The sequence below is a fragment of the Archocentrus centrarchus genome, chromosome 7 (assembly GCF_007364275.1).
Source record: "Archocentrus centrarchus isolate MPI-CPG fArcCen1 chromosome 7, fArcCen1, whole genome shotgun sequence".
Classification (NCBI taxonomy): Eukaryota; Metazoa; Chordata; class Actinopteri; order Cichliformes; family Cichlidae; genus Archocentrus; species Archocentrus centrarchus.
Window position 1 is genome coordinate 4527075 of NC_044352.1, and position 144179 is coordinate 4671253.

A 144179-nucleotide genomic window follows, 5' to 3' on the forward strand; every position below is an offset into this window, starting at 1 on the left:
GCCATTGGAACATACAAAAATCTTCTGTCCATAGTTAAGAAATTAAAAATTCGATGGTATGGTCCTTTAACAAGATCAACAGGTCTTGCCAAAACATTTCTAAAAGGAACAATGCAAGTCTGCAAAAAGAGAGGAAGACAGGAATTAGAGATGGGAGGACAACATCAGTGAGTGGAGAGGCTTCACACTGCCTGAGATCAACTGAGAGCAGCAGTAATGGAGAAAACTGCTGAAGCTGTTGTTAGTTTACAGTTTTATAGCTTTAATTTTGCCCCTTGTAAAGAGAGCTAACTTGAGGCCAATGCAAAAGTTTAGAGATTAACAAAAGTCCAAAAGTGCCGGAGCCTGTACAAAAAGATTAAACTTAAACTCCATATTCTAGGACAGGGGTCGGCAACCTGTAATACGGAAAGAGCCATTTGAACCTGGTTTCCACAGTAAACAAAACAGTGAGAGCCGCAAATACTAGTGGAAGCCGGTAGCGGCTACCACAAGTGACGCATATATTGAGAAACTAAAATAAATAAATAAAATGATTTTATTTTAATATTTCAAGATCACAATAATGTTCCAATTTAAAACTACAACAAAAACCGAACTGACAAAAATAAAATGCACTTCAACTGGATACTTATAATTTACTTCCGCAAGCCGCACAGAGTCGCAGATTAAGCCTGGATGAGCCGCGGGTTGCCGACCCCTGTTCTAGGATAACAGTGACCAGATAAATTTGGTCCATATCAAAACCTGAAATAGAAAAAAAAAAAATTCAGACTCATGGACAGGGATTGTCACATGTGTCACATCATGTCAACAAGCACAAATTTGTGATTAATATGTACTTGCAGTATATTTCTGATCAGAAGTGCATATTTTGTCCAGAGAAAGCAAGAAGACGTCACCAGAAAACAAAGTTTTAAAAAATTTTCGCAACCCTTGTATTTTAACCAAAACTTGGCTCTTTTTCAAAACATAACCAGCTATTTTTAATGCCTAAACTTTTTAATTAATAACTTTTTAAAAAACAAATCATACAGATGATGCATAAAACTATCATGTGTATGAATCGAACTTGGGTTCTGACATGATTGGCTGACATGATTGGCTCCACCTCGACCCCCCCAGCCTCCAGATGCTGACCTTTTTTTTGCCTTTTATAAGTGGAAAATATTTATTTCATGTACTTGGACACAAATTAGTACATGTGAGAGTGGAAAGATAAATAATATTTGGAAATTTGTGTTGAGAATATAAAAAAACTAAAATTCATGTCCAGAAACGTGGATCAACAGATTAAAGGTTGTGACTATTTCACAAACTACTGTCAGACTGTGCTGAGAAACCGTGAAGAAAAGGAATCACAGACTCAAAAGAAGACTCAAGAAATCAAGAATTTCAAACACTACAATAATTAAACCAAAACCCACTAAGAATATCTCAGATATACAAAAACCTGCGACCATGACACTGTTTACTCCCCTTGACTTGTGTCTGTGCATGTGTGTGTGTGTGTGTGTGCATGTGTATGTGTGTGTGTGTGTGTGTGCTTAAAAGCATTTAGTTAGGTTTAAGAGAACTGATGTTTTGGGTTTAAAAAAAAACAACTCTTCACACCACAAAATAGACGTTCACAAAGGAAGCAATTTGCTCACCTCGCATCATTGAAGCCGAGGGTGGCTGGTTTCTAGATGGACACTGCAGACTCTGGTTGCCTAGGTAACCCTCTAACACTACAGTCACAAGAGGGAAAACAGTGGCTGGAGGCCACAGCATGGCCAAAATTACTGTGATTGTGACCACTGAACTTGTGATCTTGTTTCCTTTGAAATTGCTGATTTGAAGACAGGGGCCAGGTCTGTGGCCACTCGCAGTCAGTTGCCATCTTCAAAGCAACTTTGGTCGACAGTAAAATGGCAACAAAGGTGACAGGATGGGGTCAAGTTGCCTTTGCGTGCAATCTGTTTGTAATAATACAATGATGAACGCTGATAAATTGTTGAAAATCGCAAATCTGTTGCCGTCTGAATCCACAGAAAATTCACATTCACAAATAATTAATTCAGAGTCCAGCCTGAAGATTAGATTTGAAATATAAATTCTGAAATTCCCCACAAATAATAGCAGTTGCTGCAGGACAGTGATTTAACTGCAAAGTGATATAGACATTTGGCAACCTTGCTTTTATATAGGAATATGGGGGAATATATGACATGTCCCAGATGAGTTGTTCTCTTCGGCACAGACTAAGATTGATGCAAAGTGTTGCTAATCTGTCTGTCTAATCTCTATAACTTAGACGCCAGCCTGCAATTGTTTGGAGACAGGTTGCCTCCCGCTGGGGACCTGTACAATCCCCATGCAATCAAAAGCGGTCTCCCAGAGGTTGAGCATGCAACACCCTTAGCCTCTGGGTTGGTCAGTCACTGGGCAGCCACAGATTTTTCCAAGGACATCTCCTATTTTTACTCTAGTGCGACTAAGCATATCATATGTCAATCAAAGGTATCCTTTTCTTTCACTGGTAGTTGCTTCAATCACTTGCCTTAAAATTGAGAAAAGCTGAACAAGCTCCACCCACTCCGCATTGCCAACAGCAGTTCATTGACTTCCTATGCTTTCTGGTCGCGACACAACTGTAAATCTCTTCCTGTTTCAATACTTTGCACTGAGAAATTACAAGTTGGGAATGATGCCTTCATTTCACATTACCTGGAATGTCACTGCTACCAAAGGTCATCTTGTGCATAACTGAAACACGCCAGGGGCTTTGACAAAAAGCAATTACTGTACACATGGACAGACTGAGAATACCCCCCCACCACCACCCCCCACCCCCCCACCAACTGTGTGCACAGTCAAAAATTTGAACACAGAAAGTTTGTTCCCACTTTTACTTTCTTGCAGTCACATTTTGACTCATATCTGAATTTGGAGTGAGAATGCATGGTTGTGCTCTTTGCACATGCTAAAGGTAACTATTGATGTTTACTCACTTTGGATGAACTGACGTCCATACAGCAGGAAAGAGAGTTGGCCGGGGATTAGACCGCACTGAACCTTCTCTCCCCCCCCGAGCCGGCGTTAATGAGGCTCTGAGTGTTTGTTGTTGAGATGAAAATATCCACAATCCCTCAGGAGAAAATTAACCACCTCTCTTCAGAGATTAGACCAGAAAATAAAAAATAAAATGGCTGTGGGAAGCCCTTCACTGCAGAAGAATGTCATTTTTAAATATTACCGTCATCATTTAATGACTTTATAAGTTATTTACATTTTTTTAATGTTTGTTTGAGTGAAACAGACACAGATAAACCCCACGTGGACCGGACTACTCTCTGAGCTCCTCAAACGCTAATAATATGCCCTCTCCAAAGAATAGACCAGATCGAGACATGCTGTTCATTACTGATTTTTAGGTCAGAATTCACAGATCCCTAAAGAGCTCAAAGAAGGAATACTAGTCATCCAGACATTAGACACTAACCAGAATTCTCAATTCCTCTGAAACGTCTTTGGAGTGCACATTTAATTAAGCCTGTTTCCAGGTGATAATCATGTCCCATTGGCCCAGTTTATTTACAGTTGGCGTCTGTAATGGGAACTGGCAACAGTTACCATGGAGCAGTGAATCAAAAATGTCTGCTCTCCAGAGAGTAACCCAGACCAAAATGCACACACATCCCCGAGGATGCTTCAGTCCACCAGTGAATATTGTTTAGTTACAGACTAATCCCTGGGCAGATACAGTGTGATCACTTAACTCCATGATGTCAAATCTAAAATGTTGTGTTAACAACAATAAATCCATCTCCATCCGTGGTCTAAAATCTCTGAGTGAAATTCTAAGAGCCAACCTGGGGCCTGCACTCTCTAATCTAGACTTGATTTAAGGATAGAAGCCTTTAATTTGGATTTAATCACGGTTTAAAACACTTTATTTTAGAGCCAAATTCGAGCCTGAACTCCAATAATACTTCTAAAAACTTTTTTTCTGTGTCCAGAACTAATGTAATCACAATAATAGGATTTTCATACACTACTAAAGTAAACTGTAACTCAGGACTCATTTTATCTGTAATGCTACATTCAGGATCAATACAATATAAACATAAATACTCCTGGAATAATCCTGGAGGCATGCATACAAGCACGTGGGGCCGTGCAAACTACGGAGCACCATTTTGAGTTGCTGCAATTACATTTTGGCAAATTGCACTAGCCTTCCACATCATTTTTTTCACTTTGATTTTCAGGGTGACTTTGAATTCAGCCTCTGTAGGTTCATCATTTTCATTTCCATCAAACGATGTGGCATCCTTTCATTCCTAACACATTACCAGTCCATATCAATATCAATTTTTTTAAGCAGTCTATACTGTAAATCAGCTTCAGTTCAGTGTATTTAAACTGTCATCTCGTTTACTGTCTAAATACTTTAATCCAGTACTAATCCACAGCCTAAATGCTAAACCCAAGAACTAAATTCTCTAATTCTGGATTAATCAAGGATTTGCTCTAATCCAGAACTGTTGCAGAACCAAAACCCTCAAAATTTCAAACAAACTTAGAGTATAATCACTCTGATCCAGGATTATATTAGTGTCCAGCACTCTAAAAGTCCCCTAAACCTGAACTAGTTTAAAGATACAGTAAATGACTCAAAGTCTGAATACTCAGCCTAAAAGTAATCAAAGTATCTTAATACCCTAACCCAGGAACTAATGCGGCACTAAGGCAGAGGCTGGCTATTGTAAACCTAGATTAATCTAGGCTTAATGACCTACACGCACAACACCATGCCTAATAAATAGCACAAATATCTATTCCAGATTTTAAAAAGGTCCTATTTATTATGTCTGACAGGTGTATGATGGGAAATGAAGTACCTTATAACTGCTCATCCATCCTCCCTCTCTATCTCTTTTCATTTTCCACTTTCCCCGATCAATTGACTGATTATTATTGATATCTGTAATAAAGAGAGTGAAGGAAACACACACACAGTTTTGTGTAAATTCAGTCATACACACACACACACACACACACACACACACACTGTCCTGTCTTTAAAGCTCCAGCCAATTAGCTAATGGCTCGTTAAAGATGACGTCCATTAGAGCTTCTAATCAATCAATTAAGCAGAACAGATGAGGATTTAATTGATCTGTTTCAGCTTTCCTGACCACATGATGCAGTCACCACGGCAACCACATGAGACAAAAATGATAATGATGCTGAATCAGCAGAACTGCGTGTGTGTGTGTGTGTGTAACATGATAAATGCTTTGTTATAAATATTATATGTAGATATTAACTGCTGAGGACAGGATTGTGTCTATTTTCTGGGAGAAGTTTAATGGAGACCTGAAAGGACCACCAACTGCCTTCAGTGGATGCTGTTCAGGAGGCCACATGTTTAGAGCGTCTTCAGCCTGTTTGTTCCTTAACATTCACCACTGGTCAGGTATTTATGTGATATGTAGTTAAGTATATTAAATACACACAAAGCAAAACAGCTACCAAGACACAAAACAAACACAAATGCCAATTATGACCGTAAAATAATTACAGGAATGACTAGGAAAAAAGATACAAGTACTACAATATTAAAAGTACAGAATTACCGTATTTTCCGGAGTATAAGTCGCACTTTTTTTCATAGTTTGGCTGGGGGTGCGACCTATACTCCGGAGCGACGTATATGTGACATTTATAACACAAGAACCAAAATACTCCAGCCACTTGACATCTCCGTGAACTGCAGCTTTAAGGCAGTCTTGCGTAACCTGTGGGCGCAGTGGATGGTGGATGGAGAGCACAGCTTAACGGCAACTGGGAGAATGCGCCACCCAACTTTCCTGGAAGTCATTGGATGGATCAAGAAAACATGGGCTTCAGTGACAAACCATCCTGTTGGGATTCAGAAAGGCTGGAATAATTGGAACTGCAGCTGACGACGAGTCTGACTAACGCGACACAGAAGAGGAAGCGGCGCTTCGTCTACGGAGTGTACGGAATTGTTTAGAAGTGACACCGAGGATGAAGAATTCAATGGATTGATGGTTTGGTTAACTTGTTAGTATGTTCTTTATGCTATGGTTATCTGAATAACTTAATGTTACGTTAACATACCGAACACGTGTTCGTTGTGCGTCATGTAGCTGAATGTGCTACGTTAGCATAACGTAGGTGTAACCGTGTTCGTCCTGTTCTTTAATCCATTATTATTTTAAATTGCCGTTCAAGATGGAATTTCTGCTCTGGGTCTCGGATTCTATCAACCCCCCCCCCCCCCCCCCCCCCCCCCCCCCCCCCAAAAACGTGCGACTTATAGTCCAGTGCGACCTATATATGTTTTTTTCTTCTTTATTATGCATTTTTTGGCTGGTGCGACCTATACTCCGGAGCGACGTATAGTCCGAAAAATACGGTACTCTAAAAGCACAAAATTACTGCCAAAGATCAAAAGCTGTCAAAGACACAAAGTTAATGCAAAAACACAAAGGTTTGCTTTGACAAGAGAAATTTACTACAAGAGATAAAAAGACAGAAAGTTACTATAAAAAGATATAAAATGAAAATACAAGAAGATGCTACAGACACAATTTTACTACAAAATGACAAAAGTTTACAATAAAGACATTTCCTCCAGAAACACAAAAAGTTGCTACAAAGCACACAAAAAAGACACAAAATTGGTCCAAAAAGAGATCCAAAAAGATAAGAGACAGAACATTGAGACACAAAATTACAATTAAAAGATGAAAATTTGTCATAAAGACACACAAAATTACTCCAGGTGTACAAAATTACTCCAAAGACACAAAAATGGCCACAAAGACACAGAATTAGCATAAAAATATGTTTTAAAAAAGTTGCTATGAGGAGACCAGAGAGAGAACATTATTTCAAACAGACAAAGTTACTACAAGGACTGACAAATCGAGATGGCTAAATCAGGACAGCGGCTTATTTTAGCATTTGGTCCTGTCAGAGCGAAGCCTGGACCGCAGATATCTTCACAGTGGCAGTATGCTGTTTTCAGCATCAGTGAACTGTAGTTTTATCAGCACAGACAGTAACAATGCAACAATACAACACAGCCGCACAATGAGACCAACCACATGTGGAGGAAGTGCTGGTGTGTGTGTGTGCTTTGACTCTGGGACTGCTGCCCATAAAGTCTAATTAATTTCATGGCATCAGGCCCACTGGACTACAGACAGAGAGCTAAACCTTCTGCTGATGAAGCTGTGTTCAAACACCAGCAGACAAAACTGTTCCACTGTGTTTCTCTGGAGCTGGCTGCTGCTACTGTGTTTGTTTGTTTTTGCGAGGACCCGTTTTACACCAGGTTTTTTCCCCCCAGCCATCATTTTTCTAAAGTCTGCTTTTTTCCCCTCTTTTTTTTCTCCAAACAAATCCCGTGTTCAGAGCCAAACCAACACTGGGCATCAATCAAACAAAGTCACAATAGATATGTTTTTAAGGGGCAGTGATTTATGAAAATGTCCCTTAGTGAAACTTAGACACTCGCTGCTGCTGATATGCTGCTGCAAACTTACTATCTTCTGCTTTTCCTTTATTTTACTGGTGCAGACTAATAAAATATGAGACCACACACTTCTTAGATGGTCTGTACCACACAGCAAACCATATTGGCGGATAATTTAATTGCACTGCTGCAAATGGCACCAGCAACACAGCCAGCTCTTTGTGTCAGCACATCCATCATAAAAACAAAAATGAAAAAAAAACCAGTAATCACACTTTTTTTAAAGTAATTTTTACAATTACCTTCAGCAAAATTTAACTGATACAGGATGCAGCAGCTTACCAGAGGGTTTTAGGGTATTTGGTGGTCCCTGTCAGAAGAAATAAGAAACTGAGGAATCTGGTCTTAGTTCGTTATTAGTTAAATATGTTGTATGTAATTCCTGCGTCCCTTTGTTCTTCTTTTCATCCCCGCCTCCCTGTGTTCCAGTGCCTGTTTTATCCTTCTGTGTCCTGGTTCCTTGTCTCGTGTGTTTGGTATTTAGTTTTGCTCCCTGCATAACAGTGAGCATGTATGCAATACTGCCTGAGGGAAATATGTATAGTGTAAATAAAATTGGTCCTAGCATAGAACCCTGTGGAACTCCATAATTAACCCGTCTACTACCACAGGGGTCACTGTTGGCCTTGACCCCTGTGGTAGTAAAGGGGTTGTCTTGAATAATTTTTTCTCTAATGTCTAAAATTTTGTTTGTAAAGAAATCCATGAAGTCACTACTAGTTAAAGTGAAAGGAATACTCGGCTCTACAGAGCTCTGACTCTTTGTCAGCCTGGCTACAGTGCTGAAAACAAACCTGGGGTTGTTCTTATTTTCTTCAATTAATGATGAATAGTAAGATGTCCTAGCTTTACGGAGGGCTTTTTTATAGAGCAACAAACTCTTTTTCCAGGCTAAATGAGCATCTTCTAATTTAGTGAGACACCATTCCCTCTCCAGCTTTCGGGTTATCTGCTTTAAGCTGCGTGTTTGTGAATTATACCACGGAGTCAGGCACTTCTGATTTGAGGCTTTCCTTTTCAGAGGAGCCACAGTATCCAAAGTTATACGCAGTGAGGATGTAAAACTATTGACGAGATAATCGACCTCACTGGGAGCAGAGTTTAGGTAGCTGCTCTGCACTGTGTTGGCACTGAAGAGCATAAAAATGCAGGGATTTAGTTGCAGTTCTTTCAGAAAGTCTTCCACTGTAATAAAACTTACAGTAGTATTGTCAATGTTACACAACAAGCTCCCAGTGTAAGCCATTTTTGCATGTCTAATATTAGAACTAACCAGCTTTTATCTTATCAGCAAATAAGAAAATTTATAGGTTTCTCCTCCATCAAGAGTTGTCTCCTACTTCAATGTTTGCCCTTCTTTTGTTTCAGCTTTTGTAGTTTCAATCTGTTGTTTATCTAATAAAACACTAGAAATTCACTCACCAAAACTGAAGCACAACCTTCTGGGATTGTTTATGTTTCACTGCAAGCCATAATATTAATGAGATAATTCCATTAAAAATGCTCCAAAAGGCACTGCAGACACACTGGAGCGGTCCAGTACAGTGACTCTAGTTAGTGGAGGTGAGGCCTACCAGGCGCTGATTGGCTACACCTGTCAACCTTAAATAAGAGCCTTAGCAAATCCACATTGGTGACTTATATATACCCCCCCCCCCCCCCCACCCCACCCCCTTCACTGTAAAGTTGTTAGGAAAGAGGAAAGCAACCACTGAGTCCCAAAACATTTTTATACCAGGCTATAAACACATTTATTTCTGCTGTAAAGTTGGACATTTGGGGAGTCTGTGGGGATTGACTCACATTTGGATGAACTAGAGGAACTGCACTTCCGCTCACTTTGGTGTTGGCTTCATTTTTCAGTCCTGCTTGTTGTAAAAATGAAAAATCTTTTCATCTTTTTTGTCCCAGCAGGTGTCACCAAGTAATGAACCCTCTGATGCTTTGGTCAAATTTGGACACATGTGACTTGAGCTCGTGTTGTGTCTGAGAGAGCAGACGAGCTCGAGAGGTGACATCATGGTGGTGGTGAGGTCATACAGTAGATATTACCAATGGCGGCAGTCACTGTAGCAACATAGAATATTCTATTACAGGGTGTGTGTGTCCACTCAGCTCTCTCATCTTTAATACATGTCATCTCTTCCACTAGAAGAGTTTCTGCCATCTCGGCTCCATCAGACACATCTGAGGTCTCTTTAACCAGTTTTTATCTTAACGTGAAATGCTGCTTTCATGAGTTTTAAAGACGCCTGAGAGGATTACTGTATTTGTTTTCCTCTTATCTTATGCTGAAGCCTTCAAGGGTGATGTTGATTCCTTTTCTCCTTCAGTTTAATTTTAAATTGCTCTAATTAACACTTAAAACATTTAGTTTTGTTTTACAGTGGACCAACCAATCAAGCTTCAAACCGTTTCAGTTCTACATTATGGTCTTCTAAACATTTTGTCCACAAATGCGCCGGACATCAGGTTAGTAGGTGCAATGATCGAAGGAGGAAAAGACCCTCATGCAAAGTTGAAGTTACAGATTCTTTTGTTTGTTTGTTTTATTAAATTTAAACCAGCGCAGTGGGTCAGGAGGGTCCCAGGTTCGATATCGTTCCCTTCTGTCCACATGCTCTCTCTGTGCATGCATGGGTTCCCCTAAAAATTTCAGTTTCTCCCACCATCAGAAACATGCTAGCATTACTCTCAGAGGCTTACAACTAGGGTAAATTACCCCAGAAAAACACCAGGCACTAGCACAGCTTCCCATCTCACAGGGAGCATTTCAGAAGCTGAGTGTTTATTCTGTACAGGGTCTTTTATTTTAAAGATGGACTGGATTCTCTGTTTTGTTCCTGTGTCTGACTTCCTGGCTTCCTCAGCAGCTCTGTGCCGCTTATATAAAACATAATCCCAGCACTATTTTAAGCAACAAGGTTCAACGAGCTGCTTCTGAAATGTGCTATGATGCATCTGCTGGAAATGCAGGCATGCAGGCCTAGAGACCACTTGGCGACCCCCTGGCAACCTCAACTTGACCAGTGATAAGGTTAAATGTGTATTCCCCACCCAGCTGGCTGGTGGAGGTTGCTGTCTGTTGCTTGGTGATATTGATCACAAGAGGGTGCTGAACCAAAAACCTCCTTGTGATTGCTTTGGTCACTAGAATATTGCCATGGTTGCCCACAGTTTGCAAGAAAGATGCTGATTTGTCTGCAAACACTCACTGCCCACTAAGCAGTAGTGAAGTTTGAGAAAGGGTGACATAAGCTGGAGACACAGAACATTTGCCTTTAAGGTAAAAGTTGTGCCATAAGGCTAAAACCAACATGTTTCAAAAGGTGAAACTTCTATTTTGAAGGGGAACGCTCTCCACGTCCGGTTTGTTTCACTACTGCTTAGGGAGTAGTTGGCGAGTGTTTGCAGACAAGTCAGCATCTTCCACACAAAGTGCAGGTGACAGCATCTGCTAGTAACCAAAGCAATCACAAGTGGGTTTTTTTGGTGCAGCACTGGATACCTGTTTGTGACCAGTTTCATCTGGCAACATCAAAAAAGACTCGCAATCATTCACCGACCAGCAGGGGAATGCAGATTTTTCCTTAGTGAACACTGGCTCCCGGCGGTGGTCGTTAATGAGCTTTAATCACTGATTTCACAGCAACTGCCATCAAACTCCAGGAAGCGCTTCCAACCAGTTGGGTAATACTCAGCATTCACCAACCAGGCTCTAGGCCTGTTTGACTGGGACCTAAGATGGGTGAAATGCAGAGAAGAACTTACCCAGCTGGGGGCAGTAAGGATAACAACTTGCAGTGCAGATGGATTCTCACAGCATTTGCAAGATCACAAGCTTTAGAAAATCTATCTTGGCTGGTGGGGTGGGACCTAACCATTTCCTGGGTGGATGGTTAGGTTCCATCGGGAACTCTCCTGGCAGCCTGAGCATCATTTTGGCCTCCTCTGACTGCTCAATTTGACCAGTGATAATACAGGAATGAGTTGATGGATCTTATTTATATAGCAGCAGCTTACAATAACACTCTCTCAATGTGATTTTTATTGTGAGGTAAAGACTCTACCATATTAGAGAGAGAGCTCCAGTGAGCAAATGATCCCATATGAGCAGGCGCCTCTGAGCACGAAGAGGCGCCTGGCAGAACTGGGCTCTAGGCTAATGATATTAATGACGTGCAGTAGTGATGGAGAGTGAAAAGGGGAGAGTGCAGGAAAAGTGATCAGTGCATCATGGGAAGTGTCCCAGCAACCTGAGCCTATAGCAGCATAAGTAAGAGAGGATTCAGGGGCACCTGATCCAGCCCTAACTATAAGCATAATTCAGAAGGGAAATTTGAAGCCTAATCTTAAAGGTAGAGAAGGTATCTGTCTCCTGAGCTCAAACTGGGAGCTGGTTTTAGTGGGGAAGGGTCTGATAGCTGAAGGCTCTGTCTCCCATTCTACTTTACAAACTTTAAGAACCACAAGTAAGCCTGCAGGCTGAGAGAGAAGTGCTCTGTTGTGATAATACTATGAGGTCTTTAAGATATGATAGCACCTGTTGAGGTTCTGGACAGGAGCAGCCGGTTCACTGGAAAACAAGGTAATGTCAGCTGTTCGTGGCGCCCCGGGGCCACCTGGCAGCTTTCAGAGAATCTTTCCTGTCTCATTTTGCTGCTGTAGATCAAAAACAGACTTCAGTCTAATCAGGTTTGCAGCGAATGGCTGAACAGAGCGTCAGTTAACCACAGACCCGACTTAATTCAGTTATGGAAGCTAATAATGAAAGTGAAGTCATCCATATCTGCCAGGAGTCATATTTCTCAGATGTCTCTGGTGATGTTGAGGTCATATTTTCTTTTTTAAATATTTCTGATTCATTTTATTTTGCTGAGTTATAAGTGAACGCCCTTCTCTATGTCTGACGTGTTCTGACTTTTATTGTGAAATCCCACAGTGGCTGGAAACAGTCCTAATGAGCCGCGGGGGTTAAACCACCTAGCAACAGCCGGGAAGCTTTTGCATCATTTATGATTGGGTGTGAGCTGGTCACATGATGCTAGGTGTCATATTTAATGAATGAAGTCTGGCCATCATATTAAATCTTCAGGTTTACAGGAGAAGGGACTCAGTTTAGAGTGTTTTTATATGACCAGCTGCTATGTGCCCACTTCTTCTTTTAAAATATAAATGAAACCATTAACACCTGAGCACCAGAGAGATGTTCAGCTGTGCCATTTTCCTTCTTATAGCCCGGAAACTGGGATTATCTGCATGATGAAAAGTTCAAAATGATTTGTAACCATTCGGCTGGGACAGATCTCAGCGCTCTCGTGGAGATGATGGTATTTTTTCTGGTGTCTGTCAGCAAGATCATGCAAAATCTACCAAGCTGAAGTTCATGAAACCCTTAAAATGTTCCAGGGTGATAATCACACCATCTTCAGGTCATTTCAGAGTGAATGAGATGTGTAACACTGTCTTCTTCTGTGAGGTGTAAAAGCTGCTTTTGCTTTTTATTTCATTTCATGAAGCCAGCAGGACCTCCTTCCTCTGAAAGGAGGAGGGACGCTCCCTGATCCATGATCCATGATCCCTGATCCATGATCCACGAGACAAGATCCTGTCCATGAAGACAGGAATCAAAAATTGTAAAACGTTTTACATATAAAGGAATAGATATACTTATATTACATATAAAGGTCAGAGGTCGTTCTCAGCCAGTTAGTGCTGTTCCTTCACCTGTCACAGCAGTATAATCCTCTGTCTTCTCCTGTTATTCTGGAACATAAGGAGTTAATCTGTGACTCACAGCATCTCATTCATAACCGAGACCATCAAAGACTTCTCTTCATCCTGTAATCCCTCACTGCTGCTAATCCCTGTCTTCTCCGCTCTTCTCCATCTTCCTTTATTTCCAGTTTTCATCATTTATTCCTTTTCTGTAGGATCCTTAATCTGCCTCTCGCTCTGCTCACATCGCTGCATCCTCTCTCCTCGCTCTGTGCCTGCTTCTTTCTTATTCTGTATTTTTATACCCCTCGTTTCTCTGTGTCTCCATTTCCTTTATCTCGCTTCAGAGTATTGAAGGCAACAAAGCATCAGACTTTCAGAAAATGATCACAAAATTATTTTGGAAATGTTGGTTTGAACCGACATGTTTTCCTGATGAGCACCACCTGGTTTGCTTGTCTTGCTGTCAGCAGTTGGTCTCCATCTCTACACACAGAGTAAATCTTTCTAATAGGGATGGATTATTTCCCCCTAGTCCTTCTTCAGAGCAGCAGGATTCACACATTGAAAGCCAGCTGAGCTGACCCAGCTGTGCTGCTTGTATTTGTTTTGTGTGTTTGTGGGTTGTTGCATTGCATTGTGGGGCTGTTTTGTGTCGTGTTTTGAAGTTATTTTCTAAGTTTTCTTTTTGCATCCCTCTGTAATTTTGTGTGTTTTTGGCGGCCAAAGACTGAAAAATAAAGCCAAAGCATTGGTGCCAAAAACCTGCAGTTCCTTTAATGGCCACTGGAGGCTGGCTTCAAACGTGAGTCCATCCCCGTAGACTCCCATCGCCTGTTTTCAGCCTGCTACAAAAATCACTGTTGGTCTCTTATAGCCAAATTCCCCCTCATAACAACTTTACAGGGATTTCTTTTAATAAGTAACCCATCTGAGTTTTGTTAAGGATTGAAGTTTCCAGTGTGACTGACACCTGCAGCCTAAGCTGTGTCACTGAACTGGATCCTTCCACCTTGTTTGTGCTGCTGCTGCCTTTTGAGAGAATTTTTAATGACATTATCTGACAAATTATATGATGTGATGTAAGGTTCAAGAAGTTTGTGCTTTAGTTTGGGTGAGTGAAATTCAAGTATTTTATCCGTCTGTTACTTGGTACTAATTGGCAGACATTTATGCAATACGCCCATACAGTTTAGTTTATGGAAGCCGCTTTCAGTGGCAGAGCCAAACAGTTTGTTTATTTATTTATTTTTAACTTGCTTTGCAAACGGCTGAAGGCCAAATATTCTTTTTTTGTTGTTGTTGTTAGTCCTTTTTATTATTTGTTTATTCAGGCAAGGCTGCCATATAGAGAAACTCCATAAGGACTGAATGAGGATATATAATATGTTTTCTGATTAAACAAAACTCTGGAAGCTCGAAAAGATCATTTCAATCTGACACGGCTGTTGTGCCATTAAAGTGTGCTTGTGTAGAAAATATAAAATAGAATAGAATAAAATATGATGGCTGCCAAAAAACTTGACATTGCAGGCAAATATTTTGTGCAGGAAAATTCAGAAACTCTAAAAATGTCAGCTGCCTAAAGAGACCAGCCAAACTTGGCTCGCTGTGTCCATAAGGTGAGTTAGTTGTTTGGTGCTCTGAGCAGAGACGCCGGTCGCGTCGACACTCTGGATCGAAACATTAATGAAGTCGTAATGTTGTGAAAATGGGCTCATTTGAAGCAAAAAGGAAAAAGCTTTTTTTGTTTGTTTTTTTGCGTTTTTTTTTTTTAAAGCATTGGCCACTGAAAATAAAGTTAATTCTTTCTGCCTCTCGTTTTGATGTGGCCTTCCAAATAACTGCCTGGATTTGTTCCAAGATGGCTGCCTAGTTGTCAGACTTGCTTCCAGCAGGACTTTGCAGCGGCTCCAAAACGCCAACATGGCCGAGGCCAGAAGGCGATTGTTGAGGCTTCAAAATGTGGAGCCCAGAAACCAGTGGGGCCATCAGGGTGGTTACATCATCATCATCTTCATCGGGCTGCATCTTCATAGCTTATTCTTCTTATTTCATTTCCTTTCATCCTTTCACATCCCCTCCACTTATTTCCTCTCCTCTTCCCTCCTTTCCTTCTTCTTCATCCTTCTCGTCTGTCCAGAGTCCATTTTTTTCTTTCTCTTCTTGCCTATATTTCCCTAATCGTTTTATCCATGCAGCATGACTCTCACACACTCTCTCTCTCTGTCATGCACACACACATGCACACAGCAGAAGGACACATTACCCCCTGTATGAACCGACTCAGCTCTGCCAGGATCAGGGGGGCTGCACAGCGCTGATAACACTCTCTCTCTCCGGAGACTTCAGCCGTCTCTGGTTTCATGTTGCAGCCGATCGATGAGTCTAAAGAATATTTCTGTCAGAACATGTGAAGGCTAAAAGACAGAGCCAACAATGAGACGGCGAAGACGCTGAAGCGTGGACGGCAGTTACAGCCGTCCCTTAAACGTGATGTGTGACGACAGGGAGGCTGAAGCCTGAAAGACTTCAGAGGATCAGAGTCTCTGCTTCACGTCTGCTGGTGTCAGTTTATCACATGCTATCCATCATAGTGGGAGGTGCTGGCAGCGCCCCCTGCAGCCCGCAGTCATCAGCTCAGCTGAAACAGGAACCATCTCAATTCTTTCAGCTGAATCTCACTCTGCTTTGTTTCATTAAAGGATCATTATCTTCTTCACAGGTGTCTGTGTAGTTCTGCACAATCTAAACTTAAATCTTACACCGCTGCAAAGCCTGTTTATTTCCCCTTTTTAAGGAAAATGCATTTGTGGGTTGAGCAGCAGTGTTGAGTATGTGAGTTGTACCCATGAAAAACTCTGCCAATGCCAAACAGCTTATTCTGCTAGTGACTCTTGTTTTCAGCTTCTGGTACCCCAGGTGCTGACAATCAGGCTTGTCATCAGTGGAGGCAATCTCAATGCAGGGAGATAACCAGATGAGATTCTCCACCCAGTGGGAATCCCATATCTCCACAGTCAGGGACCAAACTCTATCCTCCAAGATGATAACGCTCGCCCCCACAGAGCGGGCTTTATCAGAGACTACCTCCAGAATTTGGGAGTGGAGATGATGGGATGGCCTGCCTGCAGACCTGACATCAACCCCACTGAACACTTGCGGGATCAGCTTGGACGTGCTGTTTGTGCCAGAGTGACCAACACAACCATAATGGCTGACTGTAGAATAAGCTGTTTAGCATTGGCGGAGAAGATTTGGCAAGTTTTTCATGGGCACAACCCACAAACTCAAGTCTGCTGCTCAACCCGCAAATACATTACAAATGTGGCTCCATTTAAGGGGAACTACAGTAAACAGGCTTTCCAACTGTATAAGATTTATTGCCAAGAAGCATCAAAGACAACAAAGAAATAATCGACCAAACACAAATTTCCTTACTTTTTTGTGCAAAGTTTATAATTTGCAAGAACCTACCTCTGTGCCCAAAGACTGCACAGTAGATGAATAACTATTAAACTTTGGATAGTAACATCTCTATTTCAAACAGTAAATCCTGCCAGCCTTGAAGATTGCAATCTGCCAGGCTAACGGGTAGGCTAGATTGTTAGACGGCGACAGCTTTGCCCTTCGCAGGACTTCAATATTGGAGTAATTGTTCAGCTCCTGCAATCATGGTGTCATGATTTCACCAGCACCGTTGGACCCAAGTGCAGAGACAGACCACAGGAGCTTCCTGGAAAAAGGAGACGAGGTGAACACTTAGAGACTAGACAAAACTAAGTGAGCGTGACATTACCACTTTGATAGCTATGCAATCTGCAAAAGGTAGACGACATAAGAAGTACTGCAGGCGAGAGATGAGGAACATCAGGTGTGTATCAGTGAACTACACAGCACCAGCAGGAGACCATGCCTCTAAGAGAGGGAGATTTTATTATAATTTATAGCTTTTATAGTTCACCTTGTAACATCCACCAGGTTACTGGTAACTCATCTGGGGTTAGTGTTTTGCTTTAGCTACATGCTAAATAGGCAGATATTCTAGAATTAGATGCCACCTTTCAAATTACGTCTCACATATTTAAAAGCTTTTCCAATGTATATAAAGTGGAGGTTAGCTGTCGCACTTTTTTGAGTTTCACTAAGGCTCAGAAAGCAAATAGTGAGTATTTGCAGACACATCACTGTGGTCCATGCAACCTAAGGGGAGCTAGTGACCGAAGCAATCACAAGGAGATTTTTGGTACAGCAAACCTCTACGCTACTGGTTTCACCTAGCAACAACCAGCAACATCCAACAACCACTCACCAACCGGCAGGGGTTAAAGTGGGCGGGTGCAAAGGTGTTCTGGCACCTTCAGATAGACAGCAGTTAAATCTGATAGGCAGGTTAATGCATTACTCTCATATGAATCAATTTTTCATGTGTTACAGCCCGGTGCTGCTCGCAGAGTCAACATGGAGATCCTTGTTCTGTAATAAGAAAATAATGACATCCCACGGCCCGCTTACACCTTCAGCACATCCTTTTGCCCTCCTCGTCCCTGTGGCCTGCTCATGGTGCAGATGTAAAGTTGCAGTTGCAACTGTAAGAAGAGCGAGCTCAGAGTAACAGTTTAAAGATTCTACTTGACTCTGCTCCACACAAGCTTAGCTTCATAATCTGTGTCTAGTGTTAAAAAGTGTTACATTGTTGCAAAGTGTTGTTTTTAAAATAATTATCCTCTTTATGTAAGATGTTAGGCTAAAATTCGCTCTGAAATGGTGGAAAGGTGGATGGCTCCATGATGACCGCCTCTTACTTCACGAGTTTTAATGTTAGTTAACTGTCTGGGAAATAAATGCATGTCAGTGTAAGCAGCCAGATCACTACTGTACATACAGGAAGAGTTTGTTGTTAATGACCAGCCTGGTTAAATGAAGCCTAAATAAATAAAATCACCAGATGGAAACAGAACTCTGTGTAATAAGACATTTTGATGACTTTAGTATCCAGTTGTGATGGTTAATGTTATAGAAGGGACCTGGGATGCATCTGTTCAATAACGGTCCTCACAAAGATCCAAACACAAACCTCCGTGTGTTCACCATAATGACTAATTAATCTGTCCATCGCTCAGCCGCTCGCCTCGGACACTTTTAAAGACCTGCACTTTCAGTCGGGTTTCAATTGGCTGTTTAGAAAAGGCCATCACCCAATGAGGCATGCTGCTGCGTCTGTGTGCCTCTACTCCACCCGACGACTGAAGGAAACCTTTTAAAGAGTTTAATGTGTGATTTAGGGTGTCTGAGCTGTGGTGAGGGAGGAGGAGGAGGGAGGGGGAAGAAAAGGAGAGTGAGAAATAGAAGAAGAAGAAGAAAGAGTGATGGAAAATTCTAAAAACAGAGACAGAGAGGGAGATAAAAAGTCTTTATGAGCGCTGACATTTTTATGAAGCTGACTGAGTGTATGTGTGTGTATGTGGTCTTGTTTTTCTGTCTTTATGGGGTCTGAGACTGTGTGTGTGTGTGTGTGTGTGTGTGTGTGTGTGTGTGCACGAGCGTGCGTATGTTTTGGTTTGCTCTGCTGCCCTCATCAGCTCCTCTCTGGTACTGCAGCAGAGGTACTTTTTGTAAACATCAAAATAATATAATACTTTCCAAAATTATCTGAAACTATTAACAGAATGCAAAAAACTGCTGCTATGACCTCATGTCCAAAATGTCTGTGTATAGTGTATAAAGTATAGCACTGCCCTATTTTCAATGCTATACTTTTGTGTAATACCAATTTGTACCACAAGATGGCGCAGCAAGTCAACGTAAACCTCGTTTAACCAGTCAGTTTATTAAGAGCACATCTTCATTTATAACGGCAGCCTGGCAAATAACAAAGCTGCTTGAACAAGCAGACACACACCCACTGGTAAAACACTGCCCCTAGTATTGTTTGGGGTGTCCAAACTTGCTTCCGGCCCCGCCCACTTCGCGAATTGATGTCAAAAATAACATACAATTTGGCCCTTCAAGTTACTTTTTTGACATTTCGCCTTCCCCTCCAATTAAGAGGGTTAAGTGACATTTTTGAACTACTATGTTGCAGTTGATGTGAAGTTTTTACCTTCAAAGATTAATTATGTCTTTAAATGATTTTCATAAAAAATTAAATTAAATTAATTTTTTTTTTAATTAAAATGATTTTCATATCCTTTCATTTTTTTTTTTTTGTTTTCAGGTTTTTTGGAAAGCGAGTTGTAATTTAGCCCCCATGGCACGGGAGTATGATGCACCCCTTCTCTTGCTCTATGACTGCTCCAGCACCCCTGCAACCCTGAACTATAAGCTTTATCAAAAAGGAAAGTTTTAAGCCTAATCTTAAAAATAGAGAGGGTGTCTGTCTCCTGAATCTTCCACAGAAGAGGGGCCTGAAAGCTGAAGGCTCTGCCTCCCATTCTACTCTTAAGTATATAAGGTCTTTTGTCCTGTGTTTTCCCCTCAACCCCAACCGGTCACAGCAGATGACTGCCCCTCCCTGACCCTGGTTCTGCTGCAGGTTTCTTCCTGTTAAAAGGGAGTTTTTCCTTCCCACTGTCACCAAGTACTTGATCATAGGTGTTCGATTTGATTGTTGGGTTTTTTGTGTAATTATTGTACGGTCTTTACCTTACAATATAAAGCACCTTGAGGCGACTGTTTGTTGTGATTTGGCACTATACAAATAAAATTGAATTGAATTGAACTGAATAAGGTGGGGCCTGATTATATCAGTTTCAATTGAATTTAGAAGCAGGAAATTAGAGGTCATCCAGGCCTTTATGTCTTTAAGACATTCCTGCAGTTTAACTAGATAGATAAAGCTGGATATCATCTGCATAACAATGCTTTCTAATAATACTGCCTAAGGGAAGCATGTACAATGTAAATAGAATTGGTCCTAGCACAGAACCGTGTGGAACTCCATAACTAACCTTATTGCATGAAGAAGACTCCCCATAGGTATCTTCAATACCTAAGACATGCTTTAATCTCTGCTCAGTTAAAGAGTCCACAGTTTGCAAGACCAAAGGAAGGTCAGTAAGGATTATGAGAAAGCATTGCTGCCATGAGACCCTTGGCAGTGAATAGTCCAGCAGTGAATTCAGTACCAACACAGGCTGAGTTTGGCAGATGATAAAGCAAGTCTTACTGTCATGCAGGAGGTCTGTGTCCAATCACAGGCCAATGAAAACCACAAACTATAAAATGAATTTACATCTGACACACATCAGAAAAAATCGTTTGCATTTTTTATTGTTTTAAATGTTCTTATATTCTACTTCCACACATAATTATATACCTGTAGAAGTAGAGCAACAGAGCAAAAGAGGAGGCTGTGGTTATGATTCATACAAAGCAGTCAGAGTGAGATGTCTTTGATTTTAGCCTCTTCTGTGATTTCACTTACAGTTCACTTAAAGAAGCAGACTTGAGTTCTATGGACAGTGTCTCCCTCTGTTGGATAAAGGAAGGAACTGTTAATTAAGGGAGTACTCAAGAAGACTATACAGCACAATTTAGAGAGTATATTGCATTTGATACAAATAAAATGTAACATACTGCAAAAATTGTTATTCTCTTTTTGGGTGTTTTTTTTTTTGCATAAGTATAATTAGAAGTTTTTTGCCTCAAAGAATTTTCACGTTTTATCTTTTATGTAAAATCTCATAATAACACAAATAAAATGAACTTTCTTTCTTATTATTGTCTCCAGGTAAATCAATTCAGTTGTCCTTTTCAAATTTAAATTGTTTCAGAGAGTAAAATATCAAGTTCAGAGAGTACATGCAGAATCAGTGGTTTCATAAATTCATGGCTTATATGCATACATTTCCCAGCATGTATTGTTCTGAGGGTAATGTATCCAATAAATATCATTTTCACAATGAATGTTAAATTTTTTTTTTTATTGCAGTGTAATTATCTTTTTTTTTTTAAAGTAATGTAAGCTGCATATTCTGCATTGAAGGAGTAAACTGGAATTAGCCTTATAGGTTTTTTTTTTTATTCAACAAAAGATGTAATATTACTTAAGGTACAAAAATACTAACACCAAAAAAATAGATATAAATGATAGAAAAGAAATATTGAAAAGAAAAATAGAGGACAATGTAGTATTCTGAATAAGGTGAAATATAAACATATTCTTATTAATAAAGAATATGAAGCAACAAATAAATAAAAGGAAAAATTATAAACCAATTAAGTGACGCAATGAGCCGTTACGTGGCTACTCCCCTCTGTCTTTGCGTGTCCAATCACATTTCAGGATGAGCTGGCACTAAAATACCCGGAAGTGTTTACAGCAAGAAGCTAAAGTAGCAGCTAACACCAGAGTCAGCGGAGAGTTGAAGCTCCTGGAAGCGCAGTGCACACACCTCTTCTTCCCCCTGTGCGTGGTTCTTTTTCAGGTGAGTCCCACCTGCTGACTGATGATCAGCGCACCGTTTCTCTCCGTCTTACCTAGGCTAACTGCTCCTAGCATCCCCATAACTACCAACAGTTAGCTTTCAGCGTGCGGCGCCAAGGAGCGTCGCGCTTTTAGAAACGAGTATCTGGAACAATTTAAAGTAGAAAATTCAGTTTTTCAGCAAGTAAACGGAGCCTTCAGTAGCCAGCTAGGTAATTATAAACTATAGAGAGCTAGTCGGGGGAAAACTAGCTGGCATGCTAATTAGCTAACCTCGACAAAAAAAACAAAACAAAATGAAGTTTTTCACATTCCAATCCATAGACGGAGCCTAGTTCATTTTATGGACTGTAGTTCCAGCAGATACAGTTCCGCATATTTATAAGTAGTGACCAGCTCCGCGGGTGGGCCTGAAAGAGGAAAGTGGAGTTTTCATGTTAGCCAGCTGAGAGTTTGCAGGAGTTACTGTGTCGCAGCTGTAAAATGGTCTGAAAGTTGACCTTTGTGCTTTGATTTCTTGGCTGACCTGAACTGTAACAGGGGTCACAGTGTTTGTGTGATGCAGGAGGGTTGTCAGTGTTTTGCTGTAAGAAGGAGGCGTGATGCTCAGCTGTGTGGCTGTAGTGATACAGCTGTTCTGAGCTGCCACACCTGAAGCAAAGTAGATCCCCGAAGAGTGCCCACACTGCACAGAGCCGAAGAAAAGTCACCTGCTTCATCAAGTTTGTGTCTTTTTCACTTATTGTTGTCAGGGATCTTCTAAAAAGACATTTATCTCAGAAAAAGGAGAAGCCTCCAGCCTTCTCTCATTTGCCTGCTCCTCCTCTAAACTGTGTTCCTAATAAACTGGGTGCAGTTTTATGAAGTAAATCAGCTTATTAGTTTTGCTCTCAGAATAGGATCCTGAGTGTTTTCAGAAACATGAAGGGACACAGCCGGCCATTCACTCGGCTTCTCTGAAAGGCCCCAAACACTGAAAATCCACCTTTTATAGAGGTGTGAGATTTTTATAAAGTGGGAGCTGTGAAAATCTATCAGATCACTTCCCAACTTTACAAATTCAAAATCTTTTTTAACCATTGTCAGATAGGGAGAATATTCAGATTTGCAGATAGGTCAGAATCCTCTGAAAAGAGTTAAGTTGCAACATGACCATAAGTTTTGTCAAATAGCAAAGTTTGTGCATGATTGAAGGAGGATTCTTATCTAAAGATCCAGAATGCTAAAAATTATAGGGTTAAAAAAATAATTTATTCCTGTAGAGTAAGAAAAGGAGCCAGTGATGGGCAACCAACACCAAACTATAGCTGAACCTGGTGGAGTATGACAACACTGAGTGGTGTCTATTGCAGCGTAGCATTGGCACATAGTAAATGGGTGAGGTATGTGCTCTACTGAGTATCCTTCTAGTTTCTCCATATTTTCCTTCCAAGGAAAGTGATCAGTAGTTCTCCAAGCTTTCTGAAGGTCTTTCAGATTCTTTCTTTGGGCATTGGCTGCTTTTTCATTTATTTTTGTGTATTTAAAGAATTTGAGGAAATTGGACAAGTGGAAGATAAAAGGCCTAAAAATATATATCTACAGCAGGCCCTTCGGCTGATCCACCTTATGTTTGCTGAAATCTTATCAGAAATGGTCTCAGTGGAAGCGTGGCTGGCTGGTTTGGTCATCTAACTAGGATGCCTACTGGGAATAGGCCTCGGGGTAGACCCAGGACTGCTGGAGAGATTATATTTCTCGGCTGGCCTGGGAATGCCTCTGTGTTCCCATGGATAAAGCTGGAGGAGGTGGCTGGGGAGAGGGAGGTCTGGATTTCTCTGCTTAGGCTGCTGCCGCCCCCATGACCCGAGCCCAAATAAGTGGAAGAGGATGGATGGATGGGCCTTGCTATGTGATTATGTTTTTGACATGTGAACCTGCTTTGTGTTTCCTGTTCAGAAGTCAGGATGAGTCTGCAGTGGACTGCGGTGGCCACCTTCCTCTACGCTGAGGTCTTCTTAGTTCTGCTGCTCTGCATTCCCTTCATTTCACCCAAGAGGTTAGTAACACCTGTCCCATACACACCTGTCCAGGGATACACCAATCCACCTTTTTTCAGTTCAGTATCTGCCAGTACTGGTCCGATATCAGGATAAAATTTAAAAAGCAGTATTCCTCGCTGTGGTAAAGAGATTGGGATTCATACTTTTTTAATGTAAGGAAACATCAGGCTCATGTTAAACAGCTTAAATGTAACAAATAAATGCGTCTGAAAATATAAACTTACAGTATTGTTTAATGAAATAAAAAAATAAAAGATGTGAAACAATAGAGAATGTATTGTGTTATTCATCAAATGGATTTGCACTAGTCTCATTTGAATTCAGAGTGACAGTCATTGTGCTGCTGCAGACTGCTCTCACCATCATTTCTTCATTTTCCTCCTCACACACACGTGCGTGAAGCTGAGAGCCGCTAGGGTTGAAATAACTTTTAATCAAGTTGACTTTTAAATGAGCAACCCGGTACTACACCAACACCGATGTGGACAATTTTTCTGAGTTGTTTAGAAGACTGCAGCGAGTGCGACGCACCTCATGCACCAGTATAAATGGCGATAAGGCTGTGGTGATATCACAGATGGATGTTACACAACCAGTGTGGTGACCATAAGCCAGTCTTACCTTCCTCCGTGCTGCGTAGCTCTGCTGCTGTTGCACGCTGAAGTAAACAAAGACCGTGACCTGAATTGAGCGGATCGGCTCATCGTTACGATACCCGATCCTGCTTTTGGGTCAGTATTGGACCACGTTTCGGATCATGCGTCCCTACATCTGTCCTCCTTTAGTTTAATACATCTGGAAAACAAAATGAGGCATCACAATCAAAATGAATAATGTATTTAGTAATTACAGAAATAAGTTAAAAACATGAAACTCTTATATTTGAAAAGGAGCAGAGACTTTAAAGATGCATCAGTATGACTGTTAATGGTATGAATTATAGCCAATTAGCCAATTAGACACTATTGAAATTTTTTTTTTCTGAATAAAAACATGTCCTGTGTTGTTTGTTTTTCTGCTGTACTGAAAACGCACCAAATGATGGATTTTCTGTACCATCACACACCAAACAGACAGTGAGATAAATCTCGGCCCGTCCAGGTTTAAAGCAGCCAACATCGTGATCACTGAGCTGGTAACTTCAGACCAACATGCAAAACCTTTAAAGCACTGTGTCACTGTGCTGCTGGCTCCATGAGAGGAACCTTTGACCGTTAAGTTCCAGCTGGAGAAGCATGAAGCTTGTTGATGGGAGCATCAGAGTTCAGTTTGTCCTCAAACAGAGCAGCTCTGTGTGACTGCGATCACATTAAAAGACCTCCTGACTGCAAACTGATGAGCTCTGATTAACTCAGCACACAAAATGCAGAGCTGACCTGAAATCCAACAAAGAAAAAAGTCAATAAAAGTAGAGTGAAAGGAGTCGAGTCTGTGACATGTAATGAGAACATCATGAAGATATGAGGGATCTCGAACAACGTGATCAAAAGATCGATACTGAAGTTGCACCGTTAACATTTACTGCTAGACAAAGTTTGTTTTGGTTTTTTAATCTTTAATCAGATTAGGTATCTGGAATTTTAAAAATTCTTGCATTATTTTTCTTCCCGAGGTTCTGTCAAACGTAGATAAATGCAACAGCATGACATCTGTTTATGTGTGCTCTGAACAGCAGCTGCTTTTGTTGGATGGTATTACCTCAGAAATAATGTTAAATCATATTATTGTTTTATACCACTGACATAAAAAGGATAAACTTTGTTAATGTCATTGGTCTTGGTTTGTGACGCTGCAGTTGGAAGTGAAAAAGAAAAAAATGTAATTATTCAAATAAATCACCAAAAAACAGAAGAAACAAACAGCTTAATCAGTTTTGTTGCTGACCAATTATAATTGAATAAAACTAGGTGTGAAGAAGTATTTTAGGTAATGGAAATAAAGAAGACAAAAATCTGAAATTGTATCTACAAAAACTTTGTAAAATAAAAATGTAAAATTTATATCAACAGTTTGGTCAGTACATATTCAGGCTGAAACTTTGAGTTGACTGCATGCACAAAGTGCAGTGTTTTATTATAATACTTGTTCAGAATTAAATATTTCCCACTTCCAACAACCCCCCCCCCCCCCCGAATACTGAAACTACTAAAATTGAAACAAAGTCTCAGCTTTTTTTAAAGTAAAATTTAAGCTGGAACTAGAAAAACTAAATTAAACTGAATTAAAAACAAAAAATTATACAAACCAAATAAAACAGTATGAAACTATACTATGTTCTTGATAACCAGTTTAAAAAAGAAAATCTTCCACACTGCGTCCTGTTGAGTTCTGTGTTCAGCCCCTAGAGGGGGCTAGAGCTCCAGGTTTACTGCTCTGGTCAGTCAACTTTGTTGTAAAAAGTGAGAAGCTTTTATTTTGCTAACAGGAAGGCACCTCAGGTCCTCCACTCTTTTTCTCTGCTTTAAAAAATCAGAACAAAACCTACAGTGCAGCTTTACACCAGTCCACTTTTTATAGTTTATAGTTTAGTTTACACTACCTCCATGGTGCAGTGTTTTAATACGCTCACCTTACAGGTGAAAGATCCCCAGTTATTTCTGCTGTGGGAAATAAGAGCAGAGTATAGGTTAATCCTGTGTTACGGCTGCCGACTTATTTTTGCTTTATTCTTGTTTTTTTAGGTGGAACAACATTTTCAAGTCTCGTGTCGTGCAGGCCATCGCTCTCTATGGAAACACCGCCTTCATGGTGGCCATCGCCATCCTCGTCTTTCTGCTGATCGGTACGTCAGCGGTCATTTATTCTGTCGAGAGGGTGGGAGATGGCCTTCAGCCAAAGTGTAGCCGATCTTTGACGTTCAGTTAATTGAATTTTATTCATATTGCGCCAGTTCAGAACAGCAGTCGCTTCAAGGTGTTTTATATTTTAAGGTAGAGATTCTAAGATAATATTACATAACATCTGTCATAGTCAGTACACAATACAGATCACAGGGATTCAGCTGTTTCCATCTAAACATTAAAAGCTACTCAATCGTTCTCTAATGTGCACAAAGAGAGCTTTATATTTTTTTCCATTATGCTTAAATATTGTTTAGGCAGTATAGCTGTGATTACCTGTTGTACTGTGACAGTATATCCAGTACGTCTCTGCTCCGTAGCCACATTTATCAGCCCAGTTTCACCAGCACATCGTGCTGCCAGCACCCTCACAGAGAGTTTAGTTTGAGCCAGAGGTTCAATAATAATATTTATTATTATAAGCAGTAGTTTAGGTTCAGGTTTTAACAGTCCAGTATTTTGTCCCTGTCTGTATATGTGTTAGGACAGTTAACTCTTAGCTCATGCTAACTTTTAGTTTTCAGTTCTATTGTATCTGCATGCACCCGTGTAGTTCAGCCAGCAGTGAAGCAGCAGGACTACAGAGCAAGTCAGAAGTACCACAGAATAGGTTTACTGTGAGTTAAAGATGATTGTTTTCCGTGTGTGTGTTTGTACAGATGCTTTCCGTGAGGTGAGGAAGTACAGCGTGACGGAGAAGGTGGATCTGGCTAACCACCCGACGGCCATCGAACACATCCACATGAAGCTGTTCAGAGCGCAGAGGAATGAGTACATCGCCGGCTTCGCCCTGCTGCTCTGCCTGTGAGAGACACACACACACACACACCTAACCCCTAAAACCAGGACCCCCTTACCTCCAGCAGTTTGTCATTAAGATCAGCCACAGTGACTCGCAAGAGTGCAACGTAATGTACTCTTATTTATTTAGTGCTTTTCTAGTCTTACCACTCAAAGTGCTTTAAACTACATTTTTTTCATCTACCTCATCTACCTTCATCTACCTCAAATCCACGCCCAGTTTAGAATCACCAATTATCCAGCAAGCATGTCTTTAGACTGTGGGAGGAAGTGGAAACAGAAACATGCAAACTCCAGGCAGAAAGGCCAGTCTGGAGATTTGAACCATGAACCTTCTTGCTGTGAAGCTGTAGTGCTAACCAGTTACCATCCTGCTTCCCTTAACCCTTTAATAATAATTTAATAACCTTATGTTGGGTGTGAAGCGCAATTTCTCAGCTTTCAGAAACCATTTGAATTTTTTCTCATAGGACAAACGGTCGCGTAATTACGGTAATTCAAAGTATGTTTGATCTGACGTCTCAGCGGTGATGCGCTCTGTGTTAAGCAGCTGTTCACGGTGAGGGCAGGTAACGGGTGAATCAGCGGCGATCGCCCGGTGTTAAAGTTTTTAAGGTTACAGCACCTGGTATTCCCACACGGTCTCCCATCTAAGTGCTAACTGGGCCCAACTCTGCTCAGGTTCTAAGATCGGGCGTGCTCAGGGTGTTTCTCTCTTGTTCTTTAACATAAATAAAAGTAATAAATAAATTATGAGGCATGCAAGAGATTCAAAATGATCTACAAGCATGCTACATTTTAGAAGAACAGCCAAAATAGTCCAGAAAAAGCAATCTGTTTGTATTCCTGGACACAAATTGTCACTTTTTTTTGCTACAGACTTTGAACCTGTTGTAATTCAGTAGGTTTCAGGTCTGCAGCATGAATGTTGTTCAGACTCATCGAGGTCCATCACCCTGGTATAAATACAAATGGAGCTGTGAAAAAAAAAAAGTGTTTTTTTAATGTGAAACCAGATGTTTTTCAGTTCATCCATCTCCATTTTCTTAACCACTTATCCTATTCAGGGTCACATGGGGGCGAACCTGCTGGTTGTAAATGTCTAAATCTAACAGTGAACAACACACTTCAAATCAGCAGCTGAACTGTAAAATTGTTGCCACTCGTGTGAAATCATTCAATGCCAACTCCTCCAGCCTCCAAATGTGCATCCCCACACACACATACACAACTGAAAAGTTGTTGTAAATAATCTTCAGGGACATTTGTGTCTAAGAACATGAAAAGAGACAAGAGATTAAATGTCATGACGATTTCACAAACTTCTCCTGTGACTCCTCCACTCAAGGCTGGCTGTTTGGCTGTGCTTAATCAGTCGGAGCCTCCACGGGAGCATGCAAACAGTGAAAGTGTCAGAGTGAAAGGGCTTCTCTGGAATCAGTGTAGTGAGGAGCAAGGGGACGACCACATAAGGTGTGCAGCTGAATTTCTCTCTGAACCTTTGTCCTAAAGGGAGCTTTCAGTGGGACACGAAGTCTGCACCAGAATAGACCCGACGGGCCATCTGATCTAAACTCAGAGGAATTTTACAGTCGGACGGAAAGAATGAGCAGCTGACCGAGTGTGTGTGTGTGTGTGTGTCTCAGAGTGTGTTTCCACTGTACAGTGTAAATCCCCATCCTGATTGGACCGAGACCTCACAGGTGCGAATCAGCCTGATTGGCTGATGCACTAAGAGTCACTGGCTGGATTTGACTCGCCTCAGACTTCAGCAACATGACATGTTGCTGTTGGGCTGAAAATCCATAAAGTTACAAATGAAATCCATCAAACAAGACGGCTTGTTTCATACGCCATCCTCACAGGCTGCCTTATTAGGAAGAGAAGAATAAATGTGTAAATGCATTTTCCTTTTTAACAGCAGGAATCACTGAAGTGATCCTTTCATTCATTCACTGCTGCCGTTGTAATATTCAGTCTATTCCATATTGAGCAGCAAACTCATTGTGTATAAAATGCAGTGCAGATTTTGTGACTTAGAGACGAGCGTGTCTGAATACTGAGCTCTCACAGCGTGTGGCTGCATCTGCAAAAACTCACGAGTAAAATTTTACGATAAAACTGCAGCTTTTTAAAGGAGGGTGAGACGGAGTTAGCTCAAGCTTTCAGGTGAGCGTCCTTCAGGTAAAGTGAGAGATTTATTTGTTTTGGGGCCTTTTATTAATTTGCTGACAGATCATTTTGATTTAGTTGCTGCCACTAAAATCAGCTGCTGTTGGCTTGTCACAGGTATTGTATAAGAAGTTTATCCCACGTTTTTATTTTGAATCTTTTATTTCTCTCATGAAATGACCTCTGAAGAGTCAGAGGTCATGTAATTCTGACAGATCCCGGTTCACCTATAGTGAAAATAAACCAGAGCAGATCGATCTGGTGTCATTTCAGTACTGATGAAGATAGCGGACGCACTTGTTCTGTGCCCCCGGGCCGCCTATAGGGGGCAGCAGCGGTTGGGCAACCTGCTTGTTGCCGGTTTTCGGCGTTGCTTTTCGGCATGCAGCAGCTGCTGTTCTGTGACTCACTGCAGCATCGCAACATGTGATGCGACAGCTGCTGTAACGCAGACGCCAAGAGGAAGTGCTCCAGCGTTTAAACGGTGCCATCCACTGTCAGATTGCTCTGATTGGGAACTCTGACTCGAGAATTTCCAGCCTCGGCCAAGAAGATGATCGTGGAAAGGCTGAAGCTCTGGCAGCTGCCTGGTCGGATTATTTCAGGCCTGTGAATTAACTGCTGGCCATATGTGGAACAGTTACTCACTCCTCCGAGAGACGCCTGAGATGGGAAAACTTCTTTTATTCCTCTTGTAAACTACTCCACTTTTGGTCAGCTTCAAGCAGTTTACATTTCCAGCTGATGTTTTGATCCAAAGAGGCGTTTATAATGTTTGCAGAAGATAAATCAGAGTTCCAGCCTGATACAGACCCGAGTGAGTTAGAGACCTGAGTGGGCCAAACTTAGTGAGCTGTTCGGATGACATGTAGCATTTAGACGAGGACACACACACAAAAACACACACCCTGCTGCTGCCACAAATGTCACATGCAGCGCCATATGTGGATTAGTCCGCAGCTGAAGATGGCTCCTGATTAATGCGCTGTTTCCTCCTGATTTTCCTTGTAGTTATAGTAACCAGTCAAGACTGGAAAAACCAGTGGGGAGAATTTTAAGCTGTGCACAGCTGTTGCCTTTTAAGAAGTAATCCATTGGTTATTAACTCTGTGAGAAATAAATTATCTTATGTTTTCCAATACTTTTGCAGTACTCTGCAGCATCACTTGAGGTGCATTGTAGTGTTATCAGTTAATGTATCATTAAACCTAACTTATGCTAACATAGCAGGACACATCATTACAGAGGACATGTAAATGATCTTTGTTTTAGTATTCAAATATCATGACAACGTTGATGGAGTGTTGCAGCATCTGCAGTGTTGTGAACCTCGTACTGGTCTGTTGTGGTAAAGCAAGAGCCGGGTATGAAAGCAAAGTGTTTGTTTACTGGTTGATAGCTGTGAGGTGGAGGTAATGACAGGAAGAAAGCAATCATGGATACAAGCAGCAAAAATGAGCTTTCTCCAAAGGACATCTGAGCTCTCCCTCCTCATTGAAAGAAGCCACTTAAGGCAGTTTGGGCATCTAGCAAGGATGCCCCCTCAGACCCCTTTTCCTTTACAGTTGCTGCAATCTAAATGCCCAAATCAGCCACTGTTCAATTCATCTTGAGCTAACATGACCAAGAGAGAGCCTTTGGTCAAAGGTTTCAGGTGTAATGTTGTCTTCTTGCATCTTTCTGGTCCCTGTTCAGCAACATGTGACAATTTGGCCCCATTTGGCTACCATGCAAGTCTCCCGTGGCATAAGAATCTGGCAGGGACCGGCTGTTCCCCTTCCAAGACAGCCATTAGTTTTTTTTTAAACACCTGCTAGTTTGGGCCCAGTTCCCTACCACATGACCCCGCTACCAACTCCACCCCCCGCCCCGTTATTTGTATTTCATTTCAGTTATATTGAAAATTCAAGAAAATCCTCAGTATAAAGACTCAAGATTTTAAAGTTCCACAAGTCTACATGTGTCAGATTAATAATTGAGATTACAGTACTTACCAGAATAATCACATCACTGTTTGGTTTTTTTGTCATAACTGAGCAGCCTTACTGCAGATGTTTGGGCACTTTTGCAGCTCTGATTTAGATCAGACGAGGTTCAGAACCCGGTCAGTCTGCAGCTGACATTTTGTCTGTGCTGTTGTGTTGCTGGGGAAGTTTTACACGCTGAAAATAGCTGCAGGAGATTGTTGAGTATGAGTAAAACTGCACAGACAGAACCTGCTGGTTTCTGTTGTTTGTCAGAATGTCCCTGAATGCATCACCAAAGAGATATTTACAATTAGCACATGGTCACGGCTTCAGCCTCACATGATGGTGAACCAGCAGCCGCGAGGTAACTGCTCACCGAGGTGGTAAATTTACCTCCAGCATGCTTCACATCTGCAGGATTTTAATACAGAGTGAAGTCAGCTTCTGTTTGGAGCGAAGGAGGTCAAAGTTCAGCGCCCTGTTACTCATCTCTGCAGCGGCAGCCTGATTTTACATTCCTCTGTTTAACGCTGGATAAATTCTAAGGTGCTATTTCCTAGCAGAAAAACTGAAACAAACCAAGTGACTGAAATAAAAATGAATTTAAAACCAAAAATAAAAAAAAATTCAAATTAAAAAAAGCTGCTTTAAAAATGCAAAATGAGTAAAACTCTTATCGCTTGATTCTTTTCTTTGTGTGAGAGGGTTCTTCTGTGCTGAGTGTCGGACGGTAAGAAGACCAGATTAGGTCACTTGAGTGGATGACTGCTTGTTAGCCTGCTGTGCACTGAAAGCTTCTCAACACGTGTGGAACAGATGCTGTCCAACACCAACAGTCTGGAAGTCTGATGGCAGGTGAAGCTCGTCCTGGTTTGAGTATTCAGCAGCTGAGCTGAGACGAAACACTGTCCATAATTTTTTTATTTTTTCTGCAGCGCTGCCTGATCCACTGTGTGTTAGCGCAGGTGCTCTGAGAGCTTTTAACCCACTCACAATCATAGTTGTAAAAGTCTGGAAACTCTGGACTGCTCCTTTAATCTGAACCTGCAGCTCAGTGACTCTCCCATGACTTACATGAATGGGGCCAGTAACTCTATATATTTGCCCCTTCAATTGCCCTGCCCTCCCCCCAGGAGTGAGCTACTATTACATTACCGCCTGTCGACACCACACACAGCACGAACGCCACACACAGCATGCGGAGAAATGTCAGGGGTCGGTGTGTGTGACTATACACGTATCCGTGTGTGAAGTGAATGGCAGATGTGTTTGCTCCTGTCTTTGTGAGGACTGGGATAATCCCAGACAGCGGCAGGATTTTTTTTTTCTGGATTTTTGGGGGATATTTGCAAACATTCAGTCCCTTTTTGAAACAATACCCGCAGATATACGGGAAAATTTTATTTTTAAATTTTATATTTATGTAATTGTTCAGTGGAAAAGGTAAATAAACCCCTGGGATTCAACACTAGTACACCCCCCCCCCCTTAACAGGAATAAGTTATTTTAGAGTTTTTATAAAACAGTCCACTAGTTTGTTTTTTTTTAATTTAGTTACTGAAATTCATGAAATCCAAACCATTAAACATGTTCTAAACAAAGCTGTTTGATGGTTTTCTTGCAAGTACTCCCTGACAGTACTGCTACTCACAAGTTTTAAGTGATGCTGAAAACTTTTACCAGAATAAATACGACGACAGAGGTCTGTCTGTTTAGTGCGGTCACACTGATTCTGTGTTTGTACGTGTGTGTGCGCACGTGTGTGTTGCAGGTTGCTGCGTCGTCTGGCCACTCTGCTCTCCCAGCAGGCCTCACTCATGGCCTCCAACGAAGCCTTCAAGAAACAGGCGGAGGGCGCCAGCAACGCCGCCAAGAAATACATGGAGGACAACGAGCTGCTGCAAGAGGTGATAGAGACGCGCACACACACACACACACACACACACAGAGCACACACTGTTTTGAGCTGTTTTGTGGTCAGAGGCTGTTCACTGCTTCTCTCTGGAGGTTAAAATTTGAATTGTAAGCCAATTTTTGTTTTATATAGCTGAGAAGGATTCAAACAGTTGTGATATAATGAGAATTTTAGCTCATCCCGGCTGGTTTTCCATTTTACATCCGTGCCCTGACAGTTGGAATTTATTCCGCATGTTAGTTTTAATGCGTTCGTGCTCTAGCAGATCCCGTTTGTGCTGATTTCAAAGTTGCACTTCTGTTTGATGCGAACACCACGTGTCTGACAAGAAGCATCATCCTTCATCTGGAAACGTTAGAGCTCATATATTGTTGCATCTTTACACTTATTTCTGCGAGGCAGAAATCTGCACCAACATGACAGATTTTCTGCTCTAAATCTCAAGTCTGAAATTGGAAAAGTCTTGCAGTGTGTTTGTGTGTCTTCAGCTCACCAGCTGTGGGCAGCGCTGATCTTTTGCCTTTTCTCATTCCTTGCTCACAATAAGGAGCAGCTGTTGGAAAAACCATATCCCTGCAGGGACTGTGGAAGCTTTCTCTCAGCAGTGTCCTTACGCATTTTTTTTTTTTTCCTCAGATTCCTCAGAAAGCAGGACAGCGAAAAATGAAATGTGGAAAAAGACATTTTTAGTTTGCTTTAGTTTTTTTTAGTTTGGATTAATGACAGTCCTAAAGCGATATAACTAATGTAAACCGGTTATTGCAGCAAATAAATAACACGATCGTTTATTTTCCCGAACAGTCGGATGGTGCACCACTGGGATTTGTGGCATTATCTCATCTCCTCTCATAAAGCATGGTGCAGTGTATCCTCTGCTAAAGGAGGTAATAAAATTAAACCTCAGCTCAGGTGTGGAGCGTCACGCACGAGCAGATGCTGGTTATTCGTGCAAACCTGGTGCACAGAATGAGAGGCTGCTATCTTACAAAAAGAGGCCAAAAGCTCAGTGGATGGAACGCTCTCTCCTGTTTTTTAAAAAAAAAAAGCACAGTACAGTTTGAATGTCTGCTGCTGCAATGTGGATGGTGCATCAGCTGTTACATTTTCAACAAAATGTAACTACAAAGACTCGGTGTTGTTACAATAAGTGATCAGTGCTTTATGTGAGAAAGTTGGGTCTGTGCTGGAACCAACATAAACTTCAAAATGTTTGCAAGCTAAGGCGTAAATGCACAAGCAGATAAAAATACCATAAAACACACAGATGCTCCCAAAGTTTTTGTAAGGATGCAAGGTGCCCCCAGGGTCAATAAAAGGTCTTAAAAAGTCTGAAATGTTGGGGAGAGGGAGGTCTTTGATAAATCTGCTGCTTTAGGACAGACATGGTGGCCTTGAAAGTGTTTTTAATCAGTTTTTAAAACTTTGCGCTCACTGGGGTCACGTTTATTTTGTGATGTAGTTACAGGGCAGAAACACTAGGGGGCACTAAACTAACAAACTATGGGCACCAGTTAGCAACTCCACCTACTTACAAACCTACTAGCCTGTAGTAAAATGCACTGCTTACTCACTTGTCGTTATGTAAGAAAATGAATCGTGATAATGCACAGTAGGGCTGACTAATGAGACAAAAATGTTTAGTGTCAATATTGACTTTGGCGCTTGTAGTAATTTAATAAGAGAACTAAGTTAAAGTTGTAGCTTTAAAGCATTTAAACCAAAGGCTAAGGAGCTGTCAGTATATTAAAAACCTTAAATAGTGTAAATGGTTAAAAACCACAGATCTAAGTGAACTAATACACAATTTCCACATTAATTATTGTTTGTTTTTTTTAAAGCAGTAAATGAGTTTTGAAATGGTGCAGGAACTGTGGGTTAGGCCTCAGTGGACTTCCCATGTTGACACTTTGGAAGTGTACCAGAGGAGTTTGTTACCTCTTACCTCAGATAATAGGACTTGTTCATTGTGTGCGGCATTAGATTGTACTGAATCCCATCCTGACCCCACTATCACAGTAGCCAGCTCCAGTTTTGTGGCAGAAACCCAGAAATAATTGATGGTGAGAGCTTATCTGCTCACATTTCACCTTCACGTGCCGTGTTGTGCTTCGCGCCCCCTACCCACATCCCCACAGGAACTGCATCTACATTGTTTCATTTACTACGTCCCAAGGTGAACACACACACACACACACACACACACACACACACACACACACACACACACACACACACACACACACACACACACAACATCCATCCATCCATCCATCCAGATAATGTTCCGGCAGTTGAAACTCTGCTAACGTGGAAGCTGTGGTAATGAGTCCTGAAGTTAATTCATCATACTTCATTTCAGCTCTGGGTTTGGGATCCATGAATGTGTGTACAAGTTCAACATTTCAGGAATATTTGGCAACTGCATGAATTTTTCTCAGTGAGTCAACGAGGCTTTTATAAACGTCCTTAAACATTTCCCAGCACCCGCTGATTGAACTCCAGAGAGTAAGTCTTCTTACCAGTCCAGTGCCTGACTGACCGTAAGGCATTTGTCTAGTTTCATTTCATGAAGGTGGACAGACTTCTTTTACAGCGACCTTCTGCGAGTTATTGTTTTAAATCCCATCAGGCACTCGTAAAGGAAGAGAAAACATATATTTTAAGATTTTAAAAAGTCACCTTTCCATCTTTTTTTTTTTTTATATATAACATAATATATATAATAAATATCAGATATTTAAAAATCTAGTGAAATATGACGTGGGTGCAGCGTGCAGCCATCTAGCCAGAAAACATTAACAGCCTGATTTCGATAGAAAACCAGTGAAATTCTCTCCCCAGTGCGAGAGAACTTCAGCCCAGCTCCGGGCGATCGACCGCTGGCTAGAACACCAGCGTGGTGGGCAGGAGGTGTCCACTCAGTAACTCGAGAATCGTTCGGCCTATGTTTACCAAACTTCATGGTTAGATAACTTGTGACCAAAGCAAGGTTGGGATTGTATTTGGGGTCACTGTTACTTAAATTAGAAAAGCGGTGTCCGCTCAATAACTGGGTGACAACGAACGGGGTTAATACAGTGTGACGGGCGTATTTTGCCCCTCTAGGTGATGCTCTTGTTTACAGGTGTCAAAACTGCAGTTTCTCACATGGCTACCTGAAGCTGGTGGCAAAAATGCGTCCCCCCCCCCCAGTCATGTTACAGTCTGCTACAGAAACACTGTGGCCACTGTGGATCGTTTTCTTCCTTCAGGAGGTGGGGTTTTTATTGTATTTATTTTTCCTTTTTAATAACCTGAGTTTGCGGTGAGGCTGCTGTGATTGACTCAAACAGCTGTGACTGCTGAGCCTGCTGGAGTCACCGAGCTGTCCTCTCTGCTATGTTTGGTGCTTTTTGGAGTTATTTATTGCTACAGTGCTGACATTAAAAAAAAGTCCAAAAACTAACGAGCCACGTCACAGTGGCGACGCTTTTTATGTCTTTTATTGTGTAATTCCTACATTCTTAGCCCCACAGGTGCTCTCCAAAGAAATCGTTGTTTTTCATTCCCAGTGCGGCTGCTGAAAAATTGTCAAATGTTAAAAAATGAATCAGTGAAAAAACACAAAGAAGGAAAACTCCCACATTTACAGGTTTGGGCAGGGACACGTGGGCTGCGGCTGTCTTGCGTTTGGGAATGTGTGCTTGAAGGAGTGTCGTCTTGTGACATGACTGAAATGAGTGTGTGTGCATCCCCAAAGGTCAACCGTACACGTGGAGTTGTTGGGAGACACAAACGCACACGAGGCGTTTGCTGATTTGTCAGGATGGAGTCACTTTACTGCAGGCGCAGTTACACAGGGTGACACAACTGCTTCCCCCGTGTGTACGTTTACATGTTACTGTAAAGGGCGGTAAGATGATCCTCAACACCTGCTGCCCTTCACGTAATCAGGCAGAGGGTCTCCTCACTATTAGGTAACATACAAATTAGAGATGTGAGATCTTTGACTTGTTCTGTAAGATAAGCAGGAAACAGGTTGGATTTTCCTTTAAAAAAGTTAGTTTTTATCTTGGATTTATATAAACAAAGGATTGAAGGTCGGTGTTTATCAAACATCACAGAATAAGAAATCGCCAAAAACCTTCTGAGCGTTGCATTCCTGCTTTTGTTTGTAGCAACAGATTTATCCATTCCCACTGACAGATTTATTTATTTATTTTTAAAGGGAGTCCTGAGCTGAGAGGTCACATTCTTGTAGAGATGATCTGTGAGGGCAAAGCCTGGCACAGACAGAGGAGGGCTGTAACAGACTCCTGCCAGCCTGAGGTCAGGGAGAGCTGTTACTGTTAATGTCCTATACATGAATACAGGTCCAAATAAGCTGCTCCCACAGGCACTGCACACCAGGAAGCGAAGGAATAAGCAACCCCCTGATAAGCTGCCAGTGATCTGTTGCTGGCTTCTAAATGAACTACTGTGCAAAAGTCTTGAGCCGCCCCTTATTTGAAGGACGTTTGAAGTTCTTTTTTTGGATGTCTGCTGCCTTTTGCTCTGTTCTCTGTAAAGATGATCCCACCCTGCTTCAGTACTCTGGGCTGTGGGGAGGCCAGTCCATGACTGATGGTGCTCCTCCTTTGTGTGTTTTTTCTATCCAGGTATGCTTTCATGGCACTGACGGTGTGTTTGGGATCATTGTCATGCTGAAAAACGAGGCTGTGGCCAATCAGACACCTTCTAGATGTTTTTGCATGGTGGATCAAAATCTGATTGTATTTTTCTGCATTCATAATTCCATCAATTTTAACCCCCAACACACACTGGCTGAAATGCAGCCCCAAAACCTCCACCGTGTTTCACCGATGCCTGTAGAGACTCAGTGTTGAGCCTGTCTCGATTTGAACCAAAAATTTCAAGTCTGGATTAATCACTTTGTAAATCTGCTGCCACTGATTTTCAGTCCAGCTCTTGTGTAATCTGGCACACCTCAGACTTTACAGTCCGATGAGATTTCAGTGAACGGTAGATGGATCGACTGAAGGTACAGCTGCATCCCTCAGGTCTCTGCTGGATTTTTTTCCTATTACTATAGATAGTTTTTTTTTGTTTTGTTTTGTTTTGTTTTGTTTTTTCAAGCCTCACCTTCAGACAACTTGGAGAACTATTACTCAAGACTGACAGTTGGAATTTATTCCGCATGTTAGTTAGACACCCTCAAGAAATGAGGGTGTCTCAAGACTTCTGGAAAGTACTGTAGTTCCTGTCAGTGAAGTTGCGACACAAAGCTCTACTGGGGCCATTACTTCACTGCAGATGCAGCACTTTCGAACTCAGTCATGTGGACAAACCCAAATTAAGAAAGTACACAAAACCATATCAGTTAGTATTATTTTAAAAGTGTAGTTTTTATATTTGAGTTAACAAAAATCTTAGCTTTACTTCTCAGTAATATGAATTTTACTGTAAATTTATGGTCGGTCACTTGACTGCGCGCTGTGATCTTAATGACCTCGTGCTGCTGGGTTCAGTTTAAGGGCAGTAAAATCAGATTTTATGGCTCCTCCGTTAAAGGTCTGAAGCTGAGCAGCTGTTTAACTCCGTCACACTGAGTGAACACACTGACACTGCAGTTTGACAAACTTCACGATACTCTATTTTTAATTTAATGTCGGTCTGTTTAATCGTTGGTGGGAGGTAATGCGGTATGTTTGCAGAACACTTCAGGTGGTAATGAGTCACATGAAGAATTTCACCAAATCTTTTCACTTAAATTTGTACTTATTTTACATTTTCCGCCTTTCTGCTTTAAAAAAACAAAAAAAAAAACCATAAGTGATGAAATGAAACTCGTGATCAGGTGATCCGCTCATCTCCAGTTGCTTCCACTGCAGGAATGATAGTTTAAAATGTCACCATCACTTAAGCCACAGTCCTCTAATGCAGTGCACTAATGCCAACCAAAAAAACCTCATGAATAAAATCTGAAGCGTTCCAACATGAGTGGACTTAAAGTTTAAAACTTTTAACCTCATTCACAGCTCCCCAAAACCTTTGGCCCTGACTGTACTCCCTGTGATGGTCGGATGCGGGCCAGTGAAGGAGCACAATTGTGGTCTCAAACAGTAGTGCACAGATGGTGTGTTACTCTGGCAGGTTCTCCCTGAACACCTGTTGGTCTCTTGGATTCAATCTAGGTCAAATTCTTGCTTCAGTACAAAGTGACGCATCTGTTTCCACTTAAAGCTGTTTAAAATTATCTGTGTCAAATGGAAATATTTCAGATATCTACTAGATGGCTTTAATATCTCTGGAGACTTTGAGATCTACACCAGAATTTAAATAAAGTTGTTTTGTTTTTTTCCCCTAGAAACTGCGTGATGCTGGTATCGAGGTGCCAGATGCTGGGAAGAAAGGACCAGGACCGCAGGAGGAGAACAAGACTCTGAAAGAGGAGCTGAAGAACCTGAAGGAGGAGCTGGAGGCCACCAAGAAAGGTAAGATGGAGGAGACACGATAAAACAAATCAATAAAAACACAGAAGAGATGAGGAGAAGGAGCTGACGATGAAGAGGGAGACAAAGATGTGAATGTAGAAGACGAGCTGTGAGACTAGAGTGAAAACGACTCTGTGGTGACGAGAAATCCGATATTTGTGTTTCGCAGCTCTGCAGAAGTCGGACAGCGACGTTCGTGCGATGAAGAAACAGTCCGAGAACCTGACGGTGGAGTACGACAGACTGCTGGACGAGCACAGCAAACTCCTGGTAACACACACGCAATGATAAAATCTCTAAACTTTATAGTTCAGTATTGTTTTACCTGCTGAGCTGAGTCATTCAGTGCTGTATGTAAATATATTAAATGTGATTCAGCACTCGGTGTATAAGGCTCATTGGCCTCACGTGCATATTTTTCTATCTGCGTACATCATTTTTGTCTAAAGAAGAATTATCAAAGAGAGAAGTTGTAGAATTTATTCTGTAAACTGCTGCTCTGACCTCGGAATCTCTTATCAGCTGACACAGTTTGTCTGCGTGTTGCCGTGGCGATCAGCTGTTTTTACGTTGTTTCCTATCTGCAGGCGAAGAGCGACAAGAAATCGGACTGAGGTCACCGACTGCTTCCGGCTTCTTTCACCTTCATCACCGTCCTCAGCAAACAGTCTGCACCGTCTTCTTCCACCCCAGCAGCGTGACGTCGCTGTCTTTCAGGTCAGCTGACATCACTGAAGGCTGTGATTGGTTAATGGGACTGCCTGAGCTTCGTCATAAGAATGTTCGTTTACTGTCAGACTTTTCCTGTGTCACTGTTTACGTCTCTGTAACTGAGGAGCTTCTGTTGGTCTCTGAATGGGTTTGATTTCTTCTTCTCCAGTTTGCTGCTTTAAAGTCACTTTTGATTGTTTGTCTTTTAAACAGCAAACTTCTTCCTTTAGTTTCCATAAACAGTTTTTTTTCTAGTGCGTTCATTCCTCGTTTCCTTTTTTTGGGGGGAGCAAAGTAGATCCAAATGTGAATCATGTTCCCCGCAGGAAAAGACGAGCTTCATTCCAAAATAAAAGCATTCTGCCCTCAGCACATTCTGGGTTCAAATCGGGGTTAAAGTCCAAAGCCCCTGTCGTCAGATTTCCGACATTCTCAAACTGTAATTCCCGTTGAGACTCTTGTGAATATGAATGTTTGGAGCTGCAGCAAAGATCTCTTTGTGTGAGCAAAACAAGACTCCAGTGTCTCCTCTGCTTTCTTCTTCTGGGGTTTTTTTTTTGTTTTCCTGGTTTGAAATGTTGCCTGAACTCTTTCGTGACTGTTCGCCGTGTGCTGAAAAGTTGGACTTTGGATGCCCTGAAGCTGTTTTGTGTTCTGCTTACGGTTATTCAGTACAAACAAAACTAAAGATTAGAATAGAAAAGAGACACGCACCAGTGTGTGTTCTGCTTGTGCTGAGTGATCGCACTTTTGTTTTTGTGTCTTTGACAGTTTGTCATAATAAATGGGTGATTTCAACAGCAGCGTGACCACGTGTGGTGAGAGAGGGCTTTGTGTTTATTTTTTGGGGGGGTGTTTTATTTGTATTTTGTTTGTTAGTTCTGAGTATTTGAGGACAGTAAATTACAGCGGCTCAGAAGGGGAGGGATCCAGAGGAAAAATGTATTCCAGGTGACTGAGTCATGAATTTGGAAGTCACCACAGCACCTTTATCCTTTCATAAAAACATGGACAGTTTTCATAAAGAAAGCAGCCGTTAATTTTCCCAGTCGTCTTTTGGATCTACTGTGAGTTCTCATGTATGAGCATCACTTCACAGCTTTTGGGGTTTTATTTTAATTCTGATGCATCCATTCTGTGTTTAATGGCATGTTTTCCATCATGAATTTTACTGCTTTTTCATTAAAAAAAAAAAAACATGTTTCACTGGGAATAAACAAACTCTTCGTTTTGCTGCTCTTTATTAGTCATTTCTAAATGTTGCTGCTTTGACTCTTTTGAAGCATTTTGTCCTTTAAACGCTCTCTGGCAGCGTTTCCTCCCTGAACCTCAGGAGCTGTAGACATGAAAAAACATATTTGTGGTGATTGATGGAAAATATGTGCCAAACATTGTTTTCTTTTAGCACCTGTAATTTGTTCTTGTTTGTGGGGATTTTCCAGCTTTTTTTTTTTTTCTTTCTACAAAAACTAATTCTCTTGAACCAAAAAGATTAAACATCCCTTTTATGTTGATTATATATAGAGAACCAGTCAAAAGCTTGGACACACTCATCCATTCATATGAAAGCAGTGAGTCACTTTTTTTTTTTTTTTTTTTTTGGCTATTTGAAGAAGAATTCTAACCTTGACCATATAACACAAATTCTTATTTTAATACCATAATACAAAACCACTCATGTTTTTTCTGAAGTACAGAAGTGAGGTGTTTCAGCAAAGGTCTCTTGTAGTAACTGAATAAATGAGTGTCTCCTAAACATAATAAAATAAGGAGCTTGTGAAAAGTAGAAAAATGTATCAACTTTTCCTCTATTTCCCTTAGAATCAGAATCAAAGTTTGGGGGATTTTTCTGGGCGCGTACCTTTCAGGACCTGTAAGTTAAAGTCAGGATCTGCTGCATGTGTTGGATCGCTTCTGCTTCAATCACAACCTTCAATAAACTGACGAACTTTGACAGAAATCTTTGGTCTGAATGAAATCACTCTGATAAATCGTCTTTTTCATTCTTGTGGCTAAACTTAGTGTCCTGTTTGCATCTCCTCTTCCTCCTCCTTCTCTTCAGTCTTAAGGCAGCTGTTGGTCTAAATGTCCGTTTGGCATTAGAAACCGGTTTGAGCTGCACTGCCCCCCCCCCCCCCCCCCCCCCCCCAATCCTGCTGGCTCAGCTTTCTCAGGCGACCCCCGAGCACCGTGCGCCTGAACCTGCTAACAGGACGACTCGGGTTGGGAACTTTTTTTAAGCCTTGAGTATTTCTGTCAGCTGCTTCCTGGAAATTCAGACTGTTTTTGAGGTGTTCGGGCTTCAGTGAGTATTTATGATCAACAGACCTGCTGCTTTCATGGCTGCAGTGTGTGCAGTACAGCGGAGAGTTTGTAAAAACAGTAACTGATGGTGCAGGAAAGTCAAAGTGTGTTTCATTTTAAAATTAACCAAAGTTAAGAAGATTGCAGCAGCTCTTTTTCAGTTTCCTCCTTTGTAACGCCGCCTTTTAAGAGCGCGTATAGCCTGCATTACTTTTCTTGTAGCTTCTTAGAGACTTCCCCTGAACACATCACATGCAGGCAGTCATAAAGTTAGTTTAGAAAAGAAGAGATATAAGGATACACTAGTTATTAGTCAAATAAACCAAAGACTGTTAAAAAAAATAAAGATCAGCGTGATTAAAATTTTCTTAAAGGTTTTCGTCTGTTTCAGGGTTCAGATTTGGTTTCATAGGGTAAATGTTGAGGCTTGGACTTGTATTCATGTGAACAAATGTCCTCATAAAGATTTGTGCTCCTCCTCAGACACAGAACATGAACACAGCTCATCGAAAAGATTTCAGTGTCTGTGCTGAACAGCAGTTCAGATGAGCCGTTACTGACAGATGGACGTGCAGTGATGTTAAATCATCAGTGGAATTTCAGACTTTGGTCAGAGCCTCTTACTGTCCATCCATTTGCTTAACTGCTCAGTTTCTACTTGGAACTTTTTATTATCTTTAAGGATTGAGAGAAGTTGTGGGGCATGTGAGAAAATAGTTTGAGAACCCCAAAACTACCTAACCCTTAAGTACATCACATCAGACATTGAAGTCCTGATTGATTTTTAATGGCTTATAGCCAAGTGTGCACAGACCGAGTTTTAATGGCCCATTGTCTGACCTAATTACAGTTTTTTCTTTTTTCTAAAATCCAGCGTTCTTGGGTTCTTAAACTTTTTTCAGAAAAACAGTTCACGCCCTATAACCCACATTTTGTATCAGTCATAAATGGGTACTATGTTAAAAATTTCATTTTGGGGGGAAAAAAAAAAAAAAAAAAGGCTTCTAGCCAGGAAAATTTCACAGGCTGGCACTATTGGACAACTGGGGTGGGGAGGGGTCCCCGTGGGATTTTCTGGTTTTTAAGTGGGACACAGCACTCTTGACTTTGGAAACTGCTGATTTAAAGGAAGGAATTATTGAAGTTAGTTTGGAAAGATCGATAGGAGAGAATGAGTCAATTTAAATCTCAGCAGTTATTAAAGTTGCTGTACTTAATATGTCTGTGACTGCTGTGATTTTTATTTTCTGTAATGGTTAAATTTTTATTTGTTAAGTGATTCATGAAGTTATCACTAGTGAAAGTGGAAGGAATACTTGGCTCAACAGAGCACTGACTGTCACGATCATCAGACAGCTGCTTTTGGCTGGTCAGCGGTTATTTTCAGACCGTGCTCTTATGGTCAGCCTAATTACTACCGCTCTGCTGACAGTTTGTTTGCACACAGGAAACAAGTTTACAGTTGTGGTCAGAGGTTTACACACACTCACGAATGTTGTGAAAATTATGGGCTTTGAATGATGTCTTTGAACTGCTCTTTTTCCAGGGTGGAATGATTGTGCAGCATACATCTTTAATGACAAGTGGGTGCGCAAGTTTGAATTTATTTTGGCTTTTCTCTAATCCACACAGGGTCAAAAGTATGTGTTAAAAAAAAAAAAAAACTACTGGAAAGGTCAAATTCAAGGTTAGAAGGTCAGGTCTAAAAGGTAAATAAAGATAATATAAGTAACATGTCATGAAAACTGGAGCTAACCAATCGTTTTAAGTATCATTCTCACTTTCATTAACCCAAAATCAGGAAAGTTTGACTACATAAATACCAGAAGCATTTTGGCTGTAAACCCGTTACTGTGTAAGGGAAGCATGATGGTGAAAAAGTATCGGCCCCAGCAAAGAACCCTGTGGAACTCCATGATTCATTTTTGTGTGTTTACATAAGCAAACTGAATAAATACCTGAATCTATGAGAAAACTGTTGACTGTCACCACTTATGTTTTTCCTTTAGGCTCCTCAAAATCTGAGTCTATAATTAGCTAAAAAGAAATCTGGATAAAATGGAGTTTTATCCACAGTATTCCTGACTTCGCGCCACTACCCATAATTCATAGCGGAAACCGGTTGTTTACTTCCGCTTGGGCTGTTGTTTATGGTTGCGGGCTTACCCACTTGCTGTTCAATTTAACATAACACTGCAGTTTCTTTTACCTGGGCTAAATGGTACCATATCGGAGGTGGAGACATTGCAAGGATGTTTTAAAAAGCAGCGAGGTAACAGTGCCTCACTTGTGTAAATGACATGAAATTATGGCCTGAAGTCAGCTACATCGACATTATCAGTTACCTTGTTTTTTCCGAAGGTGTTGATGGCGAGAAAATCGCGTAATTATAAGAGCACCAGATTACCTTCAAAGCAATAAAATCAATAAAGTAATGCTGAACAAACAAGGTGACGTTGTTTTCCTTAAAGCAGCTGTAGATCCGAGCCAGAGCATCGGCCAAGCTAAGCGGTTAGCATGGGTCATGCTAAGGGAAAGTGGAGCGGTGGAGACAGTCAGCTGTTCCTGTATCGCTGATTAGGGAAATCATGTAGTGATGCTGCAGCTATTCTGTGGAAGGTAAATCACTGATCTGGATATCAGAGTGTTCAGATCACTGAAACAGAAACACTGGACTGGCTGAAGGCTGTGATCGAGGAGACACGCAGCTGTCATCCTGCTAACTGCTACGTGTTTACATGAAGGCAGGCATTGTTTAAGCTTTGTGTAGGCTGTATGCTGTAGTGTCACACTATAAATAAAATAACGTAAAAAAAATAAGAGGCTGTACATTAAAAGAAAACTTAAAACAAGGAAAAATACAGTAATAGGATGTGCAACTGGGTAGTATAATTTGGGGGGAAAAGAACAAATTTACAGAATAAAATAATTTAAAAAAATGTACAGACTGATGTAGTGACAACCGACAACAGCACAAGTTGAACCCGAGCTCATGTTCCAACTAATAAAGCGCCCGTTACAGCACAAAGTAACAGAATTTTGTCATTAACTCTGGCTCTGACTTTGGGTAACCGGAAGTATAAAACCGAACAGCGGAAGTAGCAGTCTGTCATGGCAGCCTACGTCCGCTCTTCCAGAAACCCGTGGATTCAACAAGCTTAAAGCCAGTGGTATGTAGCCTGTTTAATAAATATTAACTAAGGCTGAAACATCCTTCATAATCTTTCCATACTCCAGTAACCACACAGATCAGCTGGTTGTTGTGACATTAGTTTTATTGCTGTTAGTTTAGTCAGTGGTCAATGAGCACAGTGATCACAGCAACTTGCAGCATGGAAACCCTCGCAGGGGTCAAAGGTTGATGAAACACAGGTGACACCATCAGGGCTCAAAGTTAACTCTTTTACATCGACTGCAGATTTTTTTTGGCTGGTGACTCGTTAACATCGAGCCCCGAGTTATGTTACTATCATTAGTACAGCTAATAATTCATTCATTAAGCTACTTAATTGAGAGTCTACTCTACAGTTATGGATGGAAGACTGCAGCTTACACAAATCACAAAGACACAATTACAACAACAAGGGCACCGTGGAGCTGCACTTGGGCTGGAAACAAAGGCAGGACCAAACACCAAAAAGATCAGCTGTCTTTTCAGAGTCACCCAAAGAGTGGACACACACTGCCTGCTGTGTGCACACTTTTTACAGCTTTTTGTTCAACAGTTAAAACACACTCAAAATATTTCCATCTGTTATACGGTGAAGAAATATGTTGATTAAAGAGATGTTTAGCTACAGCACGTTTCCCTGACTGTGATTGGATGACTGCTTTTAAACTTATTTTTAGCTTGATCTTGAGTGCCGTGTTTTTATTGACCCCTTAATTGATTTCTGGAGGTTTTAACCCTTGCGGGGTCTCAGTCTCCGTTTCCAGCCCAAACATGTCATTTCCCAGGGGAGGAGAGCGCCCCCTGCTGATTCCATTGCTGCAACAATCCCACCTGAGGTCAGCTTTCCAAAAACGACATTTCACACACTGATATTTTTGGTTGTTTTTCTGCTGCACCAGATCTTTGTTTTTCCCAGAAAACCTTCCTGTTCTGTCACGGAAAGAAACTCTCATGTTATAAAGAAACCAAAAAGAAACAACAAACATAATCTCTTTTCTTTATATGTTCCCTTTTAGGCTTCCACAGTTCTGGGTTATTTAGATGTTTATCATTTTTGGCAACTTATTGGCTGTAAAATCATCAGTATAGTTCATCTCAAACAGTAAAATGAGGCTAAATAAGAATTCAAATCTCTGCTGTTAGCATCATTCACTTTACACGTGTCTGAGAACAGCAGGAGGTTTTTGGGAAACAGACGCTCTCCACCGAAGGAAACAGCTGATGAAGTGTCATTCATCAAAAACCTGCAGTGAACAATCAGACCAGCATACACCAAACATGATGACGTTTCCCAGTTCAGGGACTTCAAATTTAAACATCTGCTCTCTTTATTTGAATCTGAGACGTAAGCTGGATTTTAGAAACCCAGAAGGTTTTTAAAACAATCCCCTAAAATGCATGTTTTTAATTCAATTGTTTTAATGTTCTTTTAAAACCTTTTCTGCTCTGCTAGTTGTCATTCGTTGTTTTTCAGGTTTCATTTTGTTGTCTAAAATTCTTTTTTTTGAGTTAAAAAATTATGGAAACATTATCTGAATTTTGCACATGCATTTCAAAATGCTGCATAAAAGTAATTTGCAAAAGATACTCCCATTATGAGTACAACATTATTAACTTTTACCATTAACTTTTGACTACATTTTTTACATACTTAGATTTAATACAGTTATTTTCTTGTTGTGTTTTATTTCAAAATTTATATTTTTGCTGTAAAGCTTCTTCCACAAATGTGCTGTTCCTGGTGAGACGCTACAGGAAAACATACATTACCCATTAGAACAAATGTCTCGTGTTGGAGTTTCTGAAATGTTGTATCAAATATGCAAATTAGTTCTTATCCCATTGAATATTCTTTAACATACAGCACTGAGGGTCTTGTGGGACTTTCAGGTCCTCGGATCAGAGTTTTTCTCAGTCCAGGAATAAAACTGGTGCATTGGGTCGTTTTTGTCATCTGAATGTCTGATTGTTCGTTCAGAAAACACAGACTGAAGCACAACCATTTGCATAGCATGTTCAGTCCACACCATCACTGACATCATTCCGCTGAGTGTTAGAGACAGGCTGATAGTGGCTTTACGGATAATAAACCACCGCTGATTAATCAGCAGCTATTTACAACTTAAATCTGCATTCAAATAATACCAAAAAATTCCAGATGAAATATCTTTATTCCCTCAGTTTTAAGTTTTTTTTGTCCATGAGGGGCTTCATAACAAACTAAAAATCTGCCATGACTGTTGGTTAATGAAACAATCCATGTTAACATGCTAGCAAACTGCTTCAGCAGCCTGCAGCAACATGAACATCACATTAGGTCTTTGTTGAGACTGTAAACCCAAATAAGAAGCTAAAAGTGGTGTAAAAGGGATTCTGCTGTTCAGAAAGAAGCTGCTGAGGCAGTCTTAGGTGTCCAGTGTACCTGTACCAGTCTGTCTCTAGCCTGAGTGACAAAAACCAGAAACATTCAAACTCGTTTAAAAGCCTCCTTCCTCCACCTGTGCAAGTTTGTTTTACAGCATTCAGCCCGGCCGTTTCCGGGAACAGTTTTGGACTAATGACACCGTCACAACATGGGTTTTGGCAGAAGAGCACACACACAAAATGACATGAAACATTATGATTTTGGTAACATACATGTTCATTTTTCATATTTTCTGTCTTGAATGGCTGTAGATTCTTTTTTTTTTCACACTCTGACCCACCCAGGCGCCGGTCCAGAGACAAGAACCTAGAAAAACCCACTAATGATACAACTTTATGAAAATGCTGAACATTAAACTGTGAGTTTGATCAGTTACTACCTATATAAAACAAAGTTGTAAGTATAGTTCTGTTAATGAAATAGTTATCACTGACTCATCAGTACATTTTATGCTCAATTTAAGAAATAACAATTTAAGAGAACATTTTTTGCGTATAAAGGTAGCATTGAAGGATTTTCAAGTCTCCTACTTTTTGTTTTGGCTCCTAGAAGACTTCCCAGCACACTGCAGCAGAACTTTACCAAAAAAAAAGGAGGAGAAGCACTGGAGAGGCATCTTTGTTTGGGATTCTCATTTCAATATGAAAAGGATGATTGACACACGAATCTTAAACATTCTGGGAACTGGCTGGCGTGTCTGGGCTCAGCGCTCTTTCCCTTAAATCCCATTTAGGATGGATTTCTGTCTGACAGAGCGGTGGAGGAGAGTTTAATCCAGTCTTTAGTGAATGTGGCTAGTAACAGTAAGAATTACAGCCACAATGAGCCCCTATTTTTTTTTTTTAATGAAACGTCCTGCTCTTCCTATAATTTAAAACCTGTCTCTAAAAATGTCCTTGTATTTTACAGTTGATATCAACTACATTTTGTTCCCTTAGTCCCTTAGTAGATTTCTAAAGTTTTAATACAGATTTACATCACAGATACTGATGTAAGCGGGAAGTAGAAGTTGCGCCAAATCCAAAAATGTGTGTTTTCTGTTTGTGAGATTAGAGGATTAATGGAATTTCTTTAGGCAAGTTTTTATGCAGATGATGTTGTACTTTACATTCAACATTAATACAGCATCAATCTTCATAATTAGGTTTCCATTTAGAACCAGCCTGGTAAAGACTGACTTTGTCTTGTTTTTGTCTGTTATTTTCAGGTTTGCTTCTTACTTTGCACAAACCAAACAGGATCAAGGGCCATTTTTATCCTGTTGTGAAGGATGCAGTTTTTTTGGTCTATGACCTCTCACATTTCATGTCATTTGACTGGATTAAAATACTCCATCCATGATGTTCGTCCTGACTGAACAGGGCTTTAAGCCACAGATTAGTACAGAAACCAGATTCGTGTCAGTTTTTCTCAGCACTTTTAATGCTTTTCTTTAAGTTGTTCTTCAGTATCTGGCTGTGAATCTGTTTGTTCTCTGCTGCACGTATGCTGGCCGAGTCTGACCAGCTCACTTTACTGAGGTAGTAGCAGTGAGTGGTTTATTTTTCCTGTTTTTCTACTCTCATCAGAAACTAGGAACTTTCTAGTAATTACAAATGGCAGTTACAGTCAGCCAATTTTCTAATTTACTTAATTGTTCATCGTATTTTTCTGACAAATTCAAATAATGAAGAGCCGTGGGGGGGTCTGAGGGGAAAACATTGATCCTCATAATACACAAAGAAAAAGCATAAAAATAATCTAAAGCTAAAACTCTTCAAACACTTGAGCACTTCGAACATTAGAAGTCAGAAAAAGTAAAGAGAGAATCAAACTGATTCCCTTTTGCAGTGTGCTCAGAGCCACACGAAGCCTCGACAGCTTTTACGCCACTGCATCGCAGCAAGTCCGCCAGAATAAAAACCCCACCCTACGCTGCTTGTTCACTTTAGCCAGTCAGACACCTGCGTAAAGGCCTCACAGCACCATTGTGCACCATTTGAGGAAGTAGAGCCACAGATGAAGTTAAAAAAAAAGAAAAGAATCAACACAAAAATCCCCAGAATTTTTGTTTTAATTGGTGTTGGAGAACCTTTAAAACAGGACGAGAAGGAAACGTTTCCAGAAACACTTCCCACAATCCCCTCCTGCTAGCAGCCGACACCGCTGACAAAATGATTGCATAAAAAGCTCAAAGAAATTTGCTTTGAAAGTCTGAATGAGGAGTGAGGTAGCCTGAAGCTTGAGGCACCGCTTTGCTTGTGTTTGCCAGCTAAATGTGAACAATCAGCCAGAAATCAACATCATCATCTTCATTATCGCAATTATATACTGCATCAAATATAGATCACACACAAAGATATTCAATATATATATTTGTCATACTGTATGTATCAGCAAAATAAAAGCCTCCGTAAAATAAATCTCTGATTCATCTTACAATATGTAAAACAAAACACGATTTCTAACATGATTCTTTTCAAAAGTGCTAGCAACATTATTTTTTACAACAATGTGCAAATGTATGTAATTTTAGCATATTTTACATTCTAATTGTTACGCTTCACCAAGATAGGTGGATGGTGAGTGGTTGCTAGAAGACAGAGTTGTAGACATGCCCCCGCAGACTGCTGTTTGCTTCAATATAAACCAGAGCCATACACAGGACGTCCTGTAGGGCTCTGGGTTTGGCTAATCAACCGTTCAGGCTCTAGAGTTAAGACAAGAACGTAAGGCAACGCTTGGCATCACGCTGAGTCCTCCGGCTCTCATTCTTCTACCAGCTGACCCGACTGCAGGTGAACACAGATTCTGTCCTGAAGTCAAAATCGGCTCCTTCTTTTGGTCTTCAGATTAAAAGTAGGAGCATTTTGAGGCTGCTAAGCAAACCTGGGAAGGACTTCTTGATAGTTTTTGTAGTTAAGAAGTAAACCTGCACTGAAAGCTGTTTTTTGTATACAAAACTTGCAAAGTTTCCAAAGTTATAAAAGCATTAACACTAGAAATTAAACCCATGCTATTTTTCCAAAAGTGTAACATCCCCATAAATCAGATTTAGCAGTTTAATCAATAAAAAAAAAACAATGATTACCTCTTACTGTCATTACTGTCTCAATATGGATAACAAAAAAGTTATGAATGCGAGTCAGCATTAGACTTGGTCACTGGATTGTGTAAAGAAGAGTACGGATGTACTTATATTACTACTTTATTAGTACTAGTAGTACTATTTAAATTCAGAAACACTTTTATTTTTATTCTATTCAAACAGATTTGACACCTACATTTGTTTTTCTGTATATAAACTTGTTAAATGTTTTGTTTTATGATGATAAATTCTAATAGTGGGGAAATGTTACCTCTTGGTGGATTTAGGTGCAGAGCAATCACTTGAGTATGAGTGTTAAATCAGATTTTCAGGACTGTGCAGACGAGGATAACCACATACAGAGGCTGTATGAGAATGTGATTTGGAAGGTACCACCATCACCATCAGTGGTTCAGGAGGAAGAAGTGAGGTCTGGATGGAGGACTGCAGCATTGATGAGACTGAGAGACGAGGCAGAGAGAAGAGCTAACAGGTTGATATTGGCAGCCTGGAGCCCTGGTCTGGGATCAGCCCTGCAGGGCAAGTATTGCCCCGTTTGGCACTTGAGTCAACCCGGGGGACACAGAACGAAGCCCAACCTCTGACCTGATTCTCATGCAGGCCTGAACCTCCTCACAAAGAGGTCAGATACAGGACAGGGAGGGGGCGAAAGGTCAGATCCAGCAGGATTTCACTCCAGTTTCTGAGCAGTTTCCAGCTTTTTAGTGGCAGTCTAAAGAGTCTGTGGGTCATCTGTTGGTAATGTGAAACATTTACACCCAGCTAAGAAGCTGGAAAGTTGTAATGTTTTCACCCTGGTTGGGGTTGAAAGCTTTCGGGAAAAAACTGTACATTTTGAACCGTTCTGGATGTTGATTTACAGCATTTAAAATGTTGATTTTAATTCTAACAGTGACTGAATTCGCTCTGGACCTTTCCTTCTGACATGAGATCTGTTGTTGCCTGAGCGAATCAGAAAACAGATCAGAGGTCAGCAGTCAGAGAAGCACGACGCTGCTCAGGAGTCAGGACTGTTCTGGGATCAGTAGTAAGAGCTGGTGATTCACAGTATTTAGCTTCAGAAGACATATCAAAGTATCCGAAAACACATCAGGGCGGCAGTTTGAGGTTTAGGACTTCAACAACTGAAGTGTCGCTTAAAGTGCTCACCAAGAGGTGTCTGAGGTTACACTCTCTGAACTCAGTCCAGCTTCCTGAACCGCTGGTTGCGCCGTAACAGGACAATGTAGCCTTTTTACTCCCCAGTCCTGCTGGCAAACTCTTTTTGAGTTAAAAGCCAAATAAAAAGCAAATGAATAACTTTCAGAGTCCCTGAAAGCGTCTCGATGTACGAACCGACAGTTCTGTTCCTTGGTTGATCTTTTCTTCCCCTTTTATGTTTGACAGCAGGACTGAAGCTCAGACTGTTTCCAGTCACTTTTAAATCCTGTTACGAAGTAAAAGACCTCTGTTAATTTTCTGAGGGTCAGTCAGTCAGTCTGTCTGTCTAGAACTCTGTCTGTCTGAATAAACAGCCATTACACCTGGTATGGTGCCAGAATCTTAAATTTAACCACAATACATCGAGCTCTAATTACACCAAAATGCAGCTTAAAATAAAAATCTGAGTGAGATGATTGTATGTGTAATGGGAGTTTATTAGTTAATGTTTGCATGTTCAACCCACCCACTCAGAGAAAAAATTGCATTGATACTACTGCTCATCAATGATTGGGGAAACCCATCCCCCGACTTCTACCTCGACAGCAGACGCTCTTCCCTTTTTTTTTTTTTTTTTTGGGTTTGGGACAAAGAAAATCTCTCCAAGATTTGACATATAGTGAAAACTTTAGGATTACCCACATTCAGCATTTCATCCACATTCATTGAGAGTATTTACTTTTTCCTTTCTTCAGTACAAGGGGAATTACAGCCTGTTACAGTCAGAGCACTCAAAGATCTGCTGGTTCCAATGTTAAAAAAAAAAGCATTGGTGGTTGTTGGAATTATGAAAAAGCTTCCTGAAGGAGTTGCGTCATTCCTCTTTTCCAGGTATAGAAAAAAAAATCTCTAGCAGCTTTGGTCAGCCTGGTGACATGTAAGACCAACCGATCAATGGGTTCAAGGAGACCTATCAATCACTTAATCAAAGAGGAAAAGCACTGAGTCCATGAATCAGATTGATCACTTTGAGAGTCCTTTTCAATTCAATTCAATTTTATTTATATAGCGCCAAATCACGAGTCGCCTCAAGGTAAAGACCCCACAATGATTACAGAGAAAACCCAACAGTCAAAACGACCCCCTATGAGTTGCACTTGGCAACAGTGGGAGAGAATAGGAACAGGAAGTGATATGATTCCGCAATGAGAGCCAACACCAAGTGAGAGCGCCACCGAGAGATCACAGGAGCTGTAAGCTTTTTGAGTCCTTCGTACCGGTTGGAGGTAAAGCTGAAGGTTGAGCGTGATGCTGTCGGCTGTCTGGTCAGAGGCGGGATGGATGGATGGAGATGGAGTCCCACTTACATAACACTCTCAAAGATGATGACTTTGTTGTCATCAGTGCTGGGTGACATGGAGCTCAGGGACTTGATATCTGGGGCCATGTACTCTAAGTGATGGGCCCCCCATACCGGAGTGGTCAGGTGGTTCCAACGCTGCAACACACCAGGAAACATGGTCACACAGATTGTAAGTCATGTGATCTGGAAGATTTACCTCGATTCTTCCAAATCATTAGTCCAAACATTAAGCTAATCAGAGAGCTCGTTGAGTTTCACTGATTGTGTACTGTTCCTCCTATTTAGAAATTAGACATACTGACCTGGACTTGACTGTGTAACTATTTTACATTACAATACCACCTTGTCTCCTAAATATGACATGACATTCCCTTACAGCTAAACTGCATTCTCTGCATTTTAAGGCGAAAAGACGATGATGCTCCTGAAACCTCCTTGCAATTGCTTTGATCACTAGCAGATTGCTGCAGTTGCCCATAGTTTGTGTGGAAGATGCCAACTTGTCTGTAAACACTCACCAACTACTTGCCGAGCGGTAGTACAACTTGAAAAAGTGCACCACAAATTGGAGAACATTTGCCTTCAAAGTAAAAGTATCTTACCGTTGCAACTAAAACATTTTAAAAGGTGCAACTTTTACTTTGAAAATGAACTCTCTCCTTTTTCAGTTTGCATTTGCACAGTTTCACTACTGCTCAGTGAGTATTTGCAGACAAGTTGGCATCTTCCGTGCCAACTAAAGGCAACTGCAGCAATCTGCTAGTGATCAATGCAATTGCAAGGAGGTTTTCTGTGTAGAACCGTATGCTTCTTTGCAACCAATTTCCCCTAGCAACACCCAGTACCTCAGGGAACACATATTTGTCTTTAGTGACTGGTGGTTGCACAGGTGCCACTGACCACTTTTTAGGACTTTGAGACTGAGGCCTAGCAGCAGCTAACCAAGTCAAGTTAGTCCATTTTAGCAGAGGTGTAGGTTCTTGATGTTTGCAGACTTGCTAGAAAACACACTTCAACATCTAAACTAAACATCAACAAAGGGCAAGAATACAATAAACCACAGGATAGTCAATAGTTCCCATCAGTCCAACAACCAAAAGCCAGTCTGTGATACTGTCCCATTCAGCCTCACCTGTAGTCATTTCCAAATATTTAGCAACAATAGTGCATTTATATCAATTTATTTGTATCTAAGACAGTGTTGTAGAAGTGAATTACTCTGCAAAACTGTAGGGGCCGATTAGCCGCAAAAATAAAATTTCTTAGCCAGAGTTGCTTCAGGTTTAGAAACCAGACCCATTTCTCCATAAAGGAAAAGTATGGGGAAGACAAATCAGATAAATCGATCTGTAATGTTACGTGTATATTACATCAGAAATTCATGGTAAATTTTCCAGAATTTAAAAAGGGTCACCTGTGTTGCCATGAGTTCTTATTCTTAGGTGGGTTACGACAACTGACTCTATATAGGGGACAGTGTGATGTGATATCTTAGAAATGGGCTCTGCCATCACTCAAGGGGGATCGTTTGCATTAGTGTAAGTCCAGTCACATGTCCTGCCCTTCATACCAAGCTAAAAGCACCGGGACATACATTACTGTGACATAACACCTTAATATAGACCACATTTCAGGCAGACTGAGGTTTGGTTACCTCTTTACATTTAAATTTTAGAAGGGAAACACAAACCTGTAGCATTACTGAGAGAGAAAAATGGCTTATACTTTTATCATGACCTGAACTTTGCACCTGAACAGAAGTTTATATGAAGTCATTTGCAGAGGAAGTAGATCAATGTTGTGCCTGTTCAAGGCTTTGTTTCAGCATGTATGCCCTGGGTGAGCTGGTACCTACCTCTTTGAAGGTTCCCTTGGCTCTAAAGAGTTTGTATAGAAGGCTGACAGGAATGCAGAGCATGGAGGACAGAGCCATGCACCAGCCAATCACCTCACCCCACCACGGGTACACGTACACATTGTTGTAGGTCAGGGGCTTATAGTTCACCATGTGGAACAGAAAGATACCCTGTGGAGGGGGAAACAGGAGGAAAGGCGGGCATTAAACAAGAAGATTGACACAGATCACTGATCTGACTGTGGTGTTGACACTAATTAAAATTTTATGCTGTCAGAGTGGAGCTGACAAATAAATTAAAATTAACAGGTATAGACAAAAATTAATTCTGCTTCTTGCATAAGAGACAACAAAAAGTAATACTAAGTGTATTAACAATCTAAATCTTTCTGAATTTCTCTATAATGATTAAAATGTATGCATACAGTCTCTGTTCCTAATATTTTCTAGTATTTGTGATGTAAAGCCTTGAGGAAACGTGGTGTTCAGTCTTACCATGCAGACACATGGAGTTATAAAAGACCAGCACCACTTCATCCAGGGGAAGGGCCGGTAGCCGATCATACGAGCTACATCATCCATGAACCGGTCAGCACCTGCAGTTCATTAATCAGCAAGGCACATACAGGAAAATGATGCAGATTTTTCCCCTCACATCATAAAACACTGGACATTTTCCATGGTTACATTTACACTGTGACATAGCCTAGTATGATTTAATATTTCATGACACATTGTTGCTAATTTTTTCTTTCATACTGCAATGTTTGATTTTTTCAGGGCATGCATTCTTATGACTCCTGTGAGATACTATAGGATGACTTTTTTCTTACTTTTGACCTTTATGTGTCAGATCATGTGACACAGATTTTCCCAGACCTATTCTGAGATTGGTTACCTCACTAACAGACTCTCTATGCCGTGTGTGTGTGTGTGTGTGTGTGTGTGTGTGTGTGTGTGTGTGTTGCATACCGTAGACCCAGGCAACTACTATGCATTCCCAGAATGCTTGCCACAACAGAGTCATTCCACTGGCCGAATAATAGTCAAACAACTGGAAGACGTACATCCCTCCCTGCAGAGAGTGAGAGAAGCAACTCAGTGCACAGTGTTGATTTCATAGACTTATTCATCAGCTGGTGTGTTTCTCTCCTTGTAAGATCCTTCACAAGTTCTGTGTTTTCACTTCTTGTTACTACCAGCTATTAACAGAGACCGTTTTTAAATGGCATAAATTATCTAAGATTTAAATTTATAAGGAAAAAGACTGCTCATCAAACCTGTGTCACCATGGAGAGGTCAATAATGAAGCAGAGTAAACAGCATATCGCCACAGCAATCTCCCTTTTGTAGCGATGATAATACTTTCCAGGAAACAGATCCAGAATTCCAGTAACAAAACCCTCCACCCCGACAAACTGGGGGGACAAGCATGGAAAAAGACAATGAGTCCATTGGCAAAACACAAAGATGTGAAACTTACTGTAGACAAGACATAGCCTCATTCATGTTACAGTGGCTCGAGAAGTTAAATAGCAGAAAAAAAAAAAAAAAGACATTCTTGAATTTCAGTTTTTATCTTCATTGAACAGAAGTGGAGGAATAAAGCACAGGAAAAGTAAAACACTCAAATACAGTTCAAATTTCACTCCTGTGGTGTTCCCCAAGACTCTTTATTAGGACAACTGCTCTTATTAAACATTCACCCCATATCCTCATGAAATACATTAAATTCCATATTTATATTATCGACCTCCCAGAAGATTTTGATCATCTTCCAAGGACTGAACACTATTTAGACTTTGGTTGGCATGTTTTATTCTCTCAGCTCATAATTTTTTAATTACTATATTAACTTTATTTTACTCTGTTATATCTTATATCTTATACAAATTGCATTAAGTCATTGATGATTTTACATATCTTCAAACTTAGAACTTGAGGAAATGTTCTTTGCGAGATTGACTGAAGATATGATACAGAACATGTTGGTCACCTGACTGTCTAGTCCCAGCAGCAGCAGCATGAAGAAGAAGAGCGCAGCCCACAGTGGGGCCACCGGCATCAGACTGACCGCCTTCGGATATGCAATGAAGGCCAGACCTGGACCTGAAACACATGCATCAGAGGCTCAATATGCTGCTTAATAAGCAGCAAGTTTTGGCTCATACATTTTATACATGTTGAGGCAGAAAAAGTATATAGAGTATATGACATGGTATCATATTGTGCAGAATTCAAGTGCACACCAAAGAAGCTGCACTGCCACCAGCTTAAACATGTTCTGACTCTAAAGAAAAGATGAATAGATTTTCTATAAACATGTGCCCTTCGAACATGGAGTTACAAAGTCCATTTTTTTATTTTCAAACTTTCATTTGAAGGATTTCAGTATTTCACAAAAAAAAAAATCTGAAATAAGTCAGAAATTAATAAGCTCTGGTACAGAAAGGCCTGTTATTTTATTTATTTTTATTTTTAATGAAATCATATTCTTCTATAGAGTCTATAGATTTCTTCTATAAATAATTAGATTTTTTAAAAAAGTTTCATTATGCTGCAGAGTGTAATGGTAAGATACCACTAAGCCACCTTTCACATGGGAGACTGTGGTTTGAATCCCAGCTGTGGACTTACACTACCTGAGTGATACCTCAGGAAAACAACAACTATTACAACTACAGACTGATGAGGTGTAATACACATGCTACGGCAAGAGGGAGGCAGGTCAGGGGAGATGTCATCATCCCCACACAGATACAAGAGCTGTCACATGTCGCGAGGTGAAAGGCCCAGCTTAAATAATCCGACAGTTAATACTGTGCGTGCGTGCGCGCGCACACACACACACACACACACACACACACACACACACACACACACACACACACACACACACACACACACAGTGATGCTAATACTTTAAACCAGTATAGACATGTCAGATGGGATTCAGTAAATTGGATTTACTTTTGTTCTTTTTACAGCAAGATTAAAATAAAAAGATTCATGTCCTCATACTGCAGCAACTGCTGCCAGTTTCATCTACACACACACACACACACACACACACACGCGTAATCTCACCTGTACACATCATTCCTGAGAGTATATGAAATGAGTAACTGATTGATGCACACTTCACTCTGATGTACAAGATGTTTCATTTTAGTCACACAGAGGAACACACACAGGCATTTTTCTTCTGTTTTGTTTTGGTTTATTGAACTATTTTACACTATAGAGTAACTTTATCGTATTATATTTATTGGTTTGAATGATGTCCCATTGAATTTATTGAATTTATCATTTATTTTATCAAGCTATTAGTTGGATTCTTAAAGGGAATCTTTAATATTTGGCTGTTTCACAATTTTTGAGATGAATAAAGTATATTTAATCTTAACTTGTACTTTACTATCATAGCAACTAGATACAATAAGACAGATGCTTTTAATGGGATGTTCCCTCATGGGCCCACATGGCTGGTAAGGCAATGTTTGAAATTAGGACTTTATGGATGAGAGAAACTTAAGAAAATATTGAAATACATTAAATCTCTTTTTTCTTATTACCATTCCAGAGTGAAAAAATATTGATCATTTTGCTTCCACCTGATTAAAATGATAAATAAGAGAGTAGATAACAGCCATAAATCAGTGAATCGGCAACACTGATGTTCTTGAACAACATTAAGATGAAAATCAGCACCTACAAGTCTGAGGTCATGGTTTTCAGCCAGAAAGGGTGAAGTGCCCATTCCAGATTGAGAAGAAATTGATGACCCAAGTGGAAAGGTTTAAGTATCAAGGACATGCTGACAGACTGAGTCTCTCACATGGCCTAGGAACACCTCAGTATCCCTCCAAGAGCTGTAGGAGGCAGCTGGAGAGAAGGAGGCCAGAAGATGGATGGATGGAACAAGTCCCACATCCATTGTAGTTATAGCAGAAGGAGGTGTCTGCCGTGAATGTGCCATGTTTGGAAATCTTCAAAAATGGCATCTGATGAGATTTTATATTAAATAAAAGGACAGAACAGGGGACTGTAGGGATAGGTACACCTAAGCAAGCAGTTAAAAAGAAAAACAATTATAAGTAAAATGTTTCAGTCCTGCATTTAGCCATTTTCATATATTGTATATTCATCATAACCCCCTCTCCATGAGGGCTTTGTCACTCTTTATATGGGGACTGAGCGGGCCAGGTGTGAACAGCCAAAAAGCTGTCATGTGACTATTCTTACCTGGCTGTAAACATGTGCTCTGAGGTTAAATAAAGCTTTCATTAAGTATCAATGAAAAGCTTTGATCTGAACAGCCGCTCAGAGCTGCAGCCTTCTGTGGACAAGCTAAATATAACGGTGTGTGATCTGTGATGTCACGTCATCTGCTGCACAGCTATTAATACACACACTGTTGACTGGAGTCTGGTGCATACACACACACACACACACACACACACACACACACACACACACACACACACACACACACACACAGACACACACACACAGCTGACCTCATGTGACCTGAGTCTTTGCCTCCATTTTCTGTTTGAATTTCTGGCAGTTAAACTCTGACCCATAATCTGGATCATGATTGTTCATGAAGCAGTGATTATTTATCAAAGCTGAGCATGTGACCACTTATGAGGCCATTTCATGTTTCATATACTATGTTTTAAGGTTAAATTTTATATTAAACATGGTTAAAGTTTCAAATAATCATAGCAGGCACTGCATGCCCACCAAGTAAGGCAGTACAGCTCACCAGCCCTCAGTGCTGCCCCTCTATAGGCTTCTTGAAGCTGGCCAATCCGATGCAAGTTAGCTTTTGGGAGGAAGAACTCCAAAAACAGAGGGAGATGAGTTTTTACCTGATTCAGCGACCTGCGATATGTCGACTCCCTGCTCTGCAGCCATGAAGCCAAGAATAGAAAACACGACAAAACCGGCGAAGAAGCTGGTCCCGCTGTTTATGAGAGCCAAGATGAAGGCGTCTCTGTGAGGAAGGCGAGAAGAAACAAGACGTTCAGCACTTAAACACACAGCAAAGGACGGGATGAAATGTGTGTGTGTGTGTGTGTGTGTGTGTGTGTGTGTGTGTGTGTGTGTGTGTGTGTGTGTGTGTGTGTGTGTGTGTGTGTGTGTCATACTTGTAGCAGTCGTTGTTAAACCGGTTGTAGCTGCCCAAAGCAGTCAGAGCGCCGAGGCCGATGGCGTAGGAGAAGAAGATCTGAGTGCCGGCGTCTATCCACACCTGTGGGGGTCAAAGGTCACATTCCTTTGATGTTTGATGCTCAGATCAGCAAATGTTTCAAAGACAATCACTGACGCCAAACAGTGCTGCATCTTAGGCAGGTCAATCTGTTCCAATAAAAACACCAGCCTGTCCAAATACGTTTGGATGATTCTCAGTGTGACACTGACCAATAGAAGCACAGAGATCGTAACCATGGCGCTTGAAAAGATGGGGTAAGGAACAAACAACCTATTCTGTCCTCTTGATGGGACCCAGGGATGGATGGGCTCGCACTCTTACTGTTTTAACACACACTGGCAAATGCACTGCAGCACACCCATTTGTATTTACATACAGGAAGTGGGTTCCTGGCTCCTCCTTCCTGATAACACATCCCACGAGTCAGAAAGCGGGCAAACCCACTGACCAACCTGTGGTCTCACCTGAGAACTGCGAACTAACCTGAGCCTCCTCCAGTTTGGACCAGTCAGGTTTGATGTAGTACATGATGCCGTCATAGGCTCCGGGGAGAGTCACTCCTCTGACCAGCAGGATGATGAGAACCACGTAGGGGAAGGTCGCCGTAAAGTACACAATCTGAAACACACAAACATGCGACCATAAAACATACAAGACTTCTTCCATTTTCCCTGAACCTGAGTCCTTCAGCTTCTTCTTTGATCAAATGCTGCTGTTTTTTAATGGAAATCAGTTATTTTCTGCTAATCTAAAAAAACTTCAGGTGGTTTTTGTCATGAAGAAAAAAGCTCCATCCATGAGAATCGGGTAATGAAAACACGCGAGAAGAAACCAAAGTGAACCTGATCTGAGACCTGCTGAGACGGATCTCGCACTCGGAGGAATGTGGCATTTCAGCACCACGGAGAGTGTCTGGTCCCAGTTAGAGTCGAGTTTCAGTCAAATCACAGCAGAGCATCTTCTCAGGTTAATACGCACTCAGTGTGAAGCTGAGGTTGTTCAGTTCGGTGTGTGTGGTAATCATCAAATAATATTTCAGTCATCTGTTCAAAATGTCTCAAGAGATTCATACTTTGAACCATTAGCCTGCACGTGACCTTATGACCTTGTGCTTATTCAGCCTTTTCTAGCATATTTATTTGTAATTATTTTAATTGTCTTCGCCTGATTTTTATCTTACTAATAAATCAATAAATCTCTGTATGTGCACCCCGAGTAAGACCAGAATTTGAAGGCTGGTTTGGTAACGGGTCATCTTTAGAGGTTCTTAAAGGAAGACATCCACATAATAGTCCGATGCCAACATGCCTAAAGATGCATCAAGTAACAGCAAAGAATATGAGCGGTAAAGCACAAAGATGTGAAGGTCCAGTACTAGATCACAACAGTAGTGTAATTTAATGGACTACAGGCCACTTGAGGACACTGGTGCAACTGAGAAACAGCTTTAAACAAACATGGTGGCCATTCTTTGTAACCACAGACTGTATAAAACATGGATGTAGCCACTGCAGCATCACCCATGGGTTGGCGAGCTCCACATTTTGAAGACTCCACTTTAGCTTTATGCCCATCTGAATTTTCTGGAGCCAGAAGGGACTGTGGGCATTTCTCATTATCAAATATGTCAAGTTCATACTTGCCTACTTCCTTGATACTAGGCAAGTACTTGATGATGTCACAACTCAGCTCATCTTTATTGTCTGCTCTGCAGATAATCTCATTGTCAATGAGATTAATATTTACAATGAAAAAGGTGTATATTACACCTAATTACCTATGTGTCTTTAAAAATAATTAAAATGAATGGTCCCTTTAAGAGCAGACATCTTGCCACAGATCTATGAATGAACAGACTCTCTCTCTTTTCCCCTCTGTGTCTCAGGCTGTCTCGCCCTGCTCTGACCCGATGCTCAGCTTTCAGCCTCCTGCTGAAGACCAACAACAGAAAATGTTTCTGTTGGTACTGAGAGGCCTGTGAACGCTGCTTGACTTGTCATGAGACTAAAAACACAAATACACATAAACTCTTATTTAAGCAATACTGTACGTGTATAAATTACCACATGAATGGAGCTCTGAAATTTGGGTCAAACCGGTGTGATCCTGTATCCCAAAACAAACAGTTTTAGATTTGGTTTTGTGTAATGTTCACGTTTTCGGGTACAAAATTCACTTTTACACAGTCAGGCTTTCTTCTACAAAAATGCTTTGAGTGCTCAGGTGGAGCAGAAAAGTGTTATATAAGAACCAGTCCATTTACCATTTGCCTCTCATCCCATGTAAGAAATGAATTATTATGGCCATGAACTGTGGTTTATTACAAAAGCAATAAGACTGAGGATTTTAAAACCAGCTTCCTCTGAAAAGTGTCTGAGCTCACTCTGAGCTCGCCTCGTTTGCATAAAGAGAATCGTTCTTTGTGCATCTCTTTGCACATCCCAGGTCCCAGTTCTGTAGGTAACCCCCTGGTGTATTTACCACCCCATCATATGTGAATCAGCAGTATCATCATCTCCCACTGGTAGCTGCCCACCTCAAAGTAGAGAAAAACTTAGCTTGGGACCCACCCACTCATCATGTGGTCTATGGTTCCTACATCACTGCACGTCTCATTCTGTGTGAATGGACCTTTAGAGATCATTCGTGAGGTGCTCAAAGTAGAGCAGCTGCTCCTCTAGACCATGCCAGCTGAGGGGGTGCAGCATCTGACAAAGATGCCTACTAGATGAGGAGTTTTGGACATGCCCAACTAGAACTCCTAGGTCAGGCTGGAGACGTTCTGTGTCTCAGCTAGCTTGTGACCCCCACCAGAAGAGCTGGAGGAGGTCTGGGTACCTCTGCAACAGACAGTGGCAGAAAACTGATGATGGGATTATTTAAATTAAAAAAAGCAAGTACTTCCTGCTGCATCCAGACTGTGGATTGTTTGTAGACTACATTCAGGTAATTTAAAAAGAGCTTTCACTGAACATCTTCTACATTCACTTCACCTCACTGTAAAAACACAGCTGACCAGCATCAAATGTGGAAGCAGAAACACAGAAACAAGCTGCTGGATACATTTCTATTCAGGTCAGTGCGTTAATCTCTGCTGCAACATGCACAGTCTTATAAACGAAACTGTGGTTTTCCATTGAGTCATAATTTCTTTGGTGACACCCTGATCTGAACTAAAGCACTAAAACAAAAAAAAGCCATTTATCTGAAGTAACTGTTCCTGTGAACAAGAAGTGTTACTGTAGAGGGTGTGTGTGTGTTTATTCATGTGTGTGTCAGAGGTTAATGTGGTTTTACGTGCTTCTGCTTTGCTCATATGTTGTTCATATTTCCCATTCAAAAAGGAGCAGTGACTTTAACGCTCCCTAACTGCACACCAGTCAGTTTTCAGAGAGCACGGTTCACCTGGTTTTGTTCTACAAGTGCAGCAGGGTCAAAAAGGGTCAGCTGACATTATCACCTGGAATGAAACATTTCTGGATTAAAACTGAAACAAATTCAAAACAACAATTTTTGTCTTTATTTCTTAACATCGAATGCAAGCAATAAAAACCCTTCAGGATGAATAAAGTTCTCTCTTTTGGTTTTCAGTTAACTCCTAATTTCACTGGAATAGAGCCAGTTTGCATATTACTGTGAACTACAGAACAGACCTTCAGCACTTGCTTTTAACTCATGTGCATTAAAAACTCAATCTTTGGTGCTCAGAACTTAAATTGGAGTTCTTGCACAAGAATTTTAAATCAGCACCTGAAAATGCTGATGGCCTGAAAAGAGTATATAACAGAACTCCTCCTGCAAACTTCCACTGTCTTTGGATCTCTTTCCAAAACACTCCTAAATGATCAGCTCATTGAATGCCCCTAATCTGTTGTAATCAGTCGGATAGATAGAAGGTGATTTGTTGTACCCGTGCTCGTACTTCAAAAAACACCCCATCATCCGCTGAATAATCAATGGAAAGCAAGCCAGTGTTTTTTTTAGTCAAGTGCATATAAAATTTCGTTGTAGTCTCCTTGGAGTCATCTCTATCATTATCTTGAAGCTGGAGCTTGTGTGGTCACTGCTATAAAATGGTCTAATTTAACCTGAACCAAATAGTTTTGGTGCTCAAACATGCAGTAACCACCCAGCCAAAGATGCTTCCTGGGTAAAAGTCACTTTTTTTATGCCACCTTTCCTGCCCGTTTGGGTTGATTTTGTTGTGCTTTTAAAGTAGAAACACTTTCCCCATTATTCCTGTTTAGCACATCATCAAGGCTGCCATAACAACCCACTAAGCCTTCCTGTTTATGGAAGAGGCAGCCTACTGGTGATGCAGGGATGATAACATTCATTCAACCGGCTGATATATTTCTAAACTTTGCAGCCTCACTTTCATAGAATCTTATCATCCTGTTTCATTTTTACTGTTAAAATTGCTTTACTTGCTTGTATGAGTATTTGTCATGTATGAGTATTTATCATGTATGAGTATTTATCATGTATGAGTATTTATCATGGGTAAAGGTTTTGTCTGAGCATTCGTGGGGTCCACTGACGCCTCGGACTGTGGTGGAAATGTTTGGAATATAATGCAGTCAGGCGCTCAGGCTCTCTCTATTGCTTTCAAATATTTATTCTCATCTTTTCTCATTTAATATTATCCCTGCTGAGTCAACACACATGCAGGCGTGACTCACTCTTCTGTCCTCATTTGTGTTTGCCTGCTTCTAGAGTCAGCGAGTCTGAGATGCTGTTGTTTAAATGTGGATGTGGCAGCTGTTCACATCAATGTTAAATGCAGTTTTAACTGACCAAACCTGGACTTTTATTTATGAGAAGTCTTTCAGACTCATGTTCAAAACTTTGTGCACATTCACCGAACTGTGATAAGGATAAGTTAGGAAACTGGTTACTTTTCCCCCCTTTTTCCTAATATTCCTAATATATTCCTCCTCCTTTTCCCTTCTGGTTTCTTCATCATTGGTGGTGCTGAACATAAAGAGAGAAATCCAGAGTAAAAAAATGGAAACCACCAAAACTGCAGTTCCTCCTCTGATGTTAAAATATCACCTTCACAGAAGAAATAAAGATGTTTACAGGCTGCTACAAAAAACTGTTTTGGCCTCTGTGGATAGTTTTATAGCAGCTCTGTGGAGATTTAATTTTTTTTATAGCTTTTAGTGCATGTTTAGAAGTTTTCCTTTATGTAGAAAACTTTATATGTTGTTGGGAGCGTGACCAACACCAGCACAGTTTCACATTCGTTTGTCTTTATCTCTCCTTGTGCTTCCTCTCCAGTCTTACATTTTTGTGTAGTTTTAGTTTTGAGCTTTCATGGCTGCCTAATGTCCTACTTAACTCTGTTTTTAAAAAGGGGCCATATAAATAAAGTTTGTATTATTTCATAACTAAATTATCAGAGATGCAGAGAGCGCGTCGTGCTCCCGCGCCGCAGATCTGGGTCAAATTCCAGGACGGCTTTTGTGTCCCAGCTTGTTCCAGAGTGGAGTTTTCCTACAGTACAGTAAACGGGGCATTCGCTCTCCGAGTGGCTCTCAGTCACGTCCCACTGCAGTCAGCTGTCCTCCTACCAGACAACGAATCACATGCTGCCACCTCACACACCCCCACACCCCCGCCCCCCCACCTCCACCAGAGTTGTCATAGCAACACTTAGCCTGCAAACTGAAGGCAGTGTGTACAATGTCGTCATCACAAACCGATGAAACACACACACGCGCGCGCTGACTCACAGCTCTCATCTGAAGGCTGTAGTTTTAAAGGAACAGTCCCATATTTTTGGGTGACTGCTGGCTGAAAAAGGAATCAGCCTTCCTGATACTCATCTGTCATCTGGTAAAGAGGTTTTAACTTAGGTCAGTTTGACCTGCAGGGAGCAAAATTACATACAGATTTTTTTATACTGCAAACACATTTTCATTTAACTTTCATTTAGGACTGAGAAGATGGTATAAGAGAGGAGCAAAGGACGCCATCTATGCCCACTGTGAAGGACCAGCAATGAACAGAGGTGGTGGCTTAGGACACCAACTATCAGCCACCTACAGTGAGTCCTGAGCTTCCTCATGTGACCTCAACAGCTCACATGATGGCGGGGTGATGTTTTACAAAGGTTTCACACCTTTGCCCCCAGTGAAGGTAAAGACCCACACCTTGTTTTACATATTGGCTCATGTGACGACTCACTTGGTCAACAACCCCCAGGAACAACACCAACAGAACAACCCGACTGACAGATATTCGAAAATGTTCTACTGTGATTAATTAACATTTTCAAGCAAATCCAACTCGGCTCCATTACTTCGGCATTAGGTATCGTATAAGTATATACGGTAGGAAAAATTTTATCATTAAAAATGTCACAGCAGAACCCCCTCAGTCACTTCAAGGTTACACCGCAACACATTTTTAGCATCTATCTGGTCTGTTTATTCCTAATTGTATTAACTTTTCCAGGCTGACAAAACTAACAAAGAGTAAAATAAAGAGGTTTCCTGTTTTTACTCCAGTTTAGTTTATTTTGTGAGTACACTATAGTTTCAATTAATTTTAGTTTAGCTGGTTTTATTTCATTATGCTAATCTCAATACACACTCATTCACACACAGATATTGTCATCTGGTCTGCAGTTGATAATATTAACCACAGAGAAGGTGACACACAGTGCCAGATACAGGTTGGGACGCCACCAATTATTGCCTGCGATAATTAAATTAAAAAAAGATTTACCTTCCCGGTGGATTTGACTCCCTTCCAGACGCAGAAGTAAACCAGAACCCAGACAGCCATCAGACACAAAATGAGCTCCCAGTTCATCTTTCCCGGTACATCCAGACCAGACGAGATGTTCAACACTTTGTTCCTGCACAGAGAGAAGATTTCAAAGAGTCCAGTGTCAGAGTCAGAGAGCAGATCTGCAGCTTCATCGGGTAACAAAAACAGCTGTCTGAAAACTGAAAACATCGTGCAGCTGTTAAAAAAGCCAAAGATTAAAGGGGCCATATTTTCTGACACACACACACACACACACACACACACACACACACACACACACACACACACACACATATATATAAAAAGGAGTCCCTGTGAGAGCTCAGACAGCTTTGAATTCTATTATGCATCTTGTTTAATTCAGCTGCCGGTGCTGCACATTATTTGATTGAGAGTGGCAACACTTTATCCAACATGTGTTTACAGGCTTGAAATATAAAATATCAAATAGTTCAGACACATTTCTCCTCAGTCTTTTAACATCATCACCACCTCGTTCCTCAGAGACACTGAGCTGCTGACCGACTCGAAACTGAGCTCAGTCACATGACAAATATTCACCTCATTAACTGCTCTGTTGTGTTAATAATCTGCCAGGACAACACAGCCTCACTACAAACATGTCCTGTAATAATGAACAAGAGCGTGTGTAAGCCTTCATCATGAATGAAGAGGTGAAAACAGCTCTAGTGGCCACTACAGGAACTGCAGCTTTAAAGCTTCAAACTTCACAAGGTGCACATCACATCTATGGACGCCTTATTCTCACCTATAATTACAGGAGAAGTCTGGTGTCATTTTCTCTTGTCATCAGATTCACACCAACAATGTGTCGGTGCACCTCTAATTCCATTATTACCTCCCTGCTTTGTCTGTGGCTCCCAGCTGCATTCAGTCATTCAAACACCTCACTAATACTTCAATAAATATTGTATTTTATATATAAGCTCTTTAAAGTTCTAAAACGACTTCTTGGTATAATCTGTATCCAGTAAAAAATTGTGGATTATCAGATTTAAAGTCTTTGTCACAATGACGACATCATTTGTTGACTGTCTTGGGAAATCCAGATGCAGTGAAGATAAAATCCCTGATAAAAGCCCAACCTGTCGATCACATCGCAAAGAAAACTAACCCAACATTCCCCGGCCTGACCCGACTCAACACAACCCCAAACCAACACGACCCACAGAACCAGAACCCAACCAGAGAACGACTCACTCCCAGAACTCGATGATGGGCGACCGTACGTCAGCCAGATCGGCGCAGGTCATGTTGCTGTTGCCGATGGTGATGTTGGCGAAGCTGGCGTTTTTGCAGTCCTGGTGATGGAAGATCTCGATGCAGCTGGGCGTGTTCCATTCATTGTTGCACGTGGACCACGGGAGTGTAGCGGTAAAGGACTTGATCAGGTAGTAGAAGCCCCAGGCCAGCACCATGATGTAGTAGGTGTTACAGAAAAACACAATCACCATGGAGGCATAACCCAGACCTGAGCAGGATGAGAATACAGTGTCACAGCAGGTCTCTGGGACAGAGTTAAGGAAGAGTAAAATAACATGTTAATACTGACATACAGACGTTCTCGGGAGCCGGATTAATGGAAAGAAATTAAAGCAACACCTCATAAGCTCATTAAAGCCTTTTGATTATATTTTTCTCAAATTGGTGCCATTAAAGTCTAAATTTCAGTCTAGTTTCCATTTAACTGTTTCTTTTTTTGGGGCTGGTATGAGGTGTCCTGATGCTCTCTCACTTTCTCTTGGTTAATCTAACAAGTTTAATGTGGATCACAGCAACAGATCTTCACAGATGTGTTTCGGTTGATTCTTCTGTTCAATGCATCAATGATTTTTTTTCTTTATTTGCATCTTTTCTGACTGGCTGCAGGGCCCTGAGATCACGCACACTACTGTGTGCATGCAGTAACATGCACACAGTAGTGTGCATGTTACTGCATGCACACAGTAGTGTGCGTGATCAACATCATAACAAACAAGTTCGATGTTTGTTATGATGTTGAACTGTTATTTATAAAAAAATTATTTTCTCTTTTATATTAGGATTTTACAGCGCAGCAACATAGAAATAAGCACATGAACACATTTGACATTTAATGAAGGCGCTGCATTTTCTGTTTGTGGATCTATTAGCTGTACTTGCTTTTACTTCAACTACTGTAGGAGCATTAATTACAGTAGTATTTGTAATGAGTATTTTCACACACACACAAAGACTGCTGGTCTAAAGTATGGATAGAGCATAAAACAAAACATTTTTATTCTTTTCATTCTTGTACATTTGATTTTAATTGCACAGCAAATGACTGTTTCATAAAGATTTTGGCTTCATTCAGAGGTCGATGGGTTCAACCTTCTGCTTGTAAAGTGGATCAAAACATTTATGAGTTTATGTGCACCAGTAAAATCCAGACTGCCTAAACTGCACTTTGAACAGTCTATGTGTGACGACAACACCTGACCAGATAAACAACAGTAACACTTTTGCCATTTCTACTAAAATTACTAAAAACTGTGCAATGTTTTGAGGAAATATTGTTTCGAGCCTGTGATAGACTGACTAATTTTCATATTCCTTTAGACTACTTAAAGAAATTGTAAGAAAGCCTTCCTAAAAGAGTTCAGGATGTGCTGAATAATAAATGCAGTCATACCAAATATAGTTTCAAGCTTGTTTTGACTTACAGTATATACTGTATTTTCATTTATGTTTGCACAGGCCTAACACATGTCAGCTATCATTTGTGTACATGAATTCATGCATTGAGTTATTGTATTTTAGGTAGAGCCTTGTATTTTCCAGTGCTGATTTTAAACAGCACCTCATTTTCATGTATTTTCATGGGACTGGTGTTAGAAATCAGCTTTGTCTGTACATCAGGTCTTGTGTATGTTTGTCAGCATTTATTCTGCACTTGTTCTATGCAAATAAAGTATTAAATAAATAGATATTTTAATTAAGCAATTGTTTGCCTGACTGCACTGATCTACTGGCAAATTTTTTTTTACTCTGCGACATGCATCCTCCTCCTCCTCAAACATGTTCCCTCTGAACGGTCCATATTTAGCTGCATTCCTGCTGAGACTCTCATAACAGATGAATGACCAGTTGGTGTTGACTGTTGGTGTTGCTCCCTGTAACTGTATCAGACTGAATGAATGTGAAGGCGGAGCTCTATCGAAATGGCACTAAAGGTTCAAAGGGAGGCCTGTGTAGTAAACTACTGATAGAGCCATAAAGAGTCATGTGGTAAAGAGTCATGTGGTAAAGATCAGCCCTCTGATATGAGCAGTGTGTAAAGCTATCAAAAAAGTTATCAGGCGGCACAAAAGAGGTGCATTTATTACTGTGTCTGTGTTTAGTGTAGGTAGTACTCATGATGTGGGGACATAAATATGCTTACACAGTCACATTGTGAGGGTTAGGGTTAGGTTTAATTTAAAGGAAAAAAGCATTTAATCTCCTCCAAAGTCATAAATGCACAGCGTGGATTTATGACTTTGGCGAGTGTGGAGACACGTACGACAGTACTCAAATTATCACCTTCAGATAAACCTCCAAAGAAAGCTGAATGTGTGTTCACAGACTCACCTAATAAAATGGATTTATATCTGAGAGTTTCAGTCAACACCACTTCTGTTGGCTTAAATCTGATGACATGGATTTATTTGAATTCATTATAGTTTCCTCTTAAATACCTTTGGACTGAATGTAAAGCCTGACTGTAGGTTTCATACACGAGGGACTGAAACATTCTTCTGATGTTGGTAATGCATTTGAACCACACAGTTCATGGAATAACATCTTTCTCTTCAGGGACATTTTCAGGATTTTTTCAGTGGGGTGGTTTAAAAAACAGGGTTCACAGGAAATCAGAATATTTCTTCAGAAAAAAATTCAGCATACAAAACACGGGGAATGATTTTTAGCTTCAGGTTACATAAATGAGTTTCTGAAACTTGTGATTGTTATTCACTACATCATAAAAACATGTAACAAAATAATTAAAGACTGAAGCAGGAAAGTATAAAACACAAATTTGGTGCCACTGCCAAAACCTTTGGCCATGACTGCACCTGTACTGTGTCCTTTATCTACAACAGACATCGTGGTTTTCAAACGTTTCAGCTGATCTCCTTCATCTCAGCTGATTTTATATAAAACAGCCCGTTGCTCCATTTGTGTGAAAAAGTTTGATCTATGTTAATACACACTTTGTGGCGTACTGCACCTTTAAACAGCGGCGCGATGTTCCAGACGTTGATGCTGCCCGCCTTCATGAACTGACCGAGAGAGATCTCCAGGAAGAAGATGGGGATTCCTCCAACGAACACGATCAGCAGGTAAGGGATCAGGAACACACCTGTGGGAGACAGAATCATCTGTGACGACACGTTCAAGGATGTTCAGACATCTGCACTGAGAGATGACCTCAAACCAAACTCCAAACAAAGAAAGAAAATCTTCAAAATCAGGGTTTTTCTTACAGCATGTATACCCGGTGATTATTATGAAGTTCAGGCTTTGTTCACCCCCCCCCCCCCCAGTCCTAACTCCAAAAATAGTGCAGTTCCTTTTTTTTTGGCAGAAATGACTTTCCAGATCTTGTTTTAAATATGACTGAATGAAATGTAACATGTAACTGTGCACATTATAATTAACTTTTAATGCTTTGGCAATGATGAATTATGAATGTTGGCTCTCATAAAACAATCAGTGAATGAATGAATACATTTTCCTTCATTCTCAACTCTGAGAAACATGAAGGAACAATTATGCCGCCCCTCTCTCTCTTCCACTGGCATTTTAATTGGTGTGATGGAAGGCACGCGCACACACACACGCACACACACACACACACACAAACAACAAGGGGTAACTGGGTCACAGTGCCACCAGAAACTGGTATGAATGGAATCAAACTGGCATGACACTGGGAGGGTGAGAGAGAGCAGCAGGCAGAGCGGGGGGAGGCTGCATGCCAGGAGTTACATAACAGCAACTGCCAGTACGCTCTCAGCTCTCATACAAGGAAATGTCCACTATCATCATAGCATAACTACCCTGTTAAAGGAACAGTTCAGCATTATTTTACTATGTTTAAAACCACTGTAGATGCTTTCTCCCACAGTCATATACTGATGGCACAACATTGACTTTTTCCTTTAATTCCCACATAAAAAAATTAATGAAACCACAAACACAAACCATTAAACACTCTTCTAATTTTCTGTATGTTGTTGAGCTGTTTGAGGGGCCAGACCTTGTTTTACAGTAATGAAATGATGAAAACCAGATTCAGGGTTCATGTCCGAGCATTGCACTGTGTAAGCTAGGGTCCTCGCAATGATAGAAGTATAAGTGTGTATGTGTACTGTATGTTCCCATGATGGTGTCCAGTGTGTCATTCAATGGCAAGGAGTGGGCAGCATGCTGATTAAGTAAAAGGTAATAGGTAAGAAAATGAAAGCAAAGTTAATGACCAAGAGGAAAAAGCTGGAGAAAAACTTAGATTTCAAAAAGGTATCTTTAAGATGGAGAAACGGCAGCTGAAGTGGGCAGTTTTCTGGTTTAAACACATTGTTTTTACTGCAGTACAAAGGACTTCTTTGCTTATTTTGATTTCTGTATTCTTTAACAAATTAAAATAGCTGATGGCTCAGTTGATAAATTTCTACACATAATATTGAATCTCTCACATAGAACATGCTATTTAATCTGATTTAGCCAGATGCTGCATAGCTGCAAGCTTCTTTTCAACCCACCTTAACCCCAGCTCTTACTGTTGTGTTGTATCTGATGTAATCAATATCATGTCTGTCACTGATACCTTGTACCTATAGCAGTTTGTGCATTGAAGGGTGGAGAGGTCCCAGAACAGGGTGATGCTGCCAAAGATAAAAGAATGAAGATTTAAATAGCGATCATGTTTTGACCATTGTTGTGCTGAGTGAAAAGACCTACAGTGAAAAGCGATGGCTGTTGAACATTTATTTGTACGAGTTTTCCCTTCAGACAAAACATTTGGTGAAAATCTTTAAACAAATAACCTACTGTAAATTACTACATCTTTCAGTAGTCAATTTACTGCTAATTGGACACTTATTTGAGCTGAAAACACTATTTGTGCTTGACATGCATGTAATAGTTTCTGCCAGGAGAAGGAGCCGCCACGAGCAGAGAGCGTGGGGTAGAAAGGAAAGAAAATACTCGGCCATGTTCATTTACTGTTTTACACATTGACTACCACAGCTTAATTTGTTGAATGAAATCAAAGAGAACCTGAAACTTCTAACTAGAAGAAGTCATGCAATAGCAGCAGGACCTAAACCTAATGCTACCCTTCATTTTTCATCAATCAATAATTACAGAGAAAACCCAACAGTCAAAACAACCCCCCTATGAGCAAACATTTAGCAACAGTGGGAAGGAAAAACTCCCTTTTAACAGGAAGAAACCTCCAGCAGAACCAGGCTCAGGGAGGGGGGGTCATCTGCTGTGACTGGATGGGGCTGAGGGGAGAGAAAAGACATGCTGTGGAAGAGAGCCAGAGATTAATAACAATTAATGATTAAATACAGAGTGGGGTATAAACAGAGTAAAAAGAGGAGAATGAAAAGAAACACTAAGAATGTCCTCACAATATCCAAAACTACATCAACAAAATTTCCCCACTACCCACAAATATTCACCACTGCCCAAAAAGGCTTGTGATGCCTGATGATGTGTTTCAGTCCACAGTGTTCACAAAGGTCCTCATAATATCTACAGCCAACACTGGTCCTCACGATGACAGACAAACAGGTGCACACCCCCAGCTCTCTGGATAAGGTTGCTACATATGCAGCTCACATCGCATCGCAGCTGCTGCTGATGAGACACACGGCAGGTTGAATGACGCCAGCCTAACCGATGACGCAAGCTCTGGTGACGCGACATAGGCCTGCCGCTGCTCATACTTAAACACTGCTCTGTTGTGTTAGCCAATTTTAGCTTAGCATAAAAGCACACAAGCTGCTGGTGAGTCACGACTGCAACGAGAGAGAGAAAAAGATGGAGGAAGGGGAGAGTCAGCTATGCTGGCAGCTCAGTAAAGATTCCCCTCACACTCACACTCACACACACACACACACACTCACACTCACACACACACACACACACACTCAGAGAGACTCAGAGCTAAGTGGTGTAATGCTGTTAGCTCATCAGTAACTCAGTGTTGATGGGATTACAGAGTACTACAGCCTCATCACAGTCAGCTGCACTGAAACACACCACTCTAACTCTGTATTAAATGGTGCCTAATAACATGCTGCATTTAAATTAGTGGAGAGTTCCAGGCTTTTGACAGCACCAAAATATTAAATAAATATGAAAAATAAATATAAAAAAATATGAAACATTTTGACAACATAATAATATTTAAGGACAAATTTACAGTTTACAGAAGATATGCCGGCAGATCAAATCTAAAAAGCTTTTTGAGTAAGCTCAATTGGAAGAATTCATGAACTCAGCCAGTCAGTTTATTAGGTACAGCTCACTAAATTAAAGTCAGTCTCTCACAGCAGTCCTACATTAAATCATCCTGTATGAAGGCTCTGATTTTCAGTTAAAGCTGCTTCAGAGAAAACCTGATCACAGTAAGCTGGGTTAATTTTGCCACGTGTAAATATAATGTTAGCACAGTCAGATCATTTAGTTAACTAAACTGGCAGTTACTGAGAATAAATATTTAGTCACAACTATGCTACGCTAACTTGAAGTGTAACCACAGCGCCCAGAGCCACTCCCTTGATGATATTTCAGCATTTCAGCAAACTCAGGCTATTTTAAAGACTAATAGCATCAGCAATGGTAGATTTCACAATCGGTGCTCGGCTACTGATGAAATTCAGCAGCATTGCCTTTGACCCTGCCTTCGACCTACAATACCATTCTGGAGTCTTACCTTTGGCACACCGACAACATCATAGAATCTTACTTTATCTTGGCATAAAGACCCACAATGTATAACAACTTTGAGCCAAACTGACAATGGCCCACAGCAGACACATAGATGTAGCTGTTGCTACCCATGGACACACATCAAATGTATAGAAATGTATAAAATGAGTATCTTATTGCCATATTACATGGCAATGACATGTTATGTGTTTAAAAACAAATACATACTAGTAGCACACTTCTGCTAAATGGTCTTTAAAACCAATTACCAAGATTCTGAGATGATTATATAAACATTATATTAAGCATTAATTGGGGGAATTTAAAATTAGAGCAGAAGTAGGGTCTTAGTAGTGACTGTATGATGGGGTTAATGCTGAAACTGCCTTTGGTTTTCAATTTAGAATAAAAAGGATATAGAATCAAAGCTTAAACTGAATAAATCAGGACAGGACTGACACCAACAGAAGGTCCATGTAAGGTCCACGTGAAAAGAGTCAGGCAGAACATCGCCCTGTCCTGACTAGCATCACCTAACGTGTCCCACACGTGGTCGTTTCAGAGCTGAAAGTAAGGCAGAAACAGCTGCAGTTAGCTTGCTAAGCTGCAGCGCTGCAGTTAGCTAGTTAAGCTGGTTAATCTGAGGTAAGTCAGTGGGCTAAGTACTGACGTGCTGAGGGACTGGTAGCCTGATAACAGGGCTAATGACAGAGCAGGAGATTCATTGTTGCCCTGATAACTTCCAATTCATATCTCTCCACATGCACTCTCCAGGATGATACTCTGTTCACAGACACACCTGAGAGAAAACCAGGTCATGACATTAATGCACTATTATATTATTATTATATATTATTATACTGTAGCTATCAGCCCAAATGCTAAACTTGTAGATGAACATTTAAACAAGCTTCCTTTGTTGTTTTGGAGATTGGTAGTGCTCCAATGAAGAATTTGTAGCCTTGCAAATAACAATATTATCTCTGCCTCACAGGACGCTTGCATGGCTCCAGAGAGGAATTTTCACATCCTAACTGTAGCCTTGAACTTTGAGGCATTACCTAGCAAAGGTGCATGTGCACTCATATCAAACAATAAATGGTCTTCAGTTTAAGAGTTCCCCATTAAAAAGTCAGTGTGATGTCCAATTGCAGTCCTGTTATCTGCTACATATGAGAAAAGGTAACTCTGGACAATGCCTCGTCAGCTTCGTGCGTGGAAGTAGTTTAGGTATAATCTAAAAACAGCCTCATTAAAACAAATCTTTGAACTGCTGTTCAATCTGCCAACTCACTGATAAAAGGTCAGTGAATACAGATATTATATCTGCCAGTTAAATAATGATCATTACAAAGGAGAGCCAAGAGTGACTACAGCGGGCTAAAATAATATAGTAGATAAGCATAGATTCACATGATTTCAGAAACTGCAATTACAAAATCAATAAAAATATTTACCATAATTAACAAGAAGTGATAAACATTAGATTTCCACAGACACTGCAGTGCATAATTTTAATTTTAATAAGAGATATCTTCTTAGATCTTTAACATGAAATGACTGAACCTGATTCAGTTTATGAGCAGTGTTGGGTTTTTTTAAGCTTCTGACACACAGGAAAGATTCCAGTGAAAAATGAGTGCTGGAGATTTGGTTCATTGATGGAAGCATTCTGAAAACTTTCTGGGAAAACTGTTTTATGAAATTTTTTTTATCATTATAGATTTCATGTTTGGAGGTTAAACTAGAGGAGAATGAGAATCGTAAACTGAGGTACAGTCCTTGGAATCTGTGGCATACAGAGTCCCAAATACAATTATTCAGCTGAGAATTCTTCAAAGCTGATATCAAACCTACAAACCTTCAGCTAATTGACTCATCTGTCACTCTGATTGAGTGAAACTATACATGCACACATAGTGAGATAACAGGTTTCTGTCTACCTGCCAGCCTCAGTGACATCACACAAACACTAGCTGCCAGATCTAACTTCAGCTCGGCTGAAATTAGCTTCGCCTGGCTGTAGATCTGCTGGCCCACATTACCTGAGCGGAGAGAACGATCAGCTCACCTGTGCCAAACATGACTCAAAGAACCAGGTGAAGGCCTAAAAAAACCCACACTGTACAGAACACAGTCTGCCTTACTAATGTAAGTAATTATGAAATACTAAAAGCTTCTGTATCTAATCAAGGTTTATATCAGCTCAATAAAACCTAAATTAGTCCTCATCAGTGATGGAAGTGACTTATGGATCTCTTTAAATACATCTGGAACTTTTTCAGGGACCATCAAGACCACTTTCAATCTTTGGAACATCCTGAAGGAAAATTTGATGCTTCTTTCAGGACACTTGGAACTTCCTGAAACATGTTTCCGGACTTCTGAAACTCCAGTGATCTCAAGGCCATCTTCAGTCACTTCAAAGCCAACCTGAGTACTCAACAAGCAGAATTATCCATAACAGGGAAAAAAAAATAAAACTAGATTAAGCAACAGGAAACAAGAAGATGGATGGATGGATGGATGGATGGATGGATGGATGGATGGATGAAACAAGAAGATGGGAGAGAAAACAAGGAGAAAGGAAATGAAAATAGAGGGTAGGAAACAAGGAGAAAGGGAAAGTAATGAGGAAAGAGGAAACAAGACCACAGATGAGGAAATAAGAGGAGAGGAGGAGCAGCAAGCTCTGTCAACAGGATTAAAAGATTACAGGCCACTCCTGTTAATCTGAGGCCCACGTGGTGAGAGGGATGATGATGTCACATTTGGCAGGAAAACGCACACGCACGGACGCACACACACGCACGGACGCGCACACACACACACACACAGACACACACAGACACACACACAAACTATATCCATCACTGACTTTCAACCCTGACCCTGACCAAAGGATCGTTACCATAGAGACACGAGGCAGAGCATGAAAAATCGCTTGCGATCAGATCGATCAGACCGCTTGACTACAGAACTGATCAATACTGCAGTAACTGGGAGAATGCTCAAAAAAATAAATTAACGACCCTGTTTCCAAACGAGCTGAGAAGCTGATTAAAATGTAGATCAAACAGAAAGCAACGATTTCCAAATCATGAAAAGCCTGAATCTGTAACTGAAAATAGTAGAAAAACAGATGATGTTGTTTCATTTAGAAAATTACTTATTTATTTATATTTTTAAATATTTACTTATTTAAGAAGAAGAAGAAGAAGAAGAAGAAACAGCCTTTATTGTCCCACAGAGGGGAAATTTGGGTGTAACAGCAGCCGCAGTTATTATAAATATAAATAAAGATATAATAATTCACACTATTAAGAAAAGAATATATATAAAATCAACAAACAATATTAACCTTAATACTACTAATAATAATATTATATACAATGTACATGATGTGCCTGTGTGTTGAACCTTAACAGGCCGGACTATTTACAGTATATTATATATTATCCTACATTGTGTAGGCTATTTGGTTTGCTTGTTTATTAGCCCAGGGCCTGTTTCAGCATTGGATGTTGTCTTTAAACGATCAGCAAATCATCTAATTTTGCTTTTATTTATACTTTCAGCCGTCACCATGGACCTCTCAAAAAACCTCAAAAGCAAATTAGGACCCATAAATATATATAAGCACCTCTCTGTGATCCCTGAAACATTTCCAGGATCCTTGCAATCCTATAAAGATCCATGGATTCTCTTCCAGGGACTCTGCAGCCTCCTCCATTGTCCTCAACGACTTTCTCAACAGGAATTAAATATACTCTCCCCTCTAGGACTGCTGTAGGTCCTTAACAAACCACCAGAACCCACAAAAGAACCAGAAGGTAACCTTCTTATTAGAACCCTTTTGTTAAAACCTGGAACAATTTATGAGACTTACAGAAACTTACAAGTATCAATAGCACTCTTGGAAAACCATCAAGAAATCCATTCCCAATGACCTCTCCAGGTTATCTGCAAACTATTCTGCAATGTAGCTGTAATAACTGCTGCCAGCTTCTCAATGTCCTTTAAAATTACAAAACTGAAACACTAGGACATCTCTCTGCTACCTTCCTCAGTGATCTATGGAAGCTGCAAGTCATTCATCCTCTGAAACATCCCAGTGCTACCATTCAAGGACCCCCAGTCAATTTTCACTGACCTTTGGTCCTTAGGCACTCAGAATCCTCTCAAGGGTCGTGGTACCCTCTTCCTAAACCTTTCAATTCTACAGAAAGAATTACAGAGAGGAAATTTGACAGCCAAACTATTTATCGCCAAACTGACGCCTGAAACGAACCACTTCTCATGCACCTAAAACCCAAGTTCACAAAGAGCGGACTGGACAAAATGTCCTTGCTGGGAATGTATAAAACCACAGCCGGTCCCCACAAAGACAGAAGAACACACACACACACACACACACACACACACACACACACACACACACACACACACACACACACACACACAGAGTAGCGCACTGATCTGAAGGACAGAACTGATCTGTGAAGATGAAACTGAGCTGCAGGTCATTTTATAATCACTGAAGCAGAGAATGATATCGTGTGCGTGTATGCGTGTGCATGTATGCGTGTGTGTGTGTGTGTGTCCTTGGTAGGGTGACTGCAGCACAAAAACACACTGCAGGATAATAAATCTAAGTGACTCAGATTTATTGTAGAACGAAGACAGAAAGGACAGGAAAGGATAGAGGGACAGAGGGAATGTGGGGAGGATGTCTGAAAGGAAGAATGTAAAACAGATTTGTGTAAACATTTACTCAGATAAAAGTAAAAAGTAGGTCAGTAAAATATTTGTACTATACCTTACTAATGATTGAAGAAATTGCAGTTTTGGGGGGGTTACCTTATTTAACGGCTGTTCATCCGGTCCAAACTCTGCAGTTTTATCTCTGAGGACTGGAGTGAGCTCTGTACCAAATTTAAGGTCGTTTGGATGAGCGTTTTTTTTTAATATTGTGGCTAAAAGTTGCTTAATGCGACTGCTGCCTGCTCCACATACACACCTAAGCATGTTTGCTTTGCCACCTTTATGAAGACATTTGCTGACATCACTGCTTGATTCACAGTACTGTGTTAAATCTACGCCGTAGCCTTTCGTGCACTTTCAAGAAGCGTTAAGGAGAAGTCACAACGACCCAAACCTGAACAGCTGTGACGAGTCTGTTTGGTAGCAATCTGTGGTGTAATCACAGTATATTAATTAGCACACAGCTGTGCGTTGGTCCAGCCCAGTCTCATGACAAAATGTGAAACAGTCATGAAAACAGCATCTCTTACTTTTTTTCATGTCAGGTGCGTGGATTATGTCCAGGGAAAGTGGAGTGGCATCGCCAGTGGTGGAACATCTGGTCTGTGGGCTTCTTGTGCTACATTTCAATCTGGGATGTTTTTTCATGCTTCTCCCGCTAGGTGGTAAACTTTGCGGGTCCACTCTTCAACCTTCTGGCATTATCCCTGTTGGGCTACATGCTGTTCATTTTCGGAAAGACTGCACACAAGTGCGTCTGCAAAGGTTACACACCCAGGATCCTTGTCTCTGTGTAGCCAAATGCCTGTGCAAACGGACACAAATGTGGCACTTTGAATCCTGCTTAACACCTCCTTAAAATGTAATTGGCAGTAATTGTATAATTCTCTTGCATGCTAATTTATGCTAATACAAAAGCCCAAATTCTACCAGTGCAAACGAATGTTGTTTTTTTTCCTAGTTTTCACAGCCACGCCGATCGGTTTTTCTCCTTTCTGCATTCCAGTAAAACTAACTTCTGTACAAAGCTCATCAGCTCCAAGTCCAACATGTGTCCTGTCATGCTGGCAGAGAGAACATCAGCCACCGCAGTATGGGATCTGCAGGCATTCAAAAGAGTACTATAAATTGGGCTTAATGCTTTCCCAAGCCTCTTAACCTCCAGGTTTAACCGTCATAACTAAGTGTATAACCCTTACCTGAAACTGACCTAACCCTAACTAACCTTAAAATCAACAGTCTTATCCTTCAACAACCTTTTGAAGCAGTGTTAAAGAAATAAAAGTTGGTAAAACAGATCTTTTACAAAGTTTTATCCATCTGATGTTCTCACATTAATCTCAAAGATATCTGGAAATATTTAGTTGTATTTATTTGCTGTGGCAATCATTCATGTACTTTGGATGAGTGATTTTGCACAGGCACAAAATCAATGAGTGCATCTTTTTAGCTTTAGCTTTTCAAAGCAGTAACTTTGTGTTTACCTGCAGGTAACACGTTTAGGGGTCACCTGTAAATTGTACCTACAAAAACCTGGGTTACACTCTCAGAACAAGCAGTAACAAATGAAAGAACAGCTGGAATCTACAAAATAAAGTACATTAAAATATCGGTTTATTTTGTTGATTATATTATCGAGTGCTTGCATCCAACACAACAGTAAATCCCATCTGGACAAGATCAGTTATGAACATTTAACCTTTCTCAGTACTTCCTTTAGAAGAATAAAGCAGAAAAAAATTGATAAAACTATCATCAACTATAAAGCCGCATAAATAATTTAACCAGGTACTGTTAAAGATCATCTATCCGTCCATCCATCCTCTTCCGCTTAGCCTTTTCAGGGTCGCGGGGGGGCCTATCCCAGCTGTCATAGGGCAAGAGGCAGGGTACACCCTGCATAGGTTGCCAACTTGTCGCAGGGCTAACACAGAGAGACAGACAACTATTCACACCTGTGGGCAACTGAGAATCACCAGTTAACCTAACCAAAGTAACTGCATGTCTTTGGACTGTGGGAGGAAACTGGAGAAAATCTATGCAGACACAAGGAGAACATGCAAACGCCACACAGAAAGGCTCGGGCCATGGATTCGAACCTAGGACCTTCTTGCTGTGACGCTAACCACCACGCCACCGTGCTGCCCCTGTTAAAGATTAACAGAGGAATAAAGTGACCAACATATCAAAATAAAAGAGAGGAGAGCTCCACACATTTAAAAACTATCACTGGCACAAAACCTTACATGTGATTTAGAACAAGCAGTGACTCATCAGTTCGAGCTCAACTATGCAAAACCCTGCAAGGCCACCAGGTTCATACAAACAATAGAAACCCTTCAAAAAAAATTTATTTTAGAGATTAAACAGCTGATTGTGAAAGTCAATGTAAAAAAGCTTTTTTTTCAAAAAAAGAACAAATTCAAATCAGAGCAATCAAAATGTATTTTAAAGAGATCTGAGAGATTCTGGTTGTAATTCAGCATCAACACTGATCATGTGACCACCTGATGGGAAGGCTGAGAGGTGCATCCTGTGCACAAAGTGCTGATTTCACATCCTAAATGCAAGTCAGCGACTAAACACCGGAGCGGTGCGCTCAGACCAAACGTCATGAAGCTTGTGTGCAGCATGTTTACGTCCGGTGATTTACATACACGTTACAACAATCAGCAAACTCAGAAGCTCAAGATCAAATATGGAAAACGATGCAAAGCCACCAGGTTCACACAAACAATGTAACATGATTCCCAGCACACTAAATGTGGGGAGGAAGTCTTTTTTTTGTAGGGTCTTTACCTTATAATATAAGGCCCTGTGAGGCGACTGCTTGTTGTGATTTGGTGCTTTATGAATAAAACTGAATTGAATTAGGGTGTCTTCCCTTTTTCTTCTTCGTTCAAACTATTGTTCCTTATTTTCTGTCCTTTTCTTATTACAAAGGTCAGAAGAAAGGAAGTTAGCTTAAAGTGAGAGGAGCTAAAACAGGCATGGCACCGAGGCCCAGTGTAAGACACAGAAGGATTATTTTAAACATTGAGTCATACAAAGCTACTCCTGCAGTAAGAATTTTTACAAAGGAGCTGGAAATGAAAAACTAACAGGTCCACTTTAAAGATAAGCGTCTCTGAAATGCTTTTTATTTTTCATTAACAACCACGTTACTAATTAACCTAACTCACTCCGAGATGTTTTACGAGGTGTTTTTTTTTAATCATTACACAACTTTTACAGTCTTCTGTTGAACCCTGCGGCTTCCATTACTTGTTCAGACATGTTTGTTTCTTGAAGGCAAACACAAAGAGCGAGGCTGAAAAACGGGACGATGCTTGAACTCCGGCTTCAGCCTCAGATTGATAAATCAGGTGTGAAGCGAGTGACCTTTGCCGAGTCACATGGCGACAGTCTGTAATGTGAGAACTGAACCTTTTCTCTTCAGTCTCTGTGATTTAAGTCTGACCTCCTCCTCCTCTTCTTCCTCACCTCTGTGAACATTCAGACCTTTCCCGTCTCTCCTCCTCTCCGTCCGGCTGAGACTGGCCGACTGTGAGAACGAGACCTTTTCAGGTGAGAGGAGCCAACTCTTTTTCTGCTGCGAAAGTTCATTTTTGAAAGTACAAAACAGGGGTAATTAATCCACCCGCTGACACCCCCTCTTCTCTCAAAAAGTAGACGCCTAAAATCACATCTGTCCAGCAAGCCCCAAAAAAAGCAAGTAAGTAAGTAAGTAAATGCCTGGTAATTAATTATTTATTTAAATCAATTTATAAATCTATTTGAAAGCAAAAACACCAGGTATTTAACATGTTAATGTTAAATACTGCTCATTTAACCACCATGACTGATCACTGTGAACATACACAGCCATGTTACCTTCAAAAAAAACATTTTTATAATAATTTATTTTAGAAACTAAACAACCATCAGATCAATCAAAATGCAGTTTTAAAAAAATAAGGGTTTAGAGGTTCTGATTGGAATTCAACAGCAATCGTGTGACCAGCTGATGCAAACAGTCTCACAGGTGCATCATGTGCATAAAGTGCTGATTTCGCACCCTGAATGCAAGTCAGCGAAAACGGTGCGTTTAGACCAAACGTGATGGAAAGTCTGGCAGTTACAGACAGCCTGTGAAAGAGGACGGCGGCTACGCGTCAGCATTGGCTGAAAGTATTTCAACTTTAGTGAAATCTGCGAGTGACGGTCAGAAATGGAGCTTATAGTTCCTGCGTGATTCAACCAAACTCAACAAACGAGGAGAGCGGATGCAGAAAAGTGTCGGAAACTGTTCTGAGTATATGGTGCTGTTATTTTGTTCCCGTCGGCTGTTAATGGTGGATATTACTGGGTTCATATGGGCTCCAAAAACACTCCAGTGTGGAGTTTGGATGTTCCGGTGTACTTTCTCCCGTCATCTAAACAGCATGCTGATTAATCCTGCCGGCCCTCTCACAAAAGAAATTCTTAAAATCCAAATCTTCACTTCCTGGTTACATCAGCTTCAGCTTCATCAGCTGCTAACCAGCTAACTCCTGACCTTCCCATTTCATTTCCATAGTCTGACCTGCTACTGCTGCCCCCTAAAAAGGGAGGAAGCCTGAGTCTATGGCCAGCTTTCCCAGTCAGTATCTGACTTTCCTCCTTTTCTGCGATATCCAAAATACTCCATTTATTTCGAGGTACATGTTCATTTGCTATGTTTAAGTGGATTAAGTGTATTTCTGGGTGGAGCAAACCTTCTCTTCTCTGCCAACCTTACCGGTGCCTCATTGGCAGATGTGGATATGTAGGATTAGTTGGTTTGTCTGTTTTTTTATACTTTATGAATATGGGTACCCGTCTTTTTTTTCGCTTCATTTTTCGTGGGGTCTAGGTATCACTTCTTTGGAATATCTGGTTTTACCTGTTATTTTGGCCGTGGGTCACTCTGGAGTTTATGCTTTTTTGGTATTTACCTCAAATTGCTACAGGATTGCTGGTTTTGGGGACAGGGGCAGGACACCCTTTTAAGACTGTGAGTTCAGGAAAGCTGTTGTGATCTGTCTGAGTGAACAGGCCGGAGACGGACAAGTGTGCGCTGTACCTTTCCTTCCATGTAACCACCACCAGGCGTGAGCTTTGGGAGTTCCTGAGTTTATCCATGTGTTTCCGTAATTTTGTTTCCTCTGTGGTGGCAGCTCCTCTCTTTCACTTGTGTGACCCCCAAGTGACCTTTCTGAATCAAAATGCCTTTGAATGTGCCTTACCTAAATTTCACAGAGCCCCCTTAAAATCAAAGTAGAAGCAACTGCTATTTAACCGCTCAGAAGGCGGCAATGGGAGCGCAGGCGTCCGTGCACAGTCTCACGTTTACACTGTACTCTGCACCAACATGCAGGAGTATCAGGCTGTGAGCCAATAAAACTCAGTTAACTGGAGAGACAAACACACACACACACACATATTCTATATGGTAAAGGGCATCAAGTACAGTAACAGTACCTCTCTCTGTGCCTGCTGTGCACATGGTGCTGAGTTTCCTACACACACAAACACACACACACACACACACACACACACACACACACACACACACACACACACACACACAGTGTAAGAGGGTAACTGTGATGGAAGCTGATCAGCTGAACCTGCTGCTGTCACTCTGATCAATAACACATTGCTGCCACCATCCGAACACATGAAGCCAATCATATCTCTGAAGAAGGACTGGGTCCAAACTCTTCCCTAAAATAAGCCACGCCCCTTCACATTAAGCTCCACCTCTTTTCCATCTGCCAATTTGCTTTATGACTTATGAGAAACAGTCTCTAAAAAGTTGCTACAAATTCACTAAAAGAATCCAGTTTGACTGTCATGAAAAAAAAAGTTCTGAATCTTTTGGAGGAAATATATATTTTAAAAATGGCTGAGCACTGATCCACGGTTATACCAAGTGTCCTGTTCTGTCCTGGACTCACCTGAAGACCAACTGAAACCTACAACGACCTGCAAGGACGATTAAAGACGGTTCTGGATGCTCTCTGGCATCAAAACAAACACGGAGGCTGACAGACTGAATCAGCCTCTCTTTTTTTTTCTTTCACCTATGCAAGCGAGTGTCACCGTATTTCCATAGTGAAAAGATCCCCTCCCACCAATCCTAATTTCCCAGCATCTGCAGCAGGATTCTGTGAGGCAGCTCGGGCAGATCTTTGACATATATTCTCTCTCTCTCTCTCTTTTTTTTTTGTTTTGTTGCAGTCAGTTAAGACTAATTTTTTTCAATGGGAAATATGTTTCATGTCTGCAGCACGTATGTTTTTAATGCCCAGAGTATGTCTGGTGTGAGTGGCAAAGTGATTCTCTGTACCTCCGGCACAAACACCCCGCTCCATTTGCCTGCACTGATAGCAAAGCTCTCCGGGATGGGATCACAACCACTGATTGGCTGTCCAGCAGGTATCATACAAAAATCATTTGGTAAAGTCAGGATGTGCACTTTCCCCCTCCAGGTGTGTGTGAGTGTGCTGTGCCTCACCTCCTCCGTTCTTGTAGCACAGGTAGGGGAACCTCCAGACGTTTCCGAGTCCTACAGCAAAGCCCACGCAGGACATGATGAAGTCCATCTGTCGCGTCCAGGTTTCCCGTTCCTGGTAACCAGGCCCCACCCCATTGACCATGCCACCTTTTTTGTCCTGTCCGACACAAGAAGTGCCCACCAATCCGCCTGTCCCCGGGACGAGGCTGCCATTAGTGGCCGCAGGGGCATAACTGCTATCGCTGCCCCCATTAGAGAGGGTGATAGGGTTCTTCTTGGTCTCCTCCAGGAGAACCAGAGAGCAGGAGGAGGCTGGAAGAGCCTGCTTTTCCATCATTCACAGAACAGGAACCAGTACGGAAGTGGTTCCGATATGTTCAGCCTCTGTATTCCCTTTAATTCCTGCAAGTTGTGTCTGCAGTGTCTCTTATTTCTGTTCAGGTGTTCTCCCACAGTTCCCACTCAGATTACCAGTCAGACCAGTAGGAACAGTCAGCTGTGGTTCCCACTTTGGAGCGTTTTAATTCCTGCAAATTTTAATCCTTAAAAATCAGTTTATCACCCCTATAAACCAGTCAGATACCAGTCAAAAAGACTGAGGTCTTCTCCCTTTAATTTGGCAGGTTTTTCTCCTTTTAGAAGTCCAAACAACCAGTCAGGTCCCACATAAAACTAGTAAAACCTCAGTCTGCTCAGTCCGCCTCAGAGTGCCTTTATTTTGAAGGTTTTTCTCCCAAAGTCTCAGTCTTCCACACCTTGTGCTCACCTCCTCTCAGAGTCCCACCAAACCAGTCAGCTCCCAGCTAAAGACCAGTCACCAGAGCCAGAAGGTCAGGAGCAGGAGCAGAACCAGACCTTTATCCTCTGCCCCGCTCTCACACTTTCTCACTAGCAACACGAAGAAATTTGATTCTTCTTCTGTGAAGCCGGAGGATCCGGAGTCTGTTGTTTTATTTATGACTCCAGCTGTTTCCAGACGATTTAATCATGTAAAAAAAAAAAAGAGGAAACAAATTCAGAAAGTCCAATAATAAAAAAGGGTTTTTTTTCTCGAATTGAGGGGATTTAACTTGAAAATGAAATAATAAGAAATTGAAGAGAAAAAAAAAAGAAAGGGAATTACACCGACAATCGGACAGCGACCTTCAAAAACAATCCACGAAACACTTGAATGTGAGTCTGAAGAATCGCATGGGAACAGAGAGTCACGGAGGAGACGGCGGCCTGCTGGAAGACGGAGAGGACGGCGGGACCGAAATGAGTCCTATTATACCCCTAAAATAATAATAATAATAAAATTAAAAAAGAACCAGAACAGCGCACGACTTCAGTCCCGGCGGCGGTGCAGACTGTGGAGGAATTGCAGCAGCAGCTCCATCCGAGGAGGAGGAGGAGGAAGAAGAAGCGCACGTCCGGACCGAGGTGAGTGCGCCCTGGTCTTCTGAGCTGACAGATATCCCGTTGGAGTCGGTATTTAAAGTCTGCCCGTCTGTCAGGCACCAACGGCTTTAAAAGGAGACGCGGCCGCACTGGTGACGTCACATACGATACCACGCCCCCTTACCTCAACCCCTCCCTCTCCATCTCTACCCCTCTCGCTCTCTCTCCCAGTCATGACTTTCCTCTCCCTTCTCTCTCCTCTTCCCTGTCCTCCCGCTTTGCCCTCTCTCCTTCTCTCCTTCTCCTGGCCGCTCTCGTTCCCTCTCTATCACTCTCTGCCTCCCCCCATCTTTCCTTTCTTCTCTCTCCTCCTCCCCCTCACCTTCTCTTTCACTTTCTCCCTCTTCATAAACCTCCTTCCTTACCTCTCTCTCTCTCTCTCTCTCTCTCTCTCTCCTGTTCTCTTCTTCCTCCGTTGCCCTTGCTTTTTCCTTCCCCTTTTCTCACCTCCTCTAATCCCCCAACCCCCCCCCCCCCCTCCCTTCCCCCCCTCCTCCTTTTGAGCCATCACTCTGCCTGTTCCCGGGGGAGTCTCTTTTCAGAATGCACGTTCCAGAAGAGGACATCCCGGACCCCACCAGGCATGAAGACTGAACGTTCTGTCACTGTACCTAAACCTGTCCACACTAAACCTGCAGCAAGAAGCTGGACTGGGGCGGTAACTCACAATTCACCAACGTAGGTCATATACTATAAACGAAAATATTAAAAACTGAATTCATTAACTACATTTTAAATACTAAAAAGATAACTGCTGTGGAAAAATTATTCTGTGTCAAAATGTTGCTCATTGGTTAAGACATGATATCAAACCTTCTGGTAGAACAGGCGTTGGGGACTTTAACTATGAAAAGAGCCATTTTAGATCAGACCAAATCAAACATGCAGCTCATCATCAGTGAGATTCCCATACCGGATCGGTCCGGGCTCGGGTTAACAACGACCGCCTCCGGTGCTGTTGGCCAACAGGGTGCCGGTGGAAGCTGTGCTACTGTTGGCTGAAGACAAAGGAAGAGGAGAGGGGGAAGGGGTGTTAGAAGGCAGCGAGAGAGAAGGAATAGCAGGAGCGTGGAGGTGAGAGTAGGGACTGTTAATGGTAAAGGGAGAGAGCTGGCTGACATGATGGGGAGAAGGAAGGTGGATGTATGGTGTGTGCAGGAGACCAGGTAGAAGGGAGCAAAGCCAGGAGGTGGATTCAAAGTGTTCTGCCATGGTGTAGAGGAAGATAAACAGAGCAGGGATAATCCGTGGACATGCAGGTGAAGGGAACAGAGGCGATGAGGTGGTGTTGGGTAGGAATGGTGAGATTTTGCGTTAAGGGTGGAAATGTCTGTGGTGAACGTGCACACGGCAGCGTGCGGAGCGAGGACCTGTGGTACTTCGTGAGTGGCAGAGAAGTATGTGAGGAGGTATTGCAGGACATGTATGAGCGCAGAGAGGCAGAGGTGAGGTGAGGTAGGATGAGTCAGGCAGGAGTCTCCGTGGACCGTGATGTTCTCTCTTGTTTATTTTGCCCTAATTTGGCACTAATACCATAAAAAACTAAGAAGAACAGACTGAGCCGTACCCCCACACCACGCATGAACTGAAAGATACAGACCCTGGATCCATATTAGTTAGAACATTAAGAACGTGGTGCACAGTTTCATCATTTCAGTATTTTGTCATAGCCTGTATTTAAAAGATGGACATGGCCACTATTTGTTTTGGCTGCATTTTGAGGCCTCAACATTAGCATTTTAGCCTTTGCAATGTCAGGGGTTTATTTATTTTTTTGTTTTGTTTAGCCAGAAGTGACCACATTTGGACAACTGGGTGGAGTGTTCGTGTATTAGCTTATGCTAGCTTGATTACCAAGCTGCATCCATAAATTGTCTGGATGCCACACACAGACACAGACACCAGCTAACTGGTACTAACACACTGATTAAGTATTATTTTCTGAAGTACAAACCTCTCAGATGGTGTGCAGCTCATGGCATTATTTGTGAGGTAATTACATTATTTCATTTCATTTTCTTTTTTTTTTTCATTCAATCAACATATAAATAATTCTTATAAGAACTTTAAAAAAGAAAGAAAAATCATGAAAGAAAAGGAGTAGAAAGAAGTATAAATCTGCCCCTCATTCACACACATACAAAAACATTTTTTAGCTATTCAGCTTGGAAGACTGTTACTGGCATATTTCAAGTACACACAATTACAATATGCACAACAAAAAATATAAAACATCAACTTATTCAATACCATATCACTTCATCATAATAATTTTCAGTTTTCTTTTAAATATAAAAATAGATTTAGATTACTTTGTCTCACTGTCAAGTTTGTTCCATAAATTGACACCTTTAACTGAAATACATCTTTCTGTTGTCATTGTTCTAAACCTTGGTTTTTAAAAATCTCAGTTCCTTTTAAATTATATTTACTTTCTGTTTTAACAAATCTCTGTTGAATATTGATCAGTAATAAATCTTTATGCACTTTGTACATACATTTTTAAATATTGTATTCTATCAATTAATTAAATTTCAATAAATTTAGTTGTATAAATATTGGATTTGTATGGTCTCTATATCCACTTCCATTTATAATTCTAACAGTTTTTTGTATTTCAACTCCTTCAACATATAATTGAGCATCAATACTTTTTTTTACTATTGCAAAATATCATAAACTTCATTTTACCAATAGTTCAATAGTTCTTTTAATTTTTATAAATTCGTGTCCAACCACATTCAAGACTTGTTTAATATTTTCTCCTGAATGAAATAAAGTTGTATCATCTGCAAATAAAATACCCTTTAGAAATTTTGAAACCATAGTAATATCATTCATATACATAAGGAAAAGTATGGGTCCAAGGACCGATCCTTTTGGTACTCCACAACTATTATTGTATACAGCGGATTTTCTATTATTAACTTCTACAAACTGTTTTCTATCCTTCAAATAACTTCTAGCCCATTCATGTGCCACTTCTCTGATTCCATATTTGTACAATTTATCTAATAATATTATATGAATATTATATGATCAAGTGTGTCAAAGGCTTTCTGAAGATCTACACATATACTAACTAAATATTGCGTTTTATCTATTGCTGTTGAAATTTCTTCATTAAAAATACTCGAAAAGGCACAAACGTGATGGAGACGTTGATGCTGTGAGGATGTTTATTTCTGCTGTAAAGTTGAACACCTTAACACGGGACTCTTTGGGGGTTAACTCACTTTTGGAGCCAAATGAGTGGGACAAGAAACCAGAGCAAATGTTTTCTGCAACTTGCAACTTGACCGCAGCTTGAAACTTGAGCATCAGCTTGTTTTTAATATGTTTTCTATCTGCTTTAAGAGGAAGGATTGAATTAAAGGAAAGGCCGGCCCTCGAATCATACACTGTGGGGGAGGTGGGGGGCATTTTCCTGGTTTGGTGTGGCATAAACATAGGACCTCTGGGGGTGTCTTGTTGGCAGTGGATCCTGATGGTTGGCAGGTGCACCTGGAAGGTAGTGTTACTGAGAACTGGCAAAGTAGCAGGTCACCATGACTGGGAGCATGGTGACCTGCTACTTCATGATGACTTTTCCTTAAATTTGTCCCACAATCTTTACAGTTAATTTGGTGTCATCTCTGGACTGTTTCATGTAATGTAAGTTCCCCTTTGATCTACTGAAAATGAGCTCATTGATGTTGATTTTCCATTAGCAGTTTTACTTCTGTCACCCGATAACCCACTTCTCTACTTCAGCTCTTTCCTGTCACAGTGATGAGATCCAAAATGAGTTTAGGATTAAAAATAGGTCAGAAACTAAAGAATGATGTTGTTTTTAATCCCACGGTTTCAATTCATTAAATGGAAATATTCAAAGGCAATATTAAACTGAATTAAAACACTGAAAATGTATTATTTAAATTGTTATTTATTGTGAATGACTTCTTGTGCACTACCTGCAGTAACCCCATGGACCACCAGGGGGCTGCAGGAAAACACTTTGGTTCACCAAGATTATTATTGTTAGCTAAAGCTAAACTAAAAACTGCAATGACACATTAGAGCTCTTTAAACATAATACATTTAAATATTAAAGATTATTGCCTAATACAGGAGAAATAACTCAAGTTTGGCACCAGAATAAAGGTAACAGGTAAAGGTGCTCTGCTGGACTGAGATCTGGTGACTGTGGAGGCCATTTGAGTACAGTGAACTCACTGTTGTGTTCAGGTTGAGATGATCTGAGCTTTTTGATATCCTGCTTGGAGCAGGTTCCGCAGTGGAGAGGTTTATACATTCACTTGCCAAGCGAGAGTTTGCTGGTTCAGTTCCCACCAGAGAAACAAATCCCCTTTGGGCTTGTGTCAGGTAAAGGCCTCGTGCCCTGGCGAAAAGTGAACAGATATCCTGCTGGAAGCTGCCATGAGAAGATGGGTACACTGTGATTGTAAAGGGACTGACACACGGTACCAGTCAGATGTTTGGACACGCTGTCCAAACTTTTGACTGGTACTGTAGTTGGCAGCAGTAGGTGGTGTTTAGCAGGTGCAAAGAAACTTTCTGCCACACTGTTACCCCACCACCGTGTTGACAAACACAATCATGTTCAGGCGGTCATCTTTGGTGACTGATGAAATCCTGACAGGTGATGAAAGGTGTGCCTAACACCTGATGTAGTGAGAATGACGCTCACTAAACGTTGGCATGGGATAAATGTCCCTTTCCTGGTAGAGATAGGAGCGACACCGGTTCCGACGCACGAGGTTTGTCAGGACGGAGTGTGCTCTGTTCGCTGTGAGCGCGGGAGGGGGAGGGATTGGCAGGTTGCGCCACCGTGTGAAGTAATATCCAGGGAGCATATACTTTTCATCTCAGCTCTCCGCAGCCATTTAATTTTTTTTAACATGCTTTTGAATAGCAGCCCTCTGTTTCAGATCATTCAGCAATGAGGAACAAACCAACCGTAAATTTCTGGTCCGGTTGGGGAAAACTCCATTAGAAGAACTAGGAATGCTGCAGCAAGTGTTTATGCAGATGAGACTATGTCATGTTCAAATGTTTTTGAGTGGTTCAAGAGGTTCAAAGAGGGAGGTGAAAGACAATCCCAGGAGTGGATGGCCTTTAACAAGCAGGACTGAGTCCAACGCTGAGCATGTCGAGGGTGCGTGGGGCTCTGACTCTTTGACTGATCACAAATGAGCTGGGTCTGAACCTGGACAGTGTCTGGAGGATTATCACTGAAGGGCCCCCACGATCCCCACGCACTGTCTGCCTGGCGCGCTCAACGTTGGATTCAGTCCTGCTTGTTGAAGGCCGTCCACTCCTGGGGTCTTCCACGTCTTCGCATCCCTCTTTGAAGCTCTTGTACCACTCAAAAACACACAAGTGTGACATCATCTCATCTCCATACACTTGCTGCAGAGGCTTTCTATTCAAAAGCATGTTTTTAAAAAATTCTATGTCTACGGAGAGCTGAGATGACAGGTACATGCCCCCTGGATATTACATCACACGGTGACACCACCCGCCAAACCCTCCCCCACTCACAGTGAACACAGCACACTCAGTCCTGGGACATTTCTGACACACCTCAGCTGTAACTACTCCATGTCTTCAAGTAACAGGTGGAGTGGGGGAGCTATTATTGCTATTATTGAAGCTATTATTATTGCTATTATTTGGAAGCACCTGATTATGCACAGGCTTCATGTGCAGGGTTGTGACTAATGTAGTTCAGTGTGGGCCTGCCTGACAGTGTTCCCCTTCACTTAGCTTCACTTTATTTAATTTTAGCTGCAAACTGAACCAATGTAAGGTGTGGCCGTGGTTCTGAGGAACATCACTCAGGATATCACTGGCTAACAAGTGGAGTTCTGTGTTTCCCTCCAAAGATGTGCCTCCCACTGCCAAACTGGTCACGCTGGATAACGTTGCAGGGAACATAACATTCACCACAGCGTCTCCAGGCTCTTTCACATCTGTCACATGTGCTCAGGGTGAACCTGATCTCATCCGCGAGGAGAGCGGCCCTGCCAGCTCTGGTACTTTCAGGTGAATGCCAGTCGAGCTGCACGACGCTGGGCTGTGAGCACGGGTTCCATTAAAGGATGTCAGGCCCTCCACCCACCCTCACGGAGCCTCTCTCTTGGTCATAAACATGCACACGAGGAGCCCGCTGGAGGTCATTTCTGTGATACAACACCAACAAGAACTGCACAGCTCCAAACAAGGTGACTAATTATGATCAACAAAGCAGGAAAAACTTTGAGACTGTTAAAAGACAGCAAGCTGTGACTGTAATGAACAGCGTGTTTCAGCAAATTTGCTTTTCCTCCTGCAGTCTTCACATACGTGAGGCTGTTTCGGTTGCTTAGTAATTCAGTGCAGTTCCAAACAAACCAGTGCTGGAAATGAAGCACTGATGACTAAAAATTTCTGACTGGCTGAAGAAATTTTCTCTGTGGAGACCCGTGAAACTTCACGTCACTGAAATGAGCCTCAGCGTGTTTAGCAGAGGATGCACTGCAGCATCCTTCATGGAAGGAAAGGAGATGAGACCATCACACTGTTCGTGCCAAAACCTTCTGACTGGAAACGTCAGTGGCAGCTTGTTGAAGGTGATATACCCGGACACTTTATTAGGTACACCTGTCATCAGCAGAGCAGGTGAAATGGATTCGTGATTTCTTTTTTTTTATTAAAAATTATAATCTTGGTAACAAGGGGATTTTTTTGTGGTCCGTCCTCAGGACTTTGTAGCTTCTGCAGAGCAGATCTGCTGTCACATTATGAAGCAGTTTAGTGGCGCGTCACTCTTTCAGCACTGAGCTTCTCTTTTTCTAACTCCTTATAACGTTTCCTTCACACCTTCCCTTTTTTGACTGCAGCCTAAAGAAAGTGAGTAATGAAATGGTGACATGAGTAACTCCTGCCAGTATGTGAAGGAGTTTGATATACCTTCCCAGGAACTGTATGTCTCAACACCTGGAAGAGGTCCAGCTCTCAGTATAAAGTATTACAGTATCATACTCGAGGTATGAGCCATACTGGCAAACATCTCTGCAACTTTGGTTCTAAGTAAGAATAATATCCACAGGCTACAATGGCAGGACTTTGACTAATGTCTGTCAGTGCTGATAGATGAGGTTCAAACACGGGTCTGTCCTAAGTAACTCCTGGAGATGAAGAGGTGGCATCACAGGAAACATTTTGAAGTTGAGTCGCACATCATATCTACTCTGGTGAAATCAAGAGAGGGTTCTGGGGCACTTTGAAGGCTCGTTGAGGAACATTTAACAGCTCAGGAACCGTACTAAAACTTTCTGAAAGATCATTTTTAAAGATCACTGTGGGCTTACCTGACAGCGTACACCCGTGTTTAAACTTAATCTTTTATTTCAGCTGTGTTGATTGCAATATCTTCCAAGGTGCTGGAAAGATTCCTCAGAGATTTTGGTCCACGCTGACATGACTGCGTCACACAGGTGCTGCAGATTTGTCGGCTGCACATCCATGATGCGAATCTCCCGTTTCACCATGTCCCAAAGGCGCTCTGTCGGAGATCTGGTGACTGTGGAGGCCGTCTGAGCGCAGAGAACTCATCGTCATGTTCAAGGACTCAGTTTGAGATCATTTCAACTTTGTTACATTCTGCGTTATTCTGCTGGAAACAACCATCAGAAGATAGTCATAGAAGAAGAAAGAAGAAGAAGAAGAAACAGCCTTTATTGTCCCACAGAGGGGAAATTTGGGTGTAACAGCAGCCGCAGTTATTATAAATATAAATAAAGATATAATAATTCACACTATTAAGAAAAGAATATATATAAAATCAACAAACAATATTAACCTTAATACTACTAATAATAACACTATATACAATGTACATGATGTGCCTGTGTGTTGAACCTTAACAGGCCGGACTATTTACAGTATATTATATATTATCCTACATTGTGTAGGCTATTGTGGTTTTTGTTGGGAGCAGTGATGGTTATAAAGTCTTACAGCTGCTGGGAGGAAGGATCTGCGGTAACGCTCCTTTGTGCATTTAGGATGCAGCAGTCTGTCACTGAAGGAGCTCTCCAGCTCAGCAACAGTTTCATGCATGGGATGGGAGACCTTGTCCATCAGTGATGTTATTTTGGTCAGAGTCCTTCTGTCTCCCACCACCTGCACTGAGTCGAGAGGACATCCTAGGACAGAGCTGGCTTTCCTGATGAGCTTGTCTATCCTCTTCCTCTCAGCTGTAGACAAGCTGCTGCTCCAACATACTGCTGCATAGAAGATGGCTGATGCCACCACAGAGTCATAGAAGGTCTTCAGGAGTGCCCCCTGCACTCCAAAAGACCTCAGCCTTCTCAGCAGGTAGAGTCTGCTCTGACCCTTCCTGTAGAGCGCATCAGTGTTATGAGTCCAGTCCAGTTTATTGTTTAGGTGAACACCCAGGTACTTATAAGAGTCCACTATCTCAATGTCCACTCCCTGGATGTTCACCGGTGTCCGTGTGGTGGGTCTGCGCCTGCGGAAATCCACCACCAGCTCCTTGGTTTTAGCGGCGTTGATCAGGAGGTGGTTCCGCTGGCACCAGTCCACAAAGTCCTGAGTCCACTGTCTGTACTCTGAGTCATCCTCACCTGTGATGAGGCCAACTATGGCAGAGTCGTCAGAGAACTTCTGCAGATGGCAGCGTGGGGAGTTGATGGAGAAGTCTGCAGTGTAGAGGGTGAAGAGGAACGGTGCCAGCACAGTTCCCTGTGGGGCCCCCGTACTGGGATACAGGGATGGACATACAGGATGTGGGGTTTAAATAATGCTCAGTTGGCACTAAGAGGCCCAAAGTGTCCCAAAAAAAACAGCCTTCCCCCTCATTACACCACCAGCAGCCTGAACTCTGAAAAACAGATGAACAGCATGAGATGGGTGAAGAGAAATATGTATAATTCCAATATTCATCTCAATTTTCCTGTTGTTATATTTGCTTAAAAATTACAGAGGGTATATACCCACACATGTAGAGTATTTTGAAACTAAAAAACAAATTAAAAACCTTCTTTATGATTCAAACAACTTGTTGCAATCTAAAAGTTTACCCTTCCTTTTCACCACTCAGAAGGTCTTGGCTATCACCTGGCAATCTGTGGATGGTCCTGATACCTGGCAGGGATTTGTGGAGGTTCTGGATGAGGAAACAGCACAGTCGTTTCCATATGTGATAAAAATCTGGAGTCGTGTTGAAACCGTTGAGGAGCTGAAGTTAATGATCCTAAATGTTTCCCAGCTTCACCAGTTTCATCTGCTTCTTCACTGATCCCTTTCAGGAAACGTCCTCTGTCGCCCTCCAGTGGCTTTAAAACAAATTACACATCAACCTCCAGCCACTCCATCCATCCATCCATCCATCCATCATCTTCCTCTTATCCAATTAATTTTCTTTTTTAACTTACAAACACACAGCAAAGCCGTGGATGAAGATGCTTTGTTCCTCTTTAATGAGTGAATCTGAGATGGTTAAATTTACAGATTTTTGAAGCTCTTGTTTCTGTTTCTCATGCCTAATAAAGAGCGAAAGTTATATTAGTCAGGTTTTGTAAATTTGCCTCTGTTAACCACCACAGCGACTGATGAACGAGCAGGTCAGGTTAGACTGAAACACCTGAGTGCGGATACACAGCTCTGGAAAAAAATTTTTTGAGAAATGAAAGCAAGATGAACTTTTAAAAAATGACGGTAAGAGAAAAGAAGCAGAGAAACAGCATCCCACATGATCTGCTAGCTATGCTGGAGGCAGTGTTGTGGCACGGATATGTATGGCTGCCAGTGGAACCGGGTCACCGGTGTTTATTGATGATGTCACTGCTGATGGGAGCAGCAGGATGAACTGTGAACAAGCAGCAACTGAAGGCGGCTGCAGTAAAAGCCGGGAAGAGCATCTCAGGGGAGGAATCCTGGCATCGGGTGATGAACGTGGTTCCAAGACTTTGGAACTGTTCATGCAAAACTTTTGTTAAACCCCTTGAATTAAAGCTGAAAATCTGCACTTCAATCACACGGTTTAAAGTCCTCTGTGGTGGCGTACAGAGGACATCGATGTCCAGATACTTGTGGACTTTCCTGTATATTCTTCTCCTGGACTCAGAAATGAACAGGCACTGAATGTTTTTAATCACTTTAATTTCACAAAGATTATTTTGCTTTTTAAAAGTTTCTCAGTCACTTAAAAACATCAGTTGGTATGAAAATACAGAATTAAATCAGCGTGCTCTGAAGAGTTTCAAATTTCTCTTTGAAGAGGACCTCGTCTGCTCATTTCCAGCTTTTATTCTGGAACTCTATTAGAGTAGCTTTGCATGATTCACATGAAATAAGCCTTATTTGTTTTACACTTTTGTTTCTGTCTGAAACAAACAGAAGGCTCTCCTCCCTCGAAGCTTGGCTTCTTCTGATTGGCCAGCTTCAGGAAGCCACAGGAGGTAAGTTTGTGAGTTGTACTTCCTGTTAAACTGCTGGAAGTATTCAGAGCAGTCAGTCTGTAGGATTTCAGCATGTGGCACTGGAACATTTTAAAACAAAAAGCAGAACAGGTCCCCTTCAACGCCTCAGAGCTCTTTAAGGCACAGAGTGGAATATGATCACAATCACAGCGTGTCGAGCTTTCAGCTGTTAAACATAAAAATAAAATACTGTTTTATGCTGAGGAGGAAACACTGTAAACCAAAGGTCATGTAAAGGCACTTTTTGTAAAAACCCTCAGCAAAATTCAATGAAAAATCTCCATTTAAACTGAAGGCTTTAGTGTTGCTGTCCAGCTAACGACACATTCGCATCACCGTCTTTAAAGCTCAGACAGCAGCAGGCAGGAATCAGCACTGACCAGGATGTTTAATATACTCATCGTCCTTACATGAAGAAGTTTTAGTCTTTTCTATCTAAAAGCTGCTGTTTTAGAGTCCAGACTGAGCCTGAACAGTTTTTAGTTTTTATACTTCAAGCGCCTCAAACTCTTTAAAAGCATCCTGAAAATCAGTCCTTTGGTGACTCTCAAATAATTACAGTTCATTTCAAACCATTCAACCTCCCTCTGTGCCTGAATCCAATATCCTTAATTAATCTTACAATATTTTGTTTTATGATGTTCCTTCACATCCTGTAATAAATAAGCATTCGTCCTCAGAGATGATTTTAGTTTAAATAAACTAAATGTTCAGTCATCAGAAAACAGAAATGCAGCCTTTTCTTTGAAATGACAATTCGACTCTTTTTTTTTATCAACTTTTTTTGAAATACAAAAAAACACTTGAATTTGATTTGGTTTATAAAATATGACAAATCATTTTATTTTGATATGATGTAGACCACATATTCTATTTAGAAAATAAAAGTTTGTTTTTTTTAAATTATGTGTTAGTGCTTATTTAATCTTTATTTCTGATTTAGTGTCCTAAGTTTTAATTTAATTTATTTAGTTTTAGTTTTTCTTTCCTGGAGAAAATGTTTTTATTTCAGATTTATTTTTGTCTTTTTGCCGTTATTAGACGGCAGAAACATGCAGAGCGGCCTGGGTGAACCGAGGCTGCTTTACTTTGAAATGAACTCATTTTATTGGAATATTTCAGCAGGTAGGTCTGTGAAACAAATAACACTGAATAAAAAAACATGGATCAGTCCCACAGCATAAATCAACCAAAGCTTTGCTGTTCATAAGAAGCTGCTGGAGTGTGTTAAAAAGTAAATAAATACCAAGCAGTACCTGTCAGAGTGTTTTTGTTTTGTTTTTTTGTTCTCAAGAAGCAGCTGAAACTATTATAAAAATATTGTTTTACTACAGTACTGTAGCTTTAGTGCAGGTGCAGTAGGAGTGCTGTGGGTCGGGGTGAAGCTGTGGAGGGTGTGGACCTCAGAGGGCAGGAGGAGGCAGGGCTCCATCTCAGGATCCTTTCTCTTTAGCTGCACACCTGCAGAACAGGTACAGGAGGAGGAGGAGGAAGAGAGGAGGTTAGACTGAATGAAGACATCACCCTGGCTGCTGCGACACACTCTGGATGTTTCAGTTTTTCTTTCCATCAGATCAGCGAGGCACTGCAGTGCTCTCAGATTTATTTAACCGTTATTTAAAGAAGACAGTCATTCCTTTTCCTCGTTTTCTGTCACATATGTGCTGTTCCAGTGATGAAGGTTCATATTAAACACGGCCAAAGTTTCAGGCTTCCTACATTCGTAACAAGCTGATGTCAGCTCGTTACAAAGTTACGGAGGTAACAAACACTGTGTGTCGCCCTTCTGCAGGCTTCCAAAATCTGGCCAATGAGAAGAAAACAGGATTTTTTGGGGGTGGGGCTAAAATGGTTTGTGTCACACAGAGAATGACGTGAAGCTGCGACTGTGAATGATGCAAAGGTACTGCAGAAATAAAAACATGTAGCTGGAATTGAAATGGAAATATATTCACCTGTGAATGTTTTAAGATCTTTTTAGACCATATTTTATGAATTTTTTTTTTAAAAAATGAAGGTAACATCAAACTTCAAACCTCAAAAGTTTCTTCTTCAGATTAAAATTAAAATAAAACTTTAATGTTTTTCTATTTTTACCTTTAAAAAACAGTTACTGGTTCAAATGGCTTCTTGATAACAATTACTAAGGTCTGCTTAATTATTAACTATCATTTTGTGTTTTATTATTGATAAAATGTTAAGATAAAGCTGGAAAAACTGTAATGAAATGTAAATTTATGAGAGAAAATTTTAATTGCTTCATTTATATTTTTGCTGTGATTATTTTTTTTCTCCTGACTGGAAAACTGAGGCCGCTGTTTAAAAAAAAAAAAAACTGGGAGAAAGAAGAATAAAGTCTGGAATATCACACCGTACCTGCTGATTCCCACAGAAAATAAAAAATTTGTGAAGTTCAGACTTTTTCCAGAACTTTATTATCCAAATTCCCAGATTTTTTTTCCCTGTAAAGGTTTTCCAAATAATCCCAGAAACATGTGAAAGGAGACCCCGTATTACTCACTATAACTGACCTATAAATTAAGACAAACTCCAGTTTTTAGTCCACGTCCTCGTTTATATAAAACTTTACCAAAGGAAGTATGTACAAATTCAGAGGCATTGATACAAATCAACAATCAAGTGCAAACAGATCAGAGATGAAACCTGTTCAGATCTCATACAAACGCAAACAGGAAGAGGAAACTGAACCAGCAGGGGGCGCTTCAGACCATCAGCTCAAAGAACAATTCATCTCACCTGCGTGTTTTTCTGTGGGACTGATTACTTTCTGGAGGAGACGCAGATGTTTGTAATTTTAGTAATAAAGTCTGCATTTTTGGAGGGAAAAGCTTCTGTTTTATTTAAAATAATAATGTTGATATAAAATGATGTAAATGAGTTTAAGGAAAAATTAAAGATGTGTTAGAAATAAACATCTGAAATAAATCAGCTGATATGTCCACATAAAGATATTTTATATCAGGTTGATGTGCAGATATGTTCTTCACATTATGATTATCTTCAAATATTCATTTGATTAGTGCAGAACTCAAAGATGCAGAAATGACCCTTTGTTAGCCTGCTAAATTATTCTGATGACTGAGCCATCATCTTAACACAACAGACAAATTTTTCACTACAAATTTACGGCATTATCTCAAGATAAAAGTTTTACTTTCTGGGAAAATAATGTCTGTTTTCTCCAAAGATGATAAAATTGACTCACTCTGATGTAAAAACAAAAACCTGAAATCTGAAGCTTCCTGCGGAGTTTCCTCCTCCTCTTCATTCACCACCATCCCAAAGATTCCCACATTAAATAAAAACTCATATATTATAATATGATAGATATCAATATTTGAACTTCCAAACTGTGAGCTGGAGGATTTGTTTTGTTGGATTTCCAAAAACAGAAAAAGTAACATGTTCTAATCTTTTTTTTTTTTTTTGTCCCTTCACAGTTTGATTTAAATCTTCAAAAAAGAGAAAACTTCGATTGTAATCAGAAAATCAATAAAGTTCTTATTTTGGGAGGTTTGGTTTCGTGTTTTTGTCTCCACGTTTCTCCGTGTTCGTCTCCTGAAGTCATCGGGTGAGTTTCCGTCCATCAGATTTTACACAAACCGATAAAACAAACCGGCTCCTCAGATTCACACACAGATTCATCCAAACTGTTACATTTTGAGCTACATTAGTCGTCCTACGGAGACTTCCGGTTTGTTTTTTGATTGCGGTGATGATTAAATGTATAAACTCCAGATCTGAACCCCATAAAACCGTCCACGTGATCCTAAATCAGGGGTTTAATTAGCCAGCTTATGTTCGAGGGTTTGTAATCGTTTCAGAGTCGGGGTTCATGTCGGTAACTTCTGTGCTGGTTACTAATATTTTCATTTCTCGATGCCTCTTCGGCCCGCAGGAGTCCAAACAGGAAAACAGCTTTAAGACTTTCCTCATGAGTTTAACTCCGATGCTTTTATTGATCTGTAGAGCTGCTGAGAGGAACACAACAAATCTAAGATTTACTTTAACGCTGCACACACGCGCGCACATGAGTCAGCTTAGTTTGCAGAGCGCGCCTTTTTCTGGCAGATTAGCGTCCGCGCGCCTGTCACCTGTTTCACCTGGTGACGCCAGTTTACTCCGAGAGCCGAGATCAGAGAGCGGCGCCTGGCAGCTGCTTACATTTCTATGGATTCAGTGAAATCTGGTGTAAAGCAGGCTTAAAGTCTCACTTCACGGCAATTCAGCTTTTTTTATATTTTTGAACAGCCTACAAAAAGACAATTTATTTTATATACCGTCAGATAGCTTAATTGGTAAGATTATAGTACAATTTATTGGAGTTCTACTATAACTCTTCAGAACTAAGTACCTAAAGCTTTAAATTACATATAGTTGAGTAAATGTGCCCCCTGCAGGCGTCTCTGCTAGAAAGAGAGCGACTGCTGTCGGCCTGCAGCCGAATAAATAAAGATTGGGCCGTTTATCGGCACACAGCTAGCTTTCATTTGAGCTTCTTAATTCAGAGCTGTGGCCGTAGATGGCAGCAGCTGAAAACTGTTTAAAGTATCCACACAGGTGGTTTGATGGACCCTCAGTACTGAGAACTACTCAGTACTGATCAGTGTGCTGAACAGAGGAATCAGCTGATGGAAATGCAATCAGTGGGTCAAACAGGCCAGTATGAAGTTAGAGTTGTGGTTAGTGGTGATGATATTTCACTCACACTCTCACTCTCACACACACACACACACACACACACTCTCTCTAAGTGCTGCACCACGACTGTGATGGTGGTGGGGGCACAGGAGAAACATCTGGTTATCACCCGTTCTTAACCTCATGCAGAGATCAGGAGAATAAAAAAACTCAACCTCTCCTCCCAAAGCTGAACGATGTAAACACAGAAGCAGCTCCACACACAAAAAACAAATCATCTCCCCGTCCACCCCGCTGTGATCGAGGCAAACAGAAGGAGCTGGGGGGGGGACAACATTCAGGGCACCCCTGCAGGACGCCTTCTTCAACCAGATGCCTGCATCAGGACATTGTGGTGAAAAACAAACATATGACATTATGATCGGTAATTTAAAGGTGCTCCAATCAACGAGCACATTCCCCGCTCAGAGCAAAGCCTCCCGCAGAGCCCGATAACTGTACACCGCAAACTTTACACCAACACAGTCGTATGGCTTCTGTACAGATGAGGAGAAAAGGCACCAAACACAAACGGTCCCTCAGTGGAGACGCACCTGGAGGAGCAACATTTTACCTGACAGGTTTTCACTGTGCAGCCCAAAAAAATAACCTAACAGCAAAAACCACAAACAGGAAGGAAGACTTCTGAGAAAACCTGAAAAAAATGAGGCAGCTTTTAACAGAAGCAGAGTTTTCGTTTTAGTGACAATTATGCTTTTTTCTCCAGATATTTATCTTTTATCCTGAGCAACAAAAGATCAATTTCGCAATAAAATCAGCTGTAACGGTAAATGTTTCAGTCCTGAACTGTTCAGTGCTTCCAGAAAATTAAAACTATTAAAAACCAGCAAATGAAAGATAAATGTCAGAAAAAAAATACCCAACGTGTCAGTGCAAACTTAACATATCAGTGCAGAAACTGCAGGAAATCGCAGCTGTAGTGTTACTGCAAAGAAGAACAAACACAAACGCACAGAAGCTCAGATAAGAAGTTAGTTAATTTATGACTATTGCAGAAAACTAAAATAAATAAAATAGTAAAATAAAATTTGTGTGGAGACAAACAAAGTGATATGATAAAAAGACAAAATAAATCTATTAGAATTAAACTTAAATGCCATTTTAAACTGGTCATCAAGATACAGTTGGTCAAGTAAGGTGTTCAAAATTAATATACAAAATTATACATTATACAAATGAACCAGATTAGAAATAAGCCAATTGTTTCCCAATTAAATATTTCATAACCTTTAGTCTTTATTTATATGGTGTTCTGTAATTTAAAAAGAAAATGTCAAATGAATTTTTAATTTTAAAATGTTGAATTTTTTATTGAAAGTGTCATTTTAACTACTTTGGTTAAAAAAAAAAATGCTTTTCATAGTGATCCTTTTTTATACCTTTCAAAATGCGACTTCCTGATGCTTATTTTCATTTACAAATGTCAAATTTTATTTAAATCAATATTAAAATGCTTTATTTTAAAATTCTGATTTCAACTGAATTGCTGTATTTTAGTTTTAAAATGTCCCTTTTTGTGTTCCAGTTTAATATTTTCTTAAATCGCTTCTATTTATTCAAAGTTTTTTTATCACTATAATATTGAGCACTTCGGGCTCCCATACGAACCGTCCTGTTTTAAGGTGGAATTCTAACTTTAAATGTATGGGGGCTGCACAGTGAAATCAGTCAATCAGGCTTCAGTTCAGATTCTCCTCTACCAGTAACAACAATAATCAATAATCAATACATGATCAATATTCAGCGTAAGGCGATTCTCTTCATTTAGTTAAGAGTTTTAAGGCAGAGCCGGCGAGACGCCGCATAGGAAAAACAGAGCGAGGGTGGTGAGGGTTTCTGAGACTATGCAGTTCCTTCCTCATCCTCCTCCTCTTCCTCCGCCTGCTGCCGTTGTGCTTTGAGCAGTTAGGCTGTGAAGTTGACGGCAGAGGGGGGGGAGACGCCTTCCTGAGCTCTGAGGAGGAGAAAGGAGAGATTAGTGATTACAGGATGGAAGAGAGAGACGGGTAAAAACCCAAACCTTCCTCACCGCCTCTTCCTCCAGAAACAGGACGTTACAGGAGCAAGCAGCACAAATCATGTGGCTCAGGTTTTAGCTCTGAGGAGCCCATCTTCGCCTCCTTTATGTCACCAGAGGAGGAGAAAGGAAGCAAGGAGGTGTGTCTTTTTACACTCGAGCGCAGAGAAAGGGGGGAGGGGGGGAATAAAATAAAGTTGTATCTCTTTAAGTCCAGAGGAGGGGAGGAAGTTAGGAGGTGAAGGGAAGTGGGGTGTTTGGAGGAGGTCAGGAGGAAAGGCTGAGCTCAGGAGGAGGCGTGGAAAAGGCGAGCAGGACGTGAGGAGGAGGATGATTCAGGAGACCGTCAGAGGGGCGAGGAAGCAGGTGAGCAAGCAGCAGATGAATCTCTGATCTTTCTTTCTGATAGATGCCCTGTTTGACCTCTGACCCCACCGAAAGCAGACAGGAAGTGAGATGCCCAAAAAGAGAGCAAGAGAGAAACAGGAATCACTTCACCAGCACTGACTTTGGCAGGAACGCCTCCATCTCGGCATCTCTGTCCGTCCTTAGCGCTGAAGATGAAGAGGAGGATGAGGCGGTGGCGCTCGGGGATGCAGAGCTACTGGGCGCTTTGGGGAGGCTGTACATGTAGACAGCGCCGATAACAAGCCCCGCCCCCACGGTGAAGAGTAGGTCCACGTGGAAGCCGAACAGGTAGATGGACATCACCGTGGAGACGATGATGGAGAAGGAGGTGGCGAAGCCCTTGAGGATGTTGTCGGCGTACTTCACCACCACAGCCACCAGCAGCCCGCCGAACGCCTGGTTGAAGATGACGCACCACACCATGCTGGTGTAGCCGAACAGGAAGCCGCGCTCGGCGATGGCGGCGCCGTCGTTCCACCACATTCCCAGCAGGCCGAGCGCCGTGCCGAAGATCCCCAGCTGCACGTTCCTCACCCACACGGAGGCGGCGCTCCCCTTCAGGATCTTCTCAAAGTACACGCCGGCGAATCCCGACGACAGGCAGCTGATCACCACGGCAACCAAACCCACGGTGTAGTTCTGACTGGAGGTGTCCTTCACCGACGCCTCTTTGTTCCCCTCCTGCTGCACCTGCAGGGAAATGATCAATATGTCGGTTAGCTGATCGTGTCGATTGGTTGGTAATCAACCAAGGCTTCATATTTCAGCAATACGAGAATGTCGCCCTCGGAAGTTCCCACACGGGAAGGTTACACACGGTTAGCTTAACTACATCCATCCTCTTCTCGCACGCCTCCGTATTCCCCTCCAGCTACATTTCCCTGCCACCTTGGAGCCACGGAAACGTTTGGAGTCTGAAACTTCTCTTTCAACTGTCGCTTCACGTCAGTAACGGCGGTCCTACAACACGTACCGACAGCCGAGGAGAATCTTTGGCTCGGTGTCGTTCCCTGCGAGGCAGAAAGATGCCGTTTCTGCAGATGACGTACTTACCTGCACGATGGCGACTCCGCCGAACAGCAGCAGCAGAGAAACCCACTGAACTTTGGACAGAGACTTCCTCAGCATGAGCACGCTGAACAGAGCCGTGGTGAGGATCTTCAACTGGTAGGTCACCTGAGGGAGGAAGAGGAGGACGTCATTTTTCACTCAACTGAAAATCTGTGAGGCTGAGCATCAACAGCATTTATTGGATCTCAGCATCTGTAGCCATCAACATATGAAGAATAGTTTTAAAATTAGAGGAACGAAATGTGTCGATAAAAATCCCTGAAAATACATCTTGATGGCTTCAAATTAAATATGTCAAGAAAATCTGTGATAAGTTGGAATAATTTAATGTCTTTGTACAATATGAGTGTTGCACGTGCACTCCTATGTTGACTTATCTTAATGTTTCAAGTGTCATTTTCAAATACTGCTTATACCTTAATGACAGAACAGATGCTCGTAACATTCCTCCTACGTGGTGATTAAGCGATTAATACGACATAATATCGCAAACATTTTATAGGTGAAGTTAAAAACAAAAAAAATTTAATATTTTCTTCAAAAAGTCAGCAAACTATAAACAAAAAACTTAATATCTGAAAACTACAAATAATAAAAGTATAAAATTAAAACATTTCTGAAAGTTTTGATATTTTTGATTATTTCAAATTATTTACAGACTATTTTTAATGTCTGAAATCTAATAAATGCATTATATAATTTAAAAAATATTTTATAGTGTCTGAAAATTTGAAATATTAAAAATAAATCTATAAATAAATCTATTTGTTAAATTCTGAAAGCTGCAAATAAGAATCCAACGTACCAATAAAATATGTTTAAAATATTTTTTTAAATATGTGAAACTAAAAAAAAAAATAAATAAATAAATAAATAAATAAATAAATAAAAAAATGAGTAGAAGAAAAAAAAAAAAAAAAAAAGTTTCTTTTTGATAAATCTGTCAATCTTTTCTTTATAAAAAGATGCCAAATTCTCGGATGAATCAGCTGTTTGAATGAGAACAGAAACGCAGAGACGAGGCCTTCCCCGTGAAGACGCTCTGACCTGGAAGGTGGCGGCCGGCAGGTTGGAGATGGCGATGTACTGCAGGTTGTTCTGCAGAGTGTAGATGAGAGAAGGAACGGCCAGCTTCAGAGTGTCTTTGTACTGGAACACAAGGGCGTCAACCAGGGAATACACCGTCACCTTCACATTGACTGCAGAGAGACAGAGGTGGGGGTGGGTGCTGGTTTTGTACCCGCTGATCTTTAATGTGACCTTAAAGCAGCTCAGGTCTGCAGTATAACGGCAGTGATGTGCCGTAAAAAGTGAAACATGTTTAAGAAAAGTTACGTCACAAAGACCCTGATCCTGCTCAGACCGCTGCTCTGCCTGACGTCCGACACTAAAACCGCTGAAAACATCAGCTGATTACAGCTGATCGGACATGATCAATATTATCCAAGTACTGGACGATTGTCACTTAAAAAGAAAACAAACGCCAAGAAAATGGTCCAAAAATTGAGGGTCGGGGTGCTGCCATCTAGTGGCAAGAGGCTGCTTTGCAGCTTGTAAACCCAACAGTAAACTGATGCTGAACATAAAATTTAAATGAGGAGTTTAACCAACTGTTATTTCTGCTTCTAAGAGCGGAGGGCAGCAGTGTTTGCATCTTGAAGGTCAAAGCAAAGAGCTTCTGCAGGTTCAGGACTGTTTCATCCACACACGTTAAAATTACCGTTTCAGTTTCGTTATCGTAGTCTTTACTAAAACACCTTGAGGCGACTGTTTGTTGTGATTTAACTGAATTATTAAAGCGGTCCCTCAGGGCTACAAGCAGTGATCATTTCTGTAATTAACTAATTTCCATAGCATTTAATTATTTTTTTTTAATCAAATATTGCAAAGAGAAGTTTAGGAATAAAATTTCTTACTTTCAATAGAAAAGGAAAATTTGGCCTTTTTATCCAGATATTAATCAAAACATTATTATGAGCCTGAGTGGGATCAACTCACATCTCTTCTGCAGCAGGATGATGAGCAGACACGTCAGGACCTTCAGGACCTCCGCCATCACCACGGCTGAGGTAGCGAAGAAGCGGTCGCCTGGCAACGTGCGGACGTACCGAATGCTGAGGATGAGCGATGCATTCTGGACCACGAGCACGGCCAAGCTGATGTACTTCAACTGCCTGTTCACTGCAGGAGAGGAAAAACAGCACAAACGAGTCAGTCAAACTCACATCACGTGAAGCTCGCCGCGCAGACCGCCGGTCGTCACGGTCTTCGTTCGAGGAAGAGATTTTCTGTAAGATCGTGAACGTGATGACGAACACCCTGCACTTTAAAGAAAGGAGACACAGTACAAATCAAAAACCATCAGCACAGCTCTTAAATAATGGGGAAAAAAAGACCTTGTTTTCTGTTATTTAATGGTTTATGTTTTACTTACATACTTGGGTGTATTAGCTCAGGCCTACGGTGAGGTCTTTGAAAGCTAAAAGGAGGTGATGCTGATGAAAATACAGTTAAAAATCCCAAACTCTGCTGTGCTGCAGACCTGCCCTGCTCCATTATGTTCAGATAAGGGATGAACACATACAATCCTGCTGCCCGACTCTGCACTGAGGAGGTCCAATCAGCCACGAATGGTGAACTGATCAGGAGTTTTTAATCTGTCTCTGATTAGCATCAGTGCTAGAGGTTACGCCCCTCTGCAGCCCCCACTCTTTACAATGGCGGGAAAAGAGTTTTCAGGTGCTGCCTTTGCTAATTGCTGATTGACGACACCTGATGAGGTGTGGCTGAAGGGACGCCTGAGGTCAGCTTTGCAGTCTGGCCACTTCCTGCTCTTCTGCTCTCTGGACTGTAACTGTTTCAGCAGCGCTTCAAGTAGTTTTAAATAAAATTCAGAGGCATCAGAGGCAGGTCGTAACATAGATTCATTAGAGTCCTTGGAGCAGCTTTATTCCTGAATGTTTACTTTCATCTGCAGCAACTTTAAGACAATTTTATTGTTTTAATTCTTAATTTACTGCAGGGGTGTCAAACATACGGCACAGGGACCAGGATGGGCTGTTCAAAGGGTCCAATGTGGTCCGTTAGATAGCTGTGGAAAATAGCAAAGGAGGAAGGAAGCTTGGCATGGGCCTAAATACATTTTACAGTCTGTATGCTCCCATTTTTAGTCACAGATGTGAGTGAAATGCTCACACTGTCCAGACCCACACCACCACCACCATCCTTCAAAATAACTGTGCACCAAGAAATTCCCATAAAGATTTCCACGCTGGTTCAGATTCTCCTGCTCTTCCTCTTATGTCCAGCACAATCCCACGTGTCAGATCACTCATGCATGTATCCAATTTTTGCCATTAACTGGAGCCAGCGTCCTCCTGACCCGCAGGAGTCCAAAAATCAATTAAGACCATCCGTTTTGAGGTAAACGTAAAATTTCTGGGGTATATATATATATCCAATGCACAGATTTCTGCCTGAACGCCTTCTCCCTCCAAACGTTCGATACGTGAGTCAGGAACGTCAGGAGTTAAATTTCACCGCAGAAATACGTGTCTTCATCAACCGTTTGTACCTTTAAAAACTTGATTCTTGTACAGACTGATTGTTCTGGCCCTTTCCATCTACATTCCCTCTCCTTACTTCTAACCTGTCAACAGTGGACTCGCTATCATGCAACAGTAAAGCTGTAGAAAATAAAGAAATGTTTATTTCCATTCAAGCTGTGAACAGTAAGGTCCTGGATGTCTGTATTTTGATTGTATGAAATGTTTCAATTGCAGCTACTTGGAAAGCATTGTGTGTCTGACATAACTGATGAGATGTCAGAAGATTACCCAGATTCCTACCAGGAGATTCCCATTTGTTGCATGCCTTTTCCCACACGAATTCTGAAGCCACCACCTGTCCTCCCAGCCCTGAAGAATGCACTTTGTTAGGTACGCCTTGCTAGTACCAGGCTGGAACCCCTTTTGCCTTCAGGACTGCCTGAATTTTTTTGTGGCACAGAGTCATTAAAGTGCTGGAAACATTCCTGACAGCCTGTCAGCTGCACATCCATGATGCCAATCTCTTATTCCACCACATCCCAAAGGTGCTCTGCTGGATTGAGGTCTGGTGTCTGGAGGCCATTTGAGCACAGTGAGCTCACAGTCATCACAGAGCTGCCGCAGACCTGCTGGCTGCACGCGGTCAGCACCGATCCTCAGGCAGGCTGCAGCATTTTGTGTATGCAGTAATGAAAATATCTGCTTTTTTTCCCTGCAGACCAGTTATGCTGATCTGTAAATGAACTGCCTTTATCCCTGGAATACAAGCAAAGGTATTAAACAGAAAACCAGTTTTTCTCGCCTGGTGGACTGCATGCATCTCTTTCTTCTTATATTCCTGATGCCACTCAGGTGTGGCAAAGGTGTGACAAAAACATACCAACATTCAGTGGCGGTTTCTGATATGGGCGATATGGGCAGCTGCCCAGGGCGGCTTTTCATCTAGGGCGGCATAACCGCCGCAGCAGCGCCTACCGCACTGCTCCACTTGTGGGGTAATGGGCGCCTTCTGCCTGCTGTGTGGTGCATGTAGCTTTCTGCCTAATCTGACAGACAGCCAGAGGAGAAGGGGGCGGGCAGCGCTGTATGTGTTTGTAACAAGATTAACGATTTAACGAATGAATGAAAGAGAGCGAGACAGTCAGCCAGGTTCATTCATTCATGCCTGTACATTTTTGGCGTGGTTACGGCCAACAGTAACAAAACTGAATTATAAATAAAGGCGACTTTTGCTTGCAGTCTCTCGCCAAACCTTTCATCCTCACTGACACTGCCATATCAAGATTAACGCCAAACGTATGTACTAATATTGAAAAGTTTTGCGAGATCTCGCAGAACTGCCTGTTTTTCTTTTTCCTCCCATGTTTTTTTCCCCATGTCCCTTGGGTTCCGTATAGGATGAATCTGTGCATCTAATAAAATTAGATGCACTAATAAAATTAGATGCACACAACTGATAGAATACAAAGCACATTTCATTTATAATACTGGAAATATGGTCATTAATTCACAGTATTTGTGTGAACCTGAATCCTGATGAAAAAAATAACACAAATATGAATCTAGACGGTTCAGACAAATGTTGGTGGATGGCGCAGTGTTGCCAGATTGGGCAGCTTGTGAACACATTGGGCTGGAAAATTATATAGATATATCTATATAATTATAAAATCATATAGATATATAATTTTACAATTAAAAACTTCCTAAGAACCTACCAAATATGGTGAAAAGCAGCCAAAATTTTAACAACTTACCCAAAGCTTGTATATTTAAATAAATATATAAACTATTAACACGAGTTTCAATGGAGGTTTTGTTGTGTTGGGCTGGCTACTGTCAGTCAGATCTGACAGCCCTGGGGATGGGCGGCGGTGATAAGCTATTCCACTTCAGTACGAATTACGGCAGATGGAAAGGAAAAGGTCAAAGCCATCAGGCGCGCAGTTTAGGAAACAGAGAAAAAAAGAAGAGAAGAAACTAGCAAAGATAAAGGTAAGCAGAAGCTGTGTAATATTTCAGTTTCTTCCATGTTTTTTCAAATAAAAATTTTAAAGAAATTCTGAGTGTGCCTGTGATGGTGGGGGGGACCTTCTGTTAAAAACTGTCTGTCAGACCATGGCAGAATTCATCACACAGCAGGCAGAGGGTGCTCATCACCCCCCAAGTGGAGTAGTGCGGTAGGCGCTGCTTAGGCGATCGCTATTGGGGGGGGTGCCGGCGGGGATGCTCGCCCAGGGCGCCAAACAGGCTAGGACCGCCACTGCCAACATTTGTGAAACAAATCAGAAAGCAACTTGCAGCCGGTTGTCAACTAGAACAGCTTTTCAGCTTCTCCCTGCTCCTCGGTGGGAGTGCCCAGGAGTTTTTACCTCTGTGCACCTGGATTCTCCCTGACCGGCCCTGAACACACAAACACACCTACACACGCACAGTCAGGAGGAGGGGGGGAGGAGGGAATGTGGGAATAAAGAAGTGTGTGTTCTGTGCAGAGGTGTGGGCGTGTGTGTTTTTGACCACAGACTCCCCTGAACCAAATCTCCACGTCAGCATGTGTCACTCACCAGCACACCTTCATCATGGCCGAGTGTTAGCGTTAGCAGCAAGAGCCCATTAACACAGACCCACGGTGGGCTCGTTTACGCTTCACCTGTTTTATTTAATAAACACCTGAGCCTGTGTCGGCAGTAGCTGACAAGCTCACTGCTTAACTTCTCCGGTTAACTAGTTTAAAGTCGTCGTTAAGTCGGTTTACTGTAGTTAGTTTAGCAGGTAGTTAGCCGGCTTCCGCTAAACCAGACGCAGAAAATGTATAATATTAAACTGACAGTAAATCACATTTAATTATTTTTAAACTCTCCGGTTCAAATTCACCCACTGAGCCAGGCTCAGAGCCATGAGGGCCGTGTGGAGTTATCCCAGCTCCCGGCTCTCCCACCGAGGATCCGCTCACCTTCACTCTGACCGCGGCTCGCTGCCTTCTCCTCCCCGGTCTTGTTGAGGCTCGTCCCGGCCATGCTGCGCTCCGTGTGCCGCCGTCCGGACCGAACCTTCACACCGCTCCCTGCTCGGCTAACGCGCCGCTAGCCCACCAGCTAACCCCGCTCACAGTTTAGACCCCACCGGAGCTCCGATTCTCCGGCGTGTTGCTCAGGCTGAAGCGGCGGGTCTGTCCGACAAATGCTGGCCTGGCGGTGAGAGGAGGCTGCAGAGGAACTGCCGGAGGAGCCGCCGGGACCATCGGGATGAGAACACTTGGTGGAATATGAGAGGCTACAGGAACTGAAGAAACTACAGCTGCAGAGAGAGGCGCACCAGCAGGAGGTGTCACTCTGTGGGGAAAAGGAGTGCGGGCGGGAAGAGCAAGATATGGAAGTTCATTTCCGCCAAGAAAAAATAGCTAAAAAAAAAAACAAGCAAATAAATGATACTTTTATATATGATTGTATACTATATACTAATATATATAAGTATACTTTTGTATATATATATATATATATATATATATATATATGATACAAATAAAATAAAATAAGCCCTACTGTGCAGGTTGTGAGCCCACAGATGGGTGGACCCACACCGTTCGTTCAGGGTTGGGGCTGGCCATGAGGCGGTTACTGATAAGCCCCCTTCCCCAGACGTGGCTCCACGGTGGGAGCATCCACACATTGTCCTTGATTTGGGTGAGGTTTCTGGACTCCTGTTTGTTTTCTTCAAAGTGGGTCTTCTGAATCCCTCCGAGGTGAGGTCAACCCAGGGCAGACCCAGGAGATGCTAGAGAGTTTGTGTTTCTTTGCCAGCTTGGGAATGCCTCAGTGTCACCCCAGAAGAGGTGGAGGAGACAGTAGGGCAGAGGAAGATCTGGACATAAGCCGTTCACATATTTTTAAACATATAATTCTGTCAGTAGTCCTTAATTGATCAAGATAAAACACATAGCAGTGCCTGAAGGAATCACAGAGCAGTCTGAGTAAAAGATGTGGCTCCGGTTTATTCTAATAATTTGAGGATTTTTGTTGTAATATTTAAACACTGTTTTTATTCCTGAAATAAAAACTTCCTGATCCAAGCAGGGAAAAGGGCACACGTGTGTAGATGTGCAGCTTCCCTTCTTGTTGTGCAGTTTTTATATCAGCAAACGGTCTTTTTCTTTTTCCTGTGGCACATAAACGGGCTGTCAGCAGGGGCTCCGGATAAACTGTCAGAGTGAGACCTCTGTCTCCTCCACCTCTCTCAGCCCGCTGACAGAAAAACAATCACTTCCTTCTCCTCCAGGTTTGAGCAGGGAGGATTCCTATTGGCTGCTTGTGGGACTCCTCACCTGGCGAGGTTCAGGTGTTTAGCGCCACCTGCTGGTCAAACATGGAGGAGACTTTCATTCAGTCATTCATGTCTGCTGTGAATGAACTGAGCCTGAAAGCACACCTCAGGTAAAAGCAGGTTTTAGCTGCTTTTACCTGAAAAAAATAAGAAAATCAATCAGAATGCTGCCTATTAAATTTAATTTATGGAAATATCCAAACTGAATCAAATCAGCTCTGTTTATACTGCTGTTTCTCTAATAGATACTTTGTATTTGCTTTCTGCAGCTTTTCTGGTGCTCATTAACACAAATATCTGATCAGCCAATCACACGGCACCAGCTCGATGTATTCAGGCATGTAGACGTGGTCAAGACGGCCTGCTGAGCCTCAGAGTGGGGAGGTAAGCTGATTTAAGTGACTCTGGCTGTGGAGTGGTTGTTGGTCCGAGTATTTCAAAAACTGCTGATCTGCTGGGATTTCTCACACAAGCATCTCTGGAGTTCTCAGAGGACGGTCCGAAAACGAGAAAATATCCAAGCGGCAGTTCTTGATTTAAACGTTTTGATTTTTCCCTCTCACGGTTTTAATTCAGTGAATCTCAAATTTGATTTTTTATCTTATTAATTTGAAATTGTCTTCAATAATTTAACTTTTATCTCGGTTTTTTCAGAGTTACATATCCTTGAGGTTGTTGAACCAGTAAAACATATTTTGTGTTTAATTCAAATCATCTTCTCGTGTTTTGGACTTTTTCTTTCTAACAAAGTAAAATTTGTTTAAATTCAGAGTATAAATCAAATGATATCAGAATGATAAAAGTATAGAAGAATTACCTCATGTGTACTTTAGTAACTGTTCTTACTTACATGTTGTGCAGCATTTCCTGAAAAACTGGACCCCACAGTCTGAAGGGCTCCAGTTTCAAGTCACCTATCAAGTGCTTCGAGTTTCAAACCCACGCCCTTCTCTTCCAGTCAGACTGGATGCTCCACCTCAGGGCTTCTTTGGGAGGATGAGGAAGACCACTTCACCTGGCTGTAACAGTCAGATACACTGAGCTCTGCTCTTAGATCACTCAGAATGAAGACACACCTGAGGTCTGAGGTGACATAGCCCCACAGGGCTCCTGAGCTCACAGAGACAGTTTTTAGTTTCCCTGGTTAGGCTGTTTAATTGAAATTAAGACATTTTCTCAAGCAGTTATCTTATCTTAGGGTTGTGATGGGGCTGGAGCTTATAAGGTGGTATACACCCTGAGCAGCTCGCCCAGTTTTATGTCATAACTACAGTTAAATTGTTAAATAATTAACATTAAAATGAAAACCACTCCTCAAAATCTGAAGGGAACCCTCGATCGTCGCACTCTGACTCTCACTCAGCTCAACTACACATAACTCAGTGTGTCCAGTTAGGAAGCAGAAAATCAGAAACCACTGTGAATCCATTTCACCTGCTTTAGAGTCAGGTGACACCAGGTGCGCTATACAGGAAACCCAAAGAAGGAACGATTTAACAGGTGGTGGTCACAGACCGCTGCCCTCGCCTTTTCCTTCCTCACTGATTTTTCTGTTGGTGTCCTCCTCACTGCTGGTAGCATGATGTGGTACCAGCAGCCCATTCAGGTAGTCCAGGATGGCACATCTATAGATGCTTGTACGAGAAGGTTCCCAGAACAGCCTCAGCTGCAGTGTAGATACCAGGAGACACGATGAAAGCTGGACAGTTGTAGACAGGTATCAGCAGGATGGTCACTGTAAAATGACCTCCAGCGGGCTCCTCATGTGCATGTTTCTAACCAAAGTGCTGGACACAGACTGGCGTGAGGGCCTGATATCCTTTAGTGGGACCTGTTGTGCTTACAGCCCAGCGCCGTGCAGCCTGTTTGGCATCTATTACCAGAGCTAGCAGGTCCAGCTCTGGCACCCTGCTCTCTTCACAGGTGAGAGCAGGTTCACACTGAGCACGTGTGACTGGAGACGCTGTGCTGAGCGTCGGGTTACCTGCAACAGCATCTGTGAAGAGGTCGATTTGTACCAAAGCAGGTAAAAATGGCTGCACAACATTTACCAACAGGACACATTCATCAAGTCTTCATTTGTCGATTTGTCAGTTATGAGATTTTTTTCAAAACTTCTCATCTTAAAAATGTGACTTCAGATCAAATTGCTGCTTTATTTTCTTCCCATTCATTTAACTTTAACCAGGAAGACATTACAAATGCACCAGAATCAATGGAAAGTGGTTGTTTTTTTTTAATCTTCTAAATTTGGAATTTTTTAATCTTTAAAAATGATAAATTTGACTTCAGATTGATACTTTTATTCTTTTTCAGTTGTAATCTCACAATTTGGACGTTTAACCTTTATTTCTGGTAACATTCACTTTATATTTGACTCCATATAAGTTTAATTAACCTGTAATTAATATTTTAAGACATCCAATGAGTCAACAGTCAATTTATCACACATTTGCCTCTGGGCAGCACGGTGGCATGGTGGTTAGCACTGTTGCCTCACAGCTATTAAGTCTGGGTTTGAATCCGCCCGGGCCTTTCCGTGTGGAGTTAGAGATTTCACTTTTACTTAACCAGGAAAATGACTTTTAGGAGATCAAAGATCTGAATATCAAGTCTGAAATTGTCAGAATTATGAAGTCTGGTTTGATGAAAGGATATTAGCTTCATTGTTAGTGTAGTGCTATGAAAGCTGCTCAGATTAGTAAAAAACAAACAAACAAAAAAACTGGATTTCTACATGTCTGACTTTTAAAGCTGCATTTGTAATTTTAATTTGGCCAAAATAAATATCATGAAAGTTTTCTTCTAAACCATGAACTCTGTTTTATGGTTGTTAGGAACCTGGTCTGAAATACAGCTTTTCATTTCAGTATTTTTAGGTTTTTTTTTTTTTCCTGTTACAGTGAAGACAAACTTGGATATTCCCCATTCGATCAGCAGTTTGATAGAAATCACGACACAATGTGATAAAACAAATGAAACCTTTATTCAAACATTAGATCATTTCTGTTTTGATCCAAAATTTCTATTTAATGTAAATAAACTGAATCAAGTGACCCGAGGAGCCACTTTCACTGTAGAAAAACTGAACAATACACAAGTATCTACGGAGGAGGCACGTCCAAAAAAAACAGGACGTGGGGGAACGAAGAAAAAAAAAATCCCCACCGTGAAACCACCTTCAGATTAAAAACAAAGAATTTTAACTTTACTGACAATCGAACCTGAAACTCAGCATGTGACTCATTATTTTTGTCTTTTTTAAAACTCAGTCGACACATGACAGTGTGTGACTGCGGGGGGGGGGGGGGGGGGGTCAAAGGTCACAGGTATTGGTTACAAAAAAACCAAAAACAGTGTTAAGATCAAACATGAGGCAGAACAAACTCCACAACCTTCAAAAAAAAAAAAAAAAAAAAATCAGCTTCACAGTGTCTAAAGTAACAGCAGGTGGTCGTGTCGAATTTCTTCTGTGCCACGTGACAAAAATAAATATAATAAAATAGTCAGTGTTTGTCGTCCTCCGAGTCCCTTCAAATGACCCGAAAGATTATCAGAAGAGCTGCAGATCAAGGACTTCGACCATGGCAGCGTTTGTGTTGTGATTACTTCATGTCATGTAACTTCCGTCCTGTAGGGGGAGCCGACTGTCCATCCAAACTGTCTCTTTAAAAGTCAGATCTGAAACAGCCGGGATGGACGCAGAACCAAAATAAATAATCAATAAATAGCAGATATAAATAACATCCGCCGACGAGTGTGCCGCCACGTTTAATGTGAGAAACAGGAAACAGATCTGGATCTGTGCCTCTAAGTCCAGAGTCCCACTCCTTCACAGGGACTGGCTGGGCAGGGAGCTGTGTTCCTCCTGCAGGTCTCCCCTCTCCTCCTCCTCCTCTTTGTCCTTTCCTGCCTTCATCCACGGGTGCAACAAGATCTCCTCCAGAGTGGGACGCTCCTCAGCCTGGAAGGAGAGGCACCAGCGAATCAGAGACTGGCATCCTGGTGGGAAAAAGAAAGAGGAGGTGAAAAATGGGACCACACACTCGGGGCAGTCAGATGACTCCGTCCCTGAACCTCACAGGCATTCTGAGTCCGGAGAAACGCCTGTGGAGGAGAACTTGATGCTCACCTTTAGAGACCCGTCTGGTGAAACTGGGCGTGGCCCTGTAAATCTCCACGTCGTGTTCAAAGGGGATGTCGCCGCAGACCATGTCGAAGAGCAGAACTCCCAGAGACCAGACGGTGAGGGGGACGGCCTTGTAGCACTGAGCCGCGATCCACTCAGGAGGGCTGTAGACCCGGGTCCCTGAGGACACAGGAAATGAGGAGAGGGTTAAAACATGAAACACGACAGGGGCGGTTGTTGAGGGGGGGACACATCAGTTTGCGGTGATGGGGTACCTTGGAACTCTCTGTAGAGCGTCTCCTTCAGCAGCGCTCCCGACCCAAAGTCTATGATCTTGATGTCCATCGTCCTCGTGTCAACCACTATGTTCTCATCTTTGATGTCCAGGTGCACGACGCCACGGGAGTGAATGAATCGCACCGCCTCGACGACCTGACGGAAAATCCTACCGGGAAAAACAAAGAAGCACAACGTTAATGAAAAGGCGAATGCCGCGGAACTCAGTAACCAGATTCATCAGAGGCGGCGGGCCGGAGTACAAACCTGAGCGCGAGGCTTTCGGAAAGCGCTCCTCTTTCTGTGATGAAGTCGAACAAATCCTGGCAGTGCGGCGGTCTCTCCATCACCAGCAGGAAGCCCCGCCCCTCCACCTCGAACCAGTCCAGCATGCGGATGACCCCAGGGTGGCCCCCGTCCTCTGACAGCTGCTGCAGCAGAGCAATCTCCATGGGAACGGGGTTGACCTCATCTGGCTGGGGGAAACAAAGGAAGATTAATTGATTATTGATCAACTGAAGTGATAATTAAGAGTTCAAGATAATCTTTTTTTAATATAAACAAAATGGAAAACAAGGACCATTTACTGTTGTGTGTGGAGAGACGTTTTCTATTTCTATTGATTGAGTTTAAAAAAAAAAAAAAAAAAAACCCTGATCAAAGCTGCTGAAGAGTCATAGTTAACCTCCTTTTTAAAATAACAGTCATAGCAGAAATCCCTGTATGCATGTTCATTACCAACATGTAAATTAAACGCTGATGTTTTCAGGACTTTATGAGTCACACATGTGGTTTTAAAAACAGAAACTCTGGCCTGGTGTTTTTCTGCCCCAAATCCTCGCCTGCAGGTGGCTTCAGGTGTTTTTTGTAGCAGTGGGGAAACCCATGTGAATTTGCAATGAATAGTAAAGAGGTGGTCATAGTGGGAAAACACTAAACCGTGACGCCACAGATTTCCGTGGAGAAACCGCCCACAGCGGTTGCAGTCCACCTAAGCCACCGGCAGGGGGCGGAGCTAAACCTGAGCTGTGTTTACAGGTGTCACTGAAATTAAAAAAAACAAAAAAAAAAATAACTCACCAGTCTGGTCCACTTCTGAACTCTGTCAGTAGAGATCTGTTTGATGGCAACCTGGAGAAACAAAAACAAGAAGTAAAATATTAAATATCCGCTTGTTGCCAGTGGACACATTTTGAATACAGCCTCTGAAACTGAGATCAATCGTGCATGGATAAATATACAGGTGTGTAGTCGTTACCTGTAGTCCATCAGAGAGCCTCTGGCCTGAAAACACGGAGCCGAAGCCGCCGCTGCCGAGCAGAGGACCGCAGCGATACTGACTGAGGAAGGGCTCCTTCACTGAGGGGGGCAAAACAGTCACATCAGTACATGTCTCACATTCAGGGAGCGTACATGAGCTAAACCCACAACACAAACATAAGGAAACTGAAAACACCAGACGGTTTAAACCGCTGGACAGAAAAATAAGTTCGTTTTAAAATGAGTCTGATATCCGTGTTTCTCTAACTGAAATAACAGGAAACTTTAATGCAGCATTTCCCCAGCGCTCACACACTTCCAGCGGGGTTTTCAAATTATCTGTTTTAACGGCTTTTCCTTTTTAAAGTTTCACTGCTACAAACCACAGAAGCGCCTCCAAAAAGTTCAGCACCCTAGCGAAACTCAGGCTGCTGAAGTCGCTGCTTTTTCAAAGCAGTCTGGCTGCGTTTTGGAGAGGATTTAAACCGGCTCAATGCCCTGAACAAGTCTTTACTGGACCCGGCGCCACATTTTTATTTGACCGTACTGTGGTTCTTACCGTTCTTCCCTCGGACCTCTCCCTCCAGGTCAAACTCCACGGCTCTCTTATCCAACATTTTGTAAAGTTTTCCGTTTAGTTGAAGCTAGTAAAATCCATACTCCTGTTGGCGAAAAACCTCTTCAAATCAGTTGTTTTTCGTTTTAATCGACTAACGTTGCCGTCTTCTTACGACTCCTTCCTGCTTTATGCTTTAAAAATCCAGGTAAAGCAAAAAGAAAAACCCAAAACAGTAAAGAAAATAGTTAAAATGATTTTTCCTGTTTCTGTGAGTAAAACGCGTTCGTAGATTTAAAGACCCTGCTTGCTAACTGACGCCCTCCGGGACGACCGCGCTCTGTTCTCTACTCCAATGTTTTCTTCTGTATTTATACTACACTAACGCTAGCCCCGCCCACTCGATTTCACTGTCCAATCAGTTTGCAGACGTGTGCTTAATGTTTTGAACTGCCACATTCAAGTCGCGGGCTTATGAATATTCAAATCCCGCGAGAGGAATTCGTAGAATTCAGTTCAACGAACGAGCTGAGGAAGCGCGCCCTGATACTTTGACGGGAAAGAGCAGGGAAGTTTCCTCTCACACATGCACGCTCGCTCACACACACACACACACACCGAAACCAGCGACCCCGCAGAGCGCCGCCTACTTTCAGTTCGCTCTCAAAGTGACCGAGCTCTGGTACCTGCTGACTGTCACACCTCATTATAACTGAGGTATTTATAAACTGCTTTCCTGTGACTGCGACAGTTACAAGAATATCAAAATAAGACAAGCGACTGCCAAGAATCAGGCCAAGAAACACGCAACACAAACTGCCCCTTTATCGCATCTATTAAAAACTTTAGGTCTGAGCTAAACTTGCAACATAAATCATCCCATAAGCTAAATAAAGTCTGATTTTAAAATAGTTTATTTTACTGCGTTTCCTACAGCACGAAGCTAAAAGCTCAACTTTAAGACTTTAAACCAGCCTGCAGGGTGAGAAATATGAAGAGTGCTTCGAGATGCAAACATTTTTTTAAAAATTAATTTCATGGTCACAGGAAAATAAAAACTGTGTGCATACAAATACCAGACACATTTGGGAAAAGGGAGTTTGCGGACACCTCTGCTGCTGCTGCTCACACTGCCAGCATTCTGACAATACATTTATTTAAAAAATGTATGTAATCCGTTGCTTTAGACTAAAACATTCACTCAGTAGTTTCTTTTACTGGTTAAATTACCTGCAGGGTGAAAATAAGGGGAGTCAAAGTTTTGGCATAGGTATTTTAAAGCTGGAGCCTGGTCACCTGCACATAAAGCAGCATGTAGATATCTAATTAAAGCTGCTTAAAGCGTTTGCCTCAAAGTATGTTTCTTAAAAGCTTTTTGTCATCTGGAAGTTAAAACTTCTACCACCTTCAAGAACCGTGTCTCATTCTCTTCCATAACACAGACCCAGACTTTAAAAGTGGCCATTTTTTAATGAAGTCTGCAAAAACTCTCACCCAAGTTTCTGGTTAAATTGAGGTGAAAACTGAACATACAGGGTCCACGTGGACTTTTGACTTTATTTTTTTGGAGCAGACCTGTAGGGCCATGGAGAAAAAAATCCCACAGAAAGATGAGAACCAGATTTTGCTACACTGTGGTTGTACAGATTTAATTCATTCCATGATTTGGTGAATTTGTGCAGCTCCGGGGGGGGGGGGGGGGGGGGGGGGGGGTAAACTACAGGGAGCTTCGCTCCTACATCAGCTCCTCTGAAAACACTCTTTATGCAACTCTGATACATTTCTGTTTTTCCTCATTCAACTCTAAATGTCGAGCACCGAAAGGTAAACAAGCAGAAATTCAGGAGAAAGTTCACAGATCTCAGTTTCACCAGTTATTCTGACCATGTCAGCCTAGATCAGAGTTCAAGCCCCACGCATGAATCCACAGCGACAGCACATCATCTTCAGATGACATCTAAACACCTCTCACCACTGTCCATGCTTCTAAAAGACAAACAGAAACAGCTACTCTTACAGATTTAATCACAGTGTTGCTTCTGTCGATTTAACTTTGTGTTTTTAATTCATGTCTATCACAGAATCGTAAAACCACATGTTTAACATCTGGAATCAAATTTGTGATTTCTTTTGACTTTATTTTTCAGAATATGACCTCCACTCTTGTCTCTGTTGTGCAGTTACATAAAAAAAAATGACCTTCAGCGCTGCTGCTGCACCTCTGTGAAAAGGAAATGATATAGAAGAGGGAGGAGAAGGAAAGAATACAAATCTCACATTTTTTTCAGAAACATTTTCCTCTTTTTATTCCAAGAAAAAAAATTTCATCCCAAACAAGAAAATAAAATAAAACAAAACAAAACAAACTTATATTATTAATAATAACAACAGTAATCAATCATTAAGAGGATAAGTATGACAATTCTCTATTTTTTCTCTCCTTTTTTTTTTTTTTTATTTGACGCTTTTTCTCTATGATGATATTGGTCGTGGTCAATTAAACATGCAGCTAAATAAGTCCAATGAAGATGATGATGATGATGCTGGAGGAGGAGAAGGAGGAGGAAGACAAAAAGGAAGAATGGGTGGGTGTTACAGGCCATGAAGCTGGAGGCTTTTTTTTGTTTGTTTGTTTGTTTGTTTTTTAGAAAATAAATGCCTTGACACAAAATGGCCACCAGTAGCGGCAGGGGGCAGTGGGGGGGTAGTTTGGCTTTTCACAGCCAAGCTAACTGTAAGCTTAGCTAGCTTTAAAATGTAATAAGACTTTTCTGTGTGATAGCTCGCTCGCTAAAGACTTTGGATAACTTAGCCTAAACACAATTATCAGCTCTGATTATTATGGGGCTAGCAATCCTCACGCAAAAGAGCCGCCAGAGGGGGAAACTACTTTGCTACTGGTTGCTAAGCTAACAGCGACTCAGCTTATTAGCAGCCCTGCTAATGACCTAGCCTTAAAACAGAGTAAGACTTCAGGTGATAGCCTGCTCACTGATAAGCATGCTAATTTAGCCTTAACATGTTAAATGTTTTGAGTCCTGATTCGCAAGATAAACTTTTAAAACGAAATCATTCCCTGACACAACATGGCTGCCAGCATGCGCAACAAAAGGGCGAAAAACTGTTTTGACTAGCATACTGTGTGCTAAGCGGGGAGAAAAAAAAACAAACACCTTCTTTAATTAAGCTAACTGTAGCTTGTTAGCGGTGTAAGACTTCAGGTAATAGCATTAGCCTCCAGGACGCTGACACACGAACAACCTACTGGCTGCCTTTTTTTTTTTTTTTCACTTCTGATAAGCATTCTTCATTCAAACCAATGATGATGTTAGCTGCAGAGCTAACAGCCTGATTCTGAAAAGCAGAAATGTACCGATTACAAAATTCTGGGCCGATACCAATGTTTACAAGAACAATTTTTCCTACAGCTGATACTGATACCAATGTTTGTTTATTGAGTTTTTTATTTATTATTTTATTTTATGCAAAGAAACCATTGTATAAAAAAAAGTCACTGAATTATTTAAAGTCTTTCAGCTTTTCATATCACTACTTTTTGTACATTTAGCCAGCACGAAACTGAAGTGAAACAAACACGCAAACATCGCCCGCCGCTGTCGCTGAGCATCGTCTTACGGCAGTCAACGAGGCGGGCGGCGGGCGATGCCGATGTCTCGCCGATACTTCGGTACATCCCTAAACACAAGGATTAAAATTCAAAGCTGCCCAGAATGAAGTTTAAATGTCAAGAAGTACAAATTACAGCTGACAGCGAGTCAGCATTAAGACCGCGCTCCGTCCGAGTGGTAACCAGGAAACGAAAAGACAAAAAAGGGAAGGAAGAGGAAGCGAGACGGGAAGGAGGGAAGAGAGTCGACGGAACACAGATAGAGAAAGATATGAGCCGATGATATGAGGAACAAAAAAAAAAAAAAAAGTGCATCTTTGTTGGATGTTTTTATTTTTTCCCTGGTCGATCTCCTTCGGTGGGTCAGAGGTGGGCAGGAGAGTAGTGGGGGGGATGGGGGTGAAAGGTCGCTGTTGTGTGTGTGTGCGCGTTTTTTTTCTTTTGTGCGTGTCGGGCCGGCTATCAGCTGCTGTCGGGCGATGGCTCCCTCTCTCGATGCATGCCGGTGCTCTGGTGTTTGATTTTGTCCAGGTACTCCTGCTGAGAGACCGCTAGCACCGACGCCAGGATCTCATCGTCCTCCCAGTCCGTAAGACCTGAAACACACAAAAACACACAGGAACTTTTAAAACGGGGACCTACTCTGCTCACGTCCACCTCTGTGGCTTTATTTAGGGACACTGCAGTTCAGATTAATCAAACCCTACAGAGCCCCACTTCATTAAATGAGTAAATAAGTCTCGCTTTCTTCTGATTTGCCAGCTTCAGGAAGCCAGCTGAAGGGCATTTGGAGTCGGGTGGATTTGAGTTCAAATGTTCTCAGTAAAAGTTCAAATAATCATCTCATCATTTGGTGATATTGCAGGAAGAAGGTGCCAAAAATGGACCAACCTTTAGTCGATAGAACAATCATCCACGCACACCATGAGCCCATGTGCTGTACTGTGTGAGTTTTAAAAAGCTTATCCTGCAGACCTGCTGAGCATGAACAAGCGCCTGAAGCAACCTCTGAACCACTGCCGCAAATAAAATCCCCTAAAGTTTGATGTGAAAGTGTCAGAAAATATGAAGGAGGTGATGCAGAGCAATGGCGGTGATATCTGTTCCTGCCTAAAATAATGAAGCATTTCTGAGTACGGTTAACTGGAATTTATTCATCCAGTTAAAGGATGAACTGGGGGACTAAGCACTGGGCTCTGAAAACAAAACTGTGAACGTTCTGTGGTGTTCTTCCATGAGAACATCAGGCTGAAGACTCCATATGGACACTGAAAATGATTTAATTGGTATTTACTAAATCACGTGCACTCATTTGATCTCAGCAGTGAGAGCGTACTGTAATTTGCTCTCAGTGACAGTTACAGTTCACAGTGTCTCCATGCTTTGTTTTTTGGGGCGTGGGGCTCAGTCTCTGTCTATTCATCCTTGGTGTTAAACTAATTATCACGTGTTGGGAAGCTTTTGATAACGGTTTGTTATCAGCTCTGAGAAAGGCCGAAGACGTCCCCGTTAATCAAACCTGGGCCCGGCTGCTGGTCTATCAGCTATATTTAGGCTTTAACTGAATGTAAAAATTTAGGCAGCGATTGAATCCTGAGTTTTTAAACACATTTATAGGAAAGGATTACAATGGTTATATTTTGAGTAGTTTGATGTTGGCAGGCACAAACTGCTTCTTTGGCATCGTTCACTTGTGGAGAGTATTTCAACTTCATGGTATTTTTCTTTTTTGTAGTTGTGTTGCAAACTTAATAGAATTTGCTGACCAGGAAAACCATAAACTGATGCTGATCAAAAGTGGATAATTCTTATATAATCAGGACATCTCATGTCTGGAAAACAAATCCTGGCATGTGTCACCTGTATGTTGTGGGGGCTTGAGTGCTGTTGTTATCGAGCACTTTTTCATTTATGTCTTTAATGTCTGCAATTGTGATTGGGCTGCAGCTTCTGAACCACTGAAGTCCCTAAATTTAGTTGTGAACTTGTCAGAAAACCTGGAGGTGGTGATATAGAAGCACAGCAGTAGGCAGTGAGATTTTAGACTAAAATAAAAAGGTATTTTTCAGTATGTATAATCATTTGGGGATTTTATCTAATCAGGTAACGATTAAAATGGGGCAGGAGGCACACGGTCAGTGAAAACCTGCTGCTGGTTTGAAGAAGATAGCACAATTTCAGAGCTCAAGTCTCAAATGAACACGACACTAAAAATTGACACCATTTTTTTTTCCATTTGCTCAATTTATGTGCACTAGTTTTATTTCAGCACAGCGAGTCTCTGCCATATATTTGCTCTTATTAATGGTTGCATAACTTTCTCTCCCTTGCTCTCAGTTACACCGTTTTCTTCAGCATGCTAAACAGGTGAGGAGAAATGATGACAATGATACTAAAGTGTTGATTAACTGCTTTTAGGAGCAGTCAGTCAGTCTGGCCATCGAGTTTAAACTAATTAACACATTGAAAAGCTTTAGATAAACAGAATATGCTAACAAGCATATTTAAAGTGGACCTATTCAAGAAAAGCTGAATAGGTCAGTGAGTCTCTACTTTATATTTATTCACATGAATATCTGCATTAATTTCTATGCTCTCTGTTACACTGTTAAACTGCTTTGTTGAGCATGTAAAGCCAATGAGAAACTGGTCAAACAAAGGCGCCACTCAAGTATCTGCCAGTTTAACGGCTTTTGGGAGTGGTCAGTTGTCTGCCCAGCTCTAGTTTAAACTCATTAACACGTGTTAGGAAGCTTTTGATCAACTTACAAATAGACTAATGAGTTATAGTCAAGTCTAGGAAAAGCTGAATAGGCCCTCTTGAGTTAAACCTGGTAGGTATGTAATTTATGTGCATTAGTGTTATTTTAACATAATGAGTGTGGACTGTATAACTTTCCACATTAATAGTTGAATCGGATTCTCTCCTCTGCTCTCAGTTACACTGTTTGCTTTGTTCAGCAAACCGAGGAGAAACTGGTGAAACAAATACATCACTGAAGTTTCTGCTACTTTAGCTGCTTCTAGTAGATGCTGTCTCTCCATCTTTTGATTTAAACTCATTTCTCTCGATAAACTTGGAGAATACTAACAAGCTCTAGTCAATATCTTCTTTTGCTGTGCTCCACCCCTCTCACAATGACACTGCAAAATACAGCAGAGATTCTTATACTGCACTGAAATAAAAGAAGGGCACATAAACTAGGTAGGCAGTGTCGCCTCACAGCAAGAATGTCCTGGGTTCAACTTCCACCTGGGGCCTTCCTGTGTGGCGTTTGGATGTTCTTCCCATATCTGTGTGGGGTTTCTCCAGGTGCTCCAGCTTCCTCCCACAGTCCAAAGACATGCATAGGGTTAGGCTCTGTGGTGAATGTGAGTGTGAATGGTTATGTGTAGGCATAAGCTCTGGAACAGCTTGGCAACCTGTCCAGGGTGTATCTTGTCTCTTGCCTCTTGACAGCTGGGATAGACTCCAGCCCCCCCCCTCAACCCTGAATTGGATGAGAATGCTTTTTGGTCCCAGTTGAAGCCAACTGATTACATTTCCATATGTTCAATGCAAGCTGAAAGGACAGGGGACAGTGACTCTCTCACACATGTGTTTTTGAAAAGCTATCACTCAGTCAACGATCTGCCTGTCTGTTTGATCTACCTGAGCTTCTAGTGGGTGGATGGCTCTATATGACATTATAGTGTGAATTATCCCCCTTCCCAGTCACAGCTGCCAGGTCTGACAAGTCTTCAGGCACAAACCCAGAAATTTATCCATTTGGATATTTAGGGGCCATTTTAAGTGTAAAGTAGATGCTTCTTTCTAAAAGCTAGTTTTGAAACCTCCCCACCATGTTTGTGCTGCTGGTGCCTTCTGGACCAAAACCTGAACTTACTGCTAAACAACAACTGAACTGTGTGTTAGGTGTATGGTACAAATGAATGACTCAACAAAGCGGTCCTGCTTTTACTTTTACTGTTTCTGTGTCTTTTAAATGGCTGCTTGCTTAACAGATGATTGGACAGCATGTCATAATTAGTTGTCGTTGTTTTTAAATGTGCATTATTGATTTAAATAATAAACCTAACTGACAGCCAAAGCAGGATCAGGGGAGCTGGTTAAAGCCTGTGTGCTCATGGATGCAGGAGTCCGGGTGCTAACTGAGGGTTATATCCCAAGAAGAAAACACTATTTAAGTGGCGGCTGGTGATGAGACAGACAGAGACATCCTGATGAGTTAAATATTGTCCTGTACTTTGATAAAAACTCCAGCATTCAGTTCTGTGCTCTAAACACGTGATAAAAACTGTTACACACAGCACCGACAACAACAACAATGAAACTGACTGTGCTTTCTCAGAGCAACAACAGCCTGTACGACCTCAGATAACCTCACACACACACTCTCACACACCCTGCTCAGCTGCTTCCTGCCTGCCTCACTGTAAACAAAGTGACTCTCAGCTACTGTGTGTGTATCGATATCTTTGCAAAATCAGAACTACAGCATTTGTAATGTCCCCCACTGGATTCTGGACTGCATTTAGAAGCCTCAACATTGTTTGTTTTTTTAAGCCAGAAGTGACCATTTCAAGCAGGTGGATGTTAGCAGCTAAAGCTAGCTAATAACATAACTAACTAGCTATCACTACCCAATCAGGATTATAACTGACATCTAATGAAAAACCCAAATTCAGTATCTCAGAAAATTAGAATATTGTGAAAAGGTTCAACATTGAGACACAAAAAGGTCATTGCTAAAGAGGCTGGCTGTTCACAGAGCTCTGTGTCCAAGCACATTAATAGAGAGGCGAAGGGAAGGAAAAGATGTGGTAGAAAAAAGTGTACAAGCAATAGTGATAACTGCACCCTGTAGAGGACTGTGGAACAAAACCCATTCAAAAATGTGGGGGAGATTCACAAAGAGTGGACTGCAGCTGGAGTCAGAGCTTCAAGAACCACCACGCGCAGACATGGTATCAGCTGTCGCAGTCCTCGTGTCGAACCACTCTTGAACAAGAGACGGCGTCAGAAGCGTCTCGCCTGGACTAAAGACAAAAAGGACTGGACTGCTGCTGAGTGCTCCAAAGTTATAATCTCTGATCAAAGTCAATGTTGCATTTCCTTTGGAAATCAAGATCCCAGAGTCTGGAGGAAGAGAGGAGAGGCACAGAATCCACGTTGGCTGAGGTCCAGTGTAAAGTTTCCACAGTCAGTGATGGTTTGGGGTGCCATGTCATCTGCTGCTGTTGGTCCACTGTGTTTTCTGAGGTCCAAGGTCAATGCAGCCGTCTACCAGGAAGTTTTAGAGCACTTCATGCTTCCTGCTTCTGACCACCTTTATGGAGATGCAGATTTCATTTTCCAACAGGACTTGGCACCTGCACACAGTGCCAAAGCTACCAGTACCTGCTTTAAGGACCACGGTATCCCTGTTCTTAATTGGCCAGCAAACTCACCTGACCTTAACCCCATAGAAAATCTATGGGCTATTGTGAAGAGGAAGATGTGATACATCAGACCCAACAGTTCAGAAGAGCTGAAGGCCACTATCAGAGCAACCTGGGCTCTCATAACACCTGAGCAGAGCCACAGACTGATCGACTCCATGCCACGCCGCATTGCTGCAGCAATACAGGCAAAAGGAGCCCCAACTAAGTACTGAGTGCTGTACATGCTCATAGTTTTCATGTTCATACTTTTCATGCTCATACTTTTCATGTTCACACTTTTCAGTTGGCCAACATTTCTAAAAAATCCTTTTTTTCTATTGGTCTTAAGTAATATTCTAATTTTCTGAGATACTGAATTTGGGTTTTTCATTAGTTGTCAGTTATAATCATCAAAATTAAAAGAAACAAACATTTGAAATATATCAGTCTGTGTGTAATGAATGAATATAATATACAAGTTTCACTTTTTGAATGGAATTACTGAAATAAATAAACTTTTTCTTGATATTCTGATTTTATGACCAGCACCTGTATAAAAGGGCAGATATTTAAGATGAAGAAGTAGATTTATTTGCACACACTCCAATAAATGCATTGGGGCAAACTCAAGTATCTTGCCCTTGTACTTCATACAGACCAGAGGAGCCGGGGATCAAACCCCCAACCAATCCGATCAGTGGATTACCCCTGAGCTGCAGCTGCATGGCCACTGTGACTGACAGGTGTCCCGACACAGGGAACTATAGCGAATAGCCGTCCCTGAACTGGACCTCTTTACTGTGTCCGTGCTTTTGGAGCTTTTTTAATTAAATCGGCCAACAAAAACTATGACTTGCTGTGAAGTATAGCCCATCCAAGAAGTCTGCATTTCAGTCTTGACAATTCAGTTTCTAGTGTTTTATTAGTTTGCTAATAATTAGCAGGTATCTGCACCCTCAAATCCAAATATGTCACAGTGCGTATGTCCCTGTTTTATGCTATTATCACAGCCTTCTAAAGTAATACTATTTTTCAGATAATGTCATTAAATATGCTTAAAGAGGTAAAGGTCAGTAACTCCGGTTAGCGGAGGTGAGGCCTAGAAGACAGCTAGCAATTAAAGCAGCCGTGCCCCCAAACTTTAAGCCTGAACAAAATGCATGTGGGGGAGATATTAAAAAAACAAACAAAAACAAAACATATTGTTGTCATGAATAAACGTGAGTATGAGGCTGTAAACATGTTTATTTCTGCTGTAATGTTGGACATTTTTAACATGGGAGTCTATGAGGTTTGACTCAAGAAAGAAGTTTTTGCAGCCTAAACGGGACATGTAGAAGTGGGAGCATTTTTACAAAGTGGGAACACACATCAATTAGTTAAACTGCAGGAATGTCTTAAAGACATTAAGGCCTGGATGACCTCTAATTTCCTGCTTCTAAATTCAGATTAAACTGAAATTCTTGTTCTCGGCCCCACAAATCTTAGAAACATGGTGTCTAACCAGATACTTACTCTGGATGGCATTACTTTGGCCTCCAGTAACACTGTGAGAAATCTTGGAGACATTTTTGACCAGGATATGTCCTTCAATGCACATATTAAACAAATATGTAGGACCGCTTTTTTGCATTTGCACAATATTTCTAAAATGAGAAACATCCTTTCTCAGAGTGATGCTGAAAAGCTAATTCATGCATTTATTACTTCTAGGGTGGACTATTGTAATTCATTATTATCAGGCTGTCCTAAAAGCTCCCTGAAAAGCCTTCAGCTGATCCAAAATGCTGCAGCTAGAGTACTGACAGGGACTAGAAAGAGAGAGCAGATTTCTCCCATATTGGCTTCTCTTCATTGGCTCCCTGTTAAATCTAGAATAGAATTTAAAATTCTTCTCCTCACATACAAGGTCTTGAATAATCAGGCACCATCTTATCTCAAAGACCTCATAGTCCCATATCACCCCAACAGAGCACTTCGCTCTCAGACTGCTGGCTTACTTGTGGTTCCTAGGATACTTAAGAGTAGAATGGGAGGCAGAGCCTTCAGCTTTCAGGCGCCTCTTCTGTGGAACCAGCTTCCAGCCTGGATTCGGGAGACAGACACCCTCTCTATTTTTAAGATTAGGCTTAAAACTTTCCTTTATAATAAAGCTTATAGTTAGGGCTGGATCAGGTGACCCTGAACCATCCCTTAGTTATGCTGCTATAGGCCTAGGCTGCTGGGGGGTTCCCATGGTGCACTGTTTCTTCTCATTCACCTTATTTACTTTGTTTATACTCCGCTCTGCATTTAATCATTAATTGATATTAATCTCTTCCACAGCATGTCTTTCTTTCCTCTCAGCCCAACCGGTCGCGGCAGATGACTGCCCCTCCCTGAGCCTGGTTCTGCTGGAGGTTTCTTCCTGTTAAAAGGGAGTTTTTCCTTTCCACTGTCGCCAAGTGCTGCTCATAGGGGGTCGTTTTGACTGTTGGGTTTTCTCTGTATTATTGTAGGGTCTTTACCCACAATACAAAGCGCCTTGAGGCGACAGTTTTTTGTGATTTGGCGCTATATAAATAAAATTGAATTGAACTGAATTGAAATTGAATTGAATTGAACATGCTGTCTGGACCTCACTAGGGCTGTTTTAGGGCTCTGACAGACTAATCCAGCCTCGGGTCCTCAGACAGAACCACAGGTGTGTGTGAGCCTTACCGAATGCTGTAGGTGACATCTCCTGCATGATGGCTCTGTACTCCAAATGGTGACGACTCTGATTACTGGGACCTGCACAGGCCCAGATACATACAGTCAGGAGCAAAACAAATGTCCCCATAAATCACATCAGTACATGTTAGTGTGAGGACTCAGGGCTCAGGGTGTGTGTGTGTGTGTGTGTGTGTGTGTGTGTGTTACCTGGGGCGCAGGGGGAGGGGGGTTTGCTCAGGATGAGGGCGGCTCCGGCGGGTGAAGGGGGCTTGTTGTTGGTCGATGGGGCAGTGGTGAGTTCGGAGTGGGAGGGGTCGGAGTCACGTTGCCGTGGTGACCGAGCGCTCCAGTCATCTAGTCCGCTGGAAGCTGCCGCCGTTGCCGAGCTGCAGGTGGCGCTGGCCTTACGGGGCTGAAACAGAAGACGATCGGGGTTGTTGACGTAGGCTTTTTTTGCACCAGCACAGTTTGACAGTTACTTCCATTCAAAATGAATGTTTTTAGGATAAGCCTTTAAGGCCTTTATTTAGCAGGACCATGTAAAACAGACAGAGCTTGTTTTTGGTTTTCACCATAATCAAAATCAAAAAATCCCACTGGCTATTTGTTGAAGACATCAGGGCAATGCTTTTTAAAAAAAAAAAAAAAATCACTGGACCAGTAGATCAAACTTTAACTGGCTCCTTCTTCAGTTTTACATTGAATCAATTGAATTACTTTATATATCACTAGCTTAATCGATCAGAATCTAGCATAATTTCTTGTCAGCGTAATAAATGTTGTGCTTGTCCTTAAACTTTCTCCTGAATGCTGCAGATATTACTGCTGGAAAAAGGGAAGGTGGCTGCTGTCAGCCTGCAGTTTACAAGAAACCTTCCAGATTTAAGTAGCTCGCAGGTTTTCTGCATACCGCTCGCAGCTTTCATTTTTGCTTCTTCTTAATTTAGTTGTGATGTTGCAGTATAAAACAAACCAGTGCTGAGCAGCAGTTGGCAAATTAGCTTACCCAGCATCCTTATCTTTGTTCTTTTAAATCTGACTCTGGACTATCGTAGTGCAGAAGTGGGTTGACACGGGCTGCACTTACAAGCATGTGTTCATGTTGGAGAACCAGGACGAGCACAAGGAGAGCGTGCAAACCAAACACAGGGCGTGTCAGAGTGAATTAAATAATAAATAAAGGGTACTTGGGCTCCTCAGCTTATGATTTTTCTCTCTTCTCTGGCTTCTTGGCCTTTAGTTTAGTGAGAATATTTAGTCTGTTTCATCCTGGTTGAGATAAAAATCTGCGTGGCATCGAGAATACAAATAACAAAAGCATCAGTGTTTAAAACCAGCACATTAATAAGCAGTAAGAAATTAAAGGGAAAAACCTGATTAACCCCTACAGTAAGTGGGTTTGATTTTGCTGGTATGGTTTGGGTCACCGAGGACTGAGCAATTAATCAGATTTTACTTCCAATTATGGGTTCTAGTGATAATGAAAACCAGATAATAAATTAAAAAAGAAAAATCTTGGAGTCATTTTTGACCAGGATATGTCCTTCAATGCACATATTAAACAAATATGTAGGACCGCTTTTTTGCATTTGCGCAATATTTCTAAAATTAGAAACATCCTTTCTCAGAGTGATGATGAAAAGCTCATTCATGCATTTATTACTTCTAGGCTGGATTATTGTAATTCATTATTATCAGGCTGTCCTAAAAGCTCCCTGAAAAGCCTTCAGCTGATCCAAAATGCTGCAGCTAGAGTACTGACAGGGACTAGAAAGAGAGAGCAGATTTCTCCCATATTGGCTTCTCTTCATTGGCTCCCTGTTAAATCTAGAATAGAATTTAAAATCCTTCTCCTCACATACAAGGTCTTAAATAATCAGGCACCATCTTATCTCAAAGACCTCATAGTCCCATATCACCCCAACAGAGCACTTCGCTCTCAGACTGCTGGCTTATTGGCTCGACACACGGGGAGCGACAAACGACAGCGACAAATGGGCCGCATCGCCACTGAGGTGAAACCGAACACACAGGACGCGATAGCGACGGCAGCATTGCGAATCGTGCTCTCACGTTACTCGTCTCCAAGAAATGTGATTGGTTATGAAACTGGAGGGATTTAGACATTTTCAAAGCAGTCCGTGTCAGACACGGCAGTAAAGGTGAGGAGTCAGAAGATTTTATTGGATCTGACAGAAATCTTGCTGTTAAGTCTCCTCTACAAAAGAAAAGACAACCTTGGGTTCATCCTATATTAGCACAAAAGTCCTCTCTATTCGTCTGTTTAACGTTAGTCTTGCACCAACATGTTCCCATACGCCTGCCATTTATGTGTAACTCGATAATCACTGAGTGAAGTGTCATATAATATAAGAAAGTCAAACACAGCTAAAAAGATGCTTTCCTTCATGCTGAAAGTGGTTGCAGACTGCATACTTAAGAGTAGAATGGGAGGCAGAGCCTTCAGCTTTCAGGAGCCTCTTCTGTGGAACCAGCTCCCAGCTTGGATTCAGGAGACAGACACCCTCTCTATTTTTAAGATTAGGCTTAAAACTTTCCTTTTTGATAAAGCTTATAGTTAGGGCTGGATCAGGTGACTCTGAACCCTCCCTTAGTTATGCTGCTATAGGCCTAGGCTGCTGGGGGGTTCCCATGATGCATTGTTTCTTGTCATTCACCTTATTTACTCCGTTTATACTTCACTCTGTATTTAACCATTAGTTATTATTAATCTGTCTTTCTTCCACAGCATGTCTTTTGTCCTGTCTCTCTCCCCTCACCCCCAACTGGTTACAGCAGATGACCCCCCCCTCCCTGAGCCTGGTTCTGCTGGAGGTTTCTTCCTGTTAAAAGGGAGTTTTTGCTTCCCACTGTCACCAAGTGCTGCTCACAGGGGGTCGTTTAGACTGTTGGGTTTTCTCTGTATTATTGTAGGGTCTTTACCCACAATACAAAGTGCCTTGAGGAGACTGTTTGTTGTGATTTGGTGCTATATAAATAAAACTGAATTGAATTGAAAAAAAGACTATTGTTGGGGTGTAGCTGGACACGTCACCTCGCTCTCTTTTTTGATAAATTGCTTCAACCCGATTCATCGCTGTTTGTATGTTTTGAAAACATCAAAACATTACAGCAAACCCACCACATACATAAACAGTTAAGAAAATGGGTGGAGGGTTTAAGTAATTCCTCTGTCAAAGCAACAGGTTTTTCTTGAATGTTTAATAAGTGAATGCAGTTTCCCGTCAAATAATCTTGAGTGAATATTCATGTCCCAGCTCCCCCGTGCTGACCTGTCTGGCCTGTTTCTCCTGGTCCCGCAGCCACTGCAGGTAAGACTCTCGGGCCACCTGCTCCTCAATGGCCTCGTTGGTGGCCTCCCAGTCCGTCGCCCTCTTCTTGTCCTCCAGCATCTGCTGCTCGATCCACGACTCCTCTGACGTCTTGATGGCCGACTTCATAAGAGACTGGTCCGCGTACTGAGAGGAGGGGGAGAAAATGTACTCAGTGCACAAACTCACATTTTCCTAGTAAATATCAGCTGTTTAGAACAGTGGTTTTCTTTAAGCCTGGATTTGATTTTATTGGAAAACGGAGGCAAAAGAAGGAGCACACACTTTCTTAAATCAATGTGTCAAACTCAAGTCCCAGAAGGTCTTCAGAAAATTTTACTCTGACCCACATCAATTTAAACTCTTTATAAATTTTGACCTTGGTAATTGGAGCCATGGTCAGTGACACCCCATAGAGCCTGCAAGCCAACAAGCTAGCAAACACAGAAAGAGTAACCAAAAAAAGGACAGTTAATGCAGAAGGCAGACAATCAGCTGAGGTGTTAGGACTCAGTACTTCTTCACAAAGTGTGAAGGAGGCCTGAGTATCCATTTGACACAAACTCATACACACTCTGTTTCATTTTGAAACCACGCAGCAGCAGAGATATGGAGCCACAGACGGAAATGGTGCCTTCAGAAAGTCAGTGAACTGAAAATAGGCATGCAGCGACACAAAAAGAAGTTTCTGCATGACAAATCTCAAAGCGACGGCGCTGTAGAGGAAGGTTTCATCTCTGCATTCACAGGAGAGATTTCAGAAAAAAAAAAACTCCGCAAAGTCTGAAACTTGTAAGCTTTTATGTGCCTGTACTGTACATGTAAACTGCACGCTTTGAGATGTCGTGTTCAGGCCTGTTAAACAGACAACCTGAGACTTTTTTCAACCTCAACTCCAAAGAAGTCGAGACGCTTCTTTGGTTATGTAGGTTAAATCTCTATTATGCAAAGAAGAAGCCATATGTGAACATAATCCAGAAACACTGCTGTCTTCTCCGGGCCAAAGCTCATTTAAAATGGACTGAGGCAAAGTGGAAAACACATCCCCTGAAAAGAAGAGAGACCATCTGACTTGTTACCAGCACTCAGTTCAAAAGCCTGCATCTCTCATAGTATTTGGGGAGGGGGTGGGTGGGGGTGGGGGGGTGGGGGGTGCATTAGCACCTATGGAACTGGCAGCCTGCTTGATCAGTGATAAAAGATACAGACAGGCTTTAGAGAAGCACATGCTCCCATCCAGACATCTTTTTCTGGAAAGGCCTTGCATGTTTCAGCAAGACAATGCTAAACTGCACACCGCATCTATTCCAACAGCACGGCTTCATAGTAGAAGAGTCCAGGTGCTGAACTGGCCTGCCTGCAGTCCAGACCTTTCACCAACTGAAAACATCTGGAGCATCATGAAATCAAAAATACAACAAAGAAGACCCACGCCTGCTGAGCAGCTTGAGTCCCAGGGTTCGTACACCTTTTCCAGGATCAAATTCAAGCACCTTTTAAGCACTTCCAAGGTCAATTTTCATGATTTTCCAGCACATTAAGGGGTCATTCACAATTATCAACATTTTCCAAAGATTACTCTTTTTCAGACCCCCTCCCCAAAAGTGTACAAAGAAAATGTTGATATTTTTTCATGACATTTAATTTCTCCTGGTTTGGTGGTATTTTAATGTAATAGGAAGTATTAAAAACACATCCCGGTGTTGAAAAATTCTGGATATCTTGGTAGTAAATATACTCTTGCCTATCCATTAAAACATTGTATTGCACTGCATGTACGCAAAATGTACATGGTTTAGGGGAAGGATCCAAAAAGCTCTCTCAGAGATTTCAGCTGTCAGTTTCCACTGTGAGGAACATAGTATGGAAATGGAAGACCACAGGCACAGTTCTAGTTAAGGCCTGAAGTGGCAGGCCAAGAAAAACCTCAGATAGGCAGAGGAGAAGGATGGTGAGAACAGTCATAGTCAACCCACAGAGCAGCTCCAAAGACCTACAACATCATGTTGCTGCAGATGGTGTCACTGTGCATCATTCAACTATTGAGCGCACTTTGCACAAGGAGAGGCTGTATGGGACAGTAATGCAGAAGAAGCCTTTTCTGCACACACACCACAAACAGAGTCGCTAAAGCATATTTGGACAAGCCAGCTTCATTTTGGAATAAGGTGCTGTGGACTCATGAAACTAAACTGCGTTATTTGGACATAACAAGGGGCGGTATGAATGGTGGGAAAAGAACACAGCACTCCAAGACAAACACTTGGTGCCCACAGTAACATTTGGTGGTGGTTCCATCATGCTGTGGGGCTGTGGGGCCAGTGCAGGTACTGGGAATCTTGTTAAAGTTGAGGGTCACATGGATCCCAGTCAATATCAGCAGATTCTTGAGAACAATGTTCAAGAATCAGTGACAATGTTGAAGTTGTGCCGGGGCTGGATACTTCAACAAGACAACGACCCTAAACACTGCTCAGAATCTACTGAGGCGTTTATGCAGAGGAACAAGTACAACGTTCTGGAACGGCCATCTCAGTCCCAGACCTGAATATTATTGAAAATCTGTGGTGGGATTTAAAGCGGGCTGTCCGTGCTCAGAAACCATCAAACCTGACTGAACTGGAGATGTTTTGTAAAGAAGAACGGTCCAAAATACCTTCAACCAGAATCCAGACTCTCATTGGAAGCTATAGGAAGAGTTTAGAGGCTGTTATTTCTGCAAAAGGAGGATCTACTAAATATTGATGAAATTTTCTGTTGGGGTGCCCAAAATTATGCACCTGCCTAATTTTGTTTAAATAATTATTGAAGACTTTCTGTAAATCCTGTAAACTTTATTTCACTTCTCAAATATCCCTGTGTTCATCTGCTTTATGATATATTTAACTGAAACTGCTGATCTGAACAACCAATGATTTATAAAGGAAAATCATGACAATTATCAGGGGTGGCCAAACATTTGCATACCACTGTATCATCTGAATAGCGGGTCTTGTGCCAAAAAATGATTTCCAGTATTTTCCAAAAAAATGATTGCTGGTATTTATATAGTTGTAAATTACTTGCTGACGTATGGTCTGTCAAGCATATCTCGAATATTATCTCTCATGAATGATGTCAACTCATTTTGAGTCATAAATAACACTCCTGTCACATGGTAGAAGCTGCAATTTTTGGCAACACCGGCAGATAGTGTTGCCAACTTAGTGACTTTATCGCTTGGACTTTTCAGACCCCCCTAGTGACTTTTTTTTTTTGTCCAAAAAGTGACCAGCATCAAATTTAGTGACTTTTCCCGGTGTCATCGGGGACGTTTGAAGAGTTTTAGAGATATGCCGTGTTGTTCCAAAAAAATGATTTCCAGTATTTCCCCCCAAAAAATTATTGGTTGTATTTAAATGGCTGTAGATTAATTTTTGGCCTAACATCTGTGAAACATCTGTGTCAAACACATCTCTCGTGAATGATATTATGTCATTCTGAGCGAGAAACAACACTCCTGTCACAGGTAGAAGCTGCAATCACTTCTTGGCAAAGTGCCTTTCATATATTCTTTATTAATGAAGGTAAAAATTATCATTGACATTAAAAATGTCTTTTTTCCTGAGAGATCTGCCAAGAGGGCTGCAGAAATTGCAACAAATGTAACATTATAGTTCTATAAAGGGTAGCCAAAAACGACTGGACTGATTATAATGCTGATACAGTAATGCAGTCATAAATATATTTGCAAAACAAGTCATTTCTTCATTTTATATATAAGCCCTTCATAAATCCTGTGCGCCACAGTCTATTTACCGATATAAGAAAGATAATACAGTAAAAAAATAAAAAATAAAATCGGAAATCACTTTTTGGCACAACACCGGAAACATGAAAATTCCGTTGTCGCCGTGTTTTGTGTACATACAGCAATACTGCGGCCCTTCCTACGCTGTGGCATCGCCCGGACCTCTCTTCGGCACCGAGGGGGACACCTAACCCCACCCCCGGTCCTCGATTCGTCCTTTGGCGAGTTTTAAGACAGCCAACAGCGAGTTTTCTTACACAAAACTTGGCAGCAGTGCCAGCCGCCAATCACCAGATTGCGTACAAATATAAGCATAGATGACAACACGCCAGGAACATATAGAATTAATGTACATACCTTCTGAATAAAATCCATCATGGTTTTCTGCGGTTTACTGCGTATGGCTTACATTTTTGATTCAGCTTTTTGGAACAATACTTCCACTTCCTTGTTGAATTTATCTTCGGCGGTTTTGGCTGCTTTCCACACCTGCTGCGCCGCACTCACAGCTTATTCCTGTCTAATATCGGCCTTTGAATTGATCCGCCAGATCGGAGGCCATATCGCTGCAGACCACAGAACGGCGCAGTGGTGTACAAGTGAACGAGAGCGCCTCCGTGGATGCGCTGAGTTCTACGCTGTTGAATTTACTCGCGAGGAATGACATTATTTGCGGGGATTATGTTTGTAACTTTTGACTTAAAAGTATTCCATATTCGTCTGATCCATAATTGGAGTTTGCAGTTTTCCAGTGAACACTCATTAACACTGTCTTCGGGGGAGGGGCGTGGTCACAAACAGACTGACAGATCACATGCAGACGGGCAGGCCAGACCCATGCGGAGAAATTTTCATTTTAGACTTTATGACTCATTTTATTTCTCCGTTTCATAAGCGAACTGTTCAACCAGATAGTTATATTTTTATTTACAAAAAAAAAGCGGTTAGTATGTGGAAAAATAACTCAGATAAATAAAATAAAGGGTTAAAACAACAACAAGAAGAGCCTATTGAGAACCTATAGAGCTCATCTTGAAATAGAAAATATGTTTGGCACAACAACGCATTCAGATCACAGTTCTGCTTGCAAGATCTACCAGACATGACAGGCTAATAAAAAAAAAAAAAAAAAAAAAAAAAAAAAAAAAAAAAAAAAAAGCGGTTACAATTTCAAGCACTTTCAAGCACTATATCCAAAATTCAAGCACTTTTCAAACCTTGAAAGGACAATATTAAAATTCAAGCATTTTCAAGGATTTCCAGCACCCGTACGAACCCTGGAGTCCTCTGTCACAACGGCCCCCAACCTTTTTCGCGCCACGGATCGGTTTAATGTCAGACAATATTTTCAAGGACCGGCCTTTAAGGTGTGGCAGATAAATGCAAGAAAAATAAATGATACGACCCGCATAAAAAAACAAAAAACGGTGGTGTTTTCTAAATATAATAATAAAAGTGGATCCACTGTGTACTCGTATACAACTATATCAGCAGCGTCCTCATAACAAACAGGCTTCAACAACATAACATGAGTAACATCCTCTCTGCCCTCAACACTCTCTGGACACATGGTAACATTTAAACATGCCTTCAAAATAAGATGCACTGCAAAAACAAATTTCAAGTGCATGAAAAATACAACTCATCATAACGGTGAATCAGTGTGAGCCCTCAGCTTGTTTTTCTGCAACTCATTTTTGCTAGCTTGTGGGTTGGCTGGGACGGACTAAGTATCGTCTGATACACCAATACACTGTCAGAATCCCTACACCAACAGGAAGCTGTGATTTCACATGGAGAGTGGCTGCAGAGCCGCAGTGTTGTGCGCCGAAGATTGTCCGCCTCACTGCTATCCCCGGCGTTGCTAAATGGACTGGTTCTTATATAGCGCTTTTCTACTCTAGTTAACACTCAAAAGTGCTTTATATGAGCGTTATGTAGGTCAGCCAACCTCGTTCATTAGACAAGTATGGGAACCAGTGAAGCTTGTGGGTTTAATTTTAGCTGTAACGTATCATGTGACCGAGACAAGCGTCTTGACATGCTTCAAGAGTGAGTCATATACATTGATTGTGTTTGATCGATCAGACAAGAACGGGACAACATTCCTCTGCAAAGAGTCCAGCAGCTGCTCTCCTCAGTTCCCAGATGTTTACAGACTGTTGTCAGAAGAAAAGGGGATGTAGGAACACAGTAGGAAACACAGCCCTGCTGCCAACAGATTTAATGATATGTTTCCTACGTTCTATTGTGAATAAAATATAGGTTTATGAAATCTGTCTTAATGGGTGCTGAGTCTGGTTTTGGTACCCCGGGTTTGAAGGCAGGCAGTCCCAGTCCGACCCCGATCGTGGCCTTGTTGGGGTTCACTACGGAGTTGTAGTGGATGTTGCGGTGGTAGCTCACTCTGATTGGCTCGTCGTGGTTCTGATGAATGCCGTGGAACGTGTTGATTGGTTCTGGAGGAAGAGGCGGAGGAGGAGGTTAGGTGGATGTGACTGGCTGACAGCGATGGAGATGCAGGTTGTTTTTGGACTCACCTGTGCTATACTGGTAAACTTCCACTGGCCTGTTGTACATCTCCGCCATGGCCTGCATCTCGATGTGGTTGCCATGGCAGTTGTTTTTCCTCTTCCTGTTGATGTATGTGGTGAAGTCCTCCGTCACGTAGTTGGAGAAGTAGTCAGCGTTCTTCATCTGAAGGCCAAAAATAAAAACTTTATCATTAACACAGAATCAAAACAAGAAAATAACACAGAGGAGGAAAAAGGACGCGTCTACTCACCAGGTAGTCCATACAGTGTTTCCGCACCACTTCATGCATGTCCTGATCTCCATACACCTGATCAGCTGAGACACACACACACAGGAAGGTGTCAATCATTTTCATCACAGATTAATCTGAGAGTTTGTATAAATGCTGATAATTTCCCAAAACACAAAGTGGTGAAATCAAACTCTTCCTTCCCATCATCAGTCTGATATTACCGTATTTTTCGGACTATACGTCGCTCCGGAGTATAGGTCGCACCAGCCAAAAAATGCATAATAAAGAAGAAAAAACATATATAGGTCGCACTGGACTATAAGTCGCACTTTTTTGGGGGGGGGGGGGGGGTTGATAGAATCCGAGACCCAGAGCACAAATTCCATCTTGAACGGCAATTTAAAATAATAATGGATTAAAGAACAGGACGAACACGGTTACACCTACGTTATGCTAACGTAGCACATTCAGCTACATGACGCACAACGAACACGTGTTCGGTATTGTTACGTTGTAAACACACTTCCAAAGTCGGCGATATTCACAACAAAGGTCGTCTTTATTAACAGAAAAACGGCTGCTGTAGGCCACAGCCACGCCAACCACAACTACAACAGCGGAACAGCAACACACACACAGGCAAGCTCTCGGTCTTTTCTCTCTCTCCATGCTGCCTTCACGAACCTCCCGAACAGTCCGAAATCCCACAACATCAACACGCTCTCTAACTAAGAGAATCGCTACAGTATGTTAACGTAACATTAAGTTATTCAGATAGCCATAGCATAAAGAACATACTAACAAGTTAACCAAACCATCAATCCATTGAATTCTTCATCCTCGGTGTCACTTCTAAACAATTCCGTACACTCCGTAGACGAAGCGCCGCTTCCTCTTCTGTGTCGCGTTAGTCAGACTCGTCGTCAGCTGCAGTTCCAATTATTCCAGCCTTTCTGAATCCCAACAGGATGGTTTGTCACTGAAGCCCATGTTTTCTTGATCCATCCAATGACTTCCAGGAAATTTGGGTGGCGCATTCTCCCAGTTGCCGTTAAGCTGTGCTCTCCATCCACTGCGCCCACAGG

At 41.5% G+C, this 144179-nt stretch overlaps 5 protein-coding genes across 8 annotated transcripts in view; 1 reads left to right on the forward strand and 4 right to left on the reverse strand.

Moving 5' to 3' along the window:
- The first annotated feature begins 21568 nt into the window (after positions 1-21568).
- bcap31 (B cell receptor associated protein 31) lies at positions 21569-41425 on the forward strand. Of its 2 annotated transcripts, none has more exons than XM_030733934.1 (8): positions 21569-21702; positions 23640-23739; positions 26425-26525; positions 27243-27387; positions 33295-33430; positions 39785-39911; positions 40081-40181; positions 40499-41425. In XM_030733934.1, the coding sequence occupies exons 2-8, from the start codon at positions 23648-23650 to the stop codon at positions 40523-40525; spliced, it is 729 nt and encodes a 242-aa protein (XP_030589794.1). In that variant the 5' UTR covers positions 21569-21702; positions 23640-23647; the 3' UTR covers positions 40526-41425. The 2 variants fall into 2 exon arrangements, with proteins under 2 accessions (XP_030589794.1, XP_030589795.1); XM_030733935.1 differs by lacking the exon at positions 21569-21702 and adding an exon at positions 22315-22423.
- A 6136-nt stretch (positions 41426-47561) lies between these two features.
- On the reverse strand, positions 47562-88674 carry slc6a8 (solute carrier family 6 member 8). Its single transcript, XM_030733957.1, has 13 exons — positions 87223-88674; positions 72223-72354; positions 69192-69462; positions 67926-68058; positions 61674-61808; positions 61126-61229; positions 60847-60971; positions 57966-58078; positions 57250-57387; positions 56942-57044; positions 56465-56565; positions 55970-56140; positions 47562-54249 (listed from the first exon to the last, which is right to left on the reverse strand). The coding sequence occupies exons 1-13, from the start codon at positions 87557-87559 to the stop codon at positions 54115-54117; spliced, it is 1998 nt and encodes a 665-aa protein (XP_030589817.1). The 5' UTR covers positions 87560-88674; the 3' UTR covers positions 47562-54114.
- A 13044-nt stretch (positions 88675-101718) lies between these two features.
- Positions 101719-114209, reverse strand: slc35a2 (solute carrier family 35 member 2). 3 transcript variants are annotated; one of them, XM_030733066.1, is made up of 6 exons: positions 113872-114209; positions 109369-109551; positions 108418-108569; positions 107353-107475; positions 106400-106989; positions 101719-105828 (listed from the first exon to the last, which is right to left on the reverse strand). In XM_030733066.1, exons 1-6 carry the CDS (start codon positions 113933-113935, stop codon positions 105780-105782), a joined length of 1161 nt encoding a protein of 386 aa, XP_030588926.1. In that variant the 5' UTR covers positions 113936-114209; the 3' UTR covers positions 101719-105779. The 3 variants fall into 3 exon arrangements, with proteins under 3 accessions (XP_030588926.1, XP_030588928.1, XP_030588927.1); XM_030733068.1 differs by lacking the exon at positions 113872-114209 and adding an exon at positions 109805-109922; XM_030733067.1 differs by lacking the exon at positions 113872-114209 and adding an exon at positions 109809-109882.
- A 4016-nt stretch (positions 114210-118225) lies between these two features.
- On the reverse strand, positions 118226-121787 carry pim2 (Pim-2 proto-oncogene, serine/threonine kinase). Its single transcript, XM_030733070.1, has 7 exons — positions 121463-121787; positions 120902-121002; positions 120724-120774; positions 119911-120119; positions 119643-119812; positions 119371-119547; positions 118226-119240 (listed from the first exon to the last, which is right to left on the reverse strand). Exons 1-7 carry the CDS (start codon positions 121518-121520, stop codon positions 119071-119073), a joined length of 936 nt encoding a protein of 311 aa, XP_030588930.1. The 5' UTR covers positions 121521-121787; the 3' UTR covers positions 118226-119070.
- Positions 121788-125419: 3632 nt separating this feature from the next.
- The window catches only part of otud5a (OTU deubiquitinase 5a), a 42719-nt gene continuing 23959 nt past the window's right edge, over positions 125420-144179 (reverse strand). The window contains exons 3-9 of the mRNA XM_030734050.1: positions 143113-143177; positions 142868-143024; positions 142638-142786; positions 136499-136684; positions 133413-133617; positions 133212-133283; positions 125420-125683 (exon numbers count right to left, since the gene is read on the reverse strand). Of these exons, the coding sequence (XP_030589910.1) occupies positions 125550-125683; positions 133212-133283; positions 133413-133617; positions 136499-136684; positions 142638-142786; positions 142868-143024; positions 143113-143177 (968 nt within the window). The 3' untranslated portion in view covers positions 125420-125549. The remainder of the gene's footprint in view (positions 125684-133211; positions 133284-133412; positions 133618-136498; positions 136685-142637; positions 142787-142867; positions 143025-143112; positions 143178-144179) is intronic.

Coding starts and splice junctions, on each gene's coding strand:
- slc35a2 (XM_030733066.1), bottom strand. CDS start 113,935: ATGGCCGGGACGAGCCTCAACAAGACCGGGGAGGAGAAGGCAGCGAGC. Junction 109,552..113,871: donor GAGCCGCGGTCAGAGTGAAG/GTGAGCGGATCC, acceptor CCTCTCCTGCAG/TGAACAGGCAGTTGAAGTAC. Junction 108,570..109,368: donor CATCCTGCTGCAGAAGAGAT/GTGAGTTGATCC, acceptor GTCTCTCTGCAG/TCAATGTGAAGGTGACGGTG.
- slc6a8 (XM_030733957.1), bottom strand. CDS start 87,559: ATGATGGAAAAGCAGGCTCTTCCAGCCTCCTCCTGCTCTCTGGTTCTC. Junction 68,059..69,191: donor CCCATCATCGAGTTCTGGGA/GTGAGTCGTTCT, acceptor CTCTCTGTGCAG/GAACAAAGTGTTGAACATCT. Junction 56,141..56,464: donor TAACTCCATGTGTCTGCATG/GTAAGACTGAAC, acceptor CCCCCTCCACAG/GGTATCTTTCTGTTCCACAT.
- pim2 (XM_030733070.1), bottom strand. CDS start 121,520: ATGTTGGATAAGAGAGCCGTGGAGTTTGACCTGGAGGGAGAGGTCCGA. Junction 120,120..120,723: donor TTCAGAAGTGGACCAGACTG/GTGAGTTATTTT, acceptor TGTTTCCCCCAG/CCAGATGAGGTCAACCCCGT. Junction 119,813..119,910: donor TCCGAAAGCCTCGCGCTCAG/GTTTGTACTCCG, acceptor TTTTCCCGGTAG/GATTTTCCGTCAGGTCGTCG.
- bcap31 (XM_030733934.1), top strand. CDS start 23,648: ATGAGTCTGCAGTGGACTGCGGTGGCCACCTTCCTCTACGCTGAGGTC. Junction 26,526..27,242: donor CCTCGTCTTTCTGCTGATCG/GTACGTCAGCGG, acceptor GTGTTTGTACAG/ATGCTTTCCGTGAGGTGAGG. Junction 40,182..40,498: donor ACGAGCACAGCAAACTCCTG/GTAACACACACG, acceptor TCCTATCTGCAG/GCGAAGAGCGACAAGAAATC.